We start from the raw sequence: 144,179 nt of genomic DNA, 5'->3' as shown, positions 1-144,179 counted from the left end.
CATCTTTCCTCATAGGGATGTAAACAGTTTGCCCTTGTTAATAATATATTCTTTTTTTTCCTTTCCTGTTTACTTTTTTATGCCTCTCTTGAGTCTTGTTTTTGAAGATCAAATTTTCTGTTGAGCTCTGGTCTTTTCATCAGGAAGGTTTGGGTGTCCCCTATTTCACTGAATGTCCATCTCCTCCTCTGAAAGATTATGCTCAATTTCATCGGGTAGTTGAACCTTGGTTGTAATCCAAGCTCCTTTGCCTTATGGAATATTGTATCCCAAGCCCTCCAATCTTTTAATTTAGAAGCTTCAAGGTCCTGAGTAATCTTGGCTATGGTTCCATAATATTTAAATTGTTTCTTTCTGGCTGCTTGCAGTATTTGTTCTTTGATCTGATAATTCTGGAATTAGGCTACAATATTCCTTGGTGTTTTCAATTTGGGATCTCTTTCAGGAGGTAATCAGTGGATTCTTTTAATGACTATTTTACCATCTGGTTCTAGGACCTCACGGCAGTTTTCCTTGAGGATTTTCTTGCAAGATGCTGTCCAAGCTCTTTTTTCCATCATGGCTTTCAAGCAGACCAATAATTTTTAAATGATCTCTCCTAGATCTATTTTCCAGATCAATTGTTTTTTCCAGTGAGGTATTTTATATTTTCTTCTTGGGCTAACAGATTGTTTCACTCCATCTTTTTGCTGGTTCTGCTGTCCCAGGCTTTGTTTTGGGACTCTATTTTGTGGTTGTTTGGAGGCAAGAATGGGAGAGCTGTAACTGTTTACTGCTTACTCTGCCATCTTGGCTCTTAGAAGTCACCCAGCTTCTGTTTGAAAACTTCAAAGAGGGACAACAACCCACCACCACTTTGGATGTAAAAAATGACTAGAGTAGAACCCTGTAACCTCTATTCCAAAGGAATATTCATTCTTCTTGCTGAGTATTTGGCCACGTATCAAGAGGTTCTTCCTTATTCAGGGAAAGTAGTTTAGGGGGACACAGTGCACATCGATGGGATGTGGCCTGTAGATGCTCTCAATAAGACCAAGTCTGGGCTCTTGGCCACTTGCAGTGGCCATGCAAGGCTAGGAGAATCCTTAGGAGTTTTCATTCATTTTCTCCCTCTCTCTTCCCTTGCTACTGAAAACTAGATCATCTATCAGGTCTAGAAAAAATTGGGAAGGGGGAATATTTGTGGCAGAGAGGGGTCTTTGGGGATGCCAGGCATCAGGGAAGTCTGTTGTGGTCAAGAAGAGAATGAAAGTGTTTTCCTTTTGCCTCTTTCCTAGAGTGAATATTTCAGTTGACCTTTTTTGGGATGTGCAGTGGACGTAAATCCAACTTAGCCTCACTTCTGGCTTTATTACTTTTTCACGAAACTACCTTAAATACTAGTATCTAAAATCTAATTTTCTAGTTCTCATTTCCAAAAGTCCCTCACCCATCTCTTACCTAGTTCTGTTAGAAACAGAAATCATTAGAGATATCCATTCTAAGGGAACAGCTTTCTAATACTCTCTATGTCTAAAGCACTTTACAAAAAAAAAAAGCATGGTTTTCCATGCAACCAAGTGGAATGCTGTTTTTAAAGTCATGCAACACATATCCACAATATATTTCTGTAGATTCCCTTTGGGTGAGTCTCTTCCCTCTTCCACTATCCCCTCTACCCTGTCTTTAGACAATAGAAAAGTATTCCTTTCTGACTGAGAACATTCCACGGCCATATATTGTACAGATCACCCTCAAATATGTATCTCTGGCCACAGCTTGTCTCTTGAGCTTTTGGCCTAAATTTCTCAGCTGTCCTACAAGGTGATTCCCGTATTAACCTGCTACTTCCATCCAATGTCCTCATCATTCTTCTAGTCATGCAGGCTCACAAGTTGAGTCATCTTGGACTCTCTTCTCCTCCTAATTCCCCATTCCTCTCAGTAACCAAGTCCTCTCAAACAGAGAGTCACTCAGAGTCACATGTAGACAATCAGGGACCCAATCTAGGAGTCTCCACTGCTTCTAGGATGTGACTTCCTAGAATCTACCAAGGCATGAAATAATCTGGAGAAGGTAGACAAACTGACCCACAAGTCACCATCCTCTCATGTCTTGCTTCCAGAACTTTAATGACTGTCTCTGCTGCTTATGTATCAGAGTGACATTAGATTTTCCCTCTCTTCTCTCTAAAACTCTAGCTTCAGTGGGTCATGAATATTGAGTGAGGGGGGAGGAAGTGAGTAGGGTGCTGCCATTGTCTACCGTGCACATCTGCTCTCAGTTCCTTCCTGCATACATTGGCAGAATAGTCTCCCTAAAATACAACTAAGATAAAATGGAATGTCGCAAAGAAGGATTATGACATTGCCACTACTATCGCTGGAGTCAGAAGTCTGCTCTATGTGTCTTCTCTGGGATACAACAGAAGAAAGGAGCTTGGACAATGACTTCATGTCGTGAACCTTGTAGAGACCAAGGCCCACAATCCTTCCCTAGAGCATAGTTTATGGATCCCAAGATGGTGAAGGGGGTGATTTCCACAAATTGGAATTTAAAAAAGAAAACCTATCTGCTCTACAGTAATTAAAGCTAAATTTCCAAGATAAATGAAACAACCCCCACAATAAAAGCCACTTGAAATGACAATGAGAAGCTGAATACTTAGAGACTGAACTCAATGTTTTCATCCCCAGCCCATACAGCATGCAAGATAAAGCATGTGCAAGCCATTGCAGGCTTGATCTTTGGTACCACACTACCTGGATGTCTGAATGGCTCTTCCCTGGAAGTGACTCAGTCTGAACCATGCCATAGCCCACAAGAGATGAAAGCCTAAATCTGCACGGTCATGTGAAGGAAAGGAATTGCTTTTGATGTAGAGGACAGAAGATGGCACCAAAGAGCTGCCTAGATGAAAAGCCCTGGAGGTTTCCATGCTTGAGGGACTAGAAAGCTAGCAGGGGTAAGTGCTATCTTCTTAAGAATTGACTAGGGGCAAGGAAGGGGGCATCAAAGTGTTGAACTAACCCAGTACTTTGTGTTTTTCTGACATAACTAAGGCAATTTTGTTGTAAGACAATAGTTGGACAACGGACACACAAGCAGATCCAGAAGCTATATCCTCACATCGGGTGGAGTACTGCTAACCAATTTATCATCTCACAGCTTGATGAAGATGAAAAAGAATAAATTGGAGATGATTTAAAAGTGAAAACCAAATGGGGTTAGTACAGTTGGGAGGGGGGAGGCCCAAAGTTAGGAGACTAATAAAGGTGCATTTAGTAGTGCAAAGTGGCTGAGTTAAGACTAGCATATTGTAGTAATGAATACTGAAAGTGGAGCAGGAGCATCCATTGCCCTTCCTAGAGTGATCATTCCTCCTCATGGGAATGTATTTGTCCATTGTTATTTCAGGACAATACTTAGTCGACCCATAGGCATTTTCAGTAAAGTCAAGCTCTACTGCAAGCCTAGGCTCCTGAAAGAGTGAGAAGTAGAATTAGAAATAAGTTTCTGGGAATTTGAGAAAAAGAAGGGAAAACAATAAATCCAAGAGAGAAAATCTGGCTAACAAAGGAAACAGGCATTTGTTAAGTGGTTACTAGGTACCAGGTCCTGTTCTGTATGGAGTTCTTATCTAAAATCCCACGTGCCAAAAATCACAGTCAGAATTATCCTTGACTCCCTTAAATTGCCCATGATGTATGTGGGGCAGTAACTTTAAACATATGTTTGTACCTGGAAAGAGACTAGGAAAATCCTAACTTCAGAAGCTTGGTAATGAAGCCTTCCTCCCACCTAGTAGCAGAGGTTTAGATCAGAGGTTTAAAATGAGACTCATTTTCAGACATGGTCAATATCTCGATTTTTCTTGCTTGCTTATACTTACCTTTTTCAGTGGGGGGGGGGCTTCAAATTAGGAGGCAGTGTGAGTTAGTGGAAATTGATAGGAATAGAGACTGGAGCATTAGCTCCATTGCTATAAGGTATTCTCAGATGAACAAACACCCTATACCAGTGCAGGTCAAGACTTTCTCTGCAGCTTTTCGTCCTATAGAGCTGCCTATGGTACTAGGTGGTTCAGTGTTGTGCCTTAGATCAAAGAGCAGGTATGTATCAGAGGTTGAACTTGAACCCAGGCCTTCCTATCTCAACCCCTATCTCAACATGATGTTGTCTTTGGAGAAAGTGATAGCAATTAAGGGGGAAAAAAGAACAGAGTATCAATAACACATTCAAAAATAAAATACATAAAAGAAAACAAAAAACATGAGAAGGGGACACTGAATAATTTTATTATTACCTTCTTAAATGTAATACTGTAAAAAATGAACTGCACAGAATAAGAGTTTATGGCTTTATCCACCACTGTCTTTTTTGTATACTTTATGAATCAGAATGTTTTTCTTGCGGAGCACTGAGTTCATAATTTTCTGATGAGGTATTTTACATTTTCATTGATTTTTTCATTTTTTTGTTTCTGTTTGACTGAGTCTTGCTCTCTCATAGAGACATTAGTTTCCATTTGTCCAATTCTAGTTTTTAACAGATTGTTTTCTTTGGTTAGTTTTTATACTTCCTTCTTCAACTGGCCAATTGTGTTTTTTAGGGACTTGTTTCCTTCAGCATACTCTTCTGTTAGATTTTGTACTTCCTTCTTCAACTGGCCAATTGTGTTTTTTAGGGACTTGTTTTCTTCAGTGTACTCTTCTGTTAGTTTTTGTCCTTCCTTCTTCAATTGGCCAATTGTGTTTTTTAGGGACTTGTTTTCTTCAGTGTATTTTTTTTTCCAACTGGCCAATTGTATTTTTGAAGGACTCTTTTACCTCTCTCATTTGACTATTAAAATCCTTCTTGAGCTCTTCTAAGAAGGCTTTTTGGGCTTCAGACCAGTTCATATTCCCTTTTGTTGTTACAGATGTGGGTTTGTTGACAATGTTGTCCTCTTCAGAATTTCTGTCTTGATCTTCACTCTTCCCATAATATGATTCTATGGTACATTTCTTTTTATTCATGGTGTTTCTTTATTCCCTGGCCTTTAAAGAGATTGAGCTCTCCTGCTGGGGCACAGAGGGCACTGACCCAAGCTTCTTGTGTTGGGAGCCTAGGTCTTGGTCACTGGCTTTGCGTTCTGGGGGCCTCTTACGCTGGGATTTGGAAGCTGTAGGTTTCTGGCAGCTTACCTTGTGTTGGGCTGGAATCAGCAAGGCTGGAACTTTCAGGCAATTCTAGGTTGCCTGCTTTTCCTTTCCTTTAGCTTTCTTCCGCTCCTTTTACATGGCTGCTGCAGGATGTTTATCTGCCTGGGGCCCCCTGCAGTGTTGTCTCCCTGGGTTCTGCTAATGCACGGGGAGATTCCTTTGCAGTGGAGTGCCAAGGCTCCTGGTGGTTTTCTGAGCTGGTTTCCACCGGTTCCCCTTGGCCTCACTGAGGCACTCGGAGGTCCAGGTGTTGGTGTTTGCTTGCTCTACCACCTGGGCTTCAGGATTTCTTCAAAATTGGAGGCTTCAGGGCTCCTACAGCTCACCTGGTGTTGGGTTGGAATCAGCAAGGTCGGGGCTTTAGGAAACCTTTAGGTTGTTTTCTTCACCTCCTTTCAGATAATGCCACAGGGTACTTATCTGCCTGGGGCCCCTTGTTTTTGCTGAGGCACTGGGAGACCTGTTTGCTGGGCTACTGCACTGCTGCTCCTTGTCTTTCTTCTAGTTCAGGTGTTCCAGGGTTTTTTTTTTTTTCTGGGCTGTTATTTTCTGGGTTTTCAGAGGTTGATAGGGGGAGAGTGAGAGCAACTACCTTTTCACTCCGCCATCTTGGCTCCCGGAAGTGGTGAGTTCATAATTTTCAAAAGGCAGAGGAAGAGGCAGAGAAGAGGAATGCAGCAGCTCTAGTCTGTAAAGGAAAGCAATCTGCCTCAGAGAAGGGATGGAACAGAGAGAGATGCTATGGAGACTGATCACATACATTTTATTATGCACAGTTGGCAGCCAAGCTGTGGATAATGAATGGGTGAGGTGTATTCATGTATGAGTGTGTGTGTGTGTGTGTAGGTGTGTGTGTTTGAATTTTGGGGGTGGAGATAAGACATATTCAAATATAACCAAAAAAATAAAACAAAAATAAAGACTTATCTGGCAGGGAGTTGAATTATTTCAAAATAAATACTCTTGGAAGGTTATCACCTGTGTTAGTACAGTAGAAGCTGCTCACACCTCTACTTTATTCTTCCTTTTTGCAAGAAGACTACAAAGGAAAATCCATGAGAATAGCAGTAATAATCACTAGTGTTTATTTAACACTTTAAATTTGCTAAGCCCTTTATAAATATTAACTCATTTGTTCCTCATAAGAACCCCATGAGGTAGGTGCTATTGTTATCTCTATTTTACAGAAGTGGGAACTGAGGTAGACAGAGGTTAAGTGACTTGTCCAAAATCAGACAGTGTCTCTGGCTAGATTTGAACTCAAGTCTTCATGACACCAGGTCCAGAGCTCTGTCCACTGCACCACCAAGCTGGTGTTATAAGTTCATTGACTTAGAGCTGCAAGTGACCTGAGAGGTCAATGAACCTCTACCTTCTCATTACAGAGGAGGAATAAGGGGCTCATGGACTCTAAGTTCCTGCACAAAGCCACACTAGTGATGCCCAATGTAGGGTCAAAACTCAGGCTTACAACCTGGGTGTCACTCTGAACCCCTAACTCCTGCCCCTTTAATCAGCAGTCAAGTCTTTGCATTTCTACCTAACACCTTTCTTATGTGCTCCCTTCTCTCTTCTGACAATGCTACCACCCTGGTTAACCCCCTCATCACTTCATGCCCAGGCTATTGCAACAGCCTTCTGATGGATCTCCCTGCCATAACTCTGTCCCTGATCCAGTCCATCTCCCTCTTAGCTGTTCAATTGATCCTCCTCTATCTAAGGTCTCTTCACATCAGTTCTCTATTCAATAAATTCCAGTGGTTTTCTATTCCAGAATCAAATATAAAGTCCTATTCGGTTTTCTAAACTCTTCCTAACCTGGCTGCCTCCTACCTTTCCACTCTTTCTGCACTACTTTAACACACCAACAACCTATTTCCTGACTCTGAGCATTTCTACCCGTTTTGCCGCATGCCTGGAACTCTCTCCTTTCTCCTGCTCATCTCCTGACATCCCAGACTTCCTTCAGGTCCCACCTAAAATCTCATCTTCATTCAGGAAGAACTTTCTCCCCATCCCCTTGATCCCAGAACTGACCTTTTGCTGATTAACTCCAATTTGTCCTGCCTGCATACTGTTTGTACATAGCTGGGTGCCTGTTGTTGTCTCCCACTGACTGGGTCCTTGAGAGCAGAGGTTGATTTTCCCTGTCTTTGTACCTGCACCACTTAGCACACTGCCTGGCATACAGAAGGTGCTTAAGAATGCTTGATAACTTACTCTGAATGACTGTGAATGAATGAGGACGTGGGTGCAAGGTCGGTTCTTGTTCAGTCATTTCAGTCATGTCTGACTCTTTTGTGACCCCATTTAGGGAATTCTTGGCTGGGATATTGGAGTGGTTTGCCATTTCCTTCTCGAAATCATTTTACAGATGAGGAAACTGAGGCAAACAGGGTGAAGTGATTTGCCCAGGGTCACACAGCTAGTAAGTGTCTTCCTGGGTTCAGGCCTGGTCTCTATCTACTATGCCACCTAACTGCCCTAAGAAGAGTATAAGGCTTGGATGAAAATAAGCCAAAATTTGTCATTCTTAGTAAAACCAGAGCTTTTGCTTCTCCAATGTAAACATGAGGGAGAGAGTGAAGAATTTTGAATGGATTTGGAATGTGTAGTCCTTCCACTTGCTTATCTCCCTCACACATTCCCAAATCCCCTGACTACCAGGATTACTCTTAGCTCTCTTGTTGGGAGAATGTAATGTGTGAATGAGGTGGGGCCTGGGATGGGTGAAGGGTTTGGGAGGAAGCCAACTGAGCTCAGTGCTGACAGACAGCAGTCACTGCTCTGACCTAAGGTTAAGCAGCTGTGCCCTGAGCTAAGGCAGCCAAACTTTCCCTGGAGATTTTTGTTCAGAGCTGGAGGACTGTGAGAGGTCAGCTGTAACGGTGCTGACAGTAATACAGTCTGGCATCTTCAGCCTCCACAGTGCTGATTATGATACTGTAGTCTGTCCCAGACCCACTGCCACTGAACCAGGCAGGGATCCCAGAGGGCAGGATGTCAGCAGCACAGATCAGGGGCTTGGGAGACTGTCCTGGTGTCTGCTGACACCAGGCCGAATTATTGCTAGCACCCTGATGGGCTCTGCAAGACGTAGTGACTTTCTCTCCTGGAGAAGCAGACGGGAAGCTGGAGTCTGAGTCATTGCAATCTGCCCTGTGGGAATCTGTAAAGAAAAGGAAAAGCCAGAAGTTACCAAGAGTTTAGCCAGCTTTCACTCTACGGTGTCTAATTATTGATAAGAGAAATCTTTCAGGAAAATTGACGGTGGTTCTTCAGCAATGACTTCCTGCTGACAAGGGGCATAGAGCTGTCCCTAAGGAAAAGGGGAAACAGAGGGGTGAGGGAATTGTTGTCCGAACTTGTTAGCAGGGGAGTCCACGGTGGAGAGCTCTATACCAGGCACCCCAGGAGCTGAAGATGGAGTTTCTATATAGGGGAAGACACAAAGTACACTAATCAATTACACCCAGGTAAACTCTCTTAAATGCAGGTGGGCTGTGAACCTACAGAGCAATTCTTGCAAATGGCAGAAGTAAAGTTCTAAGAACAGTCATAGCTGGCATTGTTAGTATCACCTGGTACACATGCAAATGTCCACAGGGGATAGGGATGCCCCATCTGATCCTATTGGACCTGTGGAGTTGGTCCTCATCTTTTTATGGGCTATATAGCCAATTCCAGTGGAGAAGTGATCACTCCCAGCCCAAAAGCAAGATGTCTCAGTAGTCATGTTTGAAAGTTGACATACCCAGCAGTCACACATTCCCCCCTGCCCAACAGAGTTCCCTATTTGAATCAATGCAGTAGACTCCCAGTTGTGGGAAAGCAGGCCTAGTTCTAGACACGAGGTGGGAATCAAGGATAGGAAAAGGAATGTCTCTATGAGTAGAACCAAAAGCATAGGAATAGAAAGCAAAATGGAAAAACGAAGCAACGGAAAAGAAGCACTCAACCATCAGCATATTATGATGGCCTTTTGTCTCTTTTGAGGAGAACTTTCAGGTCCTCGACTGGTTCACAGATGTACTGCTCAGGCTGCCCTGCGATAGAAGAGACAGGTTTCATTCAGGACATATGTGTCCAGTTAGGGACTTCAAACCTCACAACTGTAGGGATTGTTAAGAAGGGTTGGCCCCTTCCATTTTACCCCCAAAAGGTACAGTACCCTGTGGCTTCCAAAATTTTAAATAAAACCATATCTCCTGATCTAACTGATAGGGAGAAAAGGGAAACTGTTTTACATGGCTTGGGGAGGTGTAAGTTGCCATAGGTAGACAATGCTTTTCATGCTTGCCTCTAGGTGAGGGAATACTTGGTCAGAAGTTGGTGTTCTGAGTCTATGAGAATATCAGCAGTTAGGAAGGGCCTGCCATACATGAGTTCAAAGGGGCCAAGTTTGATATCTGTTTGAGGGGTCATGTGGACACGAAATAGGGCCACAGGGAGAAGTCACATCCAGTCCTGCCAGACTTCTAAGGTCATTTTAGTCAAGGTGCTTTTTAGGGGATAGTTCATTTTTTCAGCCTTGCCCAAGGACTGAGGATGCCAAGCGGAATGAAGATGGTAGGTTATGTCTAACACCTCGGCAACTCCCTAAGTGATCTGGGAAGTGAATGCTGGTCCATTACCACTTTATAAAGATCGAGGGAGCCCAAATCTGGGAATGATCTCATTCAAAGGTACCTTAGTCACTTCCACGACTTTTTCAGTGAGGCAAGGGAAAGCTTCTGCCCAATTTGTAAAGGTGTCTATTAGCACTAAGAGAAGCTTAAAGCTTCTGCAGGGTGGCATGTGCATAAAATCTTGTTGCCAGTACTTGCCTGGGAAGGACCCTAGATTTTGGACAGGGGTAAGGAGAGATGGGCATCTTACTGCTCCTTCAGGGTTGCTTGGGCATATATAGAGCAAGACTTGCAAACCTGCCTAATTATTTCTTGCATTTTAGGTCCAGTAAAGAGCGGTTTCACCAGATTGTAAAGTGCATGCTTTCTTAGATGTGTAACCTGGTGGAGTCCAAAAAGGAGCTTCCACATTCCAGATCCTGGGATCACTAATTGACCGGAGGGTGACTTATACCAACCAGAAGGGGAAAGTTCAAATCCCTTAGCCTGATATTGTTGGTGTTCCTCGATGGTGTATTGAGGAATGAAAGTGGAGGTACCCTGAGGTATCAGAGGTGTCATCCAGGCTGATTCCTGAGCAGCAGTAGCCTTGTCTGCCACTCAGTTTCCCACTGCCTGTTCCGACTCCCCCTTCTGGTGGCCTTTGCAATGTATGACTGCCACCTCCTTAGGAGAGTATACTACCTGGAGAAGGTACAGAATTTCAGTCTCATGTTTAACAGAAGAGTTCTTTGTGGTCAAGAATCCCCACTCCTTCCCAATAGCACCATGGGCATGTAAACATGGAAGGCATATCTGGAGTCTCTAAAGATGTTTACCCTTTTGTTTTCCCCTAATTCCAAGGCTCTGTTGAGAGCTCAGCCTTTTGTGCAGAAGTCCCTGAAGGAAAGGACTTAGAGTCTGTAGCGCCCTGTAAGCTGATTATTACATAACCAGCTCTCCTCACCTCTCCTCCTATAAAGCTAGAACCATCAGTATACCATTTCTCATCAGGATTAACAAGCAGGGAGTTCTTTAGTGTCAATGAGACAATTAACAATCTTACCCACAACATTAACCTTCATCCGAGGTTCAGCCACAGAGATGTTGAAGGAGGGAGCCTCGCTTTCTCCAGGGGCGGGTCATTCCAACTCTTGAGGATCCTGGAGCTTGGGGAGTTAAGGGGTTGAAGCTCAACCTTTGAGGTTGCTATGAGGACAATCTGGCTTCCAGTGGCCTTCCTGGTGGCAAAGGAGACAGGGTCTGGATGTCCGCCACTTAGAATTACCCTTCCTAGGGCATTCTCTTCACCAGTGGCTGGTTTGTTTTTTTGGTTTTTGTCTTTTACAGTGGAACCAGTTACCACCTGACACCGCCCCCCCCTTTGGAAATTACTGCAGCAAGGAGCTGAGCTGGGTTCTTGAATATTGACTGGAGCCCAGCGATCCTTCTCATCTGCCTGTGCCTTGTCCCTATTATTATTAAAGACCTGAAAAGTGGTCCCCATGATCTCCTTCTAGAGAGTTTAAGGGCCCTGTTCTTATTTCTGAAGCTTTTGACAAACAGCTGGAGCTGACTGAGAAATAAAATGTGTGCTCAAGAAGAAATAAAATGCATGCTTAAGACTATGGCTCCTGTGGAGGATTCAGGATTCAAGTCAGCATGCTTTCTTAGAACCTCTCCCAATCTATTCCTAAAAATGACAAGGTTCCCATTTGGCCTTGTGTAATCTCTCTTAATTTGGGCTAGGTCAGACATTGAAAAAGGAACATGAACTTGGGTACTGTTCCCTTTGAAAACAGGTGTTCTCTTAGAGGGAGTATTAATAGGAAGAGACTGAGGGGGGCTTGGGGCTAGCGGTGCTAAAAAGGAGGTCCTCTGTCTGATATTTAAAGGACTTAGTATTGGGTGGTCGGGAGAGTATATGAGGGAAGCTAAGGGACTCTTTAGGGTCTGGGTAAGTGGGGCAAACTGGGATAAAGCTTTGCAATAGGAGGGACAGAAGGTTTTAAAGGTAGGAGGTAGAGATCTAGATTTAATCCCATACATGACTGGATCACCTAGAATGTCAGGTTTGGGGTTTGGTGCCTTCTCAGATTTGGGGAGGTCAGGACCGAATTGAGGACATGTGAAGAGCATTTTACAGGATTTTCCCTCCCTCTGGCAAAAAAAAAAAAAAAAAGATCTAACTGCAGAACAGTATTGTCCTCTAGGTTGTATTGTGGCCAGGATGTAAAAGATGAGATGCTCTCTCTTAAGGTCCTCCCTCCCAAATTTCTCCCCAATGGCTTAAGAGGCAACTGAGTGGAGCCTGTCCTGTGTCCAAAATCCTGCAGCCCTTTGCTGCCTCTTCAGCACCCTAAAGAGAGGGAGAATAACAAGTTTGATATTAAGTTGCATGGAGAAGTGGTGGATTTCCTCCCAATAGAGATCTTCAAGCAGAGACTGAACTATCACTTGTCAGGATTCCCAGGCAAGAACACTCTCCTCTTTTTCCTTGTTTTCCAGGGCTAAGGCTGAGCATGAAAGCTGGCCCTGAGCTTGGCATAACAATGGTCCTTTGTGCTCATCCTCTAGATGAACTCTCTTGCAGCTAAATCACACAACTGGAGGTCCCTGAGCTGGGGCAACCACCAGTAAGAACCACATCCCAGTCATGAAACCCTGCTACGTATGGACTTGTCACTGGGTAAACACGGACTGCTGTTGTTACAACTCACTGCTTGATTCTTTGTCTAGCCACTGGTATATACACCAAGGCTTAGCCTCTCTACCTTGGGTCTCCTCAGTCTTAGAGCAGACCCAGGCACATGTATTTAATTTCTTTCTTCCAATGGAATAAAGAAGGCTTTTTGCCTATAACCTCTTGTTTAAAGTTGCACGAATGTGACCTTTATATATAGAAGATAAATTTTAGTAAGAAAGATAGTGTTCAGTTGGTGGGAGTGAGCAAAGGAGGTGTGGTGAGAATGCTTTTGCCCTTTGCAGCCAAACAGGAAAAGTCTAATCCCTTCTCCATATGACAGACCTTTGTATTCTTTTTTTTTAATTTAAGAAGTTCTTTATTTTTTCTTTTTTAAAATTAATTAATTTATTTTTAGTTTTCAACAATCCTTCCAAAAGCTTTTGAGTTTTAAATTTTCTCCCCTTCTCACCCCACCTCCTTCCCCAAAATGGCATGAAATCTGATATAAGCTCTACATATACATTCCTATTAAACATATTTTCACACTAGTCATGTTATAAAAAAAGAATTAGAATCCAGAAAAGGAACCACAAGAAAGAAGAAAGAAGACAAAACAGAAGGAAAAAAGGAACAAATAGTATGCTTCAATATGCATTCAAGCTCCATAGTTCTTTCTCTGGATGTGGATAGCATTTTCCATCATGAGGCCTTTGGAGATGTCTTAGATACTTGCATTGCTGAGAAAAGCTGTCTATCAAAGTCAGTCATCGCACAATGTGGCTGTTTCTGTGTACAATTCTCCTGGTTCTGCTCACTTCACTCAGCATCAGTCCATTCAAGTCTTTCCAGGTTTTTCTGAAGTCTGCCTGCTCATCATTTCTTATAGCACAGTAATATTCTGCTACATTCATATACCACAACTTGTTCAGCCATTCCCCAACTGATGGGTATCCCCTCAATTTTCAATTCTTGGCCACCACAGAAAGAGTTGCTATAAATATTTTTGTACATGTAGGTCCCTTTCCCACTTTCATTATCTCTTTGGGATACAGCCCTAGAAGTTCTATTGCTGGGTCAAAGGGTATGCACATTTTTATAGCCCTTTGGGCATAGTTCCAAATTTCTCTCTAAAGCGGTTGGATCAGTTCACCAACAATGCATTAGTGTTCCAATTTTCCCACATCTTCTCCAACATTTATCATTTTCCTGTTTTGTCATGTTGGTCAATCTGATAGGTGTAATGTGGCACTTCAGAGATGTTTTTATCTGCATTTCTCTGATCAGTAATGATTTAGAGCATTTTTTTTCATATGACTAGAGATGGTTTTAATTTCTTCATCTGAAGACCTTTGTATTCTTGAAGGCAGCTGTCATGTTCCCTCTCAGTCTTCTCTTCAGGCTAATTATCCCACTTCCCTCCACTTATCTTTTGTCATGGAGTCAAAGCCCTCCACCATCCTAGCTGCCTTTCTCTGGGCACTCTCCAGCTTATCAGTGTCCTTCTTAGATCATAGCACCCAATACTTGTGAGTAATTCAGATGTGCTCTGACTAGGGGAATGGGACCACCTCCTTATTCTGGGAAGCTATGACCCTCTAAATGCAGATTAAGGTTACATTCACTTTTTTGCCTACTACATCCCACTCCTGAGTTGTTTTGAACTTGCAGCCTCCAGGTCTTTTTCAGAGCTGTGAATAATCCGGTATTTCCCCCATGTCATGTGGGTGAAGTTGACTGTTTGTATCTGAGTGTGTCCTCTTTGAGAACAAAAGACAAACATTAACAACAATGTGAGTGCCAGATTTTCCCATTTTGAATATCATCTTGTTGAATTCAGCCCATTGCTGTAGACTGATAAGAACGGTGTGGATCCTGACTCCATCAGCCAGTGTTATCTATTCTTAGCCTTGTGTCATCTGCAGAATTGATGTGCACGCTATCTATGTCTTTATGCAAGTCATTAATCATAACGGCACAGAGCTGAGCACAGGGCCTTGGGTACCACACTGGGCAATATCCTGCCACGTTGATGTGAAACCATGAATAACTTCTCTTTGGATTCAGACCATTCAACCAGTTCTGAATCCATTTGATTGTTATTAATCTATATTTTCCCCTCTTCTCCATAAAAAGAATAAGAGATACTGTGACAAAAACTTCACTGAAAACATAAACTATATCCTCAGCATTCTTTTTACCTGTTTGCTTAGCAATCTTGTCAAATAAAAAAAAAGGGGGGGGGCAGCTAGGTGGTGCAGTGGATAGAGCTCTGGCCCTGGAGTCAGGAGGACCTGAGTTCAAATCTGATCTCAGACCAGACACTTGACACTTCCTAGTCACTTAAGCCCATTGTCTAGCAAAAAACAAAAAAAGAAACAAACAAAAAGGAAATGAAGTTAATCCAGCATGATGTGTTCTTGTTGAAGCCATGCTGACTCTGTGTTCATTCCTTCCCTTTCTGCATGATCGCTACCCACCTCTTTAATGATCCATTCTAGAATTTTCTCAACAATCAAAATGGAGCTGACTGGCAATAAATCGTTTTCAGACTCTGCTCTCTTATTGTTCAGGAAATGTGAGAAAGCATTTGCCTCTTCAGTATTGTGGCACTTCTCTCATTTTCCATGATCTTTCAAATATCTCTGACAGTAATTAGCAATTACATCTGTAGTTTTTCCCAGCCAAATGACTTGAATTAATGAAGAGTGGCTGGATGCCCCATTATTGTCTACTTACTTGTCTTGGGCATCCACTCTGAAGCATTTCTGTTCTGAAATTTCAAGTACAGATGTCACTCTTCTTTAAAGAGAAAACAAAATAAAAATAAAAATCGAGGTCTTCACTGTGTTGTCAGTTATCATCCCTTCTCTTCTTTGGGCTTTCTTTTTTCCCAACATGACTTAACATCAACAACAAAATTATCCTTGCTGTCATCCTCAGTCTTCCTTACCAGCCACTGCTTATTCTGAGTTTTAACGTTCCTGATACAAGTTTTCTAAGACCATACAATACTCGTATATTGATTCTTTCCCATCTGGTCTTGCTTCTGTTGTGCATACATTTCTTTTTTTTCAGTCAAACCTGGTTGGTGAGTTTGCCATGGACCATGTCTGTCTGGACAAAATATTATTTTTCTATTTGATTGGAATTTTTTCTTTCTCTCTTCATCGCTGAGCTTCTCCCATCCCTTTTGGCTGACCTCCCCCAAATGCATTTTATTCCATAGGACTGCACCTCTGAACCTTTTCTCTGAACCATTTCAAATTTGCTTCCTCAAAATCTAGAGTATAGTCAGATTATTTTCTTTTTGTACTTTGAGGTTTAAGTAAAAGATTTTATAACATCAAGGTATACGTTCTCCTATGTTGTTATTGGATATTAAAATATATTTTCAATTAGCAAAGATTCTGATCAATTTAATATGAAATATACATTACAATATCAAAATTATAGCTTAAGCACTTTTCTTTCATCACATTTAAAATCATTCCAAGGTCCATGTGCAACTTTACATTCTGAGAAAAAACTTTTTGAAATATAATTTTTTACACTTGAATGAAAAATCATATTTTCTATATCTCAACAGCATAGGATACGATCAAACGTACCTCCAGCGATCAAATGTACCTGAATTACATTAGGAAGAATTTATAGCGTTTGTCTTTCAGACAAACGAAGGGGAGTGAAAGAGTTTTATTTTTAAGAGTCACTTAATCACCTTAGGTTTTTGCCTTTTTTGGATGAATCTTTTAACAGGTTAAAAACACCCCACAATTTTTAGAAAAACATTTTCTCTGATCTAGGGAAAGAATAAAGAAATAAATATATGTTTATCACTTAATAGGTAAGTAAACTCTTGTATTTTATAATTTCTACTTGAGTGATATTGATGCATCAGAAAAGGATGTTAGAATTGAGAAGACATTTTTAATTATTCCTCCCTCCCATCTTGTTAAAAACCAAAAATCCATGGTAAAATTATGAGGTTGTGATATAAAACATATTTAATATAATACATTTTGTAAATCTGAGTACCTTTTAATTTGCCTGAGGCTATTTTCTCCTCAAAGAATAGCTATTATCAAATGCTATAATCTTACCTCTCTGATTTTCAAAGTAACAATACCTCAGAAAAGCAAGAGAAGATGGATACACCCCCTCCCTTCTTTCGGAATTCTTCTTTCCCTCATTGTAGATGTGGTGGGTTATATTTGTGGAATGTGACTTACACTGTCTGAGTCAATAAAGGTGTTAATTAGATTTCTTGAACCGCTTTCTCTTTTTATTCCTTGTTATAAGGAATGCTTCTTTGTATAGGGAAGGGGAAAATAGATATTTGTGCAGTAAAAAGCAATGTAAAAACAAACATATCAATAATATTTGAAAATACAACCTAGAATTTTGTGTGATAATAAAAGCACTCACTGAGCCTATGAGAAGAGTTAGATGGCACAGTCCACAGAGTGGAGTCAGCAGGACTAAGTTCAAATTTGGCCTTAAAACTTTCTTAGCTCTGTGACTCAGGGTAAGTCATTTAACCTTGTTTAAAGCTCAGTTTCCTCACCTCTAAATTGAGCCAGAGAAGGCAATGGCAAACCACTCCAGCACCTTTCCCAAGAAAACCCCAAATGGGGTCAGGAAGAATTGAACAGGACTGAACAGCACAGCACCTACAATTTCCTGATCCTGTTCTCTGCTGCTTTTTGAAAAATTGGACATTCCCGTTTCTCCTGTTGTTCCTCTCCCATTATTCATGATCTTGCAGTATCACAGTCACAGGCTCGGCAACCACATCTGTCAGTTCTGTCAGGAGTAAGGGAGAAAGGAGGGGCAGCCACGTGGTGCAGTGGGCCAGTGACATCCCAGGGCGAGGACTTGACTTCTCAGTGAATTGGCTTTAAGCGAGGCAGAGCCGTGCAAAGGCACCAGCCGCACTCTCACCTCCACATTCACCAGAGTCCAGTGGCAAGACATAGGTCAGGCCAGCTGGTGATGGCTCCTGATGCAGTGGGAGACCTTGGCCTTTCCCGGGTCTCAGTTCATCTGAGGTAACACCCATTCAGTAATTAAAGGCTAGGCTAGTAACTGAGGCAAAAGATGGACTAGTTTGTCTTCACAAGAGTCAGTCTGGGACGGAAAGACCCTCATTGCCTCACAGAGTTCTGGGTATGGTGTAAGGAAGACTTGAGTTCAAATCCAAGTTCAGTCACTTGCTAGCTGTGTGACCCTGGACAAGTCACTTCACCCTAGTTTCCACATCTACAAAATGGGGGCTATAACAGCCCCTGCTTCCCAGGGTTGGTGTGAGGACCAGGTGAGAGAGTCATTGTACAGTACTTAGCAGTGCCTGGAAGACAGTAAGCTCCGCGTAAAAGTCAGCTCTTAGTTTTATTTAGTCCATCTACCAAAGGATTGGCATTCATGAGGTAAGGGGAGGAGCAGAGGGGTCGGGTTTCCCGGCAGGAACGGCGGGGTAGGCAGGGAGGCAGGACTGCATTCCAGACCGGGGGAGGGGCCCGGCCCCAGGCATGCGCAGAGGGCTCCTCAGCCTCCAGACTACGATTCCCAGAAGGCCGTGCTCGCCTCGGGGGCATTTTCGAAAGAGAGAGGGCCGTCCCCTCACGTCACTTCCGCCACTCCTCTTTCAGCCTCTTTCTTGGTTATTTGTGGCTCTCTTCTTCCCTTCTCTGTCCTGAGCTGAAGTGTGACAGGGTGAGCGGGGGCCGAGAGCGGGGCAGGCCCAGGCGGAGTCGGTGCGGTGGTGCGGCGGGGTCGGGGCATCGGGGCACCGGGGGCTGGCTGGGGAGCACCCGGAGAATGGGAGGAGCTTCCGGCAGAGGAGGAAGAAAGCCCCCGAGGGCCTCTCAGGGGTCTGGGGGCGGCCCGTGCGGGGTGGGGGGGAGGGCGGGGGTTGGAGGCCGAGCAGACGGAGGCGAAGCCTGGGGGCGGGTTCTAATCATCCTTCAGTCACGCCCACATCCCGAGTTCCAAGTCGGGGCCTGCCCCTCCAGGCCTCAGGCCTTGCCCAGGGCCCAGAGTCCCAGGGAACGTGCCCCCGGTATGTATCTGTCTGGTCCTCGCTGCGGCCTTCCCTTGGCCTCATCTCCTCCTCCCAGCATCCTCCTGGGTAGCCCCTGCTCGGGGAAGCCTTCCCTGATGCTGCCGGGGACCCGTGCCCTCCTCCTGCTAAAACAGTCACCTGTCTGTTCTCCAGTTTGTTTCTAAAGAGATGCTGGCCCCAAGACAGGCCGCCCCCCCTCCCAGAGGAATGACCGCTTCCTTCTGGCCCCCTCCCCCCCAGCCCCTGTCCCCCCCTCCCTGATCTACCCGCGGTGGAGAAGTGGGAATGTCTGGTCTGAGCAGGGTAGACCCCCGGCGTGACCCCTCACTCTCCTGCTTCTCCTTTCCTCCCCAGCTCTACCTTCTGTGGCCTCTGCTGTGCCCCAGGAGGACACCCTGGAGGAAGAGGGAATGGCTCCTGCCCTGACAGCCAGGCCAGGAAAGGTAAGTGCCACTTGCTGCTTTCCTCAAATAGCATCTCAGGCCAGAGACCTTGGGATAGGTGTCTTTGTGCTGTGCTGTAACACTAGGAATTGTGGGCATCAGAGAATCATGTATTTATAGCTAAAATATACCACAGACACCAGTTTATCTTTTCCCTACACGAAAAAACCCCTAATTACATTTACTTTTTGTTTTGTTTTAATTTTGTGTTCTAAATTCTTTAGCTCCTTCCAATTCTTCCCCCACCCATTGAGAAGGCAAACAACATTAGGAGACCCATTATGCCCGGGAAGGAATGCAGAACAGTTCCATATTAACCCTGGTCCAAAAAAAAAGAAAGTGAAAAAAAATCTGCTTCAATCTTCACTCAAAGTTCATCAATTCTCTCTTCATTTTTTATAATTAGTCCTTTGGAATTTTCATGGATCATTGTATTCATCAGAGTAGCTGAGTCTTTCACAGTTGATCATTACTGCTACTGCGCCCAATTTTTTAGGTCTTCTCACTTTTCATATTTATTCATTTTATTTTTAATTTATGGAATAAAACAAGCATTTTCATAACATAATAAAAAGATAATTGCATATGAAACTTGCTATTCCTTTTGTTAACCTGAAATTTGGTTAAAGAGTCAACAAGCTAGGTGATAAGTAAATTCATATTGTTTATTCCCTTAAGTTAGCGACATGTACGGGGAGCCGGAGCTTTAACTCTGACTGACTTAAGCAATTTGAAATAGACAATTTATATTCTTAGAGCAATCCTGACTCAAGATGTCTGTCACTCAAAAAACAAAAATATAGCCTGTATATGTTTTTAACATATAGCATGAGAAAGGAAGTTTCTTAGTTGAATGGGTTGTAAATACAATAAGACAAGAGAAGTGACAATGTGTCAGTTGAAATAATAGTCCCAGGATATCTGTGTTTCCCCTACATAACATATGTACATAGGATACCAAGATAAGAAAAGTCCCACTATTCAAGGCTGTATCTGGTCCCAGGCATCCTGTCCTTAGTGATGACAAACAGGAAGAATGCTAGTCAGTTTCATCTGATCTTATAGTTGCTGACACAGGAAGGAGCATTTTGGATTCATTCAGAGAGCAAAGTAATGCGTGTCTGCTAGGCCAGGATGCTTCTTCTGGTTGATTAGTTCAGGCTTTAGCCCTTATTGTGGTTCAAATGACCTTAAATGATTATCACTTCCTCCTGTCACATGTAGACCAAGAAAGGTATGGGAAAAACCTTCCTCTTCCTCAGGGGGTGGGAAGAGATGTCCACTTGGAGCAGGTGTCTTCAGATGATCCTGGAGTCCCCATCTAGAAGTTGGCAGCTGTGGGAGTAGTCAGATAGACCTGATAGGGCTCTTAGAAGACATATGAGTTGATGATTGAGAGAAAACAGCATGACAGAAGTCCCTAGTTAAAGGCATATAGAGATGGTTCAGTTTCCCAGCCGTACAGGGCTACATTCAAACAATACAACAAAGTTTTTCTCATAATTCACAAAATTGCATTAAGTCAGGTACAGATTAAACTACTTAGAGGGACAATAGGTTTTATTCTTAGGCAGTTCAGAAACGGAGTTCTGCTTCTCTGGTTTTGATGTAGAAATTCCCAGATAATTATGACTTATTATAAATTAGTACCGTCACTTAAATTTGGTTCTCTGGATTGATTGATTGATTTATTATTGTTTTTATTGGTGAGGCAGTTGGGGTTAAGTGACTTGCCCAGAGTCACACAGCTAGGAACTGTTATGTGTCTGAGGCCAGATTTGAACTCAGGTCCTCGTGACTCCAGGGCCGGTGCTCTATCCACTATGCCACCTAGCTGCCCCAGGTTCTCCATTTTTGAAGCTTCTGTTCTTACCAAAATCCTGTAACTTGTATAGGAATCTGTTAAAATGTGAAAGTTCAACCATAAAATGAGCTCTTCTGCCTTTTAAAATTATCAGACAGATACCTTAATAAAGGAAAAATAATTTCACTTTCTTTTACCATTATCATGTGCAATTTTTGTGTAAAAATCCAAATTTGAGATCATATTACCAAAATATGCTTAAAGCTTGGATTTCCATGATAGATACATTTTGGAAGCCGATCATATACATCTGTTTATAATTCTTAGAGGAATCAGACTAATGCTGTTGCCTTTCTCAAAAATTACTGTCCTATTTAATTAAATATCCATCACATTACATGTTTGTCGTTACTTTTTCTAATCATTGCCTCCTTAGGAGGATGTTATCCCTGTATTATTATTATTATTTGGCTGTGAATGTAAGTTAAAATTATAAGCTATTCATACTTGGATCGTATTATGGTAGCTCAGAGATGTTCCAGTGTCCATCTTTATTTAATAAGTTTAGTACTGTACTTACAGAACTTCTTGATTATAGAAATTTGCTATAAGAGAAAAAGAGGTACAATGTCATATGTCACATCAAAAGGAAAGAACTTTCTTATCTCTGTTTGATTCCAGGCATGAGTCGTATCTGATAGCCAGTCATGTAGTCACTTGATGTTAAAAGCAGGGCTCAGGATTAATCAGGTGGGGAATTTTTCTTTTCAGAAAGGAAATAGCACAATTGGGAAATAGAGTCAGGAAGATCCTACCTAGCCTGTGTCCAAGGTCGTCTTCAAAACTCTTCCCAGGCACAGACATCCGCCTTTAGCGGTTCTCAGCCTGCAGCACCTGCTGTTCTGTTATTGGCTTCATGACAACTCAGACAATTATCCTGGTAATCAAAGCTCAAAACAATAATAAATTTCTGTCCCATAAAGTCACATGTCCTAGATAATAAGAATTTGATCTCACATTGGTAACAGTAAGAGACTGATCACAGACAAATACTGCTGCTCTCATCATTCCGTTACACAATGGGAACATCTTGACGTGAGTCTTGAGCAGTTTGCATAAATCTCTGCACATGTTCTAATTCCAGATTAAAAATAATATCAGATTTCCCATTAAGATAACACAAAAGTTACTACTCATAAGTTACTACTGTCCACTAACAACTGTCTGTACTGGAATCCTATTTCTTAAATAAAACAAAGAGGTTCCTGACTTTAACCTCACGAGTTGATGGATTTGTGCCCTCGTTCCACCAGCTTGTTTACTCTTCTCTCATTATACTCACTCTGGAAGAATAAGACATGCCTCAGGATTTGAATCTTATATACACTAATTTAACTCTTGCTTAGGCCATGGAATAACTACAGATTCAGATCAAAACAGCAAGAACTCTTCTGCTTTACAACTAATTACATTAATTTAGCAATAAATTATCTTGCAAATGAAAATTTAGTGGGCCTTCAAAAAAAATCAAAATAAGAGATTGTTTTTTCCAAAACATTTCTTCTTAAAGTATTTCCCTTCTTTAAAAACAGTTTAAAATTTATCCTGATGTTAAGAAAAATAATCATGGAGCAGCTAGGTGGCATGGATAGAGCACTGGCCCTGAAGTCAGGAGGACCTGAGTTCAAATGTGGTCTCAGACACGTAACACTCCCAAGTTGTGTGACTCTAGGCAGGTCACTTAACCCCATTGCCTAGCAAAAAAAAAAAAAGAATAATCATTAAACTTCTATAGATGAAAATTAGTTGGAAACTTTTAAAATGATAGATATCTCTCTTTTCCACCTTTAAGCAAAAATAAACCTTTAAAATTGGAATTCATTAAAACTAAGTTGATATTAAAAAAAACAACTAAGTTGGTATAAATATCCTTAAGTAACATAAATAAATTCCCAAAGCATTATAACAAACTAAATTCCTACTTATTACAGAATTCCTAGATATCACAAAGTTCACTAGTCAAAAAGGTGTTTGTAATGGAGAAAAAATTCATTTTTTATAAACCAAGAAAAACATACTCAATTAAATTAGCCTTATTACAATAACAAATATTATCAAGCCTTTAAAAATTTACTCAGTATTTTTCTCTTTGTCTTTAAATATATCTCTAGAAATTAGGTAAAAGTGTTACCTAATTCTGGAATCTTACATTGATAGTGAATGTGGTAGTCCATAAATCTCCAAATTAACATATATAAATATATCCTTAGATGAAGCAGGCTTGAAAATCACACCCCTGTTTTTTTTCCAAGGATTTTTATTTACTCAGGAATTTCACAACACAGAAAACTTTGGCACAGAGGTGATAACAATTTTAGGTGAAACTTCCTTTTACATATAGACAAAACTTGGAAGTTTATTCTAACCCATTCATCCTCCCCTATTTGGGAGGGGGGGAGGTAACAATTCTTCATCTAACGTCTGTAGATGAAAATTACTTTTTCAACAACATAGCTGATACAATTTGTTTAACAGATTACACCACATACAAAAATTTAGAAATATAACCATACCATAAGCAATCATCATGTATTTAAAACTTGAAACAGAACCAATTAATTACCATCAAGTGACCTTAATTTAGTTGGATGAGTAAATCAAATCTGGATTCATAATCACAAATGGTAATGTGTGCTACAGCTACCCAAAAATAACACTCAGAGATTTTCTAGGTATAAAGTGAAAGATTTATTATGTTCTTGTGAGAAGTGGGAGTCTGCTTAGTTAGCAGTCTGAGGGAAGGGAGGCAAGGCACAAAGGCCAGGACAAAGGTTATATAGCCCTAACACAGAGATATCCACCCACCACTGGCTTTGAATTCCCATTGGGCAGGAATTTCAGCCTTACAATCTAAAACGCGAAAATCTACCCCAGAAACAAGGAATCTCATTATACTTCTACCAATCCTAGCTATTTTATCCTTTTTAGTAATTAGCCATTACCTAATGCTGATATAACTAGGAACCTGAAACTTAGGCCTCTATTCAGGCTAGTGTAACCAACCTTGAGTTTGTAACAGTCTAAGAAATTGCTACACTCAGTCCATCTGAGAGATCTCACATTGTTTACCTTGTTTTACTCAGTTAAAAAAAACCAGAGTCTTGACAAAAGTTTGCAAAAGGAGAGATCTCTCCATTGACTTTCTCGAGAAAGTGCACCCCCCTGCTGCCTCAGCTGCCCTGAGAGTTTGAGTGCTCTTTGCTTAAGGCAAGACTACATAGACCCCAACGTAGAAGCCCACCCTAACCCCTTTCCATTGGCTCATTGACTGAGCCTCAGGTATACAGTCTATTCATGTAAAAAGTACCCCAGCAACAGAGAGAAAAAAGAGGTATAGAAATTACGTTAGCACGTTCCCCTTTTCAGGGCCTCACAGTTTCAGCAGTCTTTTACCCAAGGTCATACAACCAGCTAGAGGACGAGATAGACAGGATGCTCCCATGTCTCAGGAATTTCTGCTAACACTGTCCAAGAGTAGGAGAGGGAGAAGGCTAGGGGAGGGGGTCTTGCATTGTGAGGGGTCTTCACTTAGTGTTGGTAAAAATGTACCACTCAAAAGCAGCAATACCAGAACCATTAACAAGAACTAATGACCCTTTGAGGAGGCTTCATTTCTGAGAGATCATCTCTCACAGTAACATTTTAATTTCTAAGGCCCAATATACTTAGCACTTTAAAGGAAAAGATTATTGTCCATAAATTCACACTCTTTTCTAATTGAGGTCCTGATATATGGGAGAATACCCAATTCCAAAACAGTGCATATTGATAAATTATTCACAACAAAATGTTTGCGCCACAGAACACACAGTTCAAACAGGTATTATTTTCACAATAGTAATAAACTTTGAAACAACTCATCAATTTAGATGAATGCACTTCCAAATCACTTTGCACAGAGAATCAGTCATCATTAATATGTTGAGACTAAAACTTTAAACCACCATATATTTTTATAATAGTCAAGATTTCAAATGAAAAATCCACCATAGTAAATATCAGTATTATTAATACCTGCTTGTAACCAAATATACCTCATTCAATATTAACAGTTTTCAAATTATCTCATTTTTATTACATCCTTTTAGAAGACCAATCCATATGCACCATTTCTACCTCACAATGGTCTCTCAAATTTTACAATCTAATAGAGTTTTAGAAATACAACATAATTTAGAAACATGGCAATAACACAAACAATAAACTTTAGATGACATCAATTGTATATTTCCTTTACCAACTAAAAGAGATCCCAAAAGGAAAGCTTGCAGGAATGTCATAGCTGAGTTTCAAAACTTGTAGGTTAAGGAGAAAGTATTGCAAGCAACAAGAAAAAAATAATTTCAATACTGTGGAAATCCAGTCAGGATTTCACAAGACCTTGCAGCTTCTACACTAAAAGAGAAAACAATGTATACATCTGGAGGGGTGTAGAAGTCTTCTGAACTTGTAGAGAGGTGAGAAAACTGGGGAATAGGATGGAGGAGGAACTTTTGGAAGGATGTATATAATAAGCTATAGGAGTGTGAGGGGAGAAGATAAGGTAACAGGGATTGGGTAGAAAGGCTGAGAAAAATAGTAAAAAAAAGATGGAGGGAAATTCAGAAGCAGTAATTATAACTTTGAATATGAATGAGATGATCACCTATAAAATGGAAATGAATAGCAGAATGTATTAAAAATCAGATTCCAATAATATGTTGTTTATAGGAAAGACATTTAAGAATGAGAGATACACATAATTAAAATGAAGGGTTGGTGTAGAATTTATTATGCTTCAGCTGATGTAAAAAAGGCGGTGGTAGCAATTATGATCTCAGACCAAGTTATGGCTAAAATAAATTTAATTAAAAGAGAGCAACAGGGTAAATACATTTTTTTAAAAATTTTAAACTTAAATGCAAAATAAGAAAAAAAAATTGCCATGTGCACAGAACAGAAGAGAGGGATGCAAAATGTGAAGCAATAAATTTCCATTTCAAGAAAGCCTATATAATAAATACTCACGTTGTGTTCAGAGCTGTACATTTTTTCTTTGCTTCCTTGTAGGTTTCTTTTGTTCTCTGCTGTGCACTTTCTCTTATTTTTTTTTCTTTGTGAGGCATTTGGGGTTAAGTGACTCACGCAGCTAGTAAGTATCATGTGTCTGAGGTCACATTTGAACTCAGGTCCTTCTGACTCTTGGGCCAGTGCTCTGTCCACTGCGCCATCTAGCTGCCCCTCTGCTGTGTACTTTTTACTTGTTCTTTTTTCCTCATTCTTCTCCACTTCCCTAAGAAGGCAACAATTAAGCGTGGATGTGTGTATGTGTGTGTTTGTACACACATATGTAGATGCATATATACCCAAACATTTATATATACATGTGCACATACTTAGATATCTAAAATCATACAGATATATACACATGTACATTCACATGTAACTATGTAAGGCCATTCTGTACTTGTTTTTTTCCCCTAATAAATTCTTCTCCTGATTTTTATTTTATGTTTGTGTGTATTTCTTATTTCCTATCCCTACTAACTCCTCTGCTTCTATATGCTCTCTTGCCCTCCTATTACTTAACCTATCCCCCCCTTCAAGGATCCTTACCTTATCCTCCGCCCCACTTCTCCCTGCTAAAAATCCCTCCCCCTTCCTTATCACATTGGCCTCTCATTTCTTTCTGAATTTAGAAGACTTTTATACCCTTCTAGATTTTTATGTATTGTTCCCTCTTTAACCCATTCCTGACGAGAGGTGGGTGCCAGAACTACCTGTCCTTCTCCACCATCTGTCAGTTTTTCTTGCGCCTCATTTGTTAAAGATAACTCCTCTTTTTTAGTTTTTCCTGTATGGTTTTGTATTTTAGAATCACATTATACTCGGCTCTAACCCAATCTTTATTTAGAATTACTCAATTACTAATACCAATCTTAGACATACAGTTTACATTTCCACGTATAAAAAGTAAACCATCTGTCCTGATTGAGTCCCTTGTAATTTTTCTTTGATGTTTTACCTCATATTTCTCTTGGATTTTGTAAGTCAAAATTTCTTTTCAGTTCAAGTCTTTGCAAAAAAATCCTGAAAGTCTGGCAATTCATTGAGTGTCTTTTTGTTGTTGCTGCTGTTCAGGATTTTGCTTAACTTTCCTCAGTGTGATGTTTTCAGCTGCAACCTCAGTTCTTTTGCTCTTTGATACATAATGTCTCAAGATCTGCAGTCTTAATTTACCCACTGCTAGGTCTTGTGTGATTCTAATTGTGGCTCCATCATATTTGAATTTTTTTCTTGTTGCTTGTAATATTGTCTCCTTGAGCTCGGGTTTTTGGAATGTGGCTGTGATACTCCTTAGGTTTTCCTCATAGGATCTCTTTCAGGTGGTGATCATTGGTGGATTTTTTTCTATTTCTACTCTCCCCTCTTGTTCTAACACTTGAAAGTGGACAGTTTTCTTTAATTATTTCTTGTATTATTGTATCAGTAGTCTTTTTTGGATTGTAGCTTTGAGGTAGTCCAGTTATTCTTATGTTTTCTCTTGATCTGTTCTCCAGATTGGTTGTTTTTCTTATGAGATGTTTCACATTCTCTTCTATTTTTTCATTCTTTATATATTTTGTTATGTCATTTTTTTGGTCTCATAACTTCACTGGCTTTCCCTTGCCAATTCTAATTTTCAAGATTCATTTTCTTCCTTAAGATTCTGGATCTCCTTTTGCAGTTGGTTAACTTTCTTTTCATAATCTTCTTTTTCTTGGATTCATATTTTTTTAAAAAAAAATTTTCCTCAATCTCATTTGATTTTTAAAGTCTTAAAAGTTCTTCTATGAATTCTTTTTGGACGGGTCACCATTTAATGTTGCTCTTATTTTGCTACAGTTTCCACCCTTGGAAATGAACCTCGATCTTCTCTATTCCCATAGTAACTTTATGTGGTTGGGTTCTTTCACTTTTGCCTACTTATTTAAAAAAAATCAGCTTGTTATTGTAATTACTTGTCTTCCAAGGTTATGGGGGGAATTGCCTCTGGCCTCAAGTCCTCTTTCAGATCTCTCCTCTGGCCTAGAACCAAACCCCAAAACTCTGCCCTCCTGTAAGTACCCACAGCCACTGTCTTCCCTGCCCAACTACTTCTGCATTCACCGGGTGTGTGCTGGTTCCTTCCTCCCCAGGATGTCTCAACAGCACAGTTGGGCCTGGCATCTCTTGTCAGCAGAGGTTCCTTCAATCTTTCCTGGCATAGACGCCCTACTCCCCACACTCTGTGAGAGGTGAAAATTCCTGTGGCTGGGGTTGAAGCCACCTCCCCACCCTACTGGGCCTGGGGCTTACTGCTTACTGTTACAGCGGAGCTATCTTGGAGAATAGCTGGAGGTATTTACACTTCACAGGGGCCAAACTTTGTGTCCTGGGGTTTTTTCTTCTGATTTTTTCCACTTGTCCCAGGAGGACCACTGTTCTGCCCCAGGTCCTGTTTGTTTTTGCCACTGAGGTGCTAGTTTATCTTGTTTTTGGGGGACAGCTGGAGACCTTGGAATTTTCTGACCCACAATCCTGTGGTAAATGAATACATTTTGATGAAAGATACCATAGACGATGAAACAGACTTGTCTTCATGGGTTTTTATGAATGCATCCCCCTCATCTTTTCTCAGTGCACAACAGTATTCCATCATAATCATATACCACATCTCATTCAGCCATTCCCCAGCTGTTGGGCATCCTCTCAATTTCTGATTCTTTTTGTAAAAAAATCTATTGTAAATAATTATTTTTTTCAAGAGGATTCATGATGAAATATGCTACCCAGCTTCTGACATTGATGTGATTGATTTTTAGGATGCAGATTGTCATTGTTCAGTCCTGTCCAACTCTTTGTGACCCCATCCACTGTAGCACGCCAGGCCCTCATATCCTCCATTGTCTCTCAAAGTCTGTCCAAGTTCATAGTCATTATTTCTGTAATGTTCTCTATGCATCTCTTTGTCCTTTTCCTTTTGCCTTTGTGAACCATTTGGAACTCTCCTGAGAAAGGCCTAAAACCAGGATTGACCAATCGGAAGAAGGACATTTTTGGCCCACTCTGAGCTTAACCCATCATAATGCCTTGTGTGCTCTGGCATAACAGACGTGCTTTGCTTTGCTCTCTGAGTGCACCCAGAATGCCTGTTCTATGTCAACCACTATAAGGCTGGATGAAGCTAATCAGGAGCCTTCTTGTGTTTGTTGCCGTCCAGGGCAAGAGGCCTTGAACTGGACACTATCTTGAATAATAGAACTTTTTTTCTTAGTATTTTATGGACACATATTATGCTATAGTATACTCTCTCTTTCTCTCTTCCTATAGATAGATATATATCCGTATATAGTCATGTTAATGATAAAAGAAGCACAGACATCCTGCATCTATAATTTCAACTGACAATTTGACATTTCTCTTACCTTGTTGTGTTTACAGTCTCTCTTATTAAGAAATTCCTTTCTCGTATTGTGTTAACACATATGGAGACTGTAATTTTGGTTGACACAGGCATCCTGAGTTGGGTTTGCTCTAAGCATATAAAGGTTCTCCTTCAGCTTGTTTACCTCTGAGTTCAGAATTATTTTCTGACTGCATGCATACATGATTCTCTGGCTTAATGAGAATAAATAAGCACGCTGTAGTACATGTATAGCCTGATTCTGTTTGTTCCTTGGCCAGCCTTTGGTAAGGGGGATCTCCATTCTATTTGTCCTTTGGACAAACTGGTTAAGTGGAGGACCCCATTCTGTTTTTCTTGGGACAAATCTTTGGTTAAGGGGGAAACTGGTTCTGTTTGTTTCTTTGGATCAAACCTTTGGTAAATAATTGACACCTTCAGTGTTTCCAAACAGCAGGGTCTTTTTCAGTGTCTTATTATGTGGCCAGAGTATTTAAGCTTCAGCTTCAGTATTTGATCTTCCAATGAATAATCTGAATTAATTAAAGTGTTGACAGATTTGACCTCTTTGCTTTCCAAGGGACTGTCAAAGGTATTCTCCATCACCACAGTTCGAAAGCATCCATTCTGTGGCACTCAGATTTCCTTATATTTTGGACATGGCCAATGTGGGAATTTGTTTTGCTTGCCTATTAATAGTTATTACAAGGATTTTGCTTATCTTTTTTTTTTTTCCTAATGTGGTGGAGGAAGTGGGAGTGCTAGAAAATAGATTTAAGAGTGAAGGGTGCCCTTCCTTCCTTAGACTGGAGGAGGAAGGATGAGAATTCCTTTTCAATGGGCATTTCTCTCTCCTGGTACCCTGATATGTCCTGCTTTTTGTCAAATATATAATAACGATTTAAGACTGAAGTTCTTGATTCATATCTGCTTTTCGGGTAAGTGCTGTGTTGAAATGAATTGAACTACAGAATAAGAAGCAGCAAAGTATAAAGAAAAGAAGACCAGGCTGTATGTCAGAGATTCAGCTGTAATTTTCTTTTTAGCTTTTAGTATTTTATTTTACTACAGTTGTATGTAAATACAATTTTTAACATTTGTTTTTTAAAACTTTGAGTTCCAAATTCTCCCCCCTCTTCTCTCTCCCCACTTCCTCCCCATTGAGAAGGCAAGAGATTCAATATAAGTTATACATGTGTAGTCATACAAACCATATCTATAATAGTCATGTTGTGAAAGAAAACATAAACAAAAAACTCAAGAAAAATAAAGTTAAAAAAAGTATGCTTCAATCTGTATTCAGACACCATCAATTCTTTCTCTGGGGATGGATGGCATTTTTCATCATGAGTTGTTCAGAGTTGTCTTGGATCATTATATGCAGCTATAATTTTTAATAGCTGACTTAAAGCATAACTAATCATGAGAATAAAATGATTTAAATTATCATTAATTGAGAATGAATAAAAAAGATATAGAACAGTATAAAAAAGAGTAATGGAGAGACAACAAAGCCCTGAAAGAAATTATTGTGGTGATAAATGTTACAGAAAGATTTTTAAAACCTAGCTTGGAGGCAAACGAGATATGAGAAAAGTGAAGACCATGTTTCAGGGTTGATGGCGTGAGGGTGATGACAAGGGTTACCTCTGAGAAAGCCAATCAACCCAGATCTTCCTTGGCTTTTGTTTTCTCATTGAAGAATGCTGAACTTGGAACTAGGAATGAGAGCCCCAGAAGATGTCAACAGGAAGTGGGTAATGGAAGTAAAAGGAGACAGACAGGATCCAGCTGTTCTGATCGGAGTGTATAATGTGCTTCATCGATTAGCCACTATCATGTTTCCCTAAAAGGTCTTGGAGAATGGGACGAGGTACCCCGGACCAGAAAAGGGGATATTTACCAAGTTTCTAAAAAGAAAGGGTAGATTCTGCAAAGCCTAGGCTAGTGACTTTGAATTTGAGCACATTCCTAGAATACATGAGTAAATGAGTGGTAGGAGAGCCATTAGAAAGGTTTCTTTTATTTTTTTTTTTCCAGCCAGAGACAAGGTTTGTTAGAACATCCATCATATTGGGCAGACTTTTAAGGAGTCTGAACATTAGTAAGCTATTGGCTAGATTTTAAGAATCTGAGCACTGGCTAGATTATAAGAATCTAAGCCTCTTAATGGAGACAAGATGGACCTTATATACAGAAAGACTGTGGGAGGGATCTAGGAGTGGATCTGAATGGGAGTGGCCAGTAAGCTAGGGTAAACCAAACTCCTGGGACCTGGACAGTGGAGCCTAGCTAGGATTAAGTCTGGGAAATGGCCAGGGGCTATGGGGAGGTAAGACAATGGAGGGGAGATTGGTGTAGCCACAATGAACAGCCAGTTGATGGGATTATAGACTCAGGCTAGGCCAGAGATTTGTCCATGTCCAGGGTTTTTCCTTTCTGGGGTTTAGATCCCATCCTCATCATTCCCCTCTCAAACAAATGGGACCCAAATTCTTTTGGAGTAAGGGGTGAAGTTATCGGCTTCTGAAACTGCTTCCTGGGGTGGGTGGAGGGGTGAGAAATTTGGAACTCAAAAACTTGTGGAAGTGAATATTGAAAACTAAAAATAAATAAATTTATATTAAAAAAAATAATTAAAGATAATTAAAAGTGAGAGAGGGCACTAACTGGGTGGAGGGCAGGGCAGGAAAAAAAAAAAGAAACTGCTTCCTGCTGGCAAAGGGTGTGGAGCTGTCACTGCCTCGAGGGGGTCCCAAAGAGGATGTTCACTGTGTGGGAGTTTGGAGTCTGAATTAGAGATCAGAAGAGGTCTTTATACTTTCTCATGAGAAAGGGCACAGCCCTTGTCACTCAAGCAGCTGCAGCCAAGGAGTGGGCCTGCTGGCTGTGAGAAGCAAAGTTTTATAGCCCTAACGTGTGCCCCCTCCCCCCCACTCTCTTACGTCTTTTCCCCATTGGCTGGGTACTCAAGGCATACAATCTAAACACGGTAGCTAATACCCAATAGAAGCAAATATACCCATATTTGGGAGCTAGATGCATGCATGTGCCAGGAAGCGGGAGCGACCAGGAACTGCCTGTGCTAATGTGGATTTGAGAAAGGGGAAAGTCAATTCAGGGCTTTCTAGAAAAGTGAAACTTAGGCTTGAGGGAACTGCACTTTAGGCTGTCTCTCACAACTGGAACCGAGCACAGGCTGCATGCAGGGAATGATGTGGGGACATTGGCTGGTACTTGCTGTTTGCTGCCAGCTGTAGGTGAGTGGCCCATTGTCTGGAAGACACAAATCTGACAGAAAAATACTGCAGGGACTAGATTTAGGGCCCAACTTTGAGAGGATAAGACATCCTTAGCTCTGTTTGGATTCAGATAATTCAGTTTTCCAACCATGCAGTGTCAAATCCCCCTCATAGCGAGACTCAGCAGTAGCCAAGTGGGTAGCATTCCCTTTCAAAGGAACATAATGGGGAAACTGAGCCAGGAGGATCCCGTCTTAAACTGAGGCCTAAAATTGTCCTCTCAGCTTTTCCCAATGCTGACTTCCCACCAGTATCACCTTCTCTGAATAGCTTGTGGCATTTCTCTCAGATGGTGGATTATTGATTATCGATGGATTATGACCCATCGGACAACTCAAAATAAAATCCTGTATGCTTTTACCTCAAACGGCAAGTTTAACTAATCACAGCTTAGGAAAAGCTTTTCCAGGATTTACATCTCAAACTTAAATTTGTCCTGGTGTAAAAAGTCAATCATTAGAGATTTCTATACACTTGCAAATTCTCAGCAAGCCATACATAACCCAAACAAACTTTTTGGCTAGTTTTCACATTAAAACAATAACCAACGATAGTTCAATTACTTTAGTGGTAACCAAGTTATGAAAAGTTGCTTGATAGAACTGATACAGAAAGTTCACCAATTTGAAACTGGAAACAAACCCATTACCAATCAGGTGACTTCAGTTTTGTTAAATGCGCTTCCAAATTACTTTACACAGAGAATCAACATCTCATCATCAACAGTTAAAACTACAAATTTAAAAGAGCATCCTTACCCAAGTTCAGAGGCCAGCTTCATTACCTCGAGCGGGATGTGCTGAACCTGGGTGATGCTTCCAGGCAAAGGTTGCCCCAGGGCCCACGGCCATTGCCAGGGGTGGCCCACGCTGTAGCTGCTGCCCCTCCCCCCTCCTTCCTTTCCCGGGTGGGGGAGGACAGAATCAAGGGTGAGGGGTAAAGGGTAAAACTCTCTTTTCCTGTGAGAGAGGTTAACAGATACCATCTCTTGACTCAAGAGAAGGGAGTAACAAAGTTGTACAGCTGTTTCAAAACTCCTTAGTGATCAATCACAAAACCTGCAGAATCTGCCAAGATGTTTTTAGCTATTCTAACTTTCCCTGTAACCTCCATGAAGGAGGATTCAGACGTGCAGAGGGAAGGGAGTAAGTAAGCCTCAGAGAACCCAAAAGCAGCTGCAGTTTTCCCAATTCCCTAGCGCCGAGGGAATGAACAGACTTGAGCATATACTGCTGATAGGGAGTCCGTCCTTGTCCTCTGTACTGCAGAAGGTGTACCCAGGTCCATGGCCTTGAAATGACCCAGTGGACTGAAAGCCTGAGAGCATCAGGCTGAGTGCGAGACAGACTCATAACTGTCTGCCAGAAAAGCACCTACAATCCTTGGTGCTTGGAGAGCAACCCCAACTGCAGAGCAAGAAAGGAGGGCGGGGAGGATTACATACCTTCCAGTCTTGGCTAGAGAAGAACTTGGGGTTAGGCAGTTTCCCTGTACAGGCCACCAAAATGATGCGGTTCAGGGGCTTAGGGGTTCTGGGACCCCAAAATCACAACACGCAGGTCCTTCCTGAAAGAATTTGACCCAGCCTTCTTTCAGCTAAAGACAGGGTTTATTAGAACATCTGTCATATTGGGCAGACTCTTAAAGAATCTGAACATTAGTGAGCTATTGGCTAGATTATAAGAATCTGAGCAGTGGCTAGATTATAAGAATCTAAGCCCTTCTTTATTTTTTTTTATAAGGCTTTGTACTATTTCACCACAATCATTTCTGGAAAAAGACTTCTTTCCTTCACTCTCCAAATTTTATCCTTCTTTATGCCAAAATAATAGTTGTACAGAAATATCAGTGATACTGACTTTACCTGACAGTTCATAAAATGTTCTCCTCTAGTCATTCATCTTCACTGCTTTCAGAAGCAGTAACATTTTAAAAATTTTATATTTATGGAATAAAATGAACATTTCCATAACAAAATACAATAAAAATTTGATTGTACATAAAACTACAAATCTGTTACACACAACTTGCTGTTTCTTTTAAATATACAATAAAATTATCATGTAAATTTTTTTTGCTTTCTTCCCCCTTCCAGCCTAGAGATGGCTACCGTTAGACACAAATAGGCACACACACACACACACACAAATATATATATATATATATATATATATATATATATATATATATTCTATACATACTTGTGTTTATCAGTTCTTTCTCTGGATGCAGATAGTGTCTTTCTTCATATGTCCTTTGTAGTTAATTTGGGTATTTGTAATAGTCATAATAATTTACTCATTCTCTTCCAGGCCTAAATATATGAATTGGAAAGTTATAGCCCTTTAACACCCTTTTCAGCAGTAAAAAAAAGTTTTCACATACTATTACAGACAGGAGATTGTAGTCTCCCATGCTTGCCTTTGCTCTTAGGGTTCCAGGAGTATTGAACACAATCAAGGTCGTTTCAGAGCACCACATTTTAAGAAGCACAGTGATTGGATGAAAAAGGGAAGGGAAATGCCTTAATTGTGAAGAGGTCAGGCTGATTGGTCGAAGGGACTGGGCTTGGAAGCTTGGAAGAGAAGACTTAGGACTACAGTGATAGCTCTATCTTCAATTATTTCATTTTCATTGTTTATTTCAGCAAGTAGAAAAGGAATTAGCCATATTACTTGATCGAGCTCAGAGGGCAGAAGTAGGAGCCATGAGTACACATTGTTTAAAAAACAACAACACACACACATTTCAAATTGATGTCATTGGAACCATTTACAACAATAAGCATTTATTAAGCACCTACAAAGTGCCAGGCACTCTGCTAAGTGCAGAGAATACAAAAGATGGCCATAATAGCTCCTACCCTTAAGGAGCTTACAAACCAATCAGAAAGAAATTCTTTTCTAAAAATTTTTATTTTTTAATATTTTATTTATGGAAAAAAGCAAGCATTTCCAAAACATAGTATGATTTTAAAAAGATGATTGCATGTGAAATTGCAAATCTGTTATATACAACTTGCTTTTCCTTTTAAATATATAATAAAGTTATCATGTAAATTTCTTTTTTTTATTCCCTTCCATCTCCAATGCTAGAGATGGCTACAGTTTTACACACATATACACACATACCCATGTAAAATCATTCTATACATACTTCAATTTATCAGTTCTTTCTGGGAGAGGAATTGTTAAGCACCTGCTATATACCAGACACTGTGCTGGGAACAAGTGAATAAATGAAACAGTCCCTTGTGGCAAATCAAAATTGAAGTGACTGAGGAAACAAAGGTTCTATCTTTTGGGTATATCAGTTTATTAAGCAGTGCCTGGCAATTGCACAACAAACTGGAACCAGGCCCCTTCCTTAACTTAGGGTTGGACTCAATATAGGAGGAGACATACTTTTATACATTAAAAACAATCAAACAGGACCAATTAATTAAAAGCAAGTAATACAATATTAGGTAATCTGATTTCTAATTGGAGGAAAATGTTGGCGAGGGGAAGGCGACAGGTTCAGTTCCCTTAATTAAGAAAAACAGATGTCCCATTCCCCGCAAGTGTCTGTATACAATCAAAGGAACAGGAAACAATAACTAATTGTTCATTATGGGGCCAGTTTTCAGATAAGACATATAGGTTGCTTGAAATGTACAATTGTGAGAAAACTCCTTACGTCAGTCTTTTTCTATCTGACAGGGTTTCTGGTCAGCATAACTTCGGTCCTTAGTTAAGGGTCTCTAAACAGCAGGTAGAGGTGGTCTTATTTCCCAGTCATGGAGGGCTGGGTTCAAACAATGCAATAAGGTTTTCTCCCAGTTCCCACAATTGAATAAAATTTTTTTTCACAAGACAGAAGTTGGACTAGACCTATAACTGAACAGAAAAAGAACTGAACAATTCTTTACAACATGACTAATGTGAAAATACGTTTAATAGAATGTATATGTAGAGCCTGTATCACATTGCATGCCATTTTGGGGAGGGAACGGGAGAAAATTTACAACTCAAAAGCTTATGGAAGTGATTGTTGAAAACTAAAAATAAATTAATCTAATTGGGAAAAAAAAAGAAAAAGTACTGAGCTACCTCTAAAATTGAGTCACAAGATGGAGTCAGTGTGGTTGACTCAATTGCCTCAATGCTCAGTTGCCACTTGCTGTCTGAATGCCCTCAGTTTCCTTACCCTGCTGGCAAGCATTTTACATTTGAACTTCATAACAGTTAGAGCTGGGTAAGCATAAATGTTTTTGGTATTTCAGGAATCAGTGACATTCAAGGATGTAGCTGTGGAATTCACCCGAGAGGAGTGGGTACAATTGAACACATCTCAGAAAAAGTTGTACAGGGATGTGATGCTGGAGAACTATAGGAACTTGTTCTCTTTGGGTAAGAAAAGCTATCCCTTTGAGGTCTTAATATATACTGTGACAGCTTTTAAGATTTTTAACAATTATTCTTTGGCATACACAAGGAAACTATAATTGTAGCCAAGAGACAGATTACTTGTGCTACCTGTTTCCAGGAAAAAGGTCTTTGCTTAGTATGTCTGGAAATTGATTTCTTGATTTGTTCTTGATTTCTTGATTCTTTGAGAATATATCTTCCCCTCTCTGTTGCTTCAAATCCAAGATGTTCTTTTTAATCCCAATATAGGTTTCATCATACACAATGTTCCCACTGTCTAAGCAGAGAGTCACTCAAATGAACTGTTGTTTAAATCCTATTCAGTAGTCCATTCTACCATAATATAGAATATCCTTGGGTGGTCCTTTGTACTGTCCTTGAGGTCTTCCTATCATGTCTACTTGAGGGCTTGAACTGGCTTTGAATTCTTTTATTACATTTTGTAGATGCTTTTTTAAAAATGTAATTTCTCCTCCCCCTGCCACCTAAAAAAATAGATAAAAGAAAAAACCCTACTTCTCCCTCCAGCCAGCCCATTAAGGCTATCTTGGTTGGGGAAAAAAAATCTCAGACAAAATGAACTAACATAGTGCCCTTGATGGTATAAGATACATTCAGCACTCTTATTCCCCCACCTTTCTACTAAGGGTTGGAAGGAATGTTTCATCTATCTGTTCTGTGATGGAACTCCAAGATGACTACCTAGTATTTTTTCATTTTCAACAAACAGGATTTGCAGTTTCCAAACCAGATGTGATCTACCAGTTGGAAAGAAAGGAAGCGTCTTGGATGCCAGAGGCAGATATTCCAGAAGGCAGTTGTCCAGGTGACTTCATAAAAACCAAGCAGTTGGGTCGTTGCAAAATAGTGATCTGTTGGTCATTTTAGATCAAAGCTCTTGTAAAATGTTGAACAGAGGGGCCTATTAAAGCTTCTCGGACCTATTGAGAGGAGCTGAGACTTTAAAACTTCATTTTTTACATCAAGAAGTTACTTATTTTTAATATATCTCTTTACTGCACTCTACCTTTACTCTAAAAGAAAGTTTTTGCCTCTGTACAGGGCAGTTAAGATTATCTTATCGTAAGCAGGTATTCCCTGCCTCACTTGCATGAATTAATTCTTCCTTTTTAAAATTTAAAATATTAATATTTAATCATTATTTATTTGATTAATAATTTAATTAATTTTAAATATTACTAAATATTAAGTATTAAAAATTTAAGATTTTAAGTAATGTGCTCTTTTTGCTTCTCAGTTCTCTTCTGATATTTTCTTTTGTTTTGTTTTATGATTATGTTGCTTTGCTGCTGTTACCCTTAAAAATATTTAATACTAACCCAATTCCCCTTTTTTCAGTCTATCGTGTTATGTCATCTTGTTTTTCTTTAGGCTTTGAAATCACATTTGTAAAGGCAAAATAATATGTTCATATGACTTGTTTAGCCATCATCCCATCATTGGACCTATAGGTTTTCCTTAATTTGCAATTTCACAAAAAGCTATCCTGAAAATTTTAAAGAGAGTTCTTTGCTTTTGGTAATATTTTGAAGATTTAGACCTGGTAGTGGGACCATTGTGTCAAAGGGTATGAACAGTTTTATAGCTGTACTTGAAACTGCTATGTTACTTTTCAGAAAATGGCAGTAACGGTTTAATAAGTAGCTAATTCAATATAACTGCTGAAAGTTGTCATTTTGAAGAATGTTTCCTAATCTCATGGATATTTATTGATACTTGTCAGTTGTTTTCATTTTTACTTCTTTGATTACCAGAGTTTGAGTAATGTTTCAGGTCAATATTAATAATTTCTCTCATTGAAAATACTTTTAATCAATTCCTTAAAAAGTAGATATGTTGGATTTTTAGAGGATGTTTATGGCAACAATTGTCACGTTTTTCCCTCATATTTCTTGTTTATTGTGTTTACTTCATTTATCTGTTTCTTTTCCTTACTCTAAACTAAGCTTTCTGTTTTCTTTCTGTTCAGTCTTTTCCCTTCCTATTTCATCTCAGATGGTAAGAATTCATTTGCAAGTTCTCAAAGTCATCTTTTTTTTATGAATAGTCTTATTCCATTCAAATGTCAGCCACCTACAGTAAAGTAAGGCTTCATTCCTCTAGGTAATTTCATCCTCAGTCAATTCATTTACATATGTTACCTTTGAGTCTTCATACTTCCACACAAGATAAACTGATCCTTAGTGAAAGACTAGTGCGATTAGTCATCTCAGGTGAGAAGACAAGAGAATAGCTCTGTTGCAGTTTCATGGTATGTTGTGGCTGCACCATCTCAAAGAATTCAGACTCAGACCACCTCTAATCCAAGTATTGGCATTTATTGAGGATTGACGCCCTTAGAAGTAGGCTGGTTTCCAAGAGGAAGCAGGAACTTCAGAGAAAGTAAGATGGCTTTTTATAGGATAATGATGCAATTGCATGACAGAAATGATGAGTATTAAAAAGGCAGGAGGGATTTGTTAAGGGATTAGGTAATAGTGGGGGGTCCCTTCTATGCTATAGTGGTCAAACATCCTGGTTGTGCTGCCCTCTGATTGGCTAGCTTTGTGGTCCTGTCTGGTCAAGATGAATAGTTAGGTATCATGGGCCTGCCTTGGGCTAAATGGATGATGTGATTGTGGTTGAGTACAGAAACACACCTGTTCAGATATGTGAATTGGATCAGGAGGCAGTGGCTAACTAGGGCCAGTGACTATATTGAGTCTGGGGGCCTGTGGTGTGGTTAAAGCCAGATTAAGTGGTTAAATCAGGGTGTGTCTTTGTTCAGTGGGGCCCATAAGGAAGTTAGAATGTTGGGGCTGGGGCAGCTTTATTAGGATTCCATCATCTCTAAAACCTTTGAGCAACTAACTTTGTGAAAAACTTTGAGCAGCTTGGAAAAGGGGGAAAAAAGGTAGGGTTAATCAGCTCTTTATTCTTCCTTTCAGAGAGCAGAGAATTTACTGGAGATAAACCTCCTGAATGTAATGAATGTGGGAAGGCCTTCAGAAGCAAGAATCATCTTGCTGTGCATCAGAGAATTCATGCTGGAGAGAAACCTTATGAATGTAGTGAATGTGGGAAAGCCTTCAGGATTAAAAAACAACTTTCACTGCATCAGAGAATTCATACTGGAGAGAAACCTTATGAATGTAATGAATGTGGGAAAGCCTTCAGGATTAAAAAACAACTTTCACTGCATCAGAGAATTCATACTGGGGAGAAACCTTATAAATGCAGTGTATGTGGGAAGGCCTTCAGGATAAAAAAATACCTTTCACTGCATCAGAGAATTCATACTGGAGAGAAACCTTATAAATGCAGTGTATGTGGGAAAGCCTTCACTTGGAAGATATGTCTTATTTTACATCAGAGAATTCATACTGGAGAGAAACCTTATGCATGTAGTGAATGTGGAAAGGCCTTCAGGAACAAGAATCATCTTTCTGGGCATCAGAGAATTCATACTGGAGAGAAACCTTATGAATGTAGTGAATGTGGGAAGGCCTTCAGGATTAAGAAACAACTTTCACTGCATCAGAGGGTTCATACTGGAGAGAAACCTTATGAATGTAGTGTATGTGGGAAGGCCTTCAAGATTAAGGTAGAACTTAAAATGCATCAGAGAATTCACACTGGGGAGAAACCTTATAAATGTAATGTATGTGGAAAGGCCTTCAAGGTTAAGAAAGAACTTTCAGTACATCAGAGAATTCATACTGAGGAGAAACCTTATGAATGTAGCGTGTGTAGAAAGGCCTTCAGGATTAAGAAAGAACTTTCACTTCATCAGAGATTCATACTGGGGAAAAACCTTATAAGTGTAGTGAATGTGGGAAGGCCTTCAAGATTAAGAGCAAACTTTCAATGCATCAGAGAATTCATACTGGAGAGAAACCTTATAAATGTAGTGTATGTGGGAAAGCCTTCAGGCGTAAATCAGGACTTACTGTGCATCAGACAGTTCATACTGGAGAGAAACCTTATAAATGTAGTCAATGTGGGAATACCTTCAAGAGTAAGATAGGGTTTACTGGGCATCAGAGAATTCATACTGGGGAGAAACCTTATGAATGTGGTGATTGTGGGAAGGCCTTCAGGAATAAGTCAGGACTTACTGTGCATCAAACAGTTCATACTGGAGAGAAACCTTATGAATGTAAATGTGGGAAGGCCTTCAAGAGTAAGTCAGGGCTTACTGTGCATCAGACAATTCATAGTGGAGAGAAACCTTATGAATGTAGTGAATGTGGGAAGGCCTTCAATCTTAAGATAGAACTTTCAGTGCATCAGAGAATTCATACTGGAGAGAAACCTTATGAATGTGGTGAATGTGGAAAGGCCTTCATGTGGAAGGGAAATCTTACTCGACATGAGATGATTCATACTGGAGATAATCCTTATAAATGTAGTGAATGTGGCAAGGCCTTCAGGATTAAGATGAAACTTACAAAGCATCAGAGAATTCATATTGGGGAGAAACCTTATAAATGTAATATATGTAGAATGGCCTTCAGGATTAAGAGCAAACTTTTACTTCATCAGAGAATTCATACTGGGGAGAAACCTTTTAAATGTAGTGTATGTGGGAAAGCCTTCAGGCGTAAGTCAGAACTTACTGTGCATCAGACAGTTCATACTGGAGAGAAACCTTATGAATGTAGTCAATGTGGGAATGCCTTCAAGAGTAAGATAGGGTTTACTGGGCATCAGAGAATTCATACTGGGGAGAAACCTTATGAATGTGGTGATTGTGGGAAGGCCTTCAGGAATAAATCAGGGCTTACTGTACATCAAACAGTTCATACTGGAGAGAAACCTTATTAATGTAGTGAGTATGGAGAGACCTTGAGGAGGAAGTCACATCATACTGAGCATCAGAAACTTCATACTAGAGACTTCTTTATGAATGTAAGGAGGTGAGGGAAGGCTTTCCCCTGCAACTCAGATCTTAATTAACATTAAAAAATTCATACAGTAGGGGGCAGCTAGGTGGCGCAGTGGATAGAACACCAGCCCTGGATTCAGGAGGACCTGAGTTCAAATACAGCCTCAGACACATAACACATACTAGCTGTGTGACCCTGGGCAAGTAACTTAACCCCATTGCCCAGCCAAAAAACAAAACAAAACAAAAATTCATACAGTAGAGAAAGCTTATGAATGTGGTGAATATATGGAGGCCGTCAGGAGTAAGACACTACTTTCTCTGCACCAGAGAATTCATACTGGGAAGATACTTTATGAATATAAGGAGTGTGGGAAGGTTTACCCTTGCAAGTCAGAACTTATTTGGCATCAAAGAATTCATACTGGAGAGAAATTGTACGAATGTAGTGAATGGAAGGCCTTCAGGATTATGACACATCAGAATTCATGTTAGAGGCATTCTTTTTGAATGTAAGGAGTATGGGAAGGCTTTCCCCTACAACTCAGATCTTACTCAACATCAAAAAATTAATTATGAAGAGAAACCTTATGAATATAACAAATGTGGGAAGACTTTCAGAGTGAGGATACAATTTACTCAACAGCAAAGTATTCATTCAGGAGAGAAACATTAAGAGTGTAATGCATTTAAGAGGACCTTTAGTCTGAGGACACTAGTTTATTTCCATCAGAAAATTCATTCTCTTGAGATTCCTTATGAATATGAGGAGTAAGGGAAAGCCTTCCCCTGCAATTCAGATTTTATTAAACATCAAAAATACATGCTGGAAGAAAACCTTATGTATGTAGTGAATGTGGGAAGGCGTAATTCATACCTTATGAATATAATGTACAAGGAAAGGCCTTACACTTTAATGTATCTTTTACTCAATATCAGAGCATTCATACTGGAGAGAGACTTTATGAATGCAGTGAGTGCGGGAAGCCCTTTAGCCTGAGGACAGAACTTGCTCGGCATCAAAGAATTAATTCTGGAGGGAAACCTTTTGAGTTTGGGAAGCCCTTTAGACTAAGGACACTACTTTATGTCCATCAGATAATTCATACTAGAGTGATTCTTCGTGAATATAAGGCGTGTGGGAAGATTCCCCCAGCTGACTAGACTGTGATTCTGAGTCCCTGGATGTAGTTCAGAGAATCTTCAGGCTCTTTGGGAGAAGAAGATATCCCTCCCCTCTGCAGAGGCCTCTAAATGGGCAAAAATTTAGTGTTATCCTCCTATTTAGTGTTATCCAGGGTGGGAGAGGTTATGCTGGCTGAGCCAAGTGGTTACTTAGTGAATGGTGGTTAGTGTTAACTTTGATCCCTGGGCATATGGCATGCAAGATGCTTGGGGATGACATCTTGGCCATGAGATGATCCAGTGCCTAATCTGTGATGAATAATTGTTGACAGAGCTTGAGGAATATGTCATAATCTGAGCTGTGTTCCTGATGTTGCTGGTGCTGCTTCTGCTCTTATTCATTTGGGTAGCCACTGTGGACTATAAAGACTTGGAATCACCCTATTTAAAACAAAGCATCCCAATGGCCTATGACAGATGTTGATGCAAGGCGATTTCTGCCTAGTGTTCTGAATGTCAAAGGGAAGAAGTTCATTGAAATGCAGGTAAACAGCAGGATTAACTATAACCTTATGGTAGCCAAATGTCTTGTCATCCAGTTAGTGACACACGTGAAAAAATGAATAAGATTTTCCCATTTTGATTAAATATTATAAATAGGGTTTTCAATAAGGAAATCAAAGCTATCAATAATAATGAACACATGCTCTAAATCACTATTGGTTAGAGAAGTATAGATGAAAACAACTTTGAGGTAATAACCTCACACTATCTCAGATTGGCCAACATGACAGAAAAGGAAAATGACAGATTCTGGAAGGGATGTGGAAAAATAGGGATGCTAATGCACAATTCAGAACTGGTCCAACCATTCTGGAGGACAATTTGGAACTGTGCCCAGAGGGCTATAAAGCTGCTCATGCTCTTTGATACACCAATATCACTGCTAGGTCTGTAGTCTGGACAGATAAAAGAAAAAGGCAGAAGACCTCTGTGGACAAAAAGGTCTTTTTATGGAGGCAAAGAATTGGAATTTGAGGGGATGTGCATCAATTGCTGAATGGCTGAAGAAGTGGTTGCATATGATTATGATGGAATATGATTGTGCTCTAAGAAATGAGGGGGATGATTTTGGCAAAACCTGAGAAGACCTATATGAATAGATGCAGAGGTAAGCAAGCAGAACTAGGAGGGCCTTGTATATAGTAACAGCATTGTTTTAATGATGATTACACAATCAACTGTGAATGACCTAGTTACTCTGACCAAGAAAATGATCGAAGAAAATTCCAAAGCCCTCATGATGAAAAATGCTGTCCATCTCCAGAGAGAACTGACAAACAGTGTAAATTGAAGTATATTTTTTTACTTTTTAATTTTCTTGCTTTTTATGACATGGCTAATTTAGAAATGTTTTGAATGATTTCACATGTATAATGGATATATTGCTTGTCTTCTCAATGGCTGAGGAAGAACAAATTTGGAATTCAATTTTAAAAAGTATGTTTAAAATAAGTACCATTTTTTCAAAAGATGGAGGAAAAGCATTTGAAATCACCCATGACATAGATCATATTATTGTCCTCTTGAGACTTGAACTTTTCTATAGCAGAGAGAAAAAAACCTAAGATTTCTGCCTGGCTCCCTGAACCCCAAGAATGTTTCTGCCATTTCAAGCCAGATGGGTGTACAGTTCAGTGGGAGCCAATTTTTGGAGGTCCAGGCTTGGGCTCTATGGTAGTAGAAGTTTTGGTTAATGGCTTGTGTACACACCAGCCAGAAGTTAGCTCTGTAGCCACTCATCTAATCCTAGACGATAGTCACCTAGTCTTCCCTGTTTCAGAGAGCTGGAAATGATCTACAAGTAATCATTTACAAGCCTGTTGTTCCCGTACTTTCATTACCTCAACCTCAAGTGTTCCATCAAGCTCAGTGTCTGGAGCTGTTACCCTCTTCTGGCCCCTCTTCAGTGATTTTGAGGCATCTTGTCACCTGGTGGACAGGCAATATGTAATCAACTTGTAAAAAGACAGGCTGAAATCACACGGTGGTGAGCTTTAACTGAGCAGTTAATGTTTTTCCTAGAGTCAATTGGAAGGCATTCTTTCCCCTGCACCACCTAGCTGCCCTTAGAAAGCTACTGAAGCCCTAGAACAGAATGATATGATTTTTAATTACCATTTTGGTAATTGTATAGAGAATGTTTTTGAAAGGAGAAAGACTGCCTCTATGTCTGTTTTGTTCAGGACCTGTAATTTCATCCTTATGGGGAAGTCACAATGTGGAGGTTATCTACACTCATCGAGATGTACTACTGCTCTGTAAATGATTTTCCTAGGCAAACTATGATGCCAGAGGACTGAAGATAAGCATGCTGCCCATCTCTTTTGGAGAGGTGATGGATTTAAAATACAGAATGAACCTTAGATTTTGGGGTGTGACTAATGTGGAAATTTATTTTGCTCGACTGTGTGTGTGTGTGTGATGAAGGTTATACTTCTTTTTGTTTCGTGAGGAAGAAGAAAAAATAATTGCTAAAAATAAAAGTAAAATTTTAAGTTAAAAAAAAAAGACCTATAATGAGGGCCTAGAGCATGTCTAGAACTCCTGAGCTGGAATATGTGTAGAACAGCATTACATAAGGGGCAGCTTGGTGGTGTAGTGGATGGCTTGCAGGGGCTGGAGTCTGGAATGCTTATATTCCCAGTTCAATTGCTGAGTCAGACATTTAGTAGCTGTGTGTTTCTGGCAAGTTACTTAACCCTGTTTGTTTAAGTTTGCTCATCTGTGAAATGAGGTGGAGAAAGAAATGGTAAACCACTCCAGTGTCTTTGTCAAGAAAACCCCAAATGCAGTCATAAAGAGTCAGACCTAAGTGAAATGACAGAACAACTATGTATATGTATATGTATATGTATATGTATATGTATATGTATATGTATATGTATATGTATATGTATATGTATATATATGTATATGTATATGTATATGTATGTGTATACACATCCACATTTGTATGTAAGCTTTTTGGAAATCAGGATTGCCTAATTCTTTGCCTTTGTCACCTTTGTTGATCTCCGTGCCTGATACATAGTAGGTGCTTAATAACTTTATTTAATTGGTTTGAAGCTACCCCATGAAGGATTAGAATTCCTTTTTGTTTTTTAATTTTATATAAATTTATTTATTTTTGGTTTTCAACATTTACTTCCACAAGATTTTGAATTCTAAATTTTCACCCCATCTTGCCCCTCCCCCCAAAATGGCATGAATTCTGAATACCTCTTCACCTAGTCTGCCCTCCCTTCTCTCTCTCGCTTCTCTTATTTCTTTCCCCTTCTATTTTCTTGTAGGGCAGGATAGATTTCTGTACCTCATTTCCTGTATTTCTTATTTCCCAGTTGCATGTGGAAACATTTTTTTTAAAACATGTGTTTTTAAAACTTTGGGTTCCAAATTTTCTCCCTTCCTCCCACCCCACCCACCCTCATTGAAAAGGCAAGCAAGTCAATACAGGCCATACATGTGCAGTTATGCAAAACACTTCCATAGTAGACATGTTGTGAAAAACTAACTCTATTTCCCTTAATCCTATCCTGCCCCCCCATTTATTCTATTCTTTCTTTTGACCCTGTCCCTCCTCAGAAGTACTTCCTTCTGATTACCCCTTTCCCAATCTGCCCTTCTCTCTATCATCCCCCTGCTCTCTTGTCCCCTTCCTCCCCTATTTTCCTGTAGGGTAAGACAGATTTCCATAACCAATTGAGTGTGTATGTTATTCCCTCCTTAAGCCAAATCCTATGAGAATAAGATTCCCTCATTTCCTCTCACTTCCCTGTTTCCTCCGTAAGAACTTTTCTTGTCTGTTTTGTGTGAGATAATGTACCCCATTCTACCTCTCCCTTTCTCCTTCTCCTGGTATAATCCTCTCTCGCCCCTTAATTTTATTCTCCAGATATCACCCCTTCATCTTCAACTCAGCCTATGCCCTCTTATCTATCTATCAATCTATCTATACATACATATAATTTTTTCCCTCTCCACTACCCTAATACTGACAAAGGTCTCATGAGTTATAAATATCATCTTTCCATGCAGGAATGTAAACAGTTCAGCTTAATAAGTCTCTTATGATTTCTCTTTCCTGTTTACCTCTTCATGTTCCACTTGAGTCTTGTATCTGAAAGTCAAATTTTCTATTCAGCTCTGGTCTTTTCATCAAGAATGCTTGAAAGTCCTCTATTTCACTGAATGACTGTTTTTTTCCCCTGAAGGATTATACTCAGTTTTGCTGGGTAGGTGATTCTTGGTTGTAATCCTATCTCCTTTGCCCTCTGGAATATTATATTCCATGCCCTGGTCCTTAATGTAGAAGCTGCTAAATCTTGCGTTATCCTGATTGTGTTTCCACCATACCTGAATTGTTTCTTTCTGGCTGCTTGCAATATTTTCTCCTTGACCTGGGAACTCTGGAATTTGGCTACAATATTCCTAGGAGTTTTCCTTTGGGAATCTCTTTCAGGGGAGATCGGTGGATTCTTTCAATTTCTATTTTGCCCTCTGGTTCTAAAATATCAGGTCAGTTTTCCTTGATAATTTCTTGAAAGATGCTGTTTAGGCTCTTTGTTTGATCATGGCTTTCAGATAGTCCAATAATTTTTAAATTCTCTCTCCTGGATCTATTTTCCAGGTCAGTTGTTTTTCCAATGAGATATTTCACATTGTTTTCTAATTTTTCATTCTTTTGGATTTGTTCTACTGTGTTGTGATTTCTCATAAAGTCACTAGCTTCCAATTGCTCTATTTTAATTTTTAAGGAAGTATTTTCTTCAGTAATCTTTTGGACTTCCTTTTCCATTTGGCCAATTTTGCTTTTTAGGGCATTCTTCTCCTCATTGGCTTTTTGGACCTCTTTTGCCATTTGGGTTAGGCTATTTTTTAAGGTGTTATTTTCTTCAGTATTTTTTTGGGTCTCCTTTAGCAAGCTGTTGACTTGTTTTTCATGATTTTCTTGCATCACTCTCCTTTCTCTTCCCAGTTTTTCCTTTACTTCTCTTACTTGCTTCTCAAAATCCCTTTTGAGCTCTTCCAGGGCCTGGAATGGATTCATATTTTACTTGGAGGCTTTGGATGTGGGAGCTTTGACTTTGTTGTCTTCTTCTGGTTGTGTGTTTTGATCTTCTTTGTCACCAAATATAGTCTGACTCTTTCTGCAAGGTTTGCTCATGATCCCAGCCAACTACTTGGGTTTTAAACTCTTTGTAAAGGTAAAAGTCTGCTTCCAGTGTGGAGAATGTACTATCCGAAGCTTCGGGGGTTTATATAGCTGTTTTCAGAGATACTTGCTAGGGACCTGTAAATTTTTAGTTCTTCCAAGGTGGTATGATAAGGGTCAAGGTGTTTACTGTTTCCTGGCCTGTGCTCTGGTCTTTGAGTGACCGGCCACAGGCAGTCTTTTTTCTCTTGGAACTGTGAGGAGGGTTTCCTCTCCATTGCCTCTACAAGCTCCACCGCGCCAGGCTCCTCCTCACCCCAGGACTGCTACCCAGAACTGTGACCCAGATCCAAGCACGGGCAAAGCAAGAGATTCCTGCAGTCCCCTTCTGATCAGCCACTTGATTCCCCCTCAGTCTGTGGGCCGGAAGCTCAGGACACAGCCACTGCCCCGGTGCCTGCGCTGTGGAACTGTCTCTGACCTAGCTCTCTCACCGAAAAAACAGACATTTCCCACTGACTTTCTGAGTTGTCTTTGGCATTCTTGGATTGAGGCATCTGGAAGCTGCGACAGCTGCCAGTGATTCAGTCCTCTGAGGCCTGCTCCAGGTTCGCTGTGGCCTGTGGACCCACGCTGAACTGCGCTTTTCTCCCCACCTTGCGCAATATGCCTTTCTGATCAACCATCCAGGCTGTCTTGGGCTGGATATTTGTTCTACTCTGTCTTTTTGTGGGTTCTGCTGCTTCAGAATTTGTTTAGAGCCCTTTTTTACGGGTATTTGGAGGGGTTTGGGGAAGAGCTCAAGCAAGTTACTGCTTTCATGCAGCCTTCTTGGCTCCGCCTTGGTGAGAAGTCTTTAGAATTCCTTATTTTGGATTAGGAATAATTGGTAAAAACCACAATGAGGCAAATTTAGGTTTGAGTTAAGAAAACTTATCAATTAGACCTATCTAAAAGTAGAATTGGGTTTTTCTGAAGAGGCAGTTGGGGCTCTGCCCTCATTGGAGGCTGGATAGGCACATGTAATGGTATGTCATGGAGGAAATTCACTTCTACAAGATCCTTTATGACTCTCAAATTATGTGATTCTGTAAAGTCATTTCAGGTCAGCCACAGTTAATTAATTTGTTTCTTAATCCATCTGTCCTCCCATTACCTTCTCCATCTGGCCCTAGGGAGAATTCAGGTGGTTTCCTTGGAACATCCAAAAACTGATCCCTATACCCAGGATCACAATAGCAGAAGGTGAGAAACAAGGACAGCATCCTTATAGCTCAGAAAATGACCAGTAACTATAGGTCGCACTGTGTATCCTGAGTAGGGAGTCATATCTCCTTTCCTCCTTCAATCCTTCTTCCATGGCTTACTAGATAGATAGAAGAGAGAGAAGAAATTGTACAAGATAGTAGCAAGTGAACCTAGGAATATATGTGAGGCCTTGTTCCTAAACGATTTCTCATGAAGATAATGGGAGTCAGTGCTAAGCTGACATGGTAAGGGAACTAGAGGTAGTGGAAAAAGTGTTCACGCAGTACAGCTCCTTTGACCTAGACCTACGATGATGCACCACTTCAGATGTTCATATGGACTATTTGTGCCCAACCTGTGGTAGATCCTTCTGAGATAGTATTGGTCTGATTAGCCACTGTCGGGCACACTGTACTTTGACCCTGATAGAGTGATGTCATTTTGGTCCTCTTTGGGCACAGAGGACAAGCACCACCACATTGCTGTCCTCTAGGTTAAGAGGCTATTATAGCATCTTGTTCAGGAGAATCTTCAAACCAGGTCAGACTCAAGACTCTTCAGGTAACTCAGATGGTGCTTTAGCTCTTTGGGAGGAGGCAGTGGTCGGGATGAAAGATTTCATGGTAGGAACTTGACAGCAAGTTATGAGTTGGAGGGGTTAACAGATGTAGTGACCTTGTACAGTTATCCCACCTTCCTGAGCTTCAGCTCTGCAGAGATTTCTGTTTTTCCTGAGAAATCCAGAGGACATCTCCCTTTGGCTCAGATCTTTTTCCTTTCTACTTCTTAGTCTCAAACACACCTGAAGTCCCTGACCCCTGAGCCTGCTTGAGTCCTGGTCTGTATCTTCTCAAATGATAAGAGCTCGTTGGGAATGGCCTTCTGACCCACAGCTCTGTGGAGCCTTGGACAGGTTACCTTAGGAAGTATTAAGGATATGCTCTAAAGCAGAACTGGACTGTTTGAGTTAAGTTTCCTTCCAGGTGGATTGATTTGGGACTCACTTAGGGACTCTGGGGCATGGGGGATATTAAAAACAACGGCCTTGGCAGAGGAGCTCCTGACACCCCAGGGGGCCTCCTCGCTGATTGTTTTACATTCCCTTGGCTGCTGATTGTACCTGGTTTTACTTTTTTGGACTTCATTTTGCCAAGCCTGGAGTGTCACTTAACTCTGCCTCAGTTTCTTTAAAAATCTGTAAAATGGGGATAATAACAGCACCTGCCCTCCATGGTTGCAAGGTTAAAGTGAGGTGACTACAACACTATATAAATGCAAGCTCTGTTTTTACAAACAATCAGTTTTAAATCAAAACATCCTACAGTGTCTAGGTGACAGGCCCTGAGGCTAGTGGCAGCCTCCCCTGTATGTTCTGTGGTCTGGGCTCTCATCCGTTTCCTGCTGCACAACTCTTATCAGGTGGAAAAAAGGATTAGTCTTGCCTTGTTTGAGCCAAAGAGAAGAGCTATGGGCAATGAGGGAAAGTTTCAAGGAGGCAGTTTAGGCTCAGTGTCAGAACAAATTTCCTCACTATTAAAGCTGTGCAGAAATGGGCTGGGCTGCCCATTCCAATGGGAGATGTTGCCTGGTGCCTGGTGCCTTGGTTTTGCATACCCTGCCTACTTCTTATACTGTCACTTGTAGGAAATAAGTATTTCTCTTTCTTTTCTCAAATGTGGGGGGAAGGATAAAAAGACTCTCATAGCATCAAGGCCATTAATGTTTTTAAACCATCACCTCAAAAATCAAGTACCACTCTACTCAATTAGACCAATGTGGGGACAGGCATGCCAAAGTAGGGCTGAGAGCACAGTGTCCACCAGGGTCCTAAAAAACCTTCCTGTGAACAAGGCCAGAAGCATGGCTTCTGTTATAGATGGCGGGGTGAAGGACAGGAGATGAGTTAGCTGAGCCTCACTGGTTGGGCAGCCAGAGAGGGTTTGTTTAGGGTTAGAGCACCTAGGAGGGACACAGTTACTATGCTGACTATTAGTCTGCAGTGTCATCAGACTCCACAGGACTGACAGTAAGGGTGTGGTCAGTGTAACCACTGTCAGTGACCATGGCTGGAACCCCAGAGGCCTTGTAGTATTTGTAATAGAGCCTGAGTAGTTATCTTTTGGCTTCTTTTGGTACCAATTTAAGTAGTGCTTGAACTGGCCTTACACTTGTGGGTGACTTTCTCACTGCCAAGGAGCCTGGAGACTGAGTCAGTAGGTGGCTCCCAGTAACCTGCAACTTGCAAGAAATAAAGGGAAGTCAGTTGAACCTTGAAATATATAATCAGCTCTTATATTCCTAAAATGACATGCAATGTTAGCTAATGTGCAAAACACTGGGCCAAGAGCTGGGGGTGCAACTAGTAAAGAAGAGACAGTCTCTGCTCTGAACAAGTTCAGATTTTAAGGAGAACAAGAAGTCAAATCAGTGAATACTTATGAGACTCCTGCTGTGTGCCAGCTACTGTGCTAATAAGTGCTAGGGAGACTAAGAAAGCCAAAAGACATTCCCTGCACTCAAGCAGCTCACAGTCTAGGAGAGGGAAATAGCATATAAAGAGTTATGTACAAAATGGCTATGCATAATACCCCCAAAATCTTGTGTAGTATCAAGCTTTGGTAGGAAGAATTAGTGAAATCTCTAAAGGAAGCCGCTAGGTTTAAGGACGACTGAGCAAGACCCCTTGTAAAAGGTAAGATTTTGTTCATTCTTTGTCCCATCTTCATGGACGTGGACTCTTCATAACTCTAGCACTTTTTGTCCTCCACTATCTGTTGAAATCTGTCCAAGTTCTCGTGCATTGTTCCATTGTACTATCTCTCCATCTCATCTCTGCCAACCCATTTTCCTTTTGCCTTCAGTCTTTCCCAACATCTGAGTCTTTTCCAATGAGTCTCATCTTTTCATGTGGCCAAAGTCTTTAAGCTTCAGCTTCAGTATTTGACCTTCCAGTGAATAGCCTAAATTAATTTCTTTAACTATTGACTGATTTGATCTCCTTGCTGTCCAAGAGACTCTCAAAAGTCTTGTCCAGCATCAGAATTCTAAAGCATCAATTCTGTGGCTCTCAGCTTTCCTTGTAGTCCAACTCTCAGAGCCATACATGCTACTGGAACAACCAGTAGCTTGCAGTGCATCTGTGGAGCTTTTAGAGCTTGTCAGACACCAAGGTCAAATGCTGATCCCAGGCCAGACCCGGTAGTCCTGAGTTTTGTCCTGCTACTGGACTTTGATGTTTCTGGAAGAGATAGTGAGGCTGATGACTTTGCCCAACTCTGCCTCACTTAAATCCAGTTCATGGGCAAGTCAACATATCACTCTGTGATGTCATTAATTTTCTTCGAAAAGGAAGGATGAATAATAAACAATGAATTGGATTTTAGCGAGGTACAGGTACTCAAAGTTGTCAGCCTCACTCGGTCTTCCAGAGTCATCAAAGTATGCTATAATCTGTATTGTGATGATTCTCAAAAATACTTATCCATCCATGCCCCCTTTGCCATCCTCCAGTCTCACATCTCTAACTGCCTATTGGACACAAGAAACTGGATGTCCCATAGACATCTTAAATTCAAAAAGTCCAAAACTGAAATCAATCACAAATCACAAAATTTTAATAATAATTTTTATTTGATGCTTTCTGTTTCTTACATTACCATAGTATTCTGTTTGTGTTCCATCCATCTTTCCAGAGTGCCATCCTATAAGAAAAATAGTGGTTTGTTTGGTTTTTAGGAAAAATAATCAGTATAATTGAGCAATACATTGAAAAAGTCCAAAAACATGTGCTATGTTTAATATCTGTGACTTCCCACCTCCCCTGATGAGTAGGTTGGGTATATCTTCTCATATCTTCATTTGAGTCCCACTTGACCTTTGTAATGTATAAAATTATAATTTTAATTCATTTTTGATTCTTTGGTAAGTCATTGTTCTTTCCATCCATTTGTTTTCAAAATCAAATTCCTCATTCTTGCATTTACTGAAACTCAGTTTATTAAGCATATTTTGTCCCTCAGCATTATTGAGAATCATCATTTTATCAGGTATTAATAGGGTACAATTCTGTGTGTTTAAATTCTTATATAATAGTTGAAAAAAAAAAAGAGCAAGAAAAAAATCTTAGAATGACAGCCTTATGCCAAGTGGTATGAGTGACCTGAGGCATTACAAGGATTGTCATAGAAACAAGCAGGTTATGTGTGTGATGGTATAGAAGGAGGTTGCTTGGGAAAACCAGGAGTCTACTGCTATAGGCCATAGCTATTCTGGAACCTGGGTCTGACTTTCTAATCATTAATTGAATAGTATGTAGCAGATGATAATGATTTTTAAAAATAGCCTCTGAATATATATAATAATATACATATATATAATGATAAAAACAAAAATAATCTTATGATTATCTCAAGAGATGCAGAAAATGCTTTTGACAAAATACAATCCCCATTATTTTAAAAAACAATACAAAGCATAGGAATAAATGGAGACTTTCTTAAACTGATAAATAGTATTCATCTGAAACCAAGAGCAAGCATTATCTGAAATGAGAAATTTGAAGTCTTTCCAGTAAGATCAGGGGTGAAGCAAGGGTGGCCATTAATAATACTATTATTCAATATTATGCTTAAAATGCTATCTATAGCAATAAGATAAGAAAAAGAAACTGAAGGAATAAAAATACTCAATGCAGAAACAGAACTGTCACCCCTTGCAGAAGATATGATGGTAACCTTAGAGAACCCTGGAGAATCAACTAAAAAAAACCAGTTGAAATAATGAAGAACTTTAGCAGGGTTACAGTTCATAAAATAAGTGCAAGCAAGTCATCAGCATTTCTCTACACTTCCAACAAAACCCAGCAGGAAGAGATAGAGAAATCCCATTTAAAATAACTCCGGACAACATCAAATACTTTGAAGTGTTTCCATGTACTGCCAAAATAAACCCAGGGAGGGGCAGCTAGGTGGCGCAGTGGATAGAGCACCGGCCCTGGAGTGAGGAGAACCTGAGTTCAAATCCGGCCTCAGACACATAACATTCACTAGCTGTGTGACCCTGGGCAAGTCACTTAACCCCATTGCCTAGCCAAAAAAACCCCACCAAAATAAACCCAGGGATAATATGAACACAGCTGCAAAACACTGGAGAAATATTAATAGCTCATGGGTAGGCTGAGAGAATATAATAAAAGTGACGGTTGTACCTAAATTCATTTAGTCATTCAGCACCATAACAATCAAACTACAAAAGAATTATTTTATACACCTAGCAAAACTAATAACAAAATTCACCTGGAAGAACCAAAGGTCAAGAATATCAAGGGAATCAGTAAAGAAATGTGAATGGAGGAAGCCTAGGAATTCCAGATTTTTGTCAAGAATTACTGGCTAAGAAATAGACTGTTGGATCGGGGGAATAGATTAGGTACACAATACACAGTAGTAAATGACCATAGTAATCTAGTGTTTGGTAAATGCAAAGACTCAAATTTTTACCGTTTCAAAAGAATTGCTGGGAAACCTGGCAAGCAGTTTGGTAGAAACTAGGCACAGACCAACATCTCACACTGTATACCAAGAGATGATGAAAACGGATTTCGACATAAAGAGCCATAACAAGTAAATTGGAGATACATAGGAAAACATACCCATCAGATCTGTGGATAAGAGAAAAGCTTATAGGCAAAGAAGAGAAAGGAAAAGGAATGTTTTTGATTATGTGACATTAAAAAGGGTTTGCAGAAACAAAACTGATGCAGCCAAAATGAGAAAGAAAAAAGGAAACTGGGGTGGGGGTGGGGAAAGGTAAGTCCTGGGCCTAGAGTCAGGAAGTCCTGAGTTCAAATCTAGCCTTAGATACTTACTGTGTAACCCTAGCCAAACTACTTCACCTCTTTCTGCTTCACTTTTCTCAACTGTAAAATGGGGATGATATTAATACCTTCCTACCAGGGTTGTTGTGAGGATCACATGAAATAATATTTGTAAAGTGCTTAGTACAGTACCTGGCACATAAAAGGCCTTTAATAAATGTTTGTTTCCTCTCTCCTTTCTCCCTTCTCTTGCTTCATTCCTTTCTTCCTTCCATCCATATATCCATAAAGGATAGAAAGTTCTCTTAATTCCAAGTTCAAATTCCAAATAATTAGTGTTATTCTAGATGCATTTATATATTAATTAGGTTCTTTGTAGGGAGGTAGTAGAGTGATCCTCTACATTTCACAGTATACTTCTGTAGGTCTAAAATTGTTCAATCTACAGTAAAAGAAACTGAGGCAGAGCTTTGAGCAAATAGCACTTTATTAAAGGGAACATGGTCCCCTCTAATGAGGTAGACCTCAGATCTTCACAATCTAAGATAACCCCTTCCTCCAGGTTCTTAATTTCAATATTAGGAAAACTACATAAGATTATGTTAATAACAAGAAAAATTTAAATCCTATGGTGATATCAACAGATGCAGACAAAGCTTTTAACAAGATTTTTGTTGCTGTTGAGTGGTTCCATCGTGTCTGACCCTTCCTGACCCCTGTGGGGTTTCCTTGGCAAGATAATGAAATGGTTTGTGATTTCCTCATCCAGTTATCCCCATTTTACAGTTGAAACTGAAGCAAATAGGTTAAGTGACTGGCCAGAGTCACACAAGTAGTAAGTGTCTGAGGCCGCATTTGAACTCAGGTCTTTCTAACTTCAGGCCCAGCAGTCTATCCACTGAGCCACTAAGCTGCCCTTTGACAGATATGATACCTATTCCTGTTTAAAAACATAAAGCATTGGAATAATGGCAAATTAAAGCTACTCCACAGTACCACCTCTTTCATCAGATTGGCAGAGTTGACAAAAAGTCAAAAATGCCAAGTGCTAGAGTGGCTGTGGGGAAACACATACACTGTTGATGGAGCTACAAGCTGGGCCAGCCATTCTTGAAAGCAATTTGGAACTATCCTGAGACAATTACTAAACACTGTACCTATTCTTTGAGCCAGCAATACCACTACTAGGTATGAAGAAATCAAAGAGGAAAAGGGCCCATTTGTACAAAAATATTTATAGCAGTTCTTTTTGTGCTGGCAGTGAATTGTAAACTGAAGAGGTTCCCATCAGTTGTGGAATGGCTGAACATGTTATGATATACCAAGGTGATAGAAAACTATTGTAGTGTAAGAAACCACGATGGGACCATTTCAGAGAACCCCTGGAAGACTTGGATCAATCAATGCAGAGTGAAGTAAGCAGATCAGGAGAAAAAATTATCGAATGACAGCCTTGTAAAGAGAAACAACTTTGAAAGATTTATGAACTCTGATCAGAGCAGTGACCAAAATCATTTTTCAAGAGGATTCATGATGAAACATGCTACCAACTTCTGACACTGATGTGACTGACTTGTAGAATACATATTGAGATGCATATACTTTTGATGTAGCCAATGTGTGAATTTCTTTTTTTTGGTTATGGATATTTATTACAAAGACTTTGCTTATCTTTTTATCCCAGTGGGGTGGGGGAAGTGGGAGTGCTAGGAATTAGATTTTTGTGTACCTCCTTCCTAGGACTGAAGGAGGAGGGATGAGAAGAATCCCTTTTGGTGTGGGTGGTCTTCCCTCCTGGTACCCTGATATGTCATATTTTTTTAAACTTCATGTGTAATAGGGGCTTGAGATTGAAGTGCTTGATTTAAATTTGCTGTTTGGGGAAGTGCTTTGTTAAGTGAATTGAATTGGAGAGTAAGAGGCAGCAAAGAATAAAGAAAAGACCAGGCTATGTGTCAAGAAGGCTTGTATTGAGACTTTGCTATAATTTTAAAAAATGTCTCATATTGCATTTTATTTTACTTTTTAAATTTTAAATTCCATTTTAAACTTAAATTAAAAAAAAACATTTCCATGTATGCAGCACAACATGAAAAGCGGAATCAGTATAGAACCGTGAATTTCCATTTCACGCTATTTCCTTTTTTTTTTGAAAAGTAATAAGTACTACACATTGGTTTCAAAGCTGCCCTGCTTTGCTTTCTTCAAAGTTTTCTTTTTTCCTTTACTGTGCACATTTCATTATACTTTTGTCTCTCCAACCTCACCCTGCCCTGGAAATGGCTACCATTAGGAATAAATATGTATGTATATATAAAACGTAGCTATACATTCTTCTATTTATTAGTTCTTTCTCTGTAGGTGAATGCCATCTTCCTACATGAGTTCTTTGTAGTTGATTTAAATTCTGTAATACTCAAAATGACTTACTCATTCAAAGTTGTTCTTAGAACAGTATTGTTTAATGAAACTAATTTACATGTTCAGTGCCATAACAATCAAACTACTGAAAAAATTATTTTATGGAGCTAGAAAAGATAATTACAGAACTCACCTGGAAGAACAAAAGATCAAGAATATCAAGGGAATTAATGGAAAAAAATGCAAAGGAAGGTGGCCTAGCCATACCAGATCTAAAATTATTTTATAAATCGGCAATCATCAAAACTTGTTTCATACTGGCTAAGAAATATATTGGTAGATCAGTGGAATAAGTTAGGTATACAAGACACAGTAGTCAGTAACTGTAGTAACCTGCTGTTTGATAAACCCAAAGATTCCAGCTTCTGGGATAAGAACTCAGTATTTGACAAAAACTGGTAAGAAAACTAGAATATAGTATGGCAGAAACTAGGCATATACCAACATCTCACACCATATACCAAGATAAAGTCAAAATGGGTACATGATTTCGACATAAAGGGTGAAAGCATAAGCAAATTAGGAGAGGAAGGAATAGTTTACCTGTCAGATCTATGGAGAAGGGAAGAATTTATGACCAAACAAGAAGAAAAGAACATTTTGAAATGCAAAATGGATAATTTTGATTAAATTAAAATTTTTTGCAAAAACTAAACCAATGCAACCAAGATTAGAAGGAAAGCTGGGAAATAATTTTTACAGGCAATGTTTCTGATAAAGGCCTCATTTCTCAAATATATAGAAATACTTTTTCTTACATAAAATTAAAATGTTTTTGCACAAACAAAACCAACAGAGTCAAAACAAGCAGCAAGTGGTGAGGGTGAAGGGATTTGATAGCAAATTTTTCTGGTAAAGATCTCATATATCAAATATAAAGGGAAGTCAGCCCAAATTTATCAAAATGAGGGCCATCACCCAATTAATAAAATGGTCAAAGAATTAGAATAGGCATTTTTCAGAGGAAAAAAGTCAAAGCTCTCAATAATCATGAAAAATGCTCTAAATCAGCAATAATTGGAGAAATGATATTTAAAACAGCTTTGAGGTACTACCTCATTACCTTACCCATCAGACTGGCTAAGATGACCAAAAAAGAAAAATGACAAATGCTTAAGAGGTTGTGGAAAAATAGAGACACTAATGCACTGTTGGTGATTTGTGAATTAGTCTGACCTTTCTGGAGAACAATTTGGAACTATACCCAAAGGGCTAAAAAAACTGTGCCTAACCTTGGAACTAGCAATACCATAATTAGGTCTGTATCAAATAGATCAAAGGAAAAGTACCCATATGCACAAAAATCTTTATGTCAGCTCTTGTCAAGTAGCAAACAATTTGAAACCGAGGGGATGCCCATCAATTGAGGAATGCCTAAGCAAGTTATAGAATATTAAATGTGATGGAGTATTGCTGTTCCATAAGAAATAATGAAGGGGATGGTTTCAGAAAAACCTGGGGAAATTTATAAGAAGTGATCAGTACAGTGAAATGAGCAGAACCAGTAAGTCTATATGATAAACTAATGTAAAGAAAATACAACTGTGAAAATCCTTTGCTACTCTGATCAATGCAGTCATCCACCACAACTTCAAAGGTTTCATCACGAAAAATACTGTCCTCCTCCAAATACAGAACTGATGGATTCAGAGGGCAGATATTGAAGCATATTTTTTCCTTTGTTTAATGCTATTTTCCCTGGAATATGGCTAATACATAAATATATTTTACATAACTTATGTATGATGGGTATTGTATTTCTTGCCTTCTCAGTGGTTGGGAGAATGAATGGAGGAAGGGATCGAATCAGCAATTTAATATTACAATTTTAAAAAGAAATGTCAAAAAATTAATGAAATATGATAAATGAGTGTTCCTGAGTAGTAACGCCTTCTAGTCAAGTACTATAATCCCTTGGTAGTTTCTGTTTGTTAAAATAGGGATTGGGCGCGCATAATTTAGTAGCAGTATTGTCCAATGTTCATTGATTTAGAGCTGGAAGGGACATTACAGGTTTCATTCTAGTCCAGGTGTCTCATCTTTAGATGAGGAATCATCCAGAGGTTTTGACTTGCTAAAGGTCACAGAGCCAGTAATCAAAATTTGAACCTAGCCCTCCTACAAATCCATAATGTTTTACCAGCCATGCTATTTTTTATCTGCTTTTTCTGGTCATTTAAAATTGTCATTCACTTAGCTGTCATAATTATGTATGTTATTCTTTCATTCTGCCCTCATCATTCCATATCACTCTTTAAAAATCTCTCTTTATGTTTTGGAATCTTCATGTGTCATTCCTGATAACTAATTAACCAGACATTCCTCAATCTTCAGGGACATACTTGCAATGGAGAAATGGGGGGGGGTAGCATAATTGTTTGTTTTTTAACTACTGCTGCCATATTTTTTTGTACATGGGTTTTTTCCTGTTGTCAACAAACACCTCAAGACATTAAACTTAATTGTAGCAATTAACTAGCTGGACCAGAGAAAATGAATAGCTTCTTGTGAAATTCTAAAGGCTTTTTTAACACATAGTTGGACAGATGTGCAGCTCCAGGACCCAGAAATATTTGCTTGTGTTTTTTACATCCCCACAAATGGTGGGGATGTGTAATTTGTGAGTTTGCCAAATTCGTTTTTCTACTTGACTGGAATTTTTTCTCTCTCTTCAGCATTTCATCACTGAGCTTCTCCCATCCCTTTTTGGCTGACTTCCCCCTAAACGCATTTTATTCCATGAGACCATACCTCTGAACCTTTCCTCTGAACCACTTCAAATTTGCTTTCTCAAAAACTAGAGTACAGTCAGATTGTGGTTTTTTTCCCTGTAGTTTGATTTTAAAGTAAAAGATTTCATAACATCAAAGTATACATTCTCATATCCTGTTATTGGTATTAAAATACATTTTTATCAGCAAAGATTCTGATCAATTTAACATGAATATACATTATGATATTACAATTTTAGGTTAAGCACTTTTCTTTCACATTTAAATTCATTCTGACAAAAAAATTTTTTGAATATAATTTTGTACACCTAAATGAAAAATCACACTTTCTATATCTTGACAGTATAGTATACAATCAAACATAGCTCCAGCAATGAAATGTACCTGAATTACATTAGGAAAACTTTATAGGTGGAAAAGCATATAAATCATTCTTTCACACAAATGAAGGGGAGTGAAGGCATTTTATTTCTAAGAATCACTTAATGCATCAAAGTAAGTAAGTTTTTGCTTTTTTTTGGATGAATCTTTTAAGAGATTAAAAAACACCCACCAATTTTTAGAAAAACACTTTCTCTGACTTAGGGAAAGAATAAAGAAATAAATACGTGTTTATCACTTAAAAGGCAAGTAAACTCTTGTATTTTTAAATTTCTATTTAAGTGATAGTCATGCATCAGAAAATCAATATATGTGTAATGAATATATTAATAATTTAGATTTCTCAGAATTGCCCCTATCGTGAGTCAGAGCTCACAATGTAGCTTGAAATGATCAAACTTGAGAATCCCTGCCTGTGTACCTGAATTGCAGCAAATCAAAGATTATGGAAACTGTTTCTGTCACAGAACTTTAATGCTGTGCCCCTAGGGAAGGTGGTCATGACCCCAAAGTCTTGACTCCAGAATTATATTGTGGGATTTGTCAATTTCTCCTGGTGAACCACTAAACCATTGTTTGTAATCCACCTCCCCCCCCTCCCACTTGTGACTTATGTATATATATCTCTGCCTTCACTTTGATGATGGGATCTCAACCCCTAAAAGGAAGAGACCGTGTCTTTGCGACCTGGACCCCAAAACGGAAAAGCCCTGGACTTTCTCACATGGCCAAATCTATGGCATTCACTGAGGCTACAATCCTATCTACTGGCTTTTCATTATCGCCTAAACCCAATCTCCCAATGGTCTATTACCCTCTATTTTCTATTTCCTCCCTGATGGACTCTGGGCCCTTTCCCACCCTTAATCCTATCTAGACTCCATTCTCTTTTGCCCACATGGTGCAGGTCCCCTGGAGTTTAGATCCCTCCTTCAGTGACCCCAGATTACTTGGCCAACTTCAGCAAGGTGGAATTCTATCAGGAAGACTGCAGATTTGCAAATCTGTTCCTCAAAATTAAACTAATTAAAAGGCTCCCTGATCACTGGCACTTTGTCTCTGGCCCCTTGTTTCGTCATTCTAAGGTTAGAGACTGGCTCAACAAAATCCTGTGAACACCTTCCAAAAACACAGCCCAGGCCAAAGCAAAGCCTTCCGTCCTCCCGCGGTCCCAGCAGGTGGCCGAGCCCCCTTGACCTCTCCTGCCGTCCTGGGCCCACTCCTGTCCTGCTCCTCCTGGAAGCAGCCCCAGGGGGCTGAGCCAGCGCTCGGGGCATCCAACCCCAGCCCGTGGTTTCCCTCCTCAGAGCCGTCGCTTCCCTGCGTGTGTGCGTCACTTCCTGCGGGAAGATGCCGGCGCAGGGGAAGCATTTTATTAGAGCTGCGGCCTGTTGTTACTGGCTGCTGGAGTGAGAGAGACTGCGGGCTGGACTAGCCTCGGAGGAGCCCCAGGGCCCCTCGAGGTCTGCGACCCCACGCCTGGTAATTCCTCTTGGGCTCTAGGGCTGTGAAGACCACGCAAGAGGTAAGAGGAGGAGCGGAGGGGGCGGGGCTCCTGGCAGGAAGGGCGGGGAAAGCAGCGAGACAGGACAGCATTCCAGCCCGGGGGAGGGGCTGGCCGTAGGCATGCGCAGAAGGCGCCTCAGCCTCCACACTACGATTCCCAGAAGGCCGTGCTCGCCTCAGGGGCATTTTCGGAAGAGAGGGCGGGTTGTCCCTTACGTAACTTCCGGCATCCCACTTTCAGCCTCTTTAATGGTTGATTGTGGCTTCTTTTCCTTCTTTGTCCTTAGTTGAAGTGTGACGGGGTGAGCGGGGCCAGGCCCAGGCGGAGCCGGCTGCGGGGGTGCGGCGGGATCGGAGCACCGGGGGCTGGCTGGGGAGCAACCAGAGAATGGGAGGAGAGTCCGTCAGGGGAGGCAGGAAGCCCCCGAGGGGCTCCTAGGGGTCTGGGGGCGGCCCGTGCGGGGGGAGGGGCGGGGTTGGAGGCCGAGCAGGCGGACGCGGAGCCTGGGGGCGGGGTCTAATCCTTCTTCAGTCACTCCCGCATCCCGTGGCCCTGGTCAGGGCCTGCTCCTCCAGGCTTCAGGCCTTGCCCTGTGCCCAGAGTCCCAGGGAAGATGCTCCCGGTGTGAGCCTGTCTGATCCTCGGTGCGGACTTCCCTTGTCCTTATCTCTTCCTCCCAGCATCCTCGTGGGTAGCGTCTCCTCTGGGAAGCCTTCCCTGATGCTGCTGGGGCCCCGTGCCCTCCCCCTGCTGAAAGGGTCATCTGTCTGTCCTCCAGTTTGTCTCTAAAGAGATGCTGGCCCCTAGACAGCCTCCCCTCCCCCAGGAGAGAAATGACCTATTCCTTCCGGCTCCCTCCCATCCCGGCCCCCAGCCCCTGCCCCCCTCCCCGATCTCCCCGCTGTGGAGAAGTGGGAACGTCTGGTCTGAGCAGGGCAGACCCCCGGCGTGACCCCTCACTCTCCTGCTTCTCATTTCCTCCCCAGCTCTGCCTTCTGTGGCCTCTGCTCTGCCCCAGAACAGCCTGGAGGAGGAGGGAATGGCTCCTGCCGTGACAGCCAGGCCCGGGAAGGTGAGTGCCACTTGCTGCTTTCCTCAAATAGCATCTCAGGTCAGAGACCTTGGGATAAGTGTCTTTGTCCTGTGCTGTAACACTAGGAATTGTGGCCATCAGAGAATCATATAACCAGAGACACCAATTTATCCTTTCCCTCAAAAAAGGCTATAGTTGCCTTTTTTTCCTTCTAATTTTGAATTCCAAATTCTTTCCCTCCCTCCAGTCCTTCCTCCAGCCACTGAGAAGGCAAACAATGGGAAATCCATTTTTCCTTGGAAGCAATGCAAAACATTTCGATATTGGCACTAGTCCGAAAAAAGTATATAAGAAAAATGAAAGTGAAAAAGAATATGCTTCAGTCTGCACTCAGTCCATCAGTTCTCCTTTCATTTTTTATAATTAGTCCTTTGAAATTTTTATGGATTTTTTTTGCTCATCAGAGTAGCTGAGTCTTTCACAGTTGATCATTACTGCTGCTACTGTGCCCAGTCTTCTAGTTCATCTCACTTTTCACATTTATTGATTTTATTTTGAATTTATGGAATAAAATAAGCATTTCCAACTTGCTATTCCCTTTAAATCTCTAATAAAGTTATGTAAATTTCTTTTTTTCTTCCTTCTCTTTTTTTCCCTCTGACTACAAATTGCTTTGATTTCTTTATTGGAAAACTGCTTTGACCATTTATCAATTGGGGAATGATTCATATTCTTATAGATTTGACAAAGTTCTTCATATATTTTAGATATAGGACCTTTACCTAAGAAACTGTCTATAAAATTTTTTCCCCCAGTTTTCTGCTTTCCTTCTGATCTTAGCAATGTGTGTTTTATTTGTACAAACCCTAATGTAATCAAAATTATCTGTTTACACATCACACTACTCTATCTCTTGTTTATTCATAAATTGTTTGCTTGTCTATAATTCTGGTAAGTAATATGTTCCATATTCTAATTTTCTTTAATATCTCTCTATCTAGGTCATGTATCCATTTTGAGCTTATCTTGGTAAATGGTGTAATATATTGATCTATGTCCAGTTTCAGCCATTCTGCTTTCCAGTTTTCCCAACAATTTTTACCAAATAATGAATTCTTATCCCCAAATCTTAAGGCTTTATCCTTGTCAAATACAAGGTTACTATGTTTTTTGCTGTAAATTGTATGTCTACTCTGTTCCATTGATCTACCTTTGTTTTTCTTAGCCAATGCCAGATAGTTTTCATAATTACTGCCTTATAATATAGTCTGGTACTGCAGAACTTCGTTCCTTGACATGTTTTTCATTAGTTCCTTTGATATTCTTGACTTTCTGCTCTTCCAAATACATTGCTATTATTTTTCCTAATTCAGTAAAATAATTTTTTGTTAATATAATTGGGATGGCATTGAATATATAAATTAATTTAGGCAAAATTGTCATTTTTATTTATTGGCCCTGCCTACCCATGAATAATTAAAATTCCTCCAGTTATTTAATTCTGATTTTATTTGTATAAAAAATTTTTAATAATTTTATTCCTGAGTTCGTTTTGGCTGGTGTGCTCCCAGGTATTTTATACTATCTAAAGTTACTTTAAATGGGATATCTTTTATTATCTCTTGCAAGGTTTTGTTTATGATATGTAGGAATGCTGATGCATTATGTGGATTTACTTTATAACCTGCTACTTTATTAATTATTTGAAGTAAAGTAAGTGGGATTTTCCAAGTATATCATCATATCATCTGCAGAAAGAGATAGTTTATTACCTATTTGCCTATTCTGATTCTTTCTGTTTCTTTTTCTTCTCTTATGTTGTTGTAATCTTTTAGCTAGTTTTATGCTATTGCTAGGATTTCCAATACAATACTAAATAATACTGGTGACAGTGGGCATCCTTGTTTCACACCTGATCTTACTGGGAAGGCTTCTAGTTTATCTCTATTACAAATAGTGCTTGCTGATGGTTTTAGATAAATACTTTTTTTTAATCGACTTAAGGAAATATCCATTTATATCAGGTATTTTTTAATAGAAATGAGTGTTTATGCATGTATTGATATAATTGTATGATTTAAAAAAAACTTTTTATTGATATAATTAATCATTTTAGTAGTTTTCCCTGTGTCAAATCATCCCTGCATTCCTGGTATAAATCCCACTTCATCATATTGTATAGGCTTTGTAATATGTTGTTGTAATCTTTTAGCTAGTATTTTTTTTAGAATTTTTGCATCCATATTCATTACTGAAATTGGTCTGTAATTTTCTTTCTCTGTTTTTACTCTTCCTGGTTTTGGCATCAGTATCATATTTATTTCATAAGAGGAGTTTCATAGGATCGCTTAAGTATTATTCCAAATAATTTATTTCATATTGTAATTTATTGATCTTTAAGTATTGAATGGAATTCACTTGTAAATCCATCTGGTCTTGGTTCAATTTCTTTTTCTAAAATAGGTCTATTTAGGTATTTTGTTTACTCTTCTGCTAATCTAGACAATTTATATTTGTGTAAATATCCTATTTTACTTAAATTGTTAAATTTTTTGGCCTACAATTGGGCAAAATAATTCCTTATATTTGCTTTAATTTCATTTTTGTTGGTGGTATATTCACCCTTTTCATTTTTGTACTAGTGATTTGATTTTCTTCTCTTCTCATAACCAAATTAACCAATTGTTTATGTATTTTATTTGTTTTTTTCATAAAACCAACTCCTAGTTTTATTTATTAAGTCAGTGGCCTTTTTTTTTTGCTTTTTGGTGAGGCAGTTGGGGTTAAGTGACTTGCCCAGGGTCACACAGCTGGTAAATGTCAAGTCTAATGTGTAGGGCCAGTGCTCTATCCACTGCACCGCCTAGCTGTCTCTGTCAGTGGATTTTTTTACACTCAATTCTACTAATGTCATTTTTAATTTTTAGGATATTGACACACAATCCATCTGCCCTCTCTCTCTCTCTCTGTTTTGTTGATGCAAACATTTTAGAGATATACGTTCTGCTCTGATTCCTGCTTTTGCTGTCTTCCATAGGTTTGAATGTGTTGTCTCATTTCAGTAATTTTCTTCAGTCAAATTATCGTTTTGTTCTTTAACCCCCTCATTCGTTAAGATAAGACTGTTTCAGTTCCAGTCAGTTTTCGATACGCATTTCTGTGGTCCCTTATTCAGCATGATGTCATTGCCTTGTGATCTGAAAAGGAAACTTGACGTGTCTGGTCTTTTGCTTCTGGCTACAACATGCTTATGCACTGATACATGATCAGGCTTTGTAAAGGTTCTGTCGGCTGCTGGAAAGGGCAGCGTCTTGTCTGTCTCCATTGAATTCTTCCCAGACACGGGTCATACCTGGCTTGTCTTAGATTCTGCTCGCTTCCTTGACCTGCTTCTTATTTAGTTCTGGGTTAGATTGGCCTCATTCTGAGAGGGGAAGATTATCGAAGGCCCCAACTGTTGCAGTGCTACTCTCTGCGTCTCCTTCTAATTCATCTGACTTTTTTGTTAGCATTTAGATGCTATACTCTTTGGTGTGCATAGACTCAGTATTGATATTGTTCACTCTTGGAAGACGGTGGAGTCGGTCGGAATTTTCCGGGCTCTCCCGATCTCCTCTACAAACAGACAGAAAGTTGCCACGAAATGAATGGAGAGCAGCAAATAAAGGAGTGAAGCGGTCGTCCTCCTAAGACAGCTTGAGAGGACCTCAGACAAGAGAGGGCTTCAGAGGACTGAGGCTTGGCCTGAGTGAAGCGCAGTTACCTCCAGGCTGACTCCACTGAACCAGCGAATGTCAGGCCTTGCATCAGCTCTGTCAGGAGGCACACTAGGCCTTAGGAAATTTCACTTTACAGCTCAGCCTCAGGGACTTTCGCCTCACAGACTTGTACCTCAGACTCTGGTCTAAGGGAAAGCAGATGGCTGAGTGCAGGAAGACTAAAGCTCCCCCTCCCTCCCTGCTGTTTCCAGAGCCTCAGCCTAGCGGTGCTGACCAGAAGCTGTCTGGGGCTGTGGCGAGCACATGCTTTGTGAGTGCAGTGCCACAGGGAGCAAGAACACTTTCAAGGCAATGTGGCTGGTGCTATAACTAATTCAGTCGAAGAGAGGAATCCCTGGTGAGCTCTTTGACAGAATTAAAAAAATAGTAAGGAAAACCACAATTTGGGATTAAAATTTGATTATAAGAATAAACTGCCAAAAATAAAAATAAGCAAGCAAAGGGAAAAAAACCCAATCATAGATAGATACTTTGGTGAAAAAGAACACCTGGGTTCATATTTAGGGGAAAATAGTGAGGTGAAAAAAGCCACTTCAACCCCAAAGAGCAATGTCAAAAGATCACAAACCCAAAAATGAGCTCTTGGATGAATTTAAAAAGGAATTAAAAATCAAATAAGAGAGATCAAGGAAAAATTAGGGGGGGAAAAGATTTTGACCAATTTGAAAGAGATATAAACATTTAAAAATTTTTTTCCACTTAATAGTATTTTGTTTTCTCCAATTACGTGTAAAGATAGTTTTCAACATTCTCTTTTGATTTTGCGTTCCAAACTTTTTTCCCCTCCAGCCTTCCTTCCCCCTTCCCCTAGATAGCAAGCAATCTGATATAGTTTACACATGTACAAGCGTATTAAATGTATTTCCACATTGGTCATGTGGTGAGAGAAGAATCAGAACAGAAGGGGAAAACCATGAGACAGAAAAAAATCAAAAACCAAAAAAAGTGAAAATAGTATGCTTTGATGCGCATTCAGACTCCATAGTTCTTTCTCTGGAAGTGGAATGGCATTTTCTAGCATGAGTCTTTGGAATTGTCTTAGATCATTGTATTACTGAGAAGAGCTAAGTCTGTCAAAGTTAATTATCAAATAGTGTTGCCATTACTGTGTGCAATGTTCTCCTGGTTCTTCTCACTTCACTCAGCATCAGTTCATGTATGTCTTTTCAGGTTTTTCTGAAATCTGCCTACTCATCATTTCTTATAGAACAGTAGTATTCCATTACATTCATATACCCAAACTTATTCATCCATTGCCCATCCCCTCAATCTCTAATTCCTTGCCAACACAAAAAGACCTGTTATAAATATTTTTGTACATGTGTCCTTTTTACCTTTTTTATGATTTCGTTGGGATAGACACCTAGAAGCAGTATGGCTGGATGAAAGGGTATGCACAGTTATATAGCCCTTAGAGGGAATATACCTTTTCCCCGGTGGTACATGGCACCTACACAAAAATTGATCATGTATTTGGGCATAAAAACCTCACAATCCAATGCAGAAAGGATCATGATGCAATAAAGCTTCTAATTCTATTAAAATTCTGTTCACCTCCTTAACTTCTACATTTTGTGGTTAGATTTCTCCAATTCTGAGAGGGGGAGGTTGAAGGACCTTCAGTCCCTCAATTGTAATAGGTCTTTTGCACCTCTTCATGTGATGTAATTTACCCTATTTTACCTCCCCTTTCCTCTTCTCCTAATATAATCCTTTTTTTCATCCCTTAATTTTTTTCATATCATATCAAAATGATCTGTTACTCACACCTTCTATGTATTTCTTTTCTAACTGCCCTAATAAAGGTACAGTTCTCAGTACTTATAAATATCATCTTTGCATATAGCAATGCAAAAAGTTTAACCTCGTTGAATAACATGTTTTTTTCTTTCCTCTTTACCTTTTTATGCTTCTCTTGAGTCTTTTATTTTGAGGTTGAATTTTTTGTTCAGCTGTGGTCTTTTCATCAGGAATGACCAGAAGTCCCCTATTTCATTGAATATCCAGCTCTTCCCGCGAAAGATTATGCTCAGTTTTGCTGGGTAATTGATTCTTGCTTGTAATCCAAGCTCCTTTTCCTTCCAGAATATCATATTCCAAGCCAATGATCAAGACAATTCCAAATGACTCATAATAATAGCTGAGGCAAGGAGAGAAAGGCCTGACATAAATGGAGTTGAGGGGAGAAACACTTTCTTCCAACTTTTCTCAAAGTCCTTGTGCCCAAACTGTTCTTATTTTACCATCTTTATTTGGATTGATAGTCACTCTCTCTTTTTATGATGGGGTGAGGGGCAGGGTAGAAGGAAAGGTGCTACTGGATTGGAAAAGGGGACATTTATGAAGTTTCTAAAAAGAGGGGATAGATTCTGCAAAGCCTAGGCTCATGACTTTTAATTCTGGCACATTCCTAGAGTTCACCGGTAAATGAGTGGGTAGAGAGCAATTAGAAAGCTTTCTTTTATTTCTTCTATAAGGCTTTGTGCTATTTCACCAGTTATTTCTGGAAAAAGACCTCTTTCCTTCACCCTCCAAATTTTATCCTCCTTTATACCAAAGAAGTAGTTGTACAAAAGTACCAGTGACTTTACCTGACAGTTCATAAAACATTCTCCTCTAGTGGTCTCCATCTTCTCGGCTATCAGAAGTGGCAACAGTTTTTTTCATTTTATTTTATTTTTAATTAACGGAATAAAACAATCATTTCCATAACAAAGTACAATAAAAAAGATAATTGTACATGAAACTGCAAATCTGCTATGCATAACTTGCTATTCCTTTCAAATATACAATAAAATTATCAAGTAAATTTTTTTCTTTCCTCCCCTTTCCAGCCTAGAGATGGCTACCATTAGACACAAATGGGGGGGGGGTGTAATCTATATATACTTCTGTTTATCAGTTCTTTCTGTAGATGCAGATGGCATCTTCATATGTCCTTTTATTGTTAATTTGGGTATTTTTATAATAGTCAAAATAACTTATTCATTCAGAGTCATTTTTAAAACAATATTGCTGTTATTCTATACAGTATTTTCTTGGTTCTGTTCACTTTTTGCTCTTCATTATTTTGTCAAAGTCTTTCCATGTTTTTCTAAAATCATTTAGCTTATCATTTCTTATAGCACAGTAGTATTCCAACAATCATATAACGCAGCTTGTTCAGCCCTTCCACATCTGGTAGGCATCCCTGTAATTTCTAGTTCTTTACCACCACAAAGAGAGCTGCTATAAATATTTTAGAACATACAGGTTCTTTTCCCTTTTTCTCCAGTCATCTTTGGATATAGACCAAGTAGTGGTATTGCTGGGTCAAAGCATATTGGTATTTTAATAACTCTTTATGTATGATTCCAGATTACTCTCCAAAATGGTTGGATCATTTTACAATTCCACCAACAATCAATTGGTGTCCCAATTTTTCCACATACTCTCCAACATGTGGCACTTTCCACTTCTGTCATTTTACCCAATCTGATAGGTGTGAAATGATATCTGAAGGTTGTTTCACTTTTCATTTCTCCAATCCAGTAATTATTTAGAGCATTTTTGTATGACTATAAATTGTTTTGATTTCATTACTGGAAAACTGCCTGTTCATATCCTTTGACTATTTATCAGTTGGGGAATGATTCATATTCTTATAGATTTGACAAAGTTCTTTATATGTTTTAGGTATGAGGCCTTTATCTGATAAACTGTCCATAAAAATTTTTCTCCAACTTTCTACTTTCCTTCTAATCTTGCTATATTTATTTTATTTATACAAAACCTTTTTAATTTAATGTACTTACAATTATCCATTTTATACCTGACATTGCTATCTCTTGTTTATTTATAAATTGTTCACCTAGCCATAAGTCTGATGTGATGTGATATGTTCAACTTTTTTTATAATTACTTAGAGTTCAGCATCTTTTTCTTTGTTATTAAATTATATTTTTGTAATTTTTGTGTATTGTGTTCTGTTGGCTCTGCTTATTTTACACTGTGTCAGCTAATGCCTATCTTCCAATCCTCAAAATTCTTCTTATTTGTCATTTTTAATTATATAAATGACAGTGTTATTCACGTGCCATTTTTTCTAGCTATTCTTTACTGCTAAGAATTCAGTTTGTTTCCAATTCTTTGCTACCCCAAAGAGTGCTCTTGTGAATGTTTTTGTCCAAAAACTCAATTGTGGCCTTGGTCGGGTGATACCAAAAGGGAATGGCAACATGGTACAGTGAGAATAGCCCTGGATTTGAAGCTGGGAGGATGTGGGCTCAAAGTGCAATCTACCATTTACTCCTTTCAACCTGAAGCAAGTCACTTTCCCTCTCTGGGTGGGCCTCACTTCCCTAACGTGTAAAATGAGAAAACTGGACTCTAAAGTGTCTTCCAGCTCTCAATACATGAACTAGAAAGTTGTGGTCCTTTAACACCCTTTTCAGCAGTAAAAAAAAAAATGTTCCTATGCTGTTACAGATAGGAAATTGTAGTCCCCCATGCTTGCCTTTGCTCTTATGAGCAAATGCTCCAGGATCATTGAACACAATTATGGTCATTTGAGAGCAGCACATTTTAAGAACCACAGTGATTGAGTGGAAAGAGATCAGGCTGATTGGTCAAAGAAACTGGGCTTGTTTAGTCTGAAAGAGAGACTTAGGACCACATGATAGCTCTATCTTCAACTATTTCATTTTCATTGTTTATTTCTGCAAGTAGAAAAGGAATTGTCCATATTACTTCTTCAGCTCAGAGGGAAGAAGTAGGAGCCTTGGGTACACATTGTAAAAAACAACAAAAAACACACACACATTTAAAATGGATGTCTTTGGAACCATTTACAACATAAACATTTATTAAGCACCTACAAAGTGCCAGGCACTGTGCTAAGTGGAGCATACAAACGATAGCAATAATGGCTGTTGCCCTCAAGGAGCTTACAAACCAATCAGAGAGGAATTCTTGTTAAAAAATTTTTATTCATTTAATTTTTAGTTTATTGAATAAAATAAGCACTTTCAAGACATAATATCATTTAAAAAGATGATTGCACATGAAACTGCAAATCTGTTGTGTGCAACTTGCTATTCCTTTTAAATATATAATAACGTTATATAAATTTGTTTCCTTTCCCACCCATCCCTAGAGATGGCTACCATTAGATACAAGTGTGTGTATGCAAAATCAATCTATCAATACTTCTATTTATCAGTTCTTTCTGGGAGAGGAATTCTTAAGTGCCTGCTATATACCAGACACTGTAACTGCGATACAATTAAATAAATGAAACAATCCCTTGTGGCAAGTGAAAGATGAAATGACTGAGGAAACAAAGGTTCAATCCTTTGGGCATATCGCAATGCATGGCAATTGCACAACAAAGTGGGACCAGGTCCCTTCCTCAACTTAGGACTGGACCCTCAATATAGGGGGTGATGTACTTTTATACATTTAAAATAATCAAAATCAGTTAATTAAAAGCAAATAATAGAATATTAGGCAATCTTATTTCTAATTTGAGGAAAGATTGGGAACTTTCCATGTTGGGAGAGGGAAAAGCAACAGGTTCAGTTCCCTGAATTCAGAAAATGAGGTGTCCCACTCCCCGTAAGAGTCTATATACAATCAAAGGAACATGGAAATGATAAGTAATTGGTTAGTATTGATTCAGTTTTTAGATAAGACACACAGGTTGCTTGAGATATACAATTGTGAGAAAATTCCTTACATCAGTCTTTTTCGATCCGACTGGGTTTCTGATCACCATAACCTAGGTCCTTAAGGACTAAATAGTGGGTAGATTAGGTCTTGTTTCTCAGCCACACAAGGCTAGGTTCAAACAATGCAATAAGGTTTTCTCCCAATTCCCACAATTAAATAAATTTTTCTCACATGACAGAAGTTGGACTAGACCTATAATTGAAAAGAAAAAGAACTGAGCTACCCCAGAATTGAGTCACAAAATGGAGCTGACTCAATTGCCTCAATTCCTTGTACCATTTGCTGTCCTAATGCCCTGCATTCCCTCACTCTGCTGGCAAGCAGATTACATTTGAGCTTTGTAACAGAGTTATAACTGAGTAAGCACAAATGTTTCTGATGTTTCAGGAATCAGTGACATTCAAGGATGTGGCTGTGGAATTCACCCAGGAGGAGTGGGTGCAGCTGAACCCATCTCAGAAAAAGCTGTACAGGGATGTGATGCTGGAGAACTATAGGAACTTGGTCTCTTTGGGTAAGAACAGCTACCCCTTTGGAGTCTTGATATACACTGTGACAATTTTCAAGATTTTAGCAGTTATTCTTTGGCATACAAGAGGAAAATATTCTTAATCCTTTTGGAGCCAAGAGACAGATTACTTGTGCTACCTGTTTCCAGGAAAGAAGTATGCCTGGAAATTGATTTGTTATTCTTGAGAATGTATCTTCCCCTCTCTGTTGCTTCAGTTTTAAGATTTTCTTTTTAATCCCAATGTAGGTTTCATCATACACAGTGTTCCCACTGTCTAGGTAGGCAATGAGTCAAATGAACTATTTTTTCCTAAGTCCTACTCAGTAATCCATTCTACCTTAATACAGAATATCCTTTGGTGGTCCTTTGTACTATCTTTGAGGTACCTAGCATGCCTATTTTTTCCTAAAGAGGGCTTGAGCTAGTTTTGAGTTCTTTTATTAAGTTTTATGCTCTAAAGGCTTTTATTAAGCTTTAAAAAAGGTTAATTTCTCCTCCTTCTGCTACTGTAAATAGAGAAAAAACCCTATTTCTCCCTTCAGCCAGCCCACTGAGCCCCCCCCAGTTGAAAAAAAATCTCAAAATGAGCTAACATAGTGTCCTTGGTGGTATAAGATACATTCAGTGCCCTTATTAACACTCACCGTTCTACTAGAGTTGAGAGGAGTATTTCATCTATCTGTTTTATGATGGAACTCTGAAATGACTCCCTAGCACATTCTGTTTTTCAATGAACAGGATTTGCAGTTTCTAAACCAGATGTGATCTACCAGATGGAAAGAAAGGAAACATCTTGGATACCAGAGGCAGATATTCCAAGAAGCAGCTTTCCAGGTGACTACATAAAAATCAACCAGATGGGTTATTGCAAAATACTGATCTGTGGTTCATTTTAGGTCAAAGCTCTTGTAAAATATGGAACAAAGTGGTTTATCAAAGTTTCTCAGGCCAGTTGAGAGGAGCTGAGACTTTAAAAAATTCGTTTTTTTTAACCTCAAAAAGTTACTTTTTTTGTGTATCTCTTTACTGAAATGTACCTCTACTCTCAAAGAAATTTGTTGCCTCAGTATAGGGCAGTTATTTCTATTCTGTTCATTGAAGATTATCTTATTGTAAGTAGGCATTCTCCTGCCTCACTTGCATGAATTCATTCTCCCTTTTAAAATGTGCACATTGCTTAAGTTATAAAGTAATGTACTCTTTTTGCTTCTGAGTTCTCTTCTGATAATTCCTTCTGTTTTGTTTTTATGATTATGTTCCTTTGCTGCTGTTGCTTTTTAAAATATTTAATCCTAAGTGTTTAATAATAATCCTAATTATCCTAATTCCCCTTTCTTCAGTCTGTGATCTTATGTGTCGTCTTGTTTTTCTTTATGTTTTGAAATTATGTTTATAAAGGCATAACAATATGTTTATGTGACAGGACTTGTGTGGCCATAACGCCAGTATTGGACCTATAGGTATTGGTTATTTTGCTATTTCACAAAAAGTTGTGAAAAATATAGAGAATTCTTTGTTTTTGGTAACATTTTAAGGATGCAGACCTAGTAGTGGGACCCTTGTGTCAAATGATATGAACAGTTTTGTACCACTAGGTAAAATTGCTATGTTACTTTTAAGAAAAATGGCAGCAGTAACAAATACCAATGACAACATAACTGCCAAAATTTATCATTTTAAAGAATCTTTGCTAATCTAATGGCTATTTATTGATACTTCCTAATGTTTTCCTTTTAATTTCTTTGATTATCAGAGTTTAAATACTGTTTCAGGCAATTAAGAATTTCTTTTGTCAAAAATACCTGTATGTCTTACTCTTATGAACTTCAATCAATTCCTTACAAAGTAGATATGTTGGATTTTGTTCACATTTTTTTTCTCGTATTTCTCCTTTATTCTGTTTACTTCATGTATCTATGTCTCTTCCTTACTGTAAACTCAGTTTTTCCATTTTCTTTCTGTTCAGTCTTTTCCCTTCCTATTTTCATCTAAGAAGGTGAGGATATATTTGCAAATTCTCAAAGTCATCTGTTTTTTTTTCTGAATAGTCTTATCCCATTCAAATACCAGTCAATGAAAGTAGAGTAAGGGTTCATTCATTCCCCTCCAGTAACTTCATCCCAGATGAATTCATTTACATAGGTTACCTTTGAGTCATCAAACTTTCACATAAGATAAATTGATCCTTAGTGAAAGACTAGTAAGACTAGTCTTCTCAAGTGAGAAGGCAAGAGAACAGCTCTAAAACCTTTGAACAGCTAAGAACATTGGGAAAGGGTTAAAAAAAGGCCAGTTTAATCAGCTCTTTATTCTTCCTTTCAGAGAACAGAGAATTTACTGGAGATAAACCTCTTGAATGTAATGAATGTGAAAAGGCCTTCTGGAGCAAGGAGCATCTTGCTGTGCATCAGAGAATTCATACTGGAGAGTTTGTTTATCAGTGTAAGGAGTGTGGGAAGGCTTTTCTCTACAACTCAGAACTTCTTCAACATAAAAAAATTCATACTGGAGAGAAACCATATGAATGTAATGAATGTGGGAAGGCCTTCAGGAAAAACTCACAACTTACAGTGCATCAGAGAATTCATATTGGAGATATTCTTTATGCATGTAAGTACTGTGGGAAAGCTTTTCTCTACAACTCAGAATTTGTTCAACATCAAAGAATTCATACAGGAGAGAAACCTTATGAATGTAGTGAATGTGGAAAAGCCTTCAGGAGGAAGGAACATCTTACTGTGCATCAGAAAATTCATACTGGAGAGAAACCTTATGAATGTAGTGAATGTGGAAAGGCCTTCAGAAGTAAGGGACATCATACTGAGCATCAGAAAATTCATACTGGAAACATTCTTTATGAATGTAAGGAGTGTGGGAAGGGTTTCCTGTACAATTCAGGTCTTATTCAACATCAAAAAATTCATAGTGTAGAGAAACCTTATAAATGTAGTGAATGTATGGAGGCCTTCAGGAGTAAGACACTACTTTCTGTGCACCAGAGAATTCATACTGGAGAGATGCTTTATAAATGTAAGGAATGTGGGAAGGCTTTTCTCTACAACTCAGAACTTCTTCAACATCAAAGAATTCATACAGGAGAGAAACCTTATGAATGTAGCGAATGTGTGAAGGCCTTCAGGAGTAAGTCCCAACTTACACTGCATCAGAGAATTCATACTGGAGAGAAACCTTACAAATGTAGTGAATGTGGGAGGGCCTTCAGGAGTAAGGGACATCATACTGTGCACCAGAGAATTCATACTGGAGAGAAACCTTACAAATGTACTGAATGTGGGAAGGCCTTCAGGAGTAACTCACAACTTACAGTGCATCTGAAAATTCATACTGGAGACATTCTTTATGAATGTAAGGAGTGTGGGAAGGCTTTTAGGAGTAAGGGACATCATACTGTGCATCAGAGAATTCATACTGGAGAGAAACCTTATGAATGTAGTGAATGTGGAAAGGCCTTTAGGAGTAAGGGACATCATACTGAGCATCAGAGAATTCATACTGGAAAGATGCTTTATGAATGTAAGGAGTGTGGGAAGGGTTTCCTCTACAACTCAGGTCTTACTCAACATCAAAAAATTCATACTGAAGAGAAACCTTATGAATGTAGTGAATGTATGGAGGCCTTCAGAAGTAAGACACTACTTTCTGTGCACCAGAGGATTCATACTGGAGAGATGCTTTATAAATGTAAGGCTTGTGGGAAAGCCTTTCTTTACAATTCAGAACTTATTCGACATCAAAGAGTTCATACTGGAGAGAAACCTTATGAATGTAGTGAATGTGGGAAGGCCTTCAGGATTAAGACACAACTTACTGTGCATCAGAAAATTCATATTGGAGACATTCTTTTTGAATGTAAGGAGTGTGGGAAGGCTTTCCCATATAACTCAGGACTTATTCGACATCAAAGAATTCATACTGGAGAGAAACCTTAGGAATGTAGTCAGTGTCAGAAGGCTGTCAAGACAAAGGCACATCTTACTGTGTGTTAGAAAACTTGTATTGGAGGCATCCTTTATAAATGTAAGAGTGTGGGAAGGCTATCCTCTGCAACTCAGATCTTAGTTGATATCAAAGTGTTCATATTGGAAAGAACTCTTATGAATGTAATGGATGTGGGAACATCTTCAGAGTGAGGATACAACTTACTCAACACCAAAGAATTCATTCAGGAAAGAAACCTCAACAGTGTAATGCATGTAGGAAGGCCTTTGGACTGAGGACACTACTTTATGTCCACCAGAGAATTCATACTAGAATGATTCTTTATGAATGGAAGAAGTAAGGGAAGATTCCCCCAGCTGACTAGACTGTGATTCTGAGTCCCTAGATGCAGTTCAGAGAGTCCTTATTTAGACTTCATGGAAGAAGAGAACCCTGACCTCTGCAGAGGCCTCTAAAGGGGCAAAGATTTAGTCTTATCCTCCCATGGACCTTCAGGGAGGGAAAGGTTATGCTGGTTGAGCAGAGGTTACTGCTGGTAGTATTGGGAGAGCCTTAGTATTAACTTTGATCCCTGGGCATATGACATGCAAGATGCTTGGGGATCACATCATGAGGTGAGCCTGAGCCTAATGAGTGATGAGTAATTGTTGAAAGTGCTTGAGGAATATACCATAATCTGAGCTGTGTTTCTGATGTTGCTGGTGCTGCTTCTGATCATATTCATTTGGGTAGCCACTGTTGGGCCATAAAGACTTGGAATCATAAATAATAATATAAATATAGGGAAGTCAATTCAACCTTGAAATGTACAACCAGCTCTTATATTCCTAAAGTGATATAAGATGCTAGCTAATGTTCTTGGGGCCCTTTCTAGTTTACATTATACAGGATGCCTCAGAAGTCTTAGTGTATTTACATGTTACCAAAACTTAAATTGTATTATGTTTTATCTTCCTAGAACAATAGAATCTCATAATTATGAAAATGGGAGAAATCCGCCAAAGCTCATTATGGATTCCAGTTTTTGGTTATTGTCCTTTCAGTACCACCTCTGCCTTCCTTTTTCCTGTGACCCTCTCTTTGCCCCTCTTTTCTTCTATACTTTGTGTGTTGTATCCAAGTTTCCCTGGACATTTTGCTCAGTATCATTCAAGGCCATCGTTCTTGCTGTTTCCCTTAAAAGTTCTGTTTCATTGAGGTGTTTCTGTGGTTGGCAGAGTGACCAGCCAATAGGTAGCTTGTTCTCCTGGTGACCCCCTCATCACCATTTACTTGGAAGTCCTTTGCAGATACTCTGCCCCTGCCTTAGCAGCCGTGGTTCCACTGTTTCTATATCATCTGCATCCTTTCGTGATCTTAGATGTGTGAATATCAGAGACAGAATAGACCAGGCCAAGACCTTGTGAAGTTAGAAAAGAAGGGAACCACCAGAGATACAGTAAGTAGAATCCTTAGCAGAGTCTCTTAGGAACTGTGGCAACTCTGAGGAATGGCCTACATGACTCAACCAACCATGAATGAACAAAGAAAATATGTTTTGCAAACAAGGGAGTGGTTAATCCATCAGCTGTGCCACACCTAGTAATGAACTTGGTACAGTCAATTTGACAGTGTCCCTAGACACCAAAGTGGTGAAGGAGAATGGCTCCCAATTTCAGAGGGTTCCATACTTTGATTCTTACCATGTGTTTTCAGTAACACTTTGTTAAACATAGTAGAGTTTAATCGGATAATTTATGTTGAATTATCAGTTGGTTAGCTTATATGGGAATAATCAATGATTACTGTTATTCTGGAAGACACAGTGGATAGGTGTTCATAATCTACTGTACTAATGAGGGACTCCCAAACCCTTCAGGATTACCCCTAGAACTTTGAGGGGAAGAGTAGTCCAACTCTGATAACCTCACCTTCAAGTAGGTTTGGGGTTGGGAGAGTAGTTCTCCTAACCCTGCTACATGTGTTTACCGGCTTGTATTAGTTTGTCCTTAATGTTTAACAAAATTTGTTTTTTTAAAAAGTTATATTTTTTCATTGTTGCTACTACATATAAAGTTTTATTGTTTTTAAAAGAAATGACTTCCAAGGAAATCGTCTGATAAAGTCCTCTATGGCCAAAGCATTTTATGAAAATTGGAGGATGTTGCCTGTAACCACAGTTATAATTATTTAGCTTAGTTTTTTTTAAAATTCAGGTGTAAACCTTGTTTTGAAGCAATAAGCCTGTTTGAATTCACTTCAATCAATAGGATTTTTACAGTTCCCTCCGACCTCAGTCACATGTACTCCAGTATCTGTGTCCTTCCTTGCCAATCTGAAATCTGAGCCCTTTAGTGAAGACAAAAAACTGATGCTGATTATGTGGTGAGATTACTGTCTTGAAAGGACTGAGGCAGTGTAAAGTGACTGAACCTTCCTGGAGTTGTTAGGTATGAGATCTTCCCTCTTTCCATAATTCCAGGGACCATGGATTCCTTTGGAGATGGATTCCACATCCTGCTCTCCTTATTGCCAGTTTTGGGGAAGGAGAAGGAGCCAAAGCATCACATAAAGGAATGAGGAAATGTGGTCCAATGGAAACATTCTGAATTGGAATCAGGGAACCTGACTTAAAATCCCAGTTCTGTCACTTACTACCTCTGACCTAAAGCAAATCACTTAACTTATCTGCCCCAAAGTTCCTTCATGTTTATAATGAAGGCCGGCCTTCAAGTTACTGGGCTATAAGATTCTGCCTTGGTATAAAACTTTGATCTTTGGAAATACTCATACCTAATTCTAGAAAAGAACAGACAACTGAATGAATGAAAAAGCCTTCGTTAAGTGCTTACAATGTGTAAAACACTGTGCTAAGAGCTGGGGGTGCAACTAGTAAAGAAGACAGTCTCTGCTCTGAACAAGCTCAGACTCTAGGGGGAAGAACAAGTCAAATGAGTGACTACTTATGAGACCCCTGCTCTGTGCTAGCCACTGTGCTGATAAGTGCTAGGGAGACTAAGAAAACCAAAAGACATTCAAGGAACTCACAGTCTAGTAGAGGGAAATAACATGTAAAGAGTTATATACAAATAGGATATACAGAATATCCCCAAAGTCTTAGTGCAGTATTGAGCTTTGATAGGAAGAATTAACGAAATCTCAAAAGGAAGCCACTAGCATTAAGGAGAACTGAAGAAGACCACTTATAAAAGGTAAAATTTAGCAGCTTCTATATTAAGGGACAGCAGGGACTGGAATATGATATCCCAAAGGTCAAAGGAGATAGGATTATAGCCTCACATAAAACAGACAAGGCTTTTATAGTGGAAAGGAAAAGGGGGAAGGTGAGAGAGAGGGAATAAGTGAATCTTATCCTCATTGGATTTGGCTTAAGGAGGGAATAACACACTCAATTGGGTATGCAAAACTATTTTGCCCTACAGGAAAATAGGGAGGAAGGGGATAAGAGAGCAGGGGGATAATAGAGGGGAGGGCAAATTGAGAGAGAAAGTAATCAGAAGCAAACACTCCTGACGAGGGACAGAGTCAAAAGAGAATAGAATAAATGGGTGGGATAGTATGACTACTATGGAAGTGTTTTGCATGACTACACAAGTATAACCTGTATGAGTTGCTTGCCTTCTCAATGAGGGTGGGTGGGAAAGGAGGAAGGGAGAAAATCTGGAACCCAGAGTTTTAAAAAGAAATGTTAAAAAATTGTTTTCACATGCAACTGGGAAATAAAATATGCAGGCAGTGGGGTACAGAAATCTATCCTGTCCCACAGGAAAATGGAAGGGAATGAGAAGGAGGAGATAGAAGGGAGGGCAGATCAGGGGAAAGGTTATTCAGAATGCGCGCTGTCTTGGGGTTGGGGAAGGGATGAGATGGGGAGAAAATCTGGAACTCAAAATTTGGTGGCAGTGAATATTGAAAATTAAAAATAAATTAATCTTAAAAAAAACAAAAAAAGGCAAAACACAAAATTAGACATTGTTTGCAGAAATAGCAAAAGAAAGTATCTTACCAAATTCCTTCTATACGTAAATATGAACTTGATACATGGGAAAAGTCAAAACAAAAAAACACCTTGCATTAACATCCCTAATAACATTAATACAAAAATATTTAAATAAAATCTTAGCAAAAATGCCAAAATAACAGTACAGGGATTATATGATCTGAGCAAGACAGATTGATTCCATGATTGCTGTATTTAATATTAGGAAAACTATAAACCATATTAAAAATAAAAAATGAAAACAATCTATTAGAAATAGATGTAGAAAGTTTTGTAAACAGCTATTTCCATTAAGAACTCTAGAAAACATGAATAAATTTACTTTTCCTTAATATGATTAACACTATATATTTTGAACACATATATACAAAATGTGTACTATTAATCATATACATACACTATGTTTATATGTGTGTATATATACATGTATGTATATATGTATATGCATACATGTATATACACATACACATATATTCAAAGACAAGAGTGAGCGTTTTATGTAATGGGCATAAATTTCCTCTCCATCAAAATCAAAAATGAAAAAAAAAATCAGGCATGAAAATTCATTTTTGTATATCTACTTGACATATTGTTAGAAATAATGGCTATAAAAATATGACAAAAAAAACTCTGAATAGACAAAGTAAAGGAGGAACAAAATTATCACTTTTTGCAAGTGATAGGATGGTGTACTTGAAGACCCTGGAGAAACAAGCAAATATTACTTGAAATAATGATTAATTTTAGCAATATTACACACGTCCACACAAAGTGTAAGCATTTCTATATCACACCAATAAAACTCAGCAAGAAGAGATAGAAAAAGAAATTACTTCTGCAAAAACTACAGAATATATAAAATACTGAAGGCCTTACCTACCAAGATACACATAGGAACTTTATAAATAAAGATATGAACCACTGTTTAAAGAAATAAAGGTGGGGTGGTATAGAGCACCAACCCTGAAGTCAGGAGGACCTGAGTTCAAATCCAGCCTCAGACCAAACTCTTGATACCAGCTGTGTGACCCTGGGCAAGTCACTTAACCCCAATTGCCTTAAAAAAAAAAGGCTTCCCCAATTGCTAAATTGTCAAAGGATATGAACAGCCAGTTCTGAGATGAAGAAATTAAAGCCATGTATAGTCATATGAAAAAATGCTCTAAATCACTATTGACTAGAGAAATGCAAATCAAAAACAACTCAGGTACCACATCACACCTATCAGATTGGCCAACATGACAAAACAGGAAAATGATAAATGTTGGAGAAGATGTGGGAAAATTGGAACACTAATGCATTGTTGGTGGAGTTGTGAAATGAGCCAACCATTTTGGAGAGCAATTTGGAACTATTCCCAAAGGGCTATAAAAATGTGCATACCCTTTGACCCAGCAATAGCACTTCTAGGGCTGTATCCCAGAGAGATCATTAAAATGGGAAAAGGACCCACATGTACAAAAATATTCATAGCAGCTCTTTTTGTGGTGGCAAAGAATTGGAAATTGAGAGGATGTTCATCCATTGGGGAACGGCTGAACAAGTTGCGGTATATGAATGTAATGGAATGCTATGGTGGTATAAGAAATGATGAACAGGCTGACTTCAGAAAAACCTTGAAAGACTTGTATGGTCTGATGCTGAGTTAAGTGAGCAGAACCAGGAGAATGTTGTACACAGTAACAACCACGTTGTGTGATGACTGATATTGATAGACTTAACCCTTCTCAGCAATACAAGGATCTAAGACATCTCTAAAGGTCACATGATGGAAAACGCTATCCACAAAGAACGAACTATGGAGTTTGAATGCATATTGAAGCATACTGTTTGCTATTTTTTTTCTTCTGTTGTGTTTTGTTTCCTCTTTCTGGTGGTTCCTCCTATTGGTTCTAATTCTTACTTACAACATCACTAATGTGAAAATATGTTTAATAAGAATGTATATGTAAAGCCTATATCAGATTGCCATCTTGGGGAGGGAGGTGGAAAGGGAGGAGGAGAAAAATTTAAAACTCAAAAGCTTATGGAAGTGATTGTTGATAATTCAAAATAAATTAATGCAAAATAAAGAATAGTTGGAGATAAAAAAGAAATAAAGGCAAACCTGAATAATTGGAAAAATATTATTTGGTCATGGAGAGGATGAGCCTTTATCAAAATCATAACATGAAGTAATTTGTTTTTTCAGTGCCACACCAATCAGACTACCAAAGGGTTATTCTATAAAATGAGAAAAAATAATAACAAAATTTTGATGCAGAAAAAAGGATAAGCATCTTAGGGGAAATTAAAAAAAAAACCAAACAATTGGGCACAAAAGAGTCTTAGCTGTACCAAATCTCAAACTACTACAAAGCAGTATTTCTCACAATAACTTGGTCACTGGTTTAACAATATATCATTCAGGAGAACATTAGGAATATAATCCACAGAGACAAAACTAGTAACCTAATATTCAGTGAGCACAAAGACTCAAGTTGATGAGATAAAGACTCAAAATTTGATAAACATTGCTGGCAAAATTTTATAGCAATATGAAAGAAATGAGCTTTAGACCAAGACCTTACACCTTATACAAAGATAAGCTCCAAATGGGTGTGTGATCTAGATATAAAAATTACATCATAAACACATTAGAGAAACATGGAAAAAATTACCTATAAAGTATATAGATAAAAGAAAAACTCATGACCAAACAAGGATTATAAAAATCACAGAAGACAAAATAGATAATCTTGATTAAAATGTAAAAGTTTTGTGCAAATTAAGCTAAGATTAAAAGGGAAACAATGGGGGGGGGATATCTTTGAAGCCAGTTTCTCTAGTAAAAATTTTAACTTCCAACATACATAAGGAACTGATTCAAATTTATAGAGATAAGAACCATTCCCCAATTTGCAAGTAGCCTGAGGATATGAAATCAGTTTCACAATGGAAAAACCTACACTACATATAGCCATGTGAAACAATGCTCCAAATTATTACTATTTGAAGGATGCAAATTCAAGTAATTTTAAAGTGCCATCTCACAATCATCGGATTAACAATGTTGACAAAAAACAAAGAACATGAGAAAATGGAGGGGCTATAGGAAATAGGAATGTGGAAGAACTATTTAAGGAGCTATGAATTGGTCTAGCTATTCTAAAAAGAAATTTTGAAAATGCTACTCCAAAATTACTGAATAGTACATGCCTTTTGGCTCAGCTATCCCACAAAGGAGGAAAAAGTAACATGTTATATATGTGTATGTGTGTGTTTATAGCATTGTTTTTGTGATGGAAAAAAGAAAAACCACCCAGAAACTCCAGGGTTGTCCATCAATTGGAAAGGACTGAACAAATTACCAGACGTGTATATAATAGAATATTTTTGTGTTATAAGAAATGAGGAAATAGATGATTAAAAAGACACACAGAAAGACTTATATGAACTGATGCAGAATAAAGTAAGCAGAGCAAGAGGAACAATTATATATTAACAATAATAATATAAAAAGAAAAACCTTTTAAAGCTGTAAGAATTCTAATCAACTGAATGACCATAATTCCAGAGGACTGATGATGACATATACTGAATTTGGGAGGGAAAAAAAAAAACATATTTTGCCTAATTAAAAAAAAATCCCATTGACAGGTTATTGTGACCAAAGTCCCCATTTTGCAGAGAAGGAAACTGAAGCATAGAGAGATGGAGTCACTTGCCCAGAATCACACTAAGTTTCTGAGGTTATATTTGAAAATAAGCCTTCCTTATTCCAAGTCCAGTACTGTATGCATTACACTGTGCTGACTCTCAGATGTAGTAGCAAACATTCCTAGGCAATCTCCTATCCACATGTTATCTCAGCCTGACCCTTCTTAGCTTCTGAGATGAAGTGAGGTCAGACACTTTCAAAGAGGTATAGCCACATGTGTAGGACACATTCAGGATGATGGGACCATACATGAAAGACATCCACAAGAAAGTGATTTGAACCCAGGAGCACAGACCACAGTGGATTAGCATCCAGCACCTTTACCTCTCTTCTACCTTGTCCCAGTCTTCTTTGTCATCTTGTGAGATGTCATAATTTATTCCTCCAAGTACTCTCTTCACTCAAGATCAGAGGATTCTCCATTTAACTGTCACCCTGGTCTTGCTACAGCACAGATCAGACTACGTCACATCCTTCTCTCCCCTACTCAATAAACTCCAGTGACTCCCCATTGCTTTTAGGATCTTCCTTTTGGGGTTCAAAGCCCTTCTTACTCTGTCCCCCTCCTACCTTTCCAGGCTCCTCACCCATGTTACACACACCCACAACGTACTCTTCGATCTAGTGATCACAATGATGATGCCCTCCAAGCCATTCATTTTTACAAATGAAGAAACTGAACCCAGAGATGTGTATTGACAGGGTCAAGTTCATGTACTCAATCCCTCTTTCTTATGGTTTATAGGTTTCTGCTTATATTCAAAAGAAGGTCCTTTCCCCAGGTATGTTCCCTGTGACCAAACAGGGAGGGGGTTGTAAGCCAGGATTCTATGACCCAGACCTAGCCCAGCTGGAGTTAATTCCACCACCATTCACCAAATTACCTGGAACTCAGGGAAGGATGGGGTGAGGCCTGTGTGGTTCTTGCGGGAAAGTGGCCTTATCTACTAGGCTGGTTGACACAGTGAATAGAACACTACCTCTGGAGCCAGGAAGGGCTGAGTTCAAATCCAGCCTTAAACACTTGCACCAGCTACGTGACCTTGGGCAAGTCACTTAATCTCTGTCCCAGTTTCCCCATCTAAAAAATGGAAATGTTAACAGCAGACATCTCCCAGGGTTGGTGTGAGGATAAAATGAGATATTAATTGTAGAGTGCTTAGGACAGTGCCTGGTACATACTAGGCACTATATCCATGTTAACTATTATTATTTTTATTTGTTTATTAGCTTGTGGTCTATTCAGACCAAACAGAACGTTCCTGTGCACACTTCTTTTACCTAGTAAGGGTGTGTATGTTGATAATAAAAAGAAAAGGGAATCTGGCTTTTCTAATGGCACGATAATTTTTTTGTGGACCTGTGATTCCACCATCTGCCTGTTTTGTTTGGCTTGGTTTTTAGTCTACAAAATGAGCAGAACAAAAGCACCTCCTACTCAGTGTTGCTGTGAGGGTCAAATGTGATGCTACATTTAAAGCTCTTTGCACAGTTCCTGGCACACAATAGGAGCTGTATATGCTTATTTCCTCCCTCCCCTATATTGTTTCCCAGAAATATTGGATTAATCCAAGGCTCTTGTAACACAGGATTATTGTACCTGTCTTCCTATAGCCCACTGAACACTGAGATTTTTACATCTTTTAGTCTGTTTTTTAATTTTAGGGATGCTAGTTTCACATGACAAGTTTGGCAGGGAAACTAGAGACTACTTGAGAACTAGATGAGATCCAAGACAAGAAACATCTCGATGAAAAGGCCCCAAGTGGCTCTTCTTCCTTTCTCCTGGAACATGTGTCTCTGACATCTTTTGAAACTGAGGAGAGAAGATGATTGTGAAGTGGAATGATTCTGTTCCCTTGACCATCAAAGGGAGACACAGACGCTTGAGGCTTATTGGGTCACCATATTCTACCAGGAACCAATCACTAATTCAGGTGGGGAATTCTGAATACTCCTTGCTTTCCACTGTCACATCTAGATTCTCCCTATCTTCATCTCCAGTAACCTCTTCTACTGAATCCACATCTACCACCCAGTCAGAAATCTGTTAGCTTTTGTGTCTCTACCTCAAGGACACACTCTCTCATTCCTCAGTGAGTTCATTGATTGGCTCAGTCTTTCTTTCTTTTCCAACTCCTGCACTCATACCACAGGACTTGAACATGCATAGTCACATAACAACATACTCCCTCAAAAACCCTTCTCTTCCAGTTGTGCAGTTTACTAGTTTGCCATGAGATTATCCTCCACCCCACCTAAGGACACACAGAGGGTCATACCCTTAATCTTGCCAACTCCCACCAGTGCATCTCCTCCATGGTCATAACCTCTGAAATGTGCTTATCTAATCACAATCTATTGTTATTCCATCCCTTTCTTTCTCAACCTTGCAATCTTAAACCTTGTTCTTCATCCTTTCTATGACCTACTCATGCTCGACCACTAGCTTCTTTCCCAGGCTCTTTCCCATGCTATGGCTACACTCTTCTCCATCTTGACCTCTTGGTGAATGAATTGAGTCTACACTGTTTTCTTTTCTTGAGCCCCTTATCCTATCACTGATCATGCCTTAGTTAGCCTCATACCTGGATTATTCCCATCTTCCTTCCTACTTAAATGCTGTAGAACAAAGTTAGACTGGATCATGTTTGTTACATAGTGTCTCCCATAGTATCTCTATCACCACAGAGGCTTTTCCAGAGTTTTTCATTTCTCCTCAGACTTCTAAGATAGCCCCCCTTCCACCAGTCTCTCAGTGGAGAACCTTATTTCATACGTCACTGAACAAATTAAAGCTATTCATGCAGAGCTTCACCTTCTCACATCTTCCTTAACTCACACCTTCCAGATACGTTCTGTCACTTTTTCCAACTTTACTCCTGTCTCTTAAGAAAAGGTGGCTCTTCTCCTGGCCAGTGCAAACCTTTCTACATATACAGGTCATCCCCTTCCATCCTGTCTTCTCCAGCACATGGTCTCCTCTATCCTCCCTACTCTCCCACTTACTTTCAGTCTCTCCCTAGTCACTATCTGATTTCTTATTGCCTAAAAACATAGTCATGTCTCCTGTATTCTAAAAAAAAAAATCACTTAATCTATTCACCCCCATGAGCTATCTTCACACATCTGTCCTTCCTTTTGTGGCAAAAATCCTTGAGAAGGATATCTGTGATAGGTACTTCTACTTCCTTTTCTCTCAATCTCTCCTAACTCTACAGGAGAGCTTCCAATCTCATTATTCAACTTAAACTAAGCTCTGTGAAGATACTAGGTATCTCCTAACAGCTAGATCTGAAGGGCTTTTCTTAATCTCATCCTTCTTGAACTCTACAATCTTTAACACTGTTGATAACTTCTCTTATTTTTATATATTTATTTTTTAAAGGCCAACACATATTTAGACAACTTAAATATAGTTCCAATAAAAATACTCCCGACAAAAGCAGCAACTGTCTAGTAATGCGTTCTCACATTCAGACACTTGCTGAGATCATCCGAGTTCTTTGATTAAAAAAAAAAGACTTAAAGGTACACATCTTTCTCATCTACAATGTAATCCACAATCTCTCATGAACACATTAACTTTTCAGCATCTATGTCAGGAATTTCAAACCCAAATTCATCTTCCATGACCATTATAATTTCTACTTGGTCCAAACTGTCCACTCTCTCCCCCCTCACTCTCTTCTTAATCCCTTACAATCCAGCTTCCTTACAATTCCGCAACAATGGCTCTTTCTAGAGTTATTAATGATACATTGGTTGCCAACTCAAAGGGCTTCTTCTCAATCTTCATTCTCCTTGACCTCTCTGCAACTTTTGACTCCATTAATCACTTTCTCCACCTTGATACTCTCTTCTACCTGGGTTTTCAGGACACCACACTCTACTAGTTCTCACTCTACTGATCTTACTTGTCCTCTTTCTCCCTTATTAGATCTTCTTCCAGATCACACCTTCTAAAAATGTAAGTGTTCTTCATCTGGACTCTGGTGGCTCAGAGTGGATGAAAATAGCAATTGTTTCTGGTTTGGCCAGAAACCTTGAGGGTCTTCTCCTCCCAGATTGATTTATTTCTGACTAGGTAAAAAAAGCCATTCCCTGCCTCATTTCCTACCTAATCTTAATCACTGAATGGACATTGCCTCAGACAAAAATGAGACTTGGGAAAGACCTTAGCTTAAAAAGGCCAAGGTCTCCCACTGCTCCCAAGACCACCTCCAGGCATCCTGATCTGCATCTTACCAGAGCCACAGCTCTGGAGGAGACAGTGAGGCTAGTGACTTTGCACAGCCCTGCCTCACTTAATCCAATTCACTTGCAAGTCCTGACATAACCTTCCCAATGTCATGGTCCTCTTTGAGAATGAAGGACAAACAACAAAAGTATCCTTCAGGGTTCTGTCCTGGGTTCTAAATTCTTCTTTTATCACTCTGTACTACTTCATTTCAGTGATCTAATCATTTCCCATGGATTTAATTACCATCTCTATAGTGACAATTCTCAAATCTTTTCTGATGACTTTCAGTCTTGCATCTCCTACTGCCTTTCAGACATCTGAAACTGAATGTCCAGTAGACATCTTAAACATAATATGTCCAAAATGAATCTTACTATCTTTTCCCTTAAACCCTAGGATGTGCATTCCTTGTTACTGCAAGGAACACACCATCCTCCATCCTCCAATACCATCCTCCCACTCTCTCAGGCTCACAACCTTGGAGTCATCTTTGATGTTTTATTATTTCTCACCACCATATATCCAAGCTGTTGCCAAGGCCAATTCATTGCACCTTTGCAACATCTCTTGAATACTCCCCCCATCTTCTCTGACACTGATGCTGCCCTGGTATAGATCCTCATCACCACCATGCCTTTACCGTTGCTATAGCCTACTGGTGGGTCTGCCAGCCTGAAGTCTCTCCCCACTCCATTATATCCTCCATTCAGCCATTGAGTGATTTTCTTAAAGCACAGGTCCAATCATAATACACACATACACACACAACTAAACTCCAGTGGCTCCCTATTGGCTCCAGGATCAAATACAAAATTCTCTCTTTTACATTCAAAACCCTTTATAACATAGCCCCCTCCTACTTTTCTAGTTTTCTTAAGCTTTACTCTGTGCCACATACTTTTCCATCCAGTTACCCTGACCTCCTGGCCATTTCTCAAAGAAGACACGCTATTTCTTGGCTCCAGGCATTTTCTCTGGCTGTCCCCCATACCTGGAATGCTCTCCTTCCTCTCCTCCAACTATTGATCTCCCTGGTTTCCTTTAAGTTTCAACTAAAATCCCACCCTCTACAAAAACCTTCTCCAACACCTTTTAATTTTTTTGTTTTCCCACTGTTTTATCCTGCATATAATTTACTTTGCATGTTTCTGTTTGCATGTTGTCTCCCCCAGTAGACTGTAAGCTCCTTGAGGGCAAGGATTGTCTTTTGCTTCTTTTTGTTTCCCCAGTACAAGGGTGCCTGGCACATAGTAGGTGCTTAATAAATTTGTATCAATTTACTGATTGAGTAACTGACGCAAGTCTTTCATAGTTCTGTGATGCCATCTCCTTCATCATTTATTACGACACAATAGATTCCACCACATACATATGCCATAATTTTTTCAGCTATTCCCCAACTGATGGGTTATCTGCTCAATTTCTAGATCTTTTTCACTACAAAAAAAGCTGCTTTAAATATTTTTATGCCTTTGAATCTTTTCCTGTTTCTTTGATTTGGCATATAGTCCTGGTAGTGGTATCACTGGGCCAGTGGTTATTCACAGTTGAACAGATTTGGGGGCATCATTCCAAATCATTTTCCAGAATGGCTGGAAAAATTCACAGCTCCATCAACAATACATTAATATACCTGTTTTGTCACAGTCCATACAGCATTTGCCATTTTTGGGGTCAACTTTGCCAATTTGATGAGTGTGAGGTTGAAGGGTTTTTTTAATCCCTCTAATTATTTGTAATTTAAAGTATTTTTTTTTCTTATGCTTGTCAGTAGCTATGGCAGATGAGATCAGCAAAGCTCACACTGCCCAGCCCAGGGGAGACACCATCTTCAGGAAAAAAATTTGCAAGAAAATCCTGGTCATAATAATTTTTTTTCCTTTTTAGGCAATTGGGGTTAAGTGACTTGCCTAGGGTCACACAGCTAGTATCAAGTGTTTGGTCTGAGGCTGGATTTGAACTCAGGTCCTCCTGACTTCAGGGCCAGTGCTCTATCCAGTGCGCCACCTAGCTGCCCCACCAAAATCAGTTTTGAAGATGACTGGCATCTTGCTTTCCATAACGTTTGCCCACAAGCCCCAACTCATTTCCTGGTGATACCTAAGAAAGCTAACTCAGATAATCTGTTGCAGAAGAGGATGATGAAAATCTTCTTGGACACTTAATGACTGTTGGTAAGAAATGTGTAGCTGACCTGGGTCTGAAGAGAGGATATCGAATGGTGATCAATGAAGGTGCAGAAGGGGGGCAATCTGTCTGTTATATCCATCTGCACGTCCTTGGAGGAATGTCAGATGAAATGGCCTCCTGCATAAGTTGTTGGAATGATTTTTTTTTAAATTTAGGGAACAAGGCAGGTTTACAACATATATGTTAAGCTGAGTATATACTTAATGTTTTCTGTGAAACAAGAAATTGGAAGATCACTTCAAAATGTACACAATAAAGGAGTTATCTGTTTCCCACAGGGGAAAAAGAATTACAAGTATCATCTTCCCATGTGGGATGTAAACAGCTGAGATCTACTGAATCTCTTCTGGGTTTTTCCCCTTTTTACCTGTTTATGTTTCTTTTGGGTCTTGATGTTGGAGGTCAAAGTTTTGGTTTCAATTTAAAGTAACTGAAGACAATACAAAATATTTGGGAGTCTACCTGCCAAGAGAAACCCAGAAACTATATGAACACAATTACAAATTAGTTCTTACACAAGTAAAGTAAGATCTAAACAGTTAGAAAAATATCAATTGCTTATGAGTAGGCTGAGTCAATATAATAAAAATGACAATTCTGCCTAAACTAATTTACTTATTCAGTGCCATACCAATAAAACTACCAAAAATGTATTTGATAGAGATAGAAAAAAATAAGAAAAAAATTCATTTCAAAGAACAAAAGGTCGAGAATATTAAGGGAATTAATGAAAGAAAAAATACAAAAGAAGGTGGCCTAGCAACACCAGATCTCAAACTATATTATAAAGCAGTAATTATCAAAACTATCTGGTACAGGCTAAGAAATAACGTGGAAGATCAGGGGAATAGATTACATATATAAGACACAGTAGTAAATGACCACAGTAATCCAGCGTTTAATAAACTCAAAGACCCCAGGCTCTGGGGATAAGAAGTCACCATCTGACAAAAACTAGAAAATAATATGGCAAAAACTAGTTATAGGACAACTTATACTGTATACCAAGATAAGATCAAAATGGGTACGTGATTTAGACATAAAGTGTGGTACTGTAAACAAATTAGAAGAGCAAAGAATAGTCCACCTATCAGATCTATGAAGGGAAGAATTTATGACCAAATGGGCAACAGAGAGCATTAAGAAATGTAAAATAGATAATTTTGTTTATATTAAATTTAAAATTATATTTTTCATTGCTTGTTGACACAAAAAGAGCTACTATAAATATTTTTGTCTATGTGGGTCCTTCTCTCTTTTTTATGATTTCTTTGGCATACAGACCTAGTAGTGGTATTGCTGGATCAAAGGGTTTGCACAGGGGCAGCTAGATGGTATAGTGGATAGAGCACTGGCCCTGAAGTCAGGAGGACCTGAATTCAAATCTGGCCTCAGACCAAACAGTTGACACATACTAGCTGTGTGACCCTGGGCAAGTCACTTCACCCCAGTTTCCACATCTATAAAATAGTGTATATATAACAGCACCTGCTTCCCAGGGCTGTTGTGAGGACCAGACGATTTAGTCCTTGTAAAGTGCTTAGCCGTGCCTGGAACACAGTGAGCTCCACCTAAACGTCAGCTCTGAGTTTTATTGAGCCCATCTAGCAGAGGACTGGCATTCCCCAGGCCCAGCCAAACGCTCTCCACGTCTCCTGGTCTCCCTCGGGTCAGTCTCCTTGGCAGAGGAAAGACACAAAGCCAGCACGGGCCGACGCCCCCTTGCCCTCTCCTGCTGCCCCGGGCCCACTCGTGCGTTCTCCTGGAAGCCCCAGGGGGCTGAGCGAGCCCTCAGGGCATCCCGCCCCAGCCTGTGGTCTCCTTCCTCAGAGCCGTGACGTCTCTGCGTGTTTGCGTCACTTCCTGCGGGAAGATGCTGGTGCACAGGAAGCACTTCATTAGAGCGGTCGCCTTTGTGACTGGCTGCCGGAGTGGGAGAGACTGCGGGCTGGACTAGCCTCGGAGGAGCCCCAGGACGCCTCGAGGTCTGTGAGCCCACGCCTGGTGACTCCCCGTGGGATCTGGGGCTGTGAAGACCACGCACGAGGTAGGAGGAGGAGCGGAGGGGGCGGGGCTCTTGGCAGGAAGGGGCGGGAGGGGCGGGGCAGGTGGGGGAGGCAGGACCGCATTCCAGGCCGGGGGAGGGGCCCGGCCCCAGCCATGCGCAGAAGGCTCCTAAGCCTCCAGACTACGATTCCCAGAAGGCCGTGCTCGGCATTTTCCAAGCTCACGGGCGGGAGGATTAGACTACCGTCTAACTACGAAACTTCCGTTTACTTTTCCCTCCACCACTTCCACGCTTGCTGGTTCCCGCTTCCCCTTCTCTGTCCTGGGCTGAAGTGTGACCGGGTGAGCGGGGGCCGAGAGCGGGGCCAGGTCCAGGAGCCGGTGCGGGGGTGCGACGGGGTCGGAGCACCAGGGGCTGGATTGGGAGCTCACGGAGAATGGGCGGAGCGCCGGAGCGGCTCCCTGGCGGCCCGTGCGGGGGAGGGGGTGCAGGGGTTGGAGGCCGAGCAGGCGGAGGGGGAGCCTGGGGGCGGGGTCTAATCCTCCTTCAGTCACGCCCGCATTCCGAGGCCCAGGCCTTGCCCCGTGCCCAGAGCCCCAGGGAATGTATTGCTCCTGGTGTGTGTCTGTCTGGCCTTCGGTGGGGACTTCCCGTGGCCTCATCTCCTCCGCCCAGTATCCTCCTGGGCAGCCCCTCCTCCGGGAAGCCTTCCCTGATGCTGCCGGGGCCCCGTGCCCTCCCCTGCTGTAAGGGTTACCTGTCTGTCCTCCAATTTGTCTCTAAAGAGATGCTGGCCCCAAGACAGACCCCCCTCCCCGGAAAGAAATGATCGCTTCCTTCTGGCCCCACCCCCATCCTGCCCCTGCCCCCCTCCCTGATCTCCCCGCAGTGGAGAAGTGGGAATGTCTGGTCTGAGCAGGGCAGACCCCCGGTGTGACCCCTCACTCTCCTCCTTCTCCTTTCCTCCCCAGCTCTCCCTTCTGTGGCCTCTGCTCTGCCCCAAGAGGAAAGCCTGGAGGAAGAGGGAATGACTCCTGCCCTGACGCCAGGCCCGGGAACGTGAGTGCCACTTGCTGCTTTCATCTGAGGCCAGAGACCGTGGGATAGGTTTCTTTGTCCTGTGCTATAACAGTAGAAATTGTGGGCATATATGTTTATAGCTAAAAGATACCATAGTCACCAATTTATCCTCTCCACACAGAAAAAAACCCTAATTACATTTACTTTTTGTTGTTGTTTTTAATTTCGTGTTATAAATTCCTTAGCTCCTTCCAATTCTTCCCCCACCCATTGAGAAGGTAAACAATAGGACACCCATTTTTCCTGGGAAGTAATGCAAAACATTTCCCTATTAACCGTAGTCCAAAAGAAAATGTAAGAAAAATGAAAGAGAAAAAGAATATGCTTCAATCCTCACTGAAAGTTGGGTAGTTCTCTCTTTGTTTGTCATAATTGGACCTTTAAACTTTTCATGGATTATTGTATTCATCAGAGTAGCTGAGTCTTTCACAGTTGATCATTACTGCTGTTACTGTGGGCACTGTATTCCTAGTTTTCACTTTGCACATTAATTTTATTTTTAATTTATGGGATACAGCAAGCATTTTTATAACATAGTATAATGAAAAAGATAATTGCATATGAAATTGCAGATTTGTTATGTGCAACTTGTTATTCCTTTTAAATATAGAACAGTACCATGCAATTTTTTTTCTCCTCCACATGGCTACCATTAGACGCAATTAGATGTGTGTGTTTTTGTGTGTGTGTGTATGCATGTATTTGTGTATATATGTAGTATACATATATATGTATACCTATGTAAAATTATTCCATATATGCTTTTATTTATCAATCCTTTTTCTGGATGCAGATAGTGTCTTCATATAGCCTTCATAGTTAATTTGGGTATTTATAGTAGTCAAAATAAGTTTTTGATTCAAATTTGTTCTTAAAACAATATTCCTGTTAGTATATACAATCTTCCCTTGGTTCTGCTTGTTTCACTCTTCATTATTTTGTGTAAGTCTTTCCATGTTTTTCTAATATCATTGTGTTCATTACAGTAGTGTTCCATCACATTCATGTACCACAACTTATTCAGCCATTCCCTAATTGTTGGGCATTCTTTCAATTTCCAATTCTTTGCCTCCTGAAAAAGAGCTGTTGTAAATATTTTTGTACACGTGGGTTCCTTTCCCTTTCTTATGATCTTTTTAGGATACAGACCTAGCAGTGGTATTACTGGATCAAAACTTATGCAGTTTTATAGCCTTTTGGTCACAGTTCCAAATTGCTCTCAAGAATGCTTGGATCAGTGATTGGGACCTTGGCTGTTGATCTGTGCTGTGGCTAAGAGCTTCCTTCTGATTTGTCTAGACACCATGTTTTCCCTTTTACCCAAGTGGGACAGTCCTTTCTTCTAAATTATCTTAAACTGTAAAATTATTTCACTCAGTGTTTTTGTAGGTTCTGTCGCTCTAGAATCTGTTTAGAGTCTTGTTTTAACGTTATTTCTCTTTTTTTTTAGCTTACATAGGACTTTTTATTAGAAACATTTTTTAAATTTTATTAATTTATTTTGATTTATCAACAATCACTTCCATATACTTTTGAGTTGAAAATTTTTCTCCTCTTTCCTCCCCCAAGATGGCGCATAATCTGATACAGGCTTTACATTTACATCCCTATTAAACATATTTTAATTTTATTTCTGAAGGAAACTGGGGATAGCTGAGGCAACTTCCTGACTTCTTTCTACCATCTTGGTATGATCTCTTAAGGGAGAAAATAAGTCCTTGAAAACTAGAATTGAATGACATTATAAGACACGAGGAAGTAATAAAAAAAATTAGAATGTGAAATATCTCATTAGAAAAATAAATGATTTGGAGAATAGATCAAGGAGAGACAATATAAGAATTGTCAAACTACCTCCAAGTTATGGTCAAAAAGCTAATCTGGATACACTATTACAAATAATTATTAAGGAAAATTGACCTGAATTTTTAGAACAAGAGGGTTATGTAGAAATAGAAAAAAAATATCATTCCCCACCTGAAAAAGATTCCAGATAGAAAACTTACCAAAATGTCATAGTCAAGTTTCAAAACTCTAGGTTAGGCAGAAATATTGGCAAGGAAGAAAAATAATTTTAATGCTGTGAAAATATATAGTTTTTCATAAAACCTAGGAGCTTCTACACTAGAAGACCATGGGTCTTGGAGCATTATGTTTAGAAGAGCAAAGAGCTGGGGCTGTTCCAAGAATCATTTAACCCAGAAAAGTTGAGTATAGTCCTGAATGAAAAAGAAGTGGTCATTTGACAAACTGAAAGACTACAAGATTTGTAAGAAAAAGACCAGAACTCAGTAGAAAATGTGATATAAAAAGATCCTGAGGGAAATATAAGGCACACTTTAAAGACTAATTATAAGGCACTGCTAATGTCAAACTGTTTCTTTATTATGTGTGAAAATGTTATCAGTATTCTTAAAACTGTCATTATTACTAAGGTAGTTTGAAAGAAAGGTTGGAGGTATGTATGAAGGGGTGATTCTAAAGAAAATTGGGCAGGAAAAGGTAAAAAGCAATTTTCTCATAAAATTGGGGCGTAAGAGGAAGAGGATACAGGGGAAGCTGGTAGGGGTGGAGGGCTGGTAATCTTGGAACCTTTGAAGAGAAAACACTGTGTACATCTGGAGGAGTGTAGAAGTCTTCTGAACTTGTAGAGAAGTGAGAAAACTAGGGGACAGGGCGGGAGAGGGAATTTTAGAAGGATGTATAGAATAAGATATAGGAGGGTGGAGGGAGAAGATAAGGGAAGGTCTGTTGGAGGGGTGTGTAGATCAAGATTAGGAGGGTAAAGGGGCAAAAAGAGAGGCTGAGAAGAAAAATAGCAAAAATAAGATGGAGGGAAATTCAAAAAGTAATTATAAACTTTGGGTATGAATGGGATGAACTCATCTATACAATGGAAATGGATAGCAGACTTTATTAAAAATCGGAATCCAGCAATATGTTGTTTACAGGAAACACATTTAAGAATGAGAGATATACTCAGAGTTAAAATGGAAGGTTGGAATAGAATTTGTCATGCTTTGGCTGATGCTAAAAAGGTAGGGGTAGCAATTATGATCTCAAAGTTATGGCTAAAATAGATTTTAATAAAAAGCGCTACAGTAAATGTATTCATTTACATTTTCCTTTTAATTTTAAACTTAAATACAAAATAAGGAAAGAAAAGAAAACATTGCCATGTGCATAGTAGAACATGAGAAGATTCAAAATACAAAGATAAATTTCTATTTCAAGCAAGCCTATGAAATACTACACATTGTATTTAGAGCTTTCCTTTTTTTCTTTGCTTCCTTGTAGGTTTTCTGTTTTCTGTTGTGCACTTTTTACTTTGTTCTTTTCTCTTCCTCCTTCCCCCTCTCCCCAAGAAGTTGAAAATTAAGCACACACACAGATATATATACTCATTCATATATATACTTGTTCATATATATCTGTACTCATATACACCCAAGCATATACATATGTATCCATGTACATCCATGTACTAGCATGCATATCTACATAGATAGCTATAATCATATATACATTCATATGTATCTATGTAAGACTGTACTATATTTGTTTTTTCCCCCTAATAAATTCTACTCCTGATCATTATTTTATGTTTTTGTGTATCTCATATCCTGTCCCTCCTGACTCCTGCATTATTTCTATATGCTTCCTTGCCCTTCTATTCCTTAACCTACTACTCTTCCAAGGATCCCTCCCTTATACTCTCCCCCACCTCTCTAAAAATCTCTCCCTTATTCTCTACCCCCTCCCTATCCTGCTGGCCTCTTATTTCTTTCTGAGTTTACAAGACTTTTATAACCTTCTAAATTTTTATGTATCGTTTCCTCTTTAACCCATTGCTAATGAGAATAAGGTTCCAGAACTACCAGCCCTCCTCCCCCATCTAATTCCTTTGTGTCAATTCTTCCTCTTGCACTTCATTTGTAAAAGATAATTATTCTTTTTTAGTTTTTCCTATATGATTTTACTTTTTAGAATCTCATCATAATCAGCTCTACCATAATCTTTCTTTCAAACTACCCAATCAGTAATAACAATCTTAGACATTTGTTTTACATTTCCACATATAAAAAGTAAATAGTTTGTGGTTATTGAGACCCTTGTAATTAGTCATTGATGGTACTGTCTGTCAAATTTTCTATTAAGTTCAGGTCTTTTTGCAAACAAATCATGAAAGTCTGACAATTCATTGAATGTCCATCTTTTTCATTCATGATTTTGCTTAACTTTGCTTGGTATGACATTTTTGGCCATAACCCCAATTCTTTTGCTCTTTGATATATAGTGTTCCGAGACCTACGGTCTTTCGGTGTAGCTGCTGCCAGGTCTAGTGTGATTCTAATTGTGGCTTTACTATATTTGAATTGTTTTTTTCTTATTCCTTATAATATTTTCTCCATGAGCTGGGGGTTTTGGAACATGGCTATGATATTCCTTCGGTTTTCCTCATAAGCTCTCTTTCATGTGGTGATGGGTGGTTTTTTTGTATTTCTACTTTGCCGTCTTGTTCTAAAATTTCAGGACAATTTTCTTTAGTTATTTCTTGTATTATTGTATCACAGTTCTTTGGATCGTAGCATTCAGGTGGTCTATTTACTCTTATGTTTTCTCTTCTAGATCTGTTTTCCAGATCAGTTGTGTTTTTTTTCTTTTTACAAGATGTTTCGCATTCTCTTCTATTTTTTTCATTTTTTATATGTCTTGTATTTCTGTTATAACTTCACTGGCTTCACTTGCCCAATTCTAATTTTCAGTATTCATTTTCTTCCTTAAGATTCTGGGTCTCCTTTTCCAGTTGGTTGACTTACTTTTCATAATCTTGTTTTTCTTGTTCTTATTTTTTAAAAAAATCTCAATCTCATTTGATTTTTAGTCTTTTTAAAGTTCTTTCTCCTTTGCCTGCTTATTTAAAAAAAAATTATATCAGCTTGTTATTGTAATTACTTGTATTCCTAGGGCATGGGGGGAGTTGCCTCTGGCCTCAGGTCTTCTTTCAGTTCTCTACTTTGACCTGAATCTAAAACCGAGAACTCTGACCTCAGCCAGTGGCATCCCTGCCCTATAACTTCTGCACTCACCGGGCATGTGCTGGTTCCTTCTCACCGAAGGCTGCATGTCGGCAGCACAGTTGAGCCTGGTGTCCCTTATCAGCAGAGGTTCCTTTGATCTTCCCCAGCTCAGATGTCTGACTTCCCACACTGTCCAAGAGGTGAAAGTTCCTGTGGTTCTCCCAACCCAGCTCACCCCAGGGTTCATCATTTGCTGTTGCAGTGAAGCTAGCCTGGAGGTGTTTTATACTTCACATTACCTGCATCCTGGGGTTTTATCTTCTGATCTCCACTTGTCCTAGGAAGACCACTGTTCTGCCCCAACTCTTGCTTATTTTTACCAGTCTCTTCACCCTGAGGTGCTATTTTATCTCGTTTGTGGGGGAAATCTGGAGAGCTTGGAGTTTTCTGTCTTCTGCCATCTTCCCAGTATCCTCTGGAAAATACATTTTGATAAAAGGTACCATAACTGGCTAAGAAATAGAGTGGTGGATCAGTGGAATAGTCTAAGTAAGCAAGACACAGTAGTCAGTGACTAGCTTCTGGGATAAGAACTCACTATTTGACAAACTGGGAAAATTGGAAAAGAGTATGGCAGAAACTAGGCATAGACCAACATCTTACACCATATACCAAAATAGTGAAAATGGGTACATGATTTAGATATAAGGCTGAAACTTTAAGCAAACTGGGAGAGCAAGGATTAGTGTATCTGTCAGATTTATGGAAAAGGGAAGAATTTATGACCAAGCAAGAGAGAGAGAACATGATAAAATGCAAAATGGATAATTTTGATTATGTTAAATTGAAAAGTTTTTGCAGAAACAAAGCCAATGTAACCAAGATTAGGAGGGAAGCAAAAAACTGGAAAAGAATTTTTACAACCAGTGTCTCTGATAAGGGCCTCATTTCTAAAATATATAGAGAACTAAGTCAAATCTATAAGAATACAAGGCATTCCCCAATTGATAAATGCTCAGAGAATATGAACAGGCAGTTTTCAGATGAAGAAATTAAAACTATATCTATAGTCATATGAAAAAAATGCTCTAAATAACTATTGATTAGAGAAATGCAAATCAAAACAACTCTGAAGTACCCCGTCACACCTATCAGACTGACCAACATGAGAAAACAGGAAAATGATAAATGCTGGAAAAGATGTGGGAGAGGTGGAGTTGTGAACTAATCCAGCCATTTTGGAGAGCAATTTGGAACTATGCCCAAAGGACTGTAAAAATGTGCATACCCTTTGACCCAGTAATACCACTTCTAGGGCTGTATCCCAAAGAGATAATAAAAATGGGAAAAGGACTCATATGTACAAAAATATTTAAAGCAGATCTTTTTGTGGAGGCAAAGAATTAGAAATTGAGGGATGCCCATCGATTGGGGAATGGCTGAACAAGTTGTATATGAAGGTAATGGAATACTATTGTGCTATAAGAAATGATGAGCAGGTTCAGAAAAACCTGGAAAGACTTGCATGGACTGATGCTGAGTGAAGTGAGCAGAACCAGGAAAACGTTATACCAGTAACAGCTATGTTGCGCTATGAGTAATATTGATAGACTTAGCCCTTCTCAGCAATGCAAGGATCTAAGACATCTCCAAAAGTCTCATGATGGAAAATGCTATCCACATCCAGAGAAAGAACTATGGAGTTTGAATGCAGATTGAAGCAAACTACTTGCTTTTTTTTTCTCTTCTGTTTTCTTTTGTTTCTTCTTTCTTGTGGTTCCTCCTACTGGTTCTAATTCTTCTTTACAACGTGACTAATGTGAAAATGTTTAATAGGAATGTATATGTAGAGCTTATATCAGATTGTATGCTGTTTTGGGGAGGGAGGGGGAGAAAATTTAAAACTCAAAAGCTTGTGGAAGTGATTGTTGAAAACTAAAAATAAATTAATTAATTAAAAAATAAAAAGTAAATAAATAAAAGGTGCCATAGACAATGAAGCAGACATGTCTTCATAGGTTTTTCTGAATGCATCCCCCTTATCTTTTCTCAGTGCACAACAATATTCCATCACAGGCATATACCATATCTTATTCAGCCATTCCCCAGCTGTTGAACATCCTCTCAATTTCTAATTCTTGTCGTTGCAAAATGTAAATGTTTTTGTACATTTTTGTCCTTTCCCCTTTTGTTTGATCTCTTTGGGATATAGACCTAATATTAGTATTGCTAAGTCTCAGGGTATGCAGTTTTATGGTCCTTTAGGCCTAGTTCCAAATACTCTTCAGAATGATTGGAGCTGTTCACATCTCCACCGATAGTGCATTAGTGTCCCTGTTTTTCACATCTCATCAGCATTTAGCATTTATTTTTTCTGTCATTTTAGCCAATCTGATAGGTGTGAAGTGGTATCACTGAGTTGTTCTAATTTGCATTTCTCTAATTATTAATGATTTAAAGTATTTTTATATGACTATTGATAGCTTTGATTTCTTCTGAAAAGTGCCTGTTTGTGTCCTTTGACCATTTTTCAAATGGAGAATGGCTCTTATTTTTATAAATTTGGCTCACTTCCCTCTGCATTTGAGAAATGAGGCCTTTGCCAGAGAAACATGGTGTTAAAAATTAATTTTTTTCCATTTTCCTTCCAATTTTGTCTGCATTAGTTTTGTTTTTGTAAAACTTTAAATATAATGTAATCAAAATTATTAATTTTACTTCCCCTGATGTTCTCCACCTCTTGTTTGGTCATAAATTCTTCCATTCTCCATAAATCTGACAGGCAAATTTTTCCGTGCTTCCATACTTTACTTCTGATATCATCCTTTATGTCTAAATCATAACCTTATCTTGGTATAAGGTGTAAGATACTGGTCTATGCTTAGTTTCTTTTGGACTGCTTTGCCATTTTCCCAGCAGTTTTTCGCACAGCAGAATGGAAGTAGCTCAAAAGAAATGTGAGATGATCAAATTTAGAGAATGCACCCCAAATGTTCACATGGACTATTTTTTTTATCATAGTTCAGGATCTTTTTTTTATTATTTATATTTTTGTAGTTTTTGTTTATTACATTTTGTTGGATCTGCTTATTTTGCACTGTCAGTTAATGCATATCTTCAAATGCTTCTCAGAATTGCTCATATTTGTCATTTTTAACTATATAAATGACTTATTCATATGCCATTTTTTTCTAGCTATTATTTATTGGTAAGAATTGTTTCCAGTTCTTTGCTGCTCAAAGGTGTGCTCTTATGAATGTTTTTGTGTAAAAATTCAGTTGTGGCTTTGGTCTGGTGATATAGAAAGGGAATGGCAACATTGTACATTAAGAATAGCCCTGGATTTGAAGCCAAGAGGATCTGGGCTCAAAGTGTAGATCTACCATTTACTCCCCATTTGGCCTCAAGTAAGTCAACTTCTCCTCTGAGGTCCTCACTTCCCTAATGTGTAAAATGAGAAAGTTGGACTCTAAAGTCTCTTCCAGCTCTAAATATATGAATTGGAAAGTTATGGTCCTTTAACACCCTTTTCAATAGTAAAAAATTGTTTACATGCTGTTACAGACAGGAGATTGTAGTCCCCCACTTGTATGGTTCTAGGAGCATAGAGCACAATTGTGTTTATTTCAGAGCACCACATTTTAAGAAGCACAGCAATTGGATGAAAAGAGGAAGGAAACTGTCTTGTGAAGAAATCAGGCTGATTAGTCAAAGGAACTGGATTTGTTTAGATTGGAAGTAAAGACTTTGGATCACATGATAGCTATTTCATTTTTAGAAAAGGAATTAGCCATATTACTGCTTCAGCTCAGAGGGTAAAAGTAGTAGGAGCTAGAGGTGCTCACTGTAAAAAAAAAATGAAAGACATTTAAAATTGATATTATTTGGAACCATTTCTGACAATAAGCATTTATTAAATACCTGCATAGTGCCAGGCACTGTACTAAGTGCTGGGGATACAAAGATGGCAATAATAGCTCCTTCCCTTATGGACCTTACAAACTAGTTAGAGAGGAATTCTTTTTTTTTTATTCATTTAATTTTTAATTTATGGAATAAAACAAGCATTTCCAATACATACGTATAATAAAAAGATGGTTGCATATAAACTACAAATCTATTAACCTGTAACTTGCTATTCCTTTTAAATATGTAATAAAGTTATCACGTAAATTTCTTTTTCTCCTTTTACCCCGAAACCTAGAGATGGCTACCATTAGATACAAGTGTGTGTGTGTATGTAAAATCATTCTATACATGCTTCTATTTATCAATTCTTTCTGAGAGAGGAATTCTTAAGTGCCTGCTATATACCAGACACTATACTGGGATACAAATAAACAAATGAAGTAATCACTTGTGGCAAGGGAAAGATGAAATGACTGAGGAAATAAAGGTTCAGTCTTTTGGGCATATCAGTTTATTGAACAATTCATGGCAATTGCATGACAAACTTGACCAGGCCCCTTCCTCAACTTAGGGCTGGACCCTGAATAAAGGGAAAGACATACTTTTATACATTAAAAACAATCAAAGAAGACCAATTAATTAAAAGCAAATAATACAATATTATGTAATATGATTACTAATTAGAGGAAAGATTGAGGACTTTCCATGTTGAGACGGGGAAAGGCAACAGGTTCAGTTCCCTGAATTCAGAATTTGAGGTGGCCCACTCCCTGCAAGCATATGTATACAATCATAGGAACACGGAAGCAATAATTAAGTGTTCAGTATGAGGCCAGTTTTTAGATAAGACATGGGTTTCTTGAGATGTACAGTTGTGAGAAAACCTGTTGTATCAATCTTTTTGCATTTGACTGGGTTTCTGATCAGCATAACCTAGGTCTTTAAGAACTAATCAGCAGATAGAAGAGGTCTCATTTCTCAGCCACACAAGGCTAGGTCCACAATTGAATAAATTTTTCTCACCAGACAGAAGTTGGACTAGACCTGTAATTGAGCAGAAAAAGAACTGAGCTACCCCCAGAACTGAGTCACAAAATGGGGGTCAGTGTGATTGACTCAATTGCCTCAATTCCCTGTACCACTTGCTGTCCTAATGCTCTCAGTTCCCTCACCCTAATGGCAAGGAGTTTATATTTGAACTTTACAACAGTTAGAGCTATAGCTGGGTAAGCACCAATGTTTTTGGTATTTCAGGAATCAGTGACATTTAAGGATGTGGCTGTGGAATTCACCCAGGAGGAGTGGGTGCAATTGGATCCATCTCAGAAAAAGTTGTACTGGGATGTGATGCTGGAGAACTATAGGAACTTGGTTTCTTTGGGTAAGAACAGCTACCCCTTTGGAGTCTTTATATATACTATGCAAACTTTCAAGAATTTAAATTATTCTTTGACATACAGGAGGAAAATAGTCCTAATCCTTTTGTAGCCAAGGGACTGATTTCTTGTACTACCTGTTTCTAGGAAAAAGATCTAAGCTTAGTATGCCTGGAAATTGATTTCTTGTTATTCATGAGAATGTGTCCTCCCCTCTCTTTTGCTTCAAATCCAAGATATTCTTTTTAATCCCAATGGAGGTTTCATCATGCACAGTGTTCCCACTGTCTAAGCAGGAAGTGAGTCAAATGAACTATTTTTTCCTAAGCCCTACACAGTAATCTATTCTACCATAGTACAGAATATCCTTCAGTGGTCCTTTGAATTATCCTCAAGGTCTTCCTAGCATTCCTACATTTTTTCCAAAGAAGGTTTGAACTTGTTTTGAATTCTTTTATTAAGTTTTATGGATACTTTTTGGGGGAAAAAAAGTAATTTCTCCTTCTCCTGCCACCTAAAAAAAAAAACAATAAAAAGAAAGAAAAAACCCTACTTCTCCCTCCAATCAAGCCATTGAGCCCCCTGTTGTTGAAAAAAAAACTCAAGACAACATCAGCTAACGTAGTGCCCTTGGTGGTAAAAGATACGTCTAGCACCCTTATTCCCCCACCTTTCTATTAAGAGTTTGAATGAGTATTTCTTCTGTTTTTTGATGGAACTCTGCAGTGACTCCCTACCACTTTCATTTTCAATGACCACGATTTTCAGTTTCCAAACCAAATGTGATTTCCCACTTGGAAAGAAAGGAAGCATCTTGGATGCCAGAGGCAGATATTCCAAGAAGCAGCTGTCCAGGTGACTACAGAAAACCAAGCAGATGGGTCATTGCAAAGTAGTGACGTGTTGGTCATTTTAGGTCAAAGCCCTTATACAGTGTTGAACAGCGTAGTCTATCAAAGCTTCTCAGGCCTGTTGAGAGGAGTTGAAACTTTTTAAATTTCATTTTTTACTTCAAGAAGTTACTTTTTCAACATATCTCTCTTTATTGAAATGTACTTCCACTCTAAAAGAAAGTTGTTGCCTCTGTACAGGGCAGTTATTTCTCTTCTGTTCATTGAAGATTATCTTAGTTCTCCTGCCTCACTTATATGAATTCATCATTTAAGGTATTAAGTAATGTGCTCTTTTTGCTTGTGAGTTCTTGTCTGATATTTTTTTCTCTTTTGTGTTTATGATTATATTGCCTTGCTACTTTTAAAAATAATTAATCCTAACCTAATTCCCCTTTCTTCAGTCTATCATGTTATGTGTCATCCTGTTTTTCCTTATGCTTTAAATTATGTTTATAAAGGCAAATTAACATGTTCATGAGACAGGATTTTTTTAGCCATAACCCCATCATTAGAATATAGATTTTTATTATTTTGCTCTTTCACAAAAAACTGTTGTGAAAATTTTGCAGAGAGTGCTTTCTTTGCTTTCAGTAACATTTTGAGGATATAGACCAAGTAGGAGGACCCTTGGGTCAAAGGATATGAAAAATTTTGTACCTGTAGCTAAAACTACTGTTCCTTTTCAGAAAAAAAATGGCATCAGCAGGTTAATAAGTTAGCTATTTCCACATAACTGCCAAAATTTATCAGTTTAAAGTGTCTTTTCTAATCTGATGACTATTGCTACTTCCAAATTGGCACAGTTTGAGTAATGTTTCAGATAATTATTAGTAATTTCTTTTGTCAAAAATATCTCTATGTCTTACTCTTACAAATTTTAATCAATTCCTTACAAAGTAGATATGTTGGATTTTTAGAGGAAATTTATAGCAACAATTATCATGTTTTTACCCTTGTATTTCTTCTTTATTCTGTTTATTTCATGTATCTATTTCTCCTCCTCACTCTAAACTTAATTCTCTGGTTTCTTTCTGTTCAGTCTTTTCCCTTCCTATTTTCATCTCAGAGGGTAAGGATACATTTATAAGTTCTCAAAGTCATTGATTTTTTTTCTTCTGAATAGTCTTTTCTATCCAAATGTCAGCCAGTGAAAGTAGAGTAAGGGTTCATTCATCCCTCCTGGTAATTTCATCTTATGTCAATTCATTTACATGTTACCTTTGAGTCATCATACTTTCACATAAGATAAACTTATCTTTAGTGAAAGACTAGTGAGAGTAGCCTTCTCAAGTTAGAATACAAGAGAATAGCTCTAAAACCTTTGAACAACTAAGAACCTTGGGAAAGGGTAAAAAAAAGAGTTAATCAGCTCTGTATTCTTCCTTTCAGAGAGCAGAGAATTTGCTGGAGATAAACCTCTTGAATGTAATGGATATGGGAATGCCTTCTGGAGCAAGGAGCATCTTGCTGTGTGTCAGATAATTCATACTGGAGATAATCCTTATGAATGTAGTGAATGTAGGAATACTTTCAGGTTTAAGATACAACTTAAACGGCATCAGAGAACTCATAGTGGAGAGAAAGCTTATGAGTCCAGTGAATGTGGAAATGCCTTCTGGAAGAAATCACATCATACTGAGCATCAGAGACTTCATACTGGAGAGAAACCTTATGAATGTAGTAAATGTGAGAAGGCCTTTAGGATTAAGTCAGAGCTTACTGTGCATAAGAAAATTCATGCTGGAAAAATGCTTTATGAGTGTAAGGAGTGTGGGAAGGCTTTCCCCTGCAACTCGTATCTTACTAAACATAAAAAAATTCATACTGGAGAGAAACCTTATAAATGCAGTGAATGTGGGAAGGCCTTCAGGAGTAAGGCAGAGCTTGCTGTGCATCAGAGAATTCATACTGGAGAGAAACCTTATGAATGTAGTGAATGTGGAAAGGCCTTCAGGAATAAGGGAAATCATACTGTGCATCTGAGAATTCATACTGGAGAGAAACCTTATGAATGTAGTATATGTGGAAAGACCTTCAGGAGTAAAGATCAACTTACAATGCATCTGAGAGTTCATACTAGAGAGAAACCTTATGAATGTAGTGAATGTGGAAGGGCCTTCAGGAGTAAGGCACTTCTTACAGTGCATCAGAGAATTCATACTGGAGAGAAACCTTATGAATGTATTGAATGTCAAAAGGGCTTTAGGTGTAAAAGACAGCTTAAAGTACATCAGAGCATTCATACTGGAGAAGACAAACCTTTTGAATGTAGCGAATGTGGGAAGGCCTTCAGGAGAAAGTTTGAGCTTACTATGCATCAGAGAATTCATACTGGAGAGAAACCTTATGAATGTAGTGGATGTGGAAAGGCCTTCAGGGTTAAGAAACGCCTTATAATGCACCAGAGAATTCATACTGGAGAGAAACCTTATAAATGTATTGAATGTGGGAAGGCTTTCAGGACTAACTCACAACTTAAAGGGCACCAGAGAGTTCATACTGGAGAGAAACCTTATGAATGTAGTGAATGTGGAAAGGCCTTCAAGGATAAGCGATATCACACTGTGCATCAAAAAATTCATACTGAAGAGAAACCTTATAAATGTAGTCATTGTGGAAAGGTCTTCAAGAATAAGCGATATCACACTGCGCATCAGAAAATTCATACTGGAGAAGACAAACGTTTTGAATGTAGCGAATGTGGGAAGGCCTTCAGGAGTAAGTTTGAGCTTACTGTGCATCAGAGAATTCATACTGGAGAGAAACCTTATGAATGTAGTGAATGTGGAAAGGCCTTCAGGCGTAAGGGAAATCATACTGTGCACCAGAGAATTCATACTGGAGAGAAACCTTATGAATGTAATGAATGTGAGAAGGCCTTCAGGAGTAAGTCAGAGCTTAGTGATCATCAGAAAATTCATACTGAAGAGAAACCTTATGAATGTAGTGAATGTGGAAAGTCCTTCAAGAATAAGCGATATTACACTGTGCATCAGACAATTCATACTGAAGAGAAACCTTATGAATGTAATGGATGTGGAAAGGCCTTCAGGATTAAGAAACAACTTACAAGGCATCAGAAAATCCATACTGGAGAGAAACCTTACAAATGTAGTGAATGTGGGAAGGCCTTCATATATAACTCAAAACTTGTAGTGCATCAGAGAATTCATGCTGGAGAGAAACCTTATGAATGTAGTGGATGTGGAAAGGCCTTCAGGATTAAGAAACAACTTACAAGGCATCAGAAAATCCATACTGGAGAAAAACCTTACAAATGTAGTGAATGTGGGAAGGCCTTCATCTATAACTCAAAACTTATGGTGCACCAGAGAATTCATACTGGAGAGAGACTTTATGAATGAAAGAAAAACCCCTACTTCTCTCTCCAGCCAACCGATTAACACCCCTCCCCCCACCATGGTAGAAAAAAAACTCAGACAAAATCAGCTAACATAGTGCCCTTGGTGGTATAAGATACATTGAGCTCCCTTATTCCACCACCTTTCTACTAAAAGTTGGAGGGAGTATTTCATCTGTTATATGATGGAACTCTGTGATGACTCCTTAGCACTTTCATTTTCAATGACCAGGATTTTCAGTTTCCAAACCAAATATGATTTCCCACTTGGAAAGAAAGGAAGCATCTTGGATGCCAGAGGCAGATATTCCAAGAAGCAGCTGTCCAGGTGACTACAGAAAAACCAAGCAGATGGGTCATTGCAAAGTAGTGACGTGTTGGTCATTTTAGGTCAAAGCTCTTGTACAGTGTTGAACAGCGTAGTCTATCAAAGCTTCTCAGGCCTGTTGAGAGGAGTGGAAACTTTTTAAATTTCATTTTTTACCTCAAGAAGTTACTTTTTCAACATATCTCTTTATTGAAATGTACTTCCACTCTAAAAGAAAGTTGTTGCCTCTGTACAGGGCAGTTATTTCTCTTCTGTTCATTGAAGATTATCTTAGTTCTCCTGTCTCACTTGTATGAATTCATTCTTTTAAAATAAGCACATTATTAAAGGTATTAAGTAATGTGCTCTTTTTGCTTGTGAGTCCTCGTCTGATATTTTTTCTGTCTTGTGTTTATGATTATATTGCCTTGCTACTTTTAAAAATAATTAATCCTAACCTAATTCCCCTTTCTTCAGTCTATCATGTTATGTGTCATCCTGTTTTCCTTATGCTTTGAAATTATGTTTATAAAGGCAAATTAATATGTTCATAGGACAGGACTTTTTTAGCCATAACCCCGTCATTAGAATATAGATTTTTATTATTTTGCTCTTTCACAAAAAACTGTTGTGAAAATTTTACAGAGAGTGCTTTCTTTGCTTTTAGTAACATTTTGAGGATGTAGACCAAGTAGGAGGACCCTTGGGTCAAAGGATATGAAAAATTTTGTACCTGTAGCTAAAACTACTGTTCCTTTTCAGAAAAAAAATGGCATCAGCAGGTTAATAAGTTAGCTATTTCCACATAACTGCCAAAATTTATCATTTTAAAGTATCTTTGCTAATCTGATGGCTATTGCTACTTCTAAATTGTTTTGATTTTTACTTCTTTGATGACCAGAGTTTGAGTAGTGTTTCAGGTAATTATTAGTAATTTCTCTTGTCAAAAATACCTTTATATGTTACTCTTACAAATTTCAATTAATTCCTTACGAAGTAGACATGTTGGATTTTTAGAGGAAATTTATGTCAACAATTGTCTCATCCGCCCCCCATATTTTTTCTTTATTCTGTTTACTTCATGTACCCATTTTTCCTCCTTACATTAAACTCAGTTTTCTATTTTCTTTCTATTCAGTTTTTTTTCCCTTCCTGTTTTCACCTGACATGGTAAGGATACATTTGCAAGTTCTTAAGAGGCATCATTTTTTTTTCTGAATAATCTTATTCTATTCAAATGTCAGCCATGTAGAGTTAAGGGTTCATTCATCTCTGTAGGTATTTTCATCCTTAGTTCATTTACATATGTTACCTTGGGGTCATACTTTCAGATAAGATGTATTGATTCTTAGTGAAAGACTAGTGAGACTGGCCTTCTCAAGTGAGAAGGCAAGAGAACAGTTCTAAAACCTTTGAACAACTAAGAACCTTGGGAAAGGGTAAGAAATGCAGGATTAATCAAGTCCTCATTCTTCTTTCAGAGAGCAGAGAATTTACTGCAGGTAAACCTTTTGAATGTAATGAATGTGGTTAGGCATTTAGGAGCAAGGAGCATTTTGCTGTTTACCAGAGAACTCATACTGGAGAGAAGCCTTATGAATGCGGTGAATGTGGGAAGGCCTTCAGGAAGTAGAAACTTTCTCTGCACCACAGAATTCATACTGAAGAGAAACCTTATGAATGTAATGAATTGGGAAGGCCTTCAGAATGAGGATACATCTTAGTTGATACCAAAGAATTCGTTCACAAAAGAAACCTTGAGTGTAATGCATGTAGGAAGGCCTTTGTGTGGAGACACTTCTTTATGTCCATCAGAGAATTCATCTTGGTGAGATTTCTGATGAATGTAAGGCATGTGGGAAGGCCTTCCATTGCAAAATCCAAAATTTATGCTAGAGAAACACCTCATATATGTAGTGAACATGGTGAGGCCTTCAGGACAAAGCCACATTTACTGTATGTCGGAGAAGTCATACTGAAGAAATTCTTTGTGAATGTGTGTGTGGGAATGCCTTCCAGCACATATCAGATCTTTATCAATTTCAAATAATTCATACCTTATGAATGTAATGTACAGGGCAAGTTTAGACTAAGGTCACTACTTTATGTCCATCACATAATTCATACTAGAGTGAGTTCTCATGAATGTAAGAATTATGAGAAGATCTCCCAGCTGATTGGACTGTGCTTCTGAGTCCCTAGAGAGAGTTCATAGAGTCCTTATTTAGGAAAGAATATCCTCCTCTCTGTAGAGGCTTCTAAAGGGGCAAAGATTTATTGTTAACCCCCCCATGGGTCTTCAGGGAGGGAAAGGATGTGTCTGCCTGCTGCTCAGTAAGGGCCATTCTTGCTAGAAGAACTGGAGAAAGAAAACAAATCCGTTAGGGGCTGCATTGTGGATGCCAACCTGAGCATCCTCAACTTGGTTATCATGAAGAAAGGTGAGCAAGATATACTAGGACTGACAGATACAACTGTGCCTCGTCGCCTGTGGCCCAAAAAAGCTAGCGGAATCCACAAACTTTTCACCTTGTCCAGAGAAGATGATGTCTTGTCAGTATGTTGTGAGAAAGCCTCTCAACAAGGAAGGTAAGAAACCCAGGACCAAGGCTCCTAAAATTCAGCATCTGGTGACTCCCTGAGTTTTGCAGCACAAACATAGACACATTGCTTTGAAGAAGCAACATACCCAGAAGTACAAGGAGGAAGCCGCAGAGTATGCTAAGCTTTTGGCCAAGAGAATGAAGGTGGCTAAAGAAAAACGACAGGAACAGATCACTAAGAGACATCAGCTGTCTTCCCTGAGAGCCTCCACCTTGAAATCTGAGTCCAGTCAAAAATAAAATTTCTGAAAATGTGTTAGAAATAAGTAAAAAATAAACATTGCTGACAGTTCTTGAGGAATATATCATAATCTGAGCTGTGTTCCTGATGTTGCTGGTGTTGCTTCTGCTCATATTCATTTGGGTATCCACAGTGGACCTGTGATGAATAAATTAAAAAAGACATTCTGTCCTCTCTCAGTATGCCTGCAATTTGACCCTGACTCTTTTTTTCATGTTAATATTATTTCTAGCTAGATGTTGAAGGACTGTTCATGGTATTTGCTCCCAAGAAGCGCTGGCGCCACCTCCAGGAACTGAGTGTTCCTAAACAGGAAAGCTTTCAAGGATAGTTTTGAGAGCAGCTTCTTTCCCACAGGTCATGTATTTTTGTTAAAAAGCCTTCTTTGTTAGAAGGAATTATTAAAGGCTGGCAGTCCTGAGCCGTCTTTGGAGTCTCCCCGTGGTACAGACATGTAGCCTGGGACTTTCCCATTAGGTCTCTCAATGCTGAACCCGGGACTCCCCAGCTGCCTGATCCAGATGTAGTTGATTCTTCTGACAGTGGTGACTGATTGTGACGTAAGTTGTTACTTATTGAGATCTGTGTTCAATAGTGGTAAGATTTGATACCAATTGTGACAAGTTATTATTGATTGAGACTTATGTTGTTACCTATTGGGACTTACTAACTCTAACTCTTATTTTCCTTGTTAACCCTAATCCTGTTTTACTATTGTAATAATAAATAGTTGATATACATATACATATGCATATATATATATATGTGTGTGTGTGTATATATTTATCAAATCTGAGACTCTGTATCATTTCTAAACCAATCTGAACCAAAACTAAATTAAGCTACAGTAAATAAGGCTGCTTCACAATACAGCACCATAAAGACTTGGAATCACCTTAATTAAAACAAGGCAGATGTTGAAGCAATGTGATTTCTGCCCAGTGCTCTTAATGTGAAAGAGAAGTTCATTGAAATGCAGGTAGACAGCAGGATTAATTATGGCCTTCTTATGGTAGCCAAATGCCCTGTCATCTAATTAGTGATACACAAGAAAAGATGAGTTAGATTTTCATTATGATGAAGGAATATAAACAGAGTTTTCAATAAGAAAATCAAAGCCATCAATAATAATGAAGTGCTCTAAATCACTGTTGATTAGAGAAATGCAAATGAAAACAACTTTGAGGTTACATGTCTGTACTGCCTCAGATTGGCCAATGTGATAGTAAAGGAGAATGATGCATTATTATTTATTTATTCATTTGCTTATTTATTTTTAGACAATTGGGGTTAAGTGACTTGCCCAGGGTCACACAGCTAGTAAGTGTCAAGTGTTTGGTCTGAGGCCGGATTTGAACTCAGGTCCTCCTGACTTCAGGGCCGGTGCTCTATCCACTGCGCCACCTTGCTGCCCCTAGAATGAGAAATTCTTGAGGGGGTGTGGAAAAGTAGGGTCACTAATACACAATTCTGAACTAGAATAATCATTCTGGAGAACAATTTGGAACTGTGCCCAAAGGGCTGTACACTGTGCATGCCCTTTGACATAGCAACACCACTAGTAGATCTGTATCCCAAACAGATAAAAGAAAAAGTCAAAGGACCTATATGTACAAACATGTTTATAGCAAGTCTTTTGTGGTGGCTGAGAATTGGAATTTGAGGGTATGTCCATCAATTGCTGAATGGCTGAAGAAGAGGTTGCATATGATTTTGATGTTATTGTGCTCTAAGAAATGAGGAGGATGGTTTTGGCAAAACCTGGGAAGACCTATATGAATAGATGCAGAGGTAAGCAAGCAGAACCAGGAGGTTGTTGTATACTGTAACAGCAATCTTTTAATGATGATTAGATATCAACTGAATGACTTAGCTACTCTGATCAAGAAAATGATCTTAAGACAATTCCAGAGCGCTCATGAAAAATGCTGTCAACCACCTCCAGAGAGAGAACTGACAGTGTAAATTGAAGTATGTTTTTTACACTTTTTAATTCTCTTGCTTTTTTATGACATGGCTAAAATAAAAATGTTTTGCAGGATTTCAAATGCATAATTGATATATTGCTTGTCTTTAATAGCTGAGGGAGGAAGAATATTTAAAATATTTCTTTTAAGTGATGAGGGAAAAGCTTTTGAAGTCACCCACGAGGGGCAGCTAGGTGGCGCAATGGATAGAGCACCAGCCCTGGAGTCAGGAGTTCAAATCTGGCTTCAGACACTTGACACTTACTAGCTGTGTGACCCTGGGCAAGTCACTTAATCCCATTGCCTAGCGAAAGGGAAAAAAATCACACGTGAGTAGGATCTTTCTGCAGCATAGAGGAAAAGGCTAAGATTTTAGCATGCTTCCTTTAATCCCAATAATGTGCTGCCAATTCTAGCCAGATGGATGCAAAGGTCAATGCTAGCCAATTTGCAGAGGTCCAAGCTTGGACTCTAGGATAGTAGAAAGTTTTAGGGAGTGACTGGTACACACCAACGAGAAGTTGGCTCTGCAGCCATTGAACTAATCCTAGAGCATGGTCATCTGGTCTTTTCTGCCTCAAAGAGTTGGGAAGGATCTACAAATATTCACTCAGAAACCCATTGTTCCAGTGCTTCCATCCCCTCAACCTCAAGTGTTTCATTAAGATCAGTGTCTGGAGCTGTTATGCTCTTCAGTGGGCACACAATATGTAATCACCTTGTAAAGACAGGCTGAAATCACACTGGCGGACTTTAACGAAACAGTTAATGTTTTATGCTAGAATCCATCAGAAGGCTTTTTGTAGGTCAGGTTTTTTTTTCTTCTAGACAGTGGGATTAACAGGGTCACACAATTAGTAAATGTCTGAGGCCAGATTTTGGACTGAGGAAAATGAGTTTACCTGACTAGAGGCCTGGCACTCTTTCCCCTGCACTACCTAGCTGCTCAGTCAGAGAGCTGCTGAGGCCCTAAAACAGAATGACGTACTCTGACCTATAATTTTTTAATATCGGTTTGCTAATTTTGTAGAGAATGTTTTTGAAAGGAGAAAGGCTGCCTGTGTGTCTGTTTTGTTCTTGACCTGTGATTTCATTGTTATGGGGAAGTCACAGTGGAGGTTACCTACACTCATCGAGATGGACAACTGCTCTGTAAATGATTGTCCTAGACCTAGGCAAACCATGATTCCAGAAGACTGAAGATAAGCATGTTGCCTGTCTCTTTCTGGAGAGGTGATTTATTTCAAGTATAAAATGAAACTTAGATTTTGGGGTGTGGCCAATGTGGAAATATATTTTGCTTGACTGTGTGTGTGTGTGTGTGTGTGTGTGTGTGTGTGTGTGATGAAGGTTATACTTTTCTTGGTCTTTTTTGTTCCATGAAGAAGAAGAAAAAAAATTGCTAAAAATAAAAGTAAAATTTTAAATTAAAAAAACCCTTCTGTAGTGAGGGTCTAGAGCATGTCTAGACCTGCTGAGCTGGAATATATGTAGAACAGCATTACATACTGGGCAGCTCAGTGGTGTATTGGATTGAGCACTGGATCTGGAGTCAGGAAGACATCTTTCTGTGTTCAAATCTGGCTTCAGACATTAGCTGTGTGATTTCTGACAAGTCACTTAACCCTTTTTGTTTCAGTTTCCTCAGGTAAAATGAGCTGGAGAAGGAAATGGCAAAGCATTCCAGTATTTTTGTCTAGAAAACCCCAAATGGGATCACAAAGATTCAGACACTGAAATAATGGAACATCAAAAACAATATCTACTTTTATATATATAATATATATATATATATATATGTATATATATGTGTGTGTGTGTATATACTATATATATGTATATATATATATATACACATACACAATATAAATAGATATACAATATGTATATGTGTGTGTGTATAGATACACATATTTGTATGTAAGCTTTTTGGAAATCAGGATCGTTTTATTCTTTGCCCTTGTTACCTGTGCTAACCTCAGTGCCTGACACATAGTAGGTACTTAATAAATATTTTGGATTTGATTGGTTTGAAAGGCTACCCATGCAGGAAGGATTAGAATTCCTTCTTTGCTTCCAAGAGGGAGGATTAGGCATAATTGGTAAAAATTGCAGTGAAGCAAATTTAGGTTTGATTTAAGAAAACTTACCAATGAGACCTATCTGAAAGTAGAATTGGACTTCCCTGAAGAGGCAGTTGGTGCCCTGCCGTCACTGAAGGCTAGATAGATACTTTTAATGGTATGTCATGGAGCAAATTCATTTTCATATATTATTTGGAGTATATAGCCCACAAGTTCCTTTCTAACTCAAATTAGGTGATTCTGTGAAGTCAGTTTCAGGTCAGCCATGGGTTGTTTTTTTTAAATTTTTTTAGTTTGTTTCTTAATCCAGCTCTCCTTGCATTTCCCTTCCTCCATCTGGCCCTAGAGAGAATTCAGATGGCTTCCTTGGAATATCAGAAATCTGATCCCTATAGCCAGGGTAGTTAAGCACAGCATCAGGAGGTGAGAAACAAGTATAGCATCCTTATTGCTATGAACATGTCCAGTAACCATGGGCCACACTGTGTCTTCTGAGTGGGGAGTCATACCTCATTCCCTCCCTCAATCCTTTCATGCCATACTAGATAGTAGAGGGTGCTAGCAAGAGGGGTTAGGAACATGCATGAGGCCTTGTTCCCATAGGCAGATGGGCAGAGAATGTGGCATGAATGATTTATCATGAAGATTTGAGACAATGCTAACTAAGTTGACATCGTAAGGTAATGAGATGGTGACAGAAGTATAAATATAATACAGTTCCATGTGGTATATAAAACAGTACATGTAAGTCTTTCCAGGTTTGACATAGACCTTCATTGATGTACCACTCCAAATGTTCCTATGGACTATTTGTGCCTGACCTGTTGTAGAGCCTTCTGAGCTCATATTGGTGTCATCAGCCACTGATGAGCACACTGTACTTTGCCCCTGACATAGTGATGTCATGTGGGTCCTCTTTGATCATGAAAGACAACCACCACCACACTGATGCTGTCCCTAGATTAAGAGGCTGTCATATTGGTACATAGCATAAGATGTTGGTCTATGCTTCGTTTCTGCCACTCTCTTTTCCACTTTTCCCAGCAGTTTTTGTCAAATAGTGAGTTCTTATCCCAGAAGCTGGAGTTTGTGTACCTAATCTATTCCACTGAGTCTAGCTACCAAGACAAACCCAGGAACTATATGAATACAATTACAAAACTCTTTTCACACAAATAAAGTCAGATCTAAACAAAGGGAAAGTTGTTCATGGGTAGGCTTAGCTAATATAATGAAAATAGCAGTTCTACCTAAATTAATTTACTTAATTCAGTGCCATACCAAACTACCAAAAAGTTATTCTATAGAGCTAGAAAAAATAATAAGAACAAAAAGTCAAGAATCTCAAGGGAATTAATGAAAAATGTTGTGAAGGAAGGTGGCCTAGCTGTACCAGATCTAAAACTATTAGAAAGCAGTAATCATCAAAACTATTTAGTACTGCATAAGAAATAAGAGTGGTGTATCAGTGGAATAGATAAGGTATACAAGACATAGTAGCCAATGCTATTGTTTGATAAATGCAAAGACTCCAGCTTCTGGGATTAAAAACTCAACTATTTGAAAAAACAAAACAAAACTGGAGAACCTGCAAAATAGTATGGCAGAAACTAGGCATAGACCAACATCTCACACTACACCAAAATAAGGTCGAAATGGATACATGATTTTGACATGAAGGGTGATAACATAAGCCAACTAGGAGAGCAAGGAATAGTTTACCTGTTATCTATGGAGAAGGGAAGACTTTATGACCAAACAAGAGATAGAGAACATTATGAAATGCAAAATGAATAATTTTGATTACGTTAAACAAAAAAAAAGTTTTTTGCACAAACAAAGCCAAAGACACCAAAATTAGAGAGCAGACAGCTGGGAAACAATTTTACTGCCAGTGTTTCTGATAAAGGCCTCTTAAGATATATAGAGAACTGAGTCAAAATTTATAAGGATACAAGCCATTCCCCAACTGATAAGTGGTCAAAGGATATGAATAAATAGTTTCCAGATGAAAAAATTAAAGCTATCTATAGTCATGAAGAAAATGCTCAAAATCACTATTTATTAGAGAAATGTAAATTAAAACAACTCTGAGGTACCACCTCACACCTACCAGATTGGCTAATGTGACAGAAAAGGAAAATGATAAATGTTGGGGAAAATTCAAACACTAATGTATTATTAGTAGAGTTGTGAACTCATCCAACCATTGTGGAGAGCAATTTGGAACTATGCCCAAAATCACTAGCAGGTGAGTATCCAAAGAGATCATAAAAAATGGAAAAGGACCCACGTGTACAAAATCATTTATAGGAGCTCTTTTTCTGATAGCAAAGAATTGAAAAGAAGATAAAAATGTAATAGATTACTGTTGTGCTATAAGAAATGATGGGCAGGCAAATTTCAGAAAAACCTGGAAAGACTTATAGGACCTGATGCTGAGTGAAGTGAGCAGAACCAGGAGAATATTGTACACAGTAACAGCAGCGTTGTGTGATGATCAGCTTTTATAGACTTGGCTCTTCTCAGCAATGCAGTGACCTATGACAGTTCCAAAAGACACGTGATGGAAAATGCTATCAACATTCAGAGAAAGAACTATGGAATCTGAATGCAAATCAAAACATACTATTTTCACTTTTCTTGTTTTTTCTTTCTCATGATTTTCCCCTTTTGTTCTGATTCTTCTTTCACAACATGGCTCATGTGGAAATATATTTCATATGATTATCTATGTATAACCAAATCAAATTGCTTACCATCTTAGGAAGGGGAATTGGGAGGGAGGAAAAAGATTTGGAGCTTGGTCTTAAAAAAAGTGAATGTTGAAAACTATTTTTACATATAATTGGAAAATAGAAATTATTTTTAAGTGAAAAATAAAAGATTCTGTTATAGCACCATGTTCTGGAGAATCTTAAAACCACATGATATCTATCATATATATCCTTCCTTGATTTTAGGTGTGTGAGTATCAGAGACAGAATAGACCCTGCAAAGACTTTGTGAACTATGAAAAGTAGAAAGAACCAGAGATATAATAAGTAGAATCCTTAACAGGGTCTCCCAGGAACTATGGCAACCCTGAAGAATGACCTACTTCACTCAGGCCAGCCACGAATGAACAAAGAAGCCAAGAAAATTATGTTTTACAAACAAGGGTTAATTCATCAGCTATGCCACACCTAATAGTGAACTTGGTGCTGTCAATTTGAATCTAGTCTACCTAGACTCCAGAGTGGTAGAGGAAAATCGCTCCCAATTTCAGAGAGTTCCATACTTTGAGTCTTTCTTTGTGAATTTAGTAACCTTTTTTAAAAGCATGCTAATTATATAATAAATTTAAGAGGTTAATTATACTGTGCTGACTCTCAGATGCAGTACCAAATATTCCCAGGCAGTCTCCCATCCACATGTTATCTAAGCCTGACCCTTCTTAGCTTCTGAGATGACATGAGGTCAGACACTTTTTTTTTTTGGTGGGGCAATTGGGGTTAAGTGACTTGCCCAGAGTCACACAGCTAGTAAGTGTTATGTGTCTGAGCCTGGATTTGAACTCGGATTGTCCTGACTCCAGGGCCAGTACTCTATCCACTGTGCCACCTAGCTGCGCCTTGGTCAGACACTCACTGAGGTAGAGCCACATGTGTAGGACACATTCAGGATAATGGAAATGTAGATGAAAGACATCCACAAGAAAGTGATTTGAATCCAGGAGTGCAGAGCCCAGTGGATCACCATCCAGCATCTTAACCTTTCTTCCATCTTGTCTCAGTCTTCCGTGTCATCTAGAACATGTAAGATGGCATAGTTCATTTCTCCAAGTATTCCCTTCACTCATGAACAGAGGATTTAGAATGGTCCACAATGATGATGCCTTCCAATAATTCATTTTTATAAATGAAGAAAATGAAGCCATGCTCACATACTCAATCCCTCTTATAGTTTATAGGTTTCTGCTTGAATTCAAAAGAAGGTCCTTTCCCCATGTATGTTCCCTGTGACCAAATGGAGAGGGGGTTGTAGGCCAGGATTCTATGACCCAGACCTAGCCCAGCTGGAGTTAATTCCACCACCATCCACCAAATTACCTGCCACTCAGGTAGGGGGGGCGGAGGGGGACAGGGGTGTGGGGCAGTGTGACTGTGGTTCTTGGAGAAATGTGGCCAGGCCATATCTACTAGACATATTGACACAGTGAATAGAGCACCACATTTGGACCCAGGAAGACCTGAGTTCAAATCCAGCTTTACACACTTGCACTAGCTGTGTGAGCTTGAGCAAGTCACTTAATCTCTGCCCCAGTTTCCCCATCTATAAATTGGGAATGATAATAGCACGTATCTCCCAGGGTTTGTGTGAGGATAAAATGAGACATTCATTGTAAAGCGCTTAGCCCAGTGCCTGGTACATACTTGGTGGTATATCCATGTTAGCTATTATTGCTTTTATTTTTTTATTAGCTTGTGGTCTATTTAGACCAAACAGAACATCCCTGTGCACACTTCTTTTGGCTAGTGAGGTTTTTACTTTGTTATTTTTGTAAACAGTCATTTAAAAATTCCAAGTTCAACCAAATGAGAAAAGAAGCAATAGGATATATGTGAAGTCATGGAAAATACTTGCATATTAACCATGTTGCAGGGGGAAAAAAAGGCTAGAAAAATCAAAGTGAAAAAGTTGTGCTTTATTCTGAATTTGGAGTTCATTAGTTCTCTTCATTTTTCATCAAGAGTCTTTTTCATGTATTATATTAATCAGAATAATTAGGTCTTTCTCAGCTAATCATTGTTGCAATATTTCTGTTTCTGTGTACAATGTTATTCTGTCTACTCACTTCACTTTGCATTAGTTCATCCAAGTCTTCCCAAGATTTTCTGAATCCACCCCTTTCGCCATTTCTTCATGCATAATATTCCACTATAACCATATAGGCATGGGGGGTGGGGTGGAGGCAAGATGGCTGAGTAAAAGCAATGACTTTTTTGAGCTCTCCTCCAAACCCCTCTAAATATATGTAAAAATGACTCTAAACATATTCTAGAGCAGCAGAACCCACAAAAAGACAGAATGAAACAAATTGCTAGCCCAAGACAACCTGGATGGTTGATTGGAGAGGTCTGTTGTGCCGGGCTAGGAGAGGAATGCAGTTCAGCATGGATCTCTCAGGCAAAAACAGGGCCGGGAACCTGGAGCAGGCCTCAGAGGACTGAATCGCCAGCAGCTGTGGTGGTTTCCAGACTTCCCAACCCACAAATGCCAAAGACAACTTAGAAGGTCAGTAGGAAAGGTCTGTCAGACCTGGATAAGAGAGGATTGAGGTCTGGCACAGCTCTGGGGTGGTGGCTGCTTCTGGAGCTCTCAGCTGACAGACAGTAGGTGGATCAAGCAGCTAATTGGCGGCATTGGAAGGGGTGGGGATTTCAGGGATCTCTTTGCTGGTGCTGAGGCAGGAATCTCTTGCTTTGCCCATGCTTGGATCTGGGTCACAGTCCTGGGTGGTAGTCCTAAGGCAAGGAGGAGTGCTGGCATGGTGGAACTTGTAGTGGTGGTAAAGAGAGAATCCTCCTCACAGTTCCAAGGCAGAAAAGAGTGCTTGTGGTCACTCATAGACCAGATCACAGGCCAGGAAAGGAGTAAACACCCCACCCTTGATCTTACCACCTTGGAAGAATAGAAAATTTACAAGTCCCTAGAAGTATGTCTGAAAACAGCTGCACAAAACCCTAAAACTTGGGACAGTACACCCTCCACACTGGAAGCAGAGCCCCACCTTAACAAAGAGTTAAAAAGTCAGATAATTGGCTGGGAACGTGAGCAAACAGAAGGAAAAAGCTCATACTATAAACTCTTACTTTGGTGAGTCTACAACCAGAAGAAGACAACAAAGTCAAAGCTCCTACATCTACAGCCCCTAAGAAAAATATGGATTGGTCCCAGGCCATGGAAGAGGTCAAAAAGGGTTTTGAAAAGCAAGTAAGAGAAGTTGAGGAAAAATTGGAAAGAGAAATGAGAGTGATGCAAGAAAATCATGAAAAACAAGTCAACACTTTGCTAAAGGAGACCCACCCAAAAAAATACTGAAGAAAACACCTTAAAAAATAGACTAACCCAAATAGCAAAAGAGGTCCAAAAAGCCAATGAGGAGAAGAATGCCTTAAAAAGCAGAATTGGCCAAATGGAAAAAGAGATCCAAAAGCTCACTGAAGAAAAAAATAATTCCATAAAAATTAGAATGGAGGAAATAGAAGCTAATGAATCTTATGAGGAATCAAGAAATTATAAAACAAAACCAAAAGAATGAAAAAAATGGAAGACAATGTGAAATATCTCACCAGAAAAACAAATGACCTGGAAAATAGATTCAGGGGAGAGTATTATAAATTATTAGACTACCAGAAAGTCATGATCAAAAAAAGAGCTTAGACGTAATCTTTCAAGAAATTATCAAGGAAAACTGCCCTGATATTTTAGAATATTCTGTTCTAGAATATTCTATTCTAAAATAGAAATTGAAAGAATCTACTTATCACCTCCTGAAAGAGATCCCAAAAGGAAAACTCTTAGGAATATGATAGCCAAATTCCAGAGTTCCAAGGTCAAGGAGAAAATATTGCAAGCAGCCAGAAAGAAACAATTCAAGTATTGTAGAAACACAATCAGGACAACACAAGATATAGCAGCTTCTACATTAAGGCTTGGAATATGATATTCCAAAGGTCAAAGGAGCTAGGATTAAAACCAAGAATCACCTACTCAGCAAAACTGAGTATAATCCTTCAGGGGACAAAATAAAAATTCAATGAAATAAGGACTTTCAAGCATTCTTGATGAAAAGATAAGAGCTAAATAGAACATTTGACTTTCAAATACAAGACTCAAGAGAAGCATGAAAAGGTAAACAGGAAAGAGAAATCATAAGCAACTTATTAAAATTGAACTGTTTATATTGCTGTGTGGAAAGATGATATTTGTAACTCATGAGACCTTTCTCTTTATTAGGGTAGTTGGAGGGAAAAGATAGATAGATAGATAGATAGATAGATAGATAGATAGATAGATGGCACAGGGTGAGTAGAATATGAAAGGATGATATCTAAAAAATAAAATTAAGGGGTGAAAGAATTGTACTAGGAGAAGGGAAAAGGGAGATGAAGAATGGGGGTAAATTATCTCACATGAAATAGGCAAGAAAAAGCATTTACAGTAGAAGGGAAGAGGGGGAAGGTGAGGAGAGAATGAGTGAATCTTACTCTTATCAGATTTAGCTTAAGGAGGGAATAACATACATACTCAGTTGGTATGGAAATCTATCTTATGCTATAGGAAAATAGGGGGGAAAGGGATAAGAGTGAGGGGTGATAGAAGGGAGGGTAGATTGAGGGAGGGGGTAAACAGAAGCAAACACTTTTGGGGAGGGACAGGTTCAGAGGAGAGAATAAAATAGGGGGTGGGATTTTCAACATGACTATATATGTATAACCTATATCAAATTGCTTGCCTTCTCTTTGAGGGTTTGTGGGGAAGAAGGGAGGCAGAGAATTTGCAATTCAGAGTTTTAAAAATGAATGTAAAAATTGTTTTTACATGCAACTGGGAAATAAGATATACAGGCAACAGGGAATAGAAATCTATCCTGACCTATAGGAAAATAGAAGGGGAAGGGGATAAGAAAAGGGGGTGGGTACTAGAAGAGAGGGCCGATTTGGGGAAGGGGTATTCATAGTACATGCTGCCTTGGGGTGGGGGGAGGGGAGAGATGGGAAGAAAATTTAAAACTCCAAATCTTGTGGAAGTGAATGTTGAAAATTAAAAATTAATTAATTAATTGAAATTGTTTAAAGAAATCATATAGGCTTTCCCTAATTTATGGGCATCCACTCAATTTCTCATTCTTATCCACCACAAAAGCAAAAAGTAGAATAGATATTTTTGTACATTTAGGTCTTTTTTCTTTTATCTCTTTGGGATACAGAAGTAATAACTGGTATTCTTAAGGTCAAAGGGCATGCACATTCTATTTTTTCTCATTCTTTTGATTTTGCTTTAAAATGTCTTGATTTCTCACAAAGTCGCTAGCTTCCATTTGCTCCATTCTAATTTTTAAGAAAGTATTTTCTTCAGTCAGCTTTTGGATTTCCTTTTCCATTTGGCCAATTTTGCTTTTTAAGGCATTCTTCTCCTCTTTGGCTTTTTGGACCTCTTTTGCCATTTGGGTTAGGCTATTTTTTAAGGTGTTATTTTCTTCATTATGTTTTGAGGTCTCCTTTAGCAAGCTATTGAATAGTTTTTCATGATTTTCTTGCATCACTCTCATTTCTTTTCCCAGTTTTTCCTCAACTTTTCTTACTTGCTTCTCAAAATCCTTTTTGAGCTCTTCCATGGGCTGAGACCAATTCATATTTTTCTTGGGGGCTTTAGATGTAGGAGGTTTGGCTTTGTTGTCTTCTTCTAGTTGTATGTTTTGATCTTCTTTGTCACCAAAGTAAGAGTTTACAGTATGAGTTTTTTCCTTCTGTTTGCTCATGTTCCCAGCCAATTATCTGACTTTTTAACTCTTTGTTAAGGTGGGGCTCTGCTTCCAGTGTGGAGGGTGTACTGTCCCAAGTTTTAGGGTTTTGTGCAGCTGTTTTCAGACATACTTCTAGGGACTTGTAAATTTTCTATTCTTCCAAGGTGGTAAGATCAAGGGTGGGGTGTTTACTCCTTTCCTGGCCTGTGATCTGGTCTATGAGTGACCACAAGCACTCTTTTCTGCCTTGGAACTGTGAGGAGGATTCTCTCTTTACCACCACTACAAGTTCCACCATGCCAGCACTCCTCCTTGCCTTAGGACTACCACCCAGGACTGTGACCCAGATCCAAGCATGGGCAAAGCAAGAGATTCCTGCCTCAGCACCAGCAAAAAGATCCTGCAATCCCCCTTTGATGAGCCACTTGATTACCCTTCTGTCTGTCGGCTGAGAGCTCCAGAAGCAGCCACCACCCTGGGGCTGCACTGGGCTGAGGCTGGGACCAAACTTCCCTCTCACCATGGTCACAGACTTTTCCTACTGACCTTCTAAGTTGTCTTTGGCATTTGTGGGTTGAGAAGTCTGGAAACCACCACAGCTGCCAGTGATTCAGTTGTCTGAGGCCTGCTCCAGATTCCCGAGGGCCCTGTTTTTGCCCCCAGCCCCACACCCAGAGCCTTTACAGCAGTCTTATATAATCTTTTTTTTTTTCAGTCAGCCAACAAACATTTATTAAGTGCCTGTTATGTGCCAGGCAGTATGCTAAGTTTTGGAGCTATAAAAAAAATGGCCAAAGACAATCCCTGCTCTCCAGGAGCTCACAGTATACTGGGGGAGATGACATGCAAAGAACTATGTACAAACAAGATATGTACTGAACCAATTAGAGCCCATCCAGAGAAGCAAGGCACCAGCTTTAAGTGGGATCGGGAGGGGCTTCTTGCAGAAAGTGGGACTTTAGCTGACATTTGAAGGAAGTCAAAGGAATGTAATGTAATCTTTTTCTGACCATTTGTCCAGTCTCCTGACCGTCTCTGGACAATGAGATATCCTTGAATTGTTGCTGCTGCCGCCGCTGCTGCTGCTGTTGCTACCAGCACCTCGGAGGCCCAGATCTGGTGTTACTGTCATGTGTACTCCAGACCAGCATCCAGGCCAGTGGCATAGGCTGCTCCTTCTGACCCCCTAGGTTGTCTTGGCCTGAAAAAATACCTCATCCCAACTTCATTTGGCTGTGCCACTCCAGAATATGATTTTTTGGAGAGGAGTGTTGAGAGAGTTTGGGAATGATCCCTGTATTCTGCCATGTTGGCTCACCTCATGCTTTGTATTTGTTTTGTGTTTATAATTCCCTGTTCATATTGTTTCCACCATAAGAATATCGATTCTTAGAGGGCAGGGACTATTTGATTTTCCTTTATGAACCCTGTGCCTAGAATAGTGCCCTGCACATGTGAGGTATTTAATATATGCTTGTTGATTGCCAGAGAGGAAGCCAAGGCCCTGACAGGAAAGTGATTGAAGAGCCAGAAGGCATACAGAGTAAGAGGGCCATGATTTCATCACAGGTATATAAACCTCATCTCAAAAACCTGACCATAACTGTGACTCCAAAATGAAGCACTCTGTTACCCAATACTGCCCTCCTAAGTGACATCCTTCACATGAAATGCTTCCCATGTGCCTAATGTCCTCTTCATAAGAGTATCTAACATTTACGTATTCATTTGTTCACCTTTCTAGTCTATTGTATGGTCAATACTAATCTTGTTGTTTGAGAGATGCAAAGGAAAGAGAGTAATAGCATGAAATATTTATATCCTGATTTAAGATTTACAAAACATTTTCCATGAAGAAGCCAATAGGTCTGAATATTTCCATTTTATAGATAAGAAAAGTGAGGCTTAGGGAGAAAGCAGTTTTACAAGGCTCATACTGAGCATGTTAAATCCAGGAATCCAATCCTGGACAAATCCAGGTCCACAAATAACTTGAGCCTGTCCCAGTTTCTCACCTCTACTCTAAGACCAAAGGAGACCAAGACTACTAGTTGAATTGGCAGGTCAGTACTACAGGGAAGTCAAGATTAAGTTTCCAGGTGAATCCTTAGAGGCCTCAAGCAGTTAGAGGAAGAAGGATATATAAAACTTTGTAGTGGTCTCTGATTTTTCCTTTGTTATCACTTGATTCTCCTTTGACTAGTTTTAATGTTAATATGTGGGAAGAATCAACCTTCACTCTTGATTTTGTGGTTGCAGTCTTACACTCTTTACTCAGAATACAGGCAATTTCTGGAGGAGTCTACATTTGACCCACAGATCCCTCTGTCATTTCATAGGGATCTAATGGCAAACAATTGCATCTGGTATCTATAGCGTAAAATGAAAAGGGAAAACCAAGCACAGTTAGGCAGTTTTACAAACTGTTACATAAAAATAAAATTGCCTACACAGAGAGAGATGGACAGAGGGTACTTCTTAGCCATGTTATTGTATCAACTATGACATTGTGAAAAGCTTGACAAGCAGTTTGGAATAATTGGGGCCCAAGGCATACTTCTTCAAATCCTGTCATAATGATGGTAATCTTTAGCCTCATTCATTCAGTTGGGGTCTACTGAATCTTTAGACTTGCATCTTTTACCCTTATATGCTTTCCAGAATATTTGTATTCATTAGTTTGGGGATTTCAGCCTGATCCTTATCGTCGTTGTTTTGTTTCTTAGGTATTCATAGAATCATTATTGGGAATCATCATTTTATTAGGCATTGCATGGGGTGCAATTCTTGGTGTTTAAATTCTTATATAATGGTTGGGAAAAAAAGAAAAGAGCAAGAATAAAATCTCAGAGTGATAGCCATATGCCAAGTGGTATGAGTGACCTGAGGCATTACAAGGATTGTCATAAAAACAAGCAGGTTATGTCTGTGATGGTATAGAAGGAGGTTGCTTGGGAAAACCAGGAGTCCACTGCTGTAGGCCACAGCTATTCTGGAACCTGGGTCTGACTTTCTAATCATTAATTGAATAGTATGTAGGAGATAATAATGATTTTAAAAACTAGTCTGTGTGTATATATCAATAACAGAAAACAACAAAAATCATATGATTATCTCAATAGATGCAGAAAAAGCTTTTGACAAAGTACAACCCCCATTCTTATTAAAAACAAAGAAAGCATAGGAATAAATAGGGATTTTCTTAAACTGATAACTAGCATTTATCTAAAACCAAGAGCAAGCATTATGTGTACTGGGGATAAACCTGAAGTCTTTCCAGGAAGTTGAGGAATAAAGTAAGAGTGGCCATTAATAATACTGTTATTCAATATTATGCTTGAAATGCTATCTATAGTAACAAGATAAGACAAAGAAACTGAAGGAATAAAAATAAGCAATGCAGAAACAGAGCTATCACTCCTTGCAGGTGATATGATGGTAACCTTAGAGAACCCTAGAGAATCAACTAAAAAACTAGTTGAAACAATGAGGAACTTTAGCAGGGTTGCAGTTTATAAAATAAGCCCACATAAATCATCAGCATTTCTCTACACTTCCAACAAAACCCAGCAGGAAGAGATAGAGAAATTCCATTTAAAATAACTCCAGACAACATGAAATACTTTGAAGTACTTCCAAGTACTGCCAAGATAAACCTAGGGATAATATGAACACAATTGCAAAACACTATTGGAGAAATATTAATAGCCCATGGGTAGGCTGAGCCAATATGATACAATGACAATTCTACCTAAATTCATTTAGTCATTCAGTGCCATAACAGTCAAACTAAAAAAGAATTATTTTATACAGCTGGCAAAACTAGTAACAGAATTCACCTGGAAGAACAAAAGGTCAAGAATATCAAGGGAATCAATGAAAATGTGAATGAGGGAAGCCTAGGAAGTCCAGATTTTTGTCAAAAATCTGGTACTGGCTAAGAAATAGACTGGAATAGATTAGGTACACAATACACAGTAGTAAATGACCATAGTAATCTAGTGTTTGGTAAATGCAAAGATTCAAACTTTCACCATTTCAAAAGAATTGCTGGGAAACCTGGCAAGCAGTTTGGTAGGCAAAATATAGTCTCATTGGTCAGTAGACCTATATTTTGATCTTCCAGGAGAAACTTCAGTTCATGCCTCTGGTCAATGACCAGTAAAGGATGTTCAAAAATGGGCAAAGCTGATGGCCATTCATGGTCCCATGCTGAGCAGTAGCTTCATAGACAACTCTAGTAGACAGGGTCACCCATTGGTCAGGGCTTATAGGACCACTGGCCAAATGCCATAGGTCCATTTCTCTAACAAAGGAATGTGAAGGGTGGAAGGACAGTAAAAAATAGCTGGGGACTTTCCATATCATTGAGTCACCTCTGCCACACTGGGTTTGGTCACTTACTCAGCAGAAAGGATAAAGGTCCTCTAGTCAGCTTCTTAGGATTAAGCAAGTGGATTCACTAGACTGACTAACTATATATCAATAGATAAATATAACAGTAATAGTCTTTTCCTGTATAGAATTACACTAATCTGAAAGTTTGGAATAAAATAAGAGTCTAATTAATTGTCTATCACATTACCCAGCTGCAGATGCAATCCACCCCCAAGGTCCAAGTGCCCAGAATTCCTCAGTGGGCCATAGACTTGTGTACTTCAAGCATATACGCTGCTGACCTGAAAACCACCAGCTGTCTCTCCAAGGCCATGAATTGGTAAAGGATTCCTTGTGGGTTGATCAGATTTTCAAGCCAATGGCAGTGAATGAAGTCAGCATGGATGGCCTGCATCTATCTGGTCATTCAATGAATTCTGAGCCTCAGAACCCACTGTGTCCCATTTGCATGCACGGGTCTGTTTGATGATATCACTGATCTGCGTTAAAAATAGGTTTATCATATTTTTACTTAGAACACATCCACTGCAGAGTTCTCCCAGACTAACTTACACATGTTGGCACCACTGATCGAAAATAAATTCCATGCATAAAACTAGATGTTGTTTCCTTTTTGTCTATCTCCAGCAACCAGCCAACGTCTGGCATGTAGTAGACCCTTAATAAGTACTTTTGGCTGGTTTAATTGATTGATATGATTTAATTGGGCCTCTGTTATGGGATTAGTGGTTTCTCCTAATTGTTGGTCCCTTTTTAGGCCTTTCTATTCTCAAATGAAACAGCATCGACTCTCTCACAAAGATGTCCTTGGACTCCAAGGGACCTTGATATCAGGTCAAGCCCTAAGTCTTTGTCATCCAGGGGTTCTTAATCTGTGTTTTGTAGACTTATTTTCAAATTTTCATTTCATTTCATTTCATTGTATTTCAATATAATTTGTTTCCTTTATAATTCTGTTTATGATATATATCTAAAAATTTTATACTAAAAGGGCTGTACCACACTGCCAAAAGGGTCCATGGTGCACAAGAAGGTTAAGAATCCCTGTTGTAGTGAATGTGTTATCATTGCATCTGATTACCTGCTCTTGGTTTTCAATGTATACTTTTTATGATGTTAAAAAAGATCCCTCTATTGCCTATATTTGGCAGGGCTTTTTTCTGTATTAGCATCAGTAAGGTCTGTGCTTTGTCAAAACGTTTTGCTACGTTTGTTAAGATAATCAAGTTGTTTGAGATATCTTTCTTTCTAAAATGATTAATGATGTTGCTTATTTTCTTATTGTTGAACCATCCTTGCCTCCTTGTTATAAATCTAATGTGTTCCTAATGAATTATTTCTTGAATAATTTGCTGTGGTTGGTTTGAAAAGATTTTATTTAAAATTACTAAATTGGTATTCATTAATGATGTTACTTGATATTCTTTACCTGTTTTATGAACTAGGACTATATTTGTCACATTAAAGAAGTCTAATAGAAGTACTTTTCTTATCAGCTTTTGAAAATATCTTGTGAAGTGTGGATATTAGGTGTTCAGGAGTGTTTTCCCACCCTTTGGGGCAGGGATAGGGGGTACCCAGCTTGGGGGTATGATGTTAGTAAAATTGGAACCCAGCAGGATAGCTAATGGAAAATGAAGTATTAGTTGGAAAAATCTGAGCCCTCTTGTAAAGAAGGGTTTTGGGAGGAATTTATTGCTTTACCCTTTAGCCCTCCAGTCACAGGGAAAAGGAAAGAGGAAAATAAATTGCCAGTATCAAAACCTAAAAAGGTGAATTTAACACAAATGAAGAAAGTAAATAAGTAACTGGAAACGATTCTTCCCAGTTGTATGCCAATAAATCTCACAATCTAAATAAAATGGATGGATATTTATGTGTGTGTGTGTTTTTGTACGTGTAATACCTAGATTAACCAAACAAGAAAGAAAAGACCTAATCTTAGAAAAAAAATTAAATAAGGTATAAATGAGTTGCCAAAAGGAATGAAAATTAAAAAAAAAACCCTCTGGGTTCCAGTGGATTCAAAAGTGAATTCTATCAAACATTTAATGAACAACTAATTTTAATATTACATAACCTGTTTTTGAAAATAGAAAAAGAAAGGATCCTACCAAATTCCTTCTGCAAACAAATATAATGTTGTTCCTTAAGCCAGAGAGAGATTATAGCAGCATATCATCAGGGTTATATAGTATGACCAGGTTGGATATATATTAGGCATGTAGATTTGGTTCAATATTAGGAAAACTACATAATAGGTTATATTAATAACAAGAAAAATTAAAATCATATGGTTATATCAACAGATGCAGACAAAGCTTTTGAACAAGATTTTTGTTGTTGTTGAGTGGTCCCATTGTGTCTGACCCTTCTTGACCCTTGTGGGGTTTCCTTGGCCAAGATAATGAAATGGTTTGTGATTTCCTCATCCAGTTGTCCCCATTTTACAGTTGAAACTGAAGCAAACAGAAGTTAAGTGACTGGCCAGAGTCCCACAGGTAGTAAGTGTCTGAGGCCGGTTTTGAACTCAGGTCTTTCCGACTTCAGGCCCAGCAGTCTATCCACTGAGCTACCCAGTGCCCTTTGACAAGATACCATACCTGTTCCTGTTAAAAAAAAAAACATAAAGCATAGGAATAAAGGCAAATTAAAGCTACTCTGAGGTACCACCTCACTCATCAGATTGGCAGAGTTGACAAAAAGTAAAAAATGCCAAGTGCTAGAGTGGCTGTGGGGAAACACATATACTGTTGATAGAGCTACAAACCGGGCCAGCCATTCTTGAAAGCAATTTGGAACTATCTTGAGACAATTACTAAACAGCGCACATATCCTTTGAGCCAGAAGGACTACTACTAAGTGCAAAGGTATCAGAGAAAGCGAAAATAACCCCTATGTACAAAAACATTTATAGCAGTTCTTTTTGTACTGGCAATGAATTGTAAACTGAAGAGATTCCCATCAGTTGTGGAATGGCTGAACATGTTATGATATGCAAAGGTGATAGAAAACTATTGTAGTGTAAGAAATAACGATGGGAACATTTTCAGAGAACCCCTGGAAGACTTGGATCAATCAATGCAGAGTGAAGTAAGCAGACCAGGAGAAAAATTTATCCAATGACAGCCTTGTAAAGACAAACAACTTTGAAAGATTTAAGAATTCTGATCAGAGCAGTGACCAAAACCATTTTAATTTGTTCTTGGTTGCAAACCCTGCACCTATGCTCTTTGAAATATAATGTTCCCAGCACTTCGTTCTGAATGTAGAAGTTGCTAGATCTTGTGTTATCCTGACTATATCCAGAGTATTTAAAATGTTTTTTCTTGTTGCTTGTAGTATTTTCTCCTTAACCTGGCAACTCTGAAACTTGGCTATAATATTCCCTTGAGTTTTCATCTTGGCATCTGTTTTGGTCAGTGAATTTTTTTCCATTTTTATTTACCTTCTTATTCTAGAATTTCAGGCCAATTTTCCTTAATAATTTCTTGTAATATAGTATCTAGACTTTTTTTTTTATCACAACTTGCAAGTAGTGCAACAATTCTTATATCCAGCAATTGATTTGTTCTCCAGATCAGTTGTTTTTCCAATAAGATGTTTTACATTCCCTTCTATTTTTTCATACTTTTGATTTTGTTTTATTATTTCTTGGTGCCTTATAACATCATTAGCTTTCCATTGCCCAAATCTAATATTTTCTTTCTTAAATTTTTGGATCTCTTTTTCCAACTGGTTGATTTTTGTTTCTTGATTTTTTGGATTCCTCTTATTTTTTTTCCTTATTTTTCCTCTACCTTTTTTATTTGATTTTAAAGTCCTTTTTAAAAACTCTTCCAAGAACTCTTTTGGGGCTTGTGACCAGTTGACATTTTTCTTTGAAGTAGGAGTGCCTTTTTAAACTTCACTGTCTTCTTCTAAGTGTGAAACCAGATCTTGTCTCTTCCTATAGTAGCTATCTATGGTTGGGTTCTTTCTCTTTTGCTTACTCATTTTTTTTAGTGGTTTATTATTATAGTCAGATTCTAGTCCCAGAGTGTGGTGGATATTGCCCCAGGCTTTAGGTTTTTCTTATTGTTTTCTGAGCTGTGTTTTAGGGCTTGACTTCAGGCACTCCTCTCCACCTCTGGGTTGTTGTTAGGCCCTCCAGTCATTCCCTCACAACAAAGGCTCTTGTTCCCTATGGTCCCCCCAATCCTCCAAAGTGCAACTCACTTTTCTGCCCTGGAACTGAAACCAGGGACTCTACTCTTCTGCAAGTTCCCTCAGCCAATAGAGACCCCATCACCAGGCATATGTTTGTTCCTGCTTGTCCACAGTTGAAGTCCAGCCTGTATCTGGTCTATAAACCTGGGCCTGGCATCCACCAAAAGTGGAGGGTCCTTTAATCTTCACCTGCTTGGTTATCTGATTCCCTTACTGCCCATGAGGTGAAAATCAAACAGCTGACACAGCTGTTGATTCAGCAAAGTCTGCCTGTGGGGCTTTGCAGTTCAATCGGGCCCATGAGGTTCAGTTTTTCTTAAGGTCCTCACAAGTTGTCCTAGGAGAACACCTAGGAGAACACCTTGACTTTTAATTATTTCTGGCGCTCAAAGTTCACTCTGAGGCAGTATTTTACCCTGTTTGGGGGACAATTTAGGAGAGCCTGGTATTTCCTGTCTTATTCTGTCATCTTTCCACAGCTGTAATTCTCAACAGCATAACTCATCATGATAATAAAAATGTTTTTGAGTGCCATTAACTGAGGATGAATAAAAAAGAAATACAGCAGTGTAAAAAATAGTGGAGAGACAATTACGCCCCAAAGAATTGACTCTTGTGGTAAATGTTGCTAAAAAGGTTTTTAAAACCTGGTTTAGAGGCAAGCAAGCAATCAGAGAATAGGGAGGACCATGTTTAGTGGTGGATGGGATGGTGGCGATAAGGAAGGATATCCATGAGAAAGCTTAAACAATGAAAATCTTGCTTGGCTTTAATTTTCTCTTTGAAGAATGATCTTTGAATTGGGAATAAGAGCCCCAAAACTGTCAACAGGAAGTGGATGCCCAAAGTAACAGGAGACAGGCAGGATCCAGCTGTTCTGAAAGAAGTATATAATGTGTTTGATTGCTTAGCCAATCACTTGTCCCTGACAGATCTTGGAGAACAGGGGAGTTGCCATAGGACTGGAAAAAGGAACGTGTGCCAAGTTTCAAAAAAGAGAGGGTGGTTTCTGCTAAGCCTATGCCAGTGACTTTCAATTCTGGCACACTTCTAGAGTATATTGGTAAATTGGTAAAGGCTGTTTTATCTCTTCTATAATGCTTTGTGCTATTTCACCACAGCCATTTCTGGAAAAAAGGCCTCTTTCCCATACTCTCCAAATTTTACTCTCCTTCATGCCAAAAAAATAGTTACACAAAAATAGCTATTATGGCTCTACTTGACAATTCATCAGACATTCTTCTCTAGTGGTTTCCATCTTCCCTGTTATGAGAAGTAGTAACATTCTTTCAATTATCAGAGTTCAGCATCTCTTTTTGTTTTTTGTTTTTAATTTATGTATTTGTAGAAATTTAAATCAATTCCTTACAAAGTAGATATGTTGAATTTTTAGCAGAAATTTATGGCAACAATTATCTGATATGACCCCCTTTTCCTCATATTTCTTCTTTATTTTTCTTATTTGATGTCTCTTCCTATCTCTCTTCTTCATTCTAAACTCATTGATTCTCCTTTTTCTTTCTGCTCAGTATTTTCCCATCCTATTTTCACCTCAGGTGGCAAGGATATACTTGCAAGTGATCAAAGTCATCTACTTTTTATGGATAGTTTTTCATTTTATTCAAATGTCATCTATTTACAGTAGAAAAAGAGATTTTGCATCCCTCCTAGTAATTTCATCCTAAGTCAATTCATTTGCATGTGTTCACTCTGAGTCATCATACTTTCACATAAGATATCCTTAGTGAAAGACCAGTGAAGCTAGCCTTCTCAAATGGCACAGCAAGAGAGTAGCCATAAAATCTTTGAGCAGTTAGGAACCTTGGGAAACGAAAGAAGATGCAGGTTTAATCAGGTCTTTGCTTCCTTTCAGAGAGCAAAGAATTTACTGGAGAGAAACCTTATGAATGTAGTGAATGTGGAAAGGCTTTGAGAAAGAAGAACCATCTTACTGTGCATCAGAAAATTCATATGGGGAGAAACCTTATGTGAATGTAGTGAATGTGGGAAGGCCTTCAGGGAGAAGGAATATCTCATAGTGCATCAGAGAAGTCATTCCGGAGAGATTTTTTATGAATATAATGAATTTGTGAGTACCTTCAGTCAGAAGTCACCATTTCATAAGCATGCAAGTATTCATCCTGGAGACAAATTTTATGAATGTAATGAATGTGAGAGGGCCTTCAGGATGAAGGGACATCTTACTGTGCATCAGTGAATTCCTACTGGTGAGAAACCTTATAATGTAATGAATGTGGGAGCACTTTCAATCGAAGGATACTACTTTATGACCATGCAAGAATTCATACTGGAGAGAATCCTTGTGAATGTAGTAAATGTGGAAAGGCCTTCAGAAAGAAGATACCTTTTATTGTGCATCAGAGAGTTCATACTGGAGGAAACTATGAATGTAAGGAGTGTGGGAAGGCTTTCAAGTGCAACTCAGGGCTTATTTGACATAAGAGAAGTCATACCAGAAAGAAACCTCTTGAATGCACTGTTTATGGGAAGGCCTTCACAAAGAGGTCAATCCTTACTGGGCATCAGAGAATTCATACTGGAGAAAAACCATATGGATGTAATGTATATGGAAAGATCTTCTGCCCGAGTTCAGAAGTTTCTCAACATCAGAATACATATGAGAGAGAACCTTAAGAATGTAATAAATGTGGGAAGGCCTTCAAGAGTAAGACACAATTTATTGGAGAGATCTTTATGAATGGAAGGAGTATGAGAAGACCTTCTGCTATACCTCAGAACTTACTCAATATCAAAGAATTCATACTGGAGAAGAACCTTATGAATGTAATGTACACAGGAAAGCCTTCTGCCTGAGCTCAGAACTTACTCAGTATCAGGGAGTTTATATCAGAGAAAAACATGAATATAACAAATGTGGGAAGGCCTTAAGACTGGAGACATAACTTACTGAACATTAGGGAATTCATACTCAAGAGAAACATTGTGAATTCAGTATATATATAGGTTGGGAAGGCCTTCTATAGGAGTTCAGAACTTACTCATACATAATTCATACTGCAGAAAAACTTCACGAATGTAATCTATATAGGCAGGCCTTCCTCCTGAGGACAGTACTTGCTAGACATCAGAGAATTCATATTGGAGGAAAATGTGATGAATGTAATGAATGTGGAAAGGCCTTCAAACTGGGAGGGGGGTGGGACAGACCTTATTCTGCAGCAAAGAATTCGTACTAGAGAAAAACCATATGCATATAGTGAAGGAAGGAAGGTTTTCAAACTGAAGACATATGGTGCAGCCTAGATTACAGAGTGAAGCCAGCATTTTTGCCTTACTCTCCCAACACACCTACTGTACAACTCTAAAAATCCACCTAACCAAACTCAGAGTGGGAAAATCAAGAGTAAATCACAGTCAGTCATTTTTGCAGACCAGGGCAACTTAGAAAAAGAAGTCTCTAGACACTGAGGTGTCAGCTGGCCAGGTCCAGCACATAGCACATAAGCTCAGCAGTGGGGAGCAGCCTAGCATTCTGGGAAGTTAAGGTGATTAAATAGCTATCAGAAAGATTCCAAGAGTCTCCTGTGCTAGCATTGGGTCCATGACTAGTATTACTTGATAGCTTCATCTCCCATTTGCCCATTTTCATTTCAGAGGTGTAGAGGAGCATCTGTAGTGGCAAGGGTGCAGGAGCCCTACCTGGGTGAAGGCCAGAGCAAAGAGCAAGAGGGCAATGACTCAAGCCTTCCCTGCATCACACCATCTTGGAAGCACCAAAAACAACTCATTTCCCACCCCTGCCCCAGCTCAGAAAGCAGCAGAACATAAAAATCTGAAGACCAAATTAGTTATCTATACAACTCTCCCTGTCCCCTCCCCCCACCCAGTGGTGAGTAGAACCCATCTCTAACATAAAGTCCAAACTGAAAATAGGCTGGAAAAATGAATAAATCAAAAAAGAACCTGACCATCAAAAGGTACTATAGTGACTATGGGAGTTCAAGATACAGACTGAGAAGAAGGTAATGACTTTAAAAAAGAAGCAAGCCCCCAAAATGCAACTGGACACAAACTCAACAAGAATTCCTGGAAGACCTAAAGAAAAATAAAACAATGCTTTCAATAATCAGAGTCTAGAGCAAAAATTGGGAAAAGAAATGAGAGTAATGCAAGAAAATTATAAAATGTAAGAGAGGCACAAAAAAAATACTGAAGAAAATAACTCATTAAAAAATCAGAATTGTTCAAATGGCAAAAGATGCCCAAAATCTCACAGAAGAAAATAACTTCTTAAAAATCTGAATTGTTCATTTTGAAGCTGTTGATTCCATGAGACATCAAGAAACATAAAACAACATCAGATAACTGAAAATAGAGAAGGAAATGTAAAATATTTCACAGAAAAAAAATGATCTGGAAAATAAACTGAGGAGAGATCATTTAGGAATTATTGAACTATCTGATCAAGAAAAGAGCCTAGACATCATATTTCAAGAAATTATAAAGGAAAACTACTAAGATATTTTAGAACCAGAGTGGAAAGAATCCACCAATCACCTCCTGAAAAAGACCCCAAAATGAAAATTTCCAGGAACCTTATAGCCAAGCCCAGGTCTCTCAAGTGTGGCGATTAAAGTTATCCAACCTATAATAAGAGAGACTGAGGCAGTGCTCTGAGCCAATGGCACTTTATTAAAGGGTCCATGGTCTCTTCTAATGAAGTGAACCTCAGATCTTCCTCACGATATGAAATGCCCCCTCCTTCCAGGGCCATATTTTTATAGGGCTAGATATCTAAACATTCAAGAACAGCTATACCAAATACAGAATAATTCCATTGGTTGACATATGATGTATAGACTAAAAGAAGCAAAACAATATATTAGCAGGTTACGGGTTGGACAAGGTAGGAAATATTTCTGGTAACTAGGTGGTCACAAGGTAGTCATAAGATGGGTGAAACATAGGGCATCTCCATTGACTAGGTTGTCATAAGATGATCACAAGATGGATACCTGTTCATGTTGGACAGGAAAAAATGGTCCAGAGGTACAAAAATAGTTGGAAGACTTTCCATGTAGTTTGAGTCACCTCCATCACACTGGGCTTGGTTACCATGACAAGGAAAAACAAAGGTGGAGGGCCTATAGCTAGCTTCCTATGATTACACAAGTGATCTTACCATCTGCAGCTCATAGCTCTGGGGACACATATACAGAACTTATAATCATATCAAATTGATTGATACTGATGGGAATAGACTTCAATGAATAGAATTCCTCAGGTCAGGATAGCACAAGATGTCACATAGTCAAGGGATATAAGGCTTGAAATATGATATTCTATAAAGCAAAATAAGTAGGATTGCAACCTAGAACAACCTACTTAGCAAAATGGGTATAATTATATAGGATAGGAAAACGATATTTAATGAAAGAGAACTTAAAATTTTTTTTTCTCAATTGCAGGTAAAAACAATTTTTAACATTTGTTTCTTTTTTAAAATTTTGAGTTCCTAATTCTTTTCCTTTTCTCCCTACTCCTTGACAAGGCAAGCAATTTGAGGGGGATTATACCTTTGTCACGCAGGATATTTCTATATTAGCCATGTTGCATAAAAAAACACAAATAAAAAAATCTTGAATAATAAGGAAAAATTTTAATGTATGCTTTGATCTTCATTCAGAGTCCATCAGTTTTGTCTGTGGATATAGATAGCATTTTTTCATCATAAGTCCTTAGGAATTGTCTTGGTTCACTGTATTGCTCAGAATAGCTAAGTCATTCACAGTTGATTGTTGTACAACACTACTGTTACTGTTTACAATGTTCCCTTGGTTCAGCTCACATGACTTTGGATCAATTCCTATAAATCTTCCCAGGTTTTTCTGAAATCTTCCTGCTCATCATTTCTTATAGTATAATAGTATTCCATCACAATCTTATGCCACAGTTTGTTTAGTTGTTCCCCAAATATTGGATATCCTCTCGATTTCCAATTCTTTGCCATCACAAAAAGAGCTGCTGTAAACATTTTTGTACTTCTATGTTCTTTTCCTTTTCCTTTGATCTCTTTTAGATACATACAACGATGATATTGCTGGCTGGATCAAAGGGTATGCACAAAGATGATGCCTTTCAGCATAGTGTGAAATTGTACTCCACAATGGTTGGATCATTTCACTACTATACCAACAGTGAAATGTTTACAAAAAATGCCCTGCAACCAAATAGAACATTTTAAAGTTTATACATCTACCCACAATCTATTTCTGTAGATTCCGGTTTTGTTTTTTTTTTTTGGGTGGGGATGGTTTCTTTCACCTTCCACTCTTCTCTCCACCCTGTTCTTAGAAAGTAGAAAAAATATTCCTTTCTGATCGAGCCATTCCACGACTCTACATTTGTACAGGTAGCCCTCAAATATGTCTCTGGATTTTGCCTGTGTCTGGAACCCAAGGCCTGAATTTCTCAGTGTGTCCTAATACCTGATCCCCAATACCTAATACCTGATCCTGACATTAACCTGCCATTTCCTTCCAATGTCCTCAGCATTCTTCTAGTCATGCAGGCTCAAACGTTCAGTCATCTCAGACTCTCTCTTCTTCCTAATTCCCCTTTCTTCTCAGTAGCCAAGTCTTCTCAAACAGGGCAGTTGCTCAGAGTCAAGTGTAGACAATCAGGGACCCAACCCAGCAGTCTCGATTGCTTCTAGGGCAAACAAATGGGACATAACTTCCTAGATTCCACTAAGGCATGGAATAATCTGGGGAAGGTAAACAAACTCACCCACAAGTAACATGGAATGAGATTCTGAGAATACTATGGGTGAAGAATGACCATCCAATCATGTAGCTTCCCTTTTCTGACAACTTCCCTGTTGATGGTACTGAGAAAAGAAGGATCTTTTGAATGTCTTTATTTATTTATTTAGGAGCAAGTTATCAAAGGACTTTTGTGTTTACATACTTTGCATCTAGGACAGAACCTGGCACTCAATTGCTGCTTATTCACAATCAGAGTCAGATCACCAGTTCTAGGTATCTCTGTGATTCATTTCTTCACAGGTTTAGCTGCCTGTAGCAGTAGGGTTGGAGCATGGGGTGTTCACGGGGGAGATAAGGTGAGAACTGGAACCAGCTTATCCTTAGCTCCTACTTATCAACCTCTCTCATGTCTGCACTTTATTGCTTCCAGAGCTTTAATGGCTGCCTCTGCTGCTTACGTATTTGAGTGGCATTAGGTTTTCCCTTACACACATGGTCCCTTTTCCTCCCTCTCAGACATTAGTATCAATGGGTCATATATATTGAGTAAGGATAGAGGAAGTGAGCTGGGTGGTGCATTGCCCACCATGTATGTCCTTCTTGCATACACAGGCAGAATAATTTTCCTATTATACAACTAAGATAAATGGAATGTTGCAAAGAGGGATTATGACAATGCCATAACTATTGCTGGGATCAGAAGTGTGCTCTATGTGTCTTCTCTGGGATCCAACAGAAGAAAGGCATCTTGAACAATGACTCCATGCCCCTCAAACTTGTAGAAGACGAAGGCCCACAATCCTCCCTTAAAGTATAGTTTCATGATCACAAGATGGTGAAGTGGGTGATTTCCACAAACTGGAATCGAAAAAAGAAAGAAAATAAGTGTTAGATCTACAGTAATTAGAGCTAAATTTCCACGATAATAGAAACAACCCCCAAGATAAAAGCCACCGGAAAATACAACGAGAAGCTGAAATACTTAAAGACTCAACTCCGTGTTTCTATCCCCAGCCCACATCCCAGGCAAGATAAAGTATGTGCTAGCCATTGCAGGGTTGATCTTTGGTATCACACTACCTGGGTGTCTGAATGGTTCTTCCTTGGAAGTAACTTAGTCTGAACATGCCATAGCCCACAAGAGATGAAAGCCTAAATCTGCACGGCCATGTGAAGGACAGGAAATGCTTTTGATGTAGAGGAGAGAAGATGGCACCAAAGAGCTGCCTAGATGAAAAGTCCTAGAGGTTTCCATGCTTGAGGGACTAGGAAGCTAGCAGGGGTAAGTGCTATCTTCTTAAGAACTGACTAGGAGCAAGGCAAGGGGCATCAAAGTGTTGAATTAACTCAGTACTTTGTGTTTTTCTGACATAACAAAAGCTATTTTATTACTCGTGGTCACAAGCGTTGGACCACGGACACATAAGCGGGTGCAGAAGCTATATTCTCACATCTGGTGGAGTACTGCTAACCAATTCATCATCTTACAGCTTGGTTAAAATGTAATAGACAAACTGGAGATGGTGTAAAAGTAAAAGACAAATGGAGTTGGTACAGTTGGGAGGAGGAGCCCCAAAGTTAGGAGACCGATAAAGGTGCACTTATTGGTACAAAGTGGCTGAATTAAGACTGGGATATTCTAGGAATAAGTACTGAAAAGTGGAGCAAGAGCATCCATTGTCCTTCCTAGAGTGAGCATTGCTCCCCATGGAAATGTATTTGTCCATTGTTTCTTCGGGACAGCAATACTTAGTCTAACTAGAGGCTCATTCAGTAAAGTCAGACTCTCTCCATTGCTTTAATAGTATTCTTTATGAATCAGAACGTTTATGCTTGTGGAGTGCTGAGTTCACAGTTTTTAAAATGAAGGAGGAAGAGGTGGAGAAGAGGAATGCAGCAACTCTGGTCTATAAATCAAAGCAATCTGCCTCAGAGAAGAGATGGAGCAGAGAGAATTGCTATGGAGACATTTATTTACATTTTATATTCATAATTCCCAGCCATGCTATGGATAAGGAAAGGGGGAAGTGTGTTCGTGTGTGTGTGTGTATCTTTTGGGGGTAGGGATAAGACATATAACATTAAAATATAACAACAAAATAAAAGCAAAGACTTAGCTAGCAGGAAATTGATTATTCCAGCAAAAAAAAAGTACTGGAAGGATTTCACCTATGTTACTATATTAGAAGTTGCTTATACCGCCACTTTATTTTTTCTTCTTGCAAGAAGAATACAAAGGAAAATCAATGTGAATAATAACTAGCATTTATCTAACACTTAAAGGTTTACTAAGCACTTTACATATGTTATCCTATTTGATCCTCATAAGAATCCTGTGAGGTAGATGTTATTATTAGTCCCACTTTACAGAAGAGGAAACTGAGGCAAACAGGTCAAATGACTTGCCCAAGTTCACACAGTTAGTGACTACATCTGAACTCTTGTCTTCCTGACTCTAGGTCTACCACTCTGTGCACTACACCATCAGGCTTCTGGCACAGGTTCATTGATTTAGAGCTGGAAATGACACATATAAAGTTTAAGAGCAATAGTTCCAGGGTTATTGATCATATCATTAATCATGCTAGCAGATAATTAATAAAATAGGTCAGCAGCATTCTCAAATGCCAGTAGGTGCAGGCTCACAGCTTATATGCCCTTGGTAGAGTGGGTGTTCCTGAGGGTGGCAGTCAACTCTGATTGCTTAACAATTAATGAGAAGTGGACTTTAGGGGCAGTTAGGTGGTGCAGTGGATAGAGCACCTGCCCTGGAGTCAGGAGGACCTGAGTTCAAATCTGGTCTCAGACCAGACACTTGACATTTACTAGCTGTGTGACCCTGGGCAAGTCACTTAACCCCAATTGCTTTGCCAAAAAAAGAAAAAAAAAAGAAATAGACTTTACAAAGAGAGGTGGGCTCACTCCAAAGTGGGGCTAAGAAAGTCACATCATGTCATTCTTGGACAATGACATTATCTCTAAACCCAGACCACCCCCAGCCTTGGGTAATCTAGATAAAGATCTACTTCCACTCATATTGGCTTGAGCTGAACAAAATGGGCAGGTAAGATGATCTAGGTGGGGTAAGTTTTTTGGCCACATCAGTAATGTCGTTCAAATGCTGGGCATCAAACAAGGAAATAAGACAGGGAAAAAGGCCTGGATCTTCACAATATTAAATACTGGTTATTAATATAAGAAAGACTTATTTCATTTTTTTACAGATGAAGAATGGGTGCTCATAGAGTCTAAATTCTTGCACAAAGCCACACTAGTAGTGCCCAGTGTAGGGTCCAAACTCAAGCTTACATCCTAGGTGTTGCCCTCGACCCCTGACTCCTGACTGTTTAATCATCAATTAAGTCCTGGCATTTCTTCCCTTGTAATATCCTTTTTATGTGCCCCCTTCTCTCTTCTGACAGTGCTACCACCTTGGTCCCTATCCCTATCACCTCACCACCCAGGCTATTGCAAAAGCCTTTTCATTGATTCTCTCTATCAGAATCTGTCCCTGATCCAGTCCATCCCCTTCTTAGCAGTTAAATCGATCCTCTTCTGTCTAAAGTCTGGTCATGTAAGCCTCCCCTAGTCAATAAACTCCAGTGGTTTCCTATTCCAAAATCAAATATAAAATAATGTTAGGTTTTCTAACCTGGCTACCTTCTACCTTTCCAGTCTTTCTGCACCATTTTAACATACCAACAATCTATCTCCTGACTCCAGGCATTTCTACTAGTTGTCCCGCATGCTTGGAACTCTTTCATTGCTCCTCCTCATCTCCTGGCTTCCCTGACTTCCTTCAGGTCCCACCTAAAATCTCATCTGCATTCAGCAAGAAGTTTTACTCCATCCCCCTTAATCCTAGAGCTGATTCTCCTGATTAAGTCCTATTTATCCTGTCTATATGTTGTCTGTACATAGTTGGTTGCCTGTTGTTGTCCGCCACTGACTGAGCTTCTTGGAGCAAAAGTTGATTTTCCCTTTCTGCACCAAGTGTTGTATCTGCACCACTTAGCACAGTGCCTGGCACACAGAAGATGCTTAG

General features: G+C 39.0%; 3 protein-coding genes and 1 pseudogene across 6 annotated transcripts; all 4 read left to right on the top strand.

Annotated features, from left to right (window-relative positions):
• Positions 1-18,097: 18,097 nt before the first annotated feature.
• On the top strand, positions 18,098-42,817 carry LOC110202769 (uncharacterized). The gene is given in 6 exon segments (XM_078149294.1): positions 18,098-18,188; positions 18,892-18,980; positions 36,815-36,941; positions 37,690-37,785; positions 39,908-40,750; positions 40,753-42,817. Coding segments are annotated over 5 exon segments (2,133 nt in total). The 5' UTR covers positions 18,098-18,188; positions 18,892-18,947; the 3' UTR covers positions 41,787-42,817.
• A 19,695-nt stretch (positions 42,818-62,512) lies between these two features.
• LOC110202770 (uncharacterized) lies at positions 62,513-83,409 on the top strand. Its single transcript, XM_020979056.2, has 5 exons — positions 62,513-62,592; positions 63,278-63,363; positions 73,200-73,326; positions 74,062-74,157; positions 75,646-83,409. Exons 2-5 carry the CDS (start codon positions 63,331-63,333, stop codon positions 77,271-77,273), a joined length of 1,884 nt encoding a protein of 627 aa, XP_020834715.1. The 5' UTR covers positions 62,513-62,592; positions 63,278-63,330; the 3' UTR covers positions 77,274-83,409.
• Positions 83,410-91,002: 7,593 nt separating this feature from the next.
• Positions 91,003-91,541, top strand: LOC110202786 (adenosine 5'-monophosphoramidase HINT1 pseudogene; annotated as a pseudogene).
• A 2,118-nt stretch (positions 91,542-93,659) lies between these two features.
• On the top strand, positions 93,660-131,052 carry LOC110202768 (uncharacterized). 4 transcript variants are annotated; one of them, XR_013484437.1, is made up of 3 exons: positions 93,660-93,765; positions 94,396-94,483; positions 129,368-131,052. XR_013484437.1 is itself a non-coding variant. In XM_020979051.2 (3 exons), exons 2-3 carry the CDS (start codon positions 104,782-104,784, stop codon positions 109,066-109,068), a joined length of 2,010 nt encoding a protein of 669 aa, XP_020834710.2. In that variant the 5' UTR covers positions 94,398-94,483; positions 104,689-104,781; the 3' UTR covers positions 109,069-110,504. The 4 variants fall into 4 exon arrangements, 1 of the variants encoding a protein (XP_020834710.2); XR_013484439.1 differs by lacking the exon at positions 129,368-131,052 and adding an exon at positions 125,494-127,555; XR_013484438.1 differs by lacking the exon at positions 129,368-131,052 and adding an exon at positions 107,093-107,181.
• Positions 131,053-144,179: the final 13,127 nt, after the last annotated feature.

The sequence above is a fragment of the Phascolarctos cinereus genome, unplaced genomic scaffold, assembly GCF_003287225.1.
Source record: "Phascolarctos cinereus isolate Bilbo 61053 unplaced genomic scaffold, phaCin_HiC Scaffold_2;HRSCAF=192, whole genome shotgun sequence".
Taxonomy (NCBI): Eukaryota; Metazoa; Chordata; class Mammalia; order Diprotodontia; family Phascolarctidae; genus Phascolarctos; species Phascolarctos cinereus.
Note: the sequence above shows the minus strand (reverse complement) of the source record. Positions and strands in the feature narration are given on the sequence as shown.

Coding starts and splice junctions, on each gene's coding strand:
- LOC110202770 (XM_020979056.2), top strand. CDS start 63,331: ATGGCTCCTGCCGTGACAGCCAGGCCCGGGAAG. Junction 63,364..73,199: donor TGACAGCCAGGCCCGGGAAG/GTGAGTGCCACT, acceptor CTGATGTTTCAG/GAATCAGTGACATTCAAGGA. Junction 74,158..75,645: donor TCCAAGAAGCAGCTTTCCAG/GTGACTACATAA, acceptor TCTTCCTTTCAG/AGAACAGAGAATTTACTGGA.
- LOC110202768 (XM_020979051.2), top strand. CDS start 104,782: ATGCTGGAGAACTATAGGAACTTGGTTTCTTTGG. Junction 104,816..107,092: donor TAGGAACTTGGTTTCTTTGG/GTAAGAACAGCT, acceptor TCTTCCTTTCAG/AGAGCAGAGAATTTGCTGGA.